We start from the raw sequence: 144,179 nt of genomic DNA, 5'->3' as shown, positions 1-144,179 counted from the left end.
GGATGCTTGATTCCAGTCCAGGGAAGACATGGCTTGGCAGTTCGGTCTGAACTATTCCCATGAGGCACAGGGTCAAGACTGATTTGCATATGCCAATGTCTGAACTGGGGTGGCGTGGTGAGCAAAATAACAATGGATTACACCCAGATCTGTGACTGGGGGTGAATGTTTTGCCAAAGTGCAACATTCCGTCCATCACCTTGTGTGTTTTGCTGTTCACCCTATGTGGGAAGGGTATGCCCAGACGTGGGTCCCGTGCTCACTGCGCCACTGGAGTCAAGCTATGCTGGCTGAAGACGGCTGATAGCCAAAACCCGGTCCTAGGATGCTTGATTCTGTTCCAGGGAAGACATGGCTTGGCAGTTCGGTCTGAGCTGTTCCCATGAGGCACAGGGTCAAGACTGATTTGAATATGGCCATGTCTGAACTGGGGTGGCATGGTGAGCAAAATAACGATGGATTAAACCCAGATCTGTGACTGGGGGTGAATGTTGTTGCCAATGTGCAACATTCCGTCCATTACCATGTGTGTTTTGCTGTTCACCCTATGTGGGAAGGGTATGCCCAGACGTGGGTCCTGTGCTCACTGCGCCACTGGAGTCAAGCTATCCTGGCTGAAGACGGCTGATAGCCAGAAACCTGTCCTAGGATGCTTGATTCGGGTCCAGGGAAGACATGACTTGGCAGTTTGGTCTGAACTGTTCCCATGAAGCACAGGGACAAGACTGATTTGCATATGGCCATGTCTGAACTGGGGTGGCGTGGTGAGCAAAATAACGATGGATTAAACCCAGATCTGTGACTGGGGGTGAATGTTTTGCCAATTCGCAACAATCCGTCCATCACCTTGTGTGTTTTGCTGTTCACCCTATGTGGAAAGGGTATGCCCAGACGTGGGTCCCGTGCTCACTACGCCACTGGAGTCAAGCTATCCTGGCTGAAAACGGCTGATAGCCAGAAACCGGTCCTAGGATGCTTCATTCCGGTCCAGGGAAGATATGGCTTGGCAGTTCGGTCTGAACTATTCCCATGAGGCACAGGGTCAAGACTGATTTGCATATGGCCATGTCTGAACTGGAGTGGCGTGGTGAGCAAAATAACGATGGATTAAACCCAGATCTGTGACTGGGGGTGAATGCTTTGCCAATGTGCAACATTCCGTCCATCACCTTGTGTGTTTTGCTGTTCACCATATGTGGGAAGGGTATGCCCAGACGTGGGTCCCGTGCTCACTGCGCCACTGGAGTCAAGCTATCCTGGCTGAAGACGGCTGATAGCCAGAAACCAGTCCTAGGATGCTTGATTCGGGTCCATGAGATAGGAGGCCAATGTCTCGAGCAAGTTGTTCCTATATAACTAAAGTTAGAAATATATTTTGGGTTATCTGTGAAAATCCCCGGGATGTTTCGGACTTGGAGGCCTAGAGGTATAACGTCAGATTTCAGGTAATCTGTAAGCATTAGTACCATTATTTGAAATCGGACCTGTTTTTTCATAAGTTTTTCTAGTTGGTCAGGTAGAGAGGAATCAGCAGATGAAGGTGCATCTACGGTGTCGGAAAGGAGGGAAGGACCTGCGCGGTAAGCTTGAACCCTCCCGCCTTGGTTAGCACAATACCGTCATCATAGTGTACTCACTCTGTCTGGCACTCGTTTCACGCGTGTGAGTCACCCACCCCTCACCCGCTAGCTGCCTTGCCCGCTAACTCCTGAATGGCACCCTAAGACTGAAACTGGCTTCCCGAGCTTGGTCGACTACCTCCACCCCATCCAAAAGCCGTAGCCGCTCACATCTACTCGCCAAGCACAATTGATGCTAGTCACTTTATAGGAATTAGACGCCAGGCATCAATATGATGTCTCACCCTGGTCTCTACTCACTGCGCAGCATGGTCATTCACGACCTTCACAATGTTGATCGCACTCATTCCTCATGTGACTTCACCATTTGGCACAACACCAGTGGGCTCACTGCGCTTCCGAAAAATGCTAAAATGTGGAAATGCTGACTTTCCTGCAAAACTTTATGCTTATGTTTCCTTCCTGTTTTAATTTCTTCAACAGGTGTACTAATCTAACCAGGCAAAATAATTTCATGTTTTAGTCCTGATGATGATCCTTTTTATTTGAGCAATGGATCGAAACGTCGTCGACTTGCTTAAGTAGACATACATGTAACTACTATGTATCACTGTGTTTAGTCTACGCTGGAGAACACTACTTACACTGATATAAAAAGTGTCCAGATTGCTCTGTCTCTTTGACTATTAACTCTAACTCTTGAACTCTTTCTACTACTCTGTTTTCCTCACAAGTACGGTACAGGAGTGTGCCTTACTTTCATTTTTTTGTATTCAACTTTATTCCTTTATCAAAATAAATCCCTGTTCCGGCTGGACAGGAGAACTATATAGTTACCATTGTATTGTATTGTATTGTATTGTATTGTATTGTATTGTATTTATTATTTGTAACGCGCAACTGTCACCCTACGGGTATCCTGGCGCCCAAACAGGAAGTAGTCAGATGGTACTACAATACACTAGCTGTCAAGACATGTAGAACAGTCACCGGATCTATTAAATAAAGTCACGGGGATTAGACTTTGGCGAATAGCCATGTTTTCAGGCTCTTTCTGAAACCCAGTAGGGTGCCAATTTGTCTGATGTTCTGGGGAAGCTCGTTCCACAGCCTAGAGGCAGAGATGCAAAAGGCTCTGCCTCCCATCCTCGACCTCCTGATCCTGGTAGTAGCTGCCAGACTCTGGCTAGCGGAGCGCAGGGATCTGGAGGGCCTATACCAGGAGAGCCTTTCCTGTAGAGGGATAGGTCCCGTGTTGTGCAGGGCTCTGTACACAATACATAAGGATTTAAAAACAACTCTACTCCCGATTGGCAGCCAATGTAGATCTCTTAGCGCCAACGTAGTGGAGGAGCTGCGAGGTCTTTTAAGTGCCAGCTTGGCCGCTATAGACTGGACCCTCTGGAGCCCCTGTAGGATGTATAGGGGGGCCCCTAGACTTAGAGAGTTACAGTAGTCCAGTCTGGCCAGGATCACACTCCTAACTACTAATGGCCTGGACTCATCAGGCAGAAGGGGCAAAATCTGTTTGAGTGCTTTCAACAATCCAAAGCAGACACTGATGGTTTTATTTGTCTGAGAGGTCATTTGGAGATCCGCATCAAACAGTACCCCTAGATTGCGCACGGTTTTAACTGGGATACAAGGTTCAGCTCCCGGCGCAAGCCTGATCTCGTGGGAAGGTTGTTGACTCAGTTTGGCTGACGAGCAATAGACAACCTCTGTCTTCCCCTCATTAAACTGAAGGGAGTTTATGATCAGCCACCTGGAGACCCTGCTCATGCAGTTCTGAAATGTCTCCATGCTCACCGCCTGTCTTCCTTCTAAGGAGAACACCAGTTGTGTATCATCGGCATAGTTTATTAAATCTATGCCGAAGGATTTAATCATGGGGATCAGGGGCTGCAGATAAAGATTAAAGAGAATAGGGCTGATCGAGGAGCCCTGAGGTACTCCGTGACTGACCAGGGACTTGGGAGATGAAAAGGGTGCTAGGGTCACCACCTGTGATCTACCTGTCAGATAGGATTGTATCCACCTCAGGGCCTTGCCCTTCACGCCCAGTTTTTCCAGCCTACTTAGCAGCACTGCATGGCTAACCGTGTCGAATGCGGCCGACATGTCCAACAGCCCCAGGACTGAGGAATTGCCATTGTCGGCTCGCATTCGAAGGGTGTCCAACATGGTTGCCAATGCAGTTTCTGTTCCGTGGCCTGGGCGGAAGCCAAATTGGTCCTTATCCAACAGGCAGTTGTCTTCCAGATATCCTGACAGGGACCTACTGACCACCTTTTCCACAATTCTTATCGGGTAGGGCAGGAGGGATATGGGCCTAAAATGCGCCGGAATCGTAGGGTCCAGCAAAGGCTTTTTGAGCAGGGGAGTAACCACTGCCTGCTTCCATGCATCCGGCACTGTGCCTTCCTCAAGAGATTGGCGACAAATCTGATGCATCCAGGGGAACAGCTCTGGCCCATATTCCTTCCAGATCCTGTGCGGAAGGGGGTCTAGAGGTGACCCAGATGACACATTCTGGGCCAGACTGAAAAAGAGCTCCTCTGTAAGAGGGGTGAAATTTTCCAGTGATGACAATATTGGTAGAGGTTCCTCTTCTTCTGCCTGTGCCACTGCATCTTTGCAGCTGTCCCTTTCCTCCTTCAGCCCCCCCACAATTTTAGCAATCTTTTCCTCAAAGTAGATCGCGATCTCATCGCATAGTTCTTGAGTAGCGACCACCTTATTACTCGTACAGGTGGGATGTGAGAGATCCCTTATGATATTAAAAAGGGTTTTGGTACTGTTAGGGGACTGAAGAATAGTAGTGGCATAGAAGTGTGCCTTGGCTTTGGCGATGGCTCCTTTATATTTTGCCTGTTCCACTTTCAACAATTTTTTATCCTACTCTGAATAGCATCTACGCCATTTCTTTTCTGCCTGTCGGCGTGCATTGCGTAGGGATTTCAGCTCCTCATTAAACCAGGGAGCAGATGGTTTCCTCTTATTCTTTATAATTTTCAGAGGAGCAAGTCTATCCAGGGTCTTAGTGATGTGATTACAATATTTATGATAATTCAGATCTACCGATTCCTCTGGATCATAGGAAACATTGCTCTTGAAAATAGGCTTTGTTTTATCCTTTGGTAATTTGGACCAATTCCGTCCCTTCCTATAAGTCACTGGGCGCTCATTTCCATTCCCCTCTGTGGGTATGGAGATCTGGAAGTGGATTAGGGAGTGGTCAGTCCAGTGCTAAGGTAGGATACCATTGTGTCCTATATTATATTTGCTTACACTTGTCAATGTGCTCAGGACCTTTGTTTCTTGAAATAGCATATACCCTTGGTCCTTAGCTACCTATTGGGTCCCCCTTGTTTTCTTATAAGCTCTAACCATTGAGCCACGCTTCTCCACAATGAACAGGGGAGATGCAAACTCACACTGCCCTGGGACAGGAGCTTCAGTGAAATACGGAGCAGCTGCTTCAAAACCACTCCGTGCTCGTCTGTGCAGGCGGCAACAAAAGAGAGTCAGCGATCCCCCTGCAGCCGGGTGCAGTGAGCGAGTGGGACCCGCAAACTCCCATCAGCGGGCCCGTCTGCCACCTTTCTGAGGAGCCCTGTTGCAACTCTGTCAACTTTGGGTTATTTTGCTTAAGCTTCTCTCATGTTTGAAATCGAGCTTGACCCAACATAACCAATATCATACTGTCCTCCATTTTGAATGATATTGCAATGCACCAAGAGGCGTCCCAGGGGGAGTCGTTGTTGCTGAAGGTTAAGACTTCAGTTTTGTCTGTGTTGAGCTGGAGGCAGTTGTTTTTTACCCAAGGAGTAACATTGTTCATGCAGTTGGCAAAGTTTGCTTTGGCAGTGCTGGCAGTAGCGGCTGGCAGGGGGGGGGGGTGGGGGAGGGGCGGCAAGGAGGGGACAAAATAAGAAATAAAATAAAATACCACTTACCTCTACCGCTAGCGATGTCTCTTCTCCACTTCTCTGCAGTCCCGGAACTAGGAAGCACCCAGGCGCCCACTAGCTAATCACAATGCTGCAATGCAGGGTTGTGATTGGTCAGAGCACTGTGGATCATCGCTCAGAAAGGGACTGGGGGCCTCGGAATGTTCCCCACCAGGCTGTGTAATACACCTGGCGGGGAACATGCAAGGAGCTCATGACTGTTTGGCAGAGCCAAGACGGACGGCCAAGCAGTCAGGTGCACTTGGAGCGTGCATACCACTCCTCTCCTTGTGCCACTAGCTCCGCCCACCCTAACCGAGCCCCGAACCTGCGAAAAATAAAATGATAAGAACTAGGTTACTCAGAAGCTCTCAGGCCAGGGTTCTGTGCTGAGGGGGCCTCCTGAAGCTTGTTGACCCCACCCCCCCTGCACTGGGAAGGACAGAGGAAGGACTGCAAAATGATAGCAGAAGGACAGTGGAAGGACAATGGAAGGAGAGTGGAAGAACAGCAGAAGGACAGGAGAAGGACAGCTGAAGGGCAGTGGAAGGATACGGAAAGGACAGGGGATGGGCAGTGGAAGGACAGGGGAAGAACAGTGGAAGGACAGCGGAAGGACAGAGTAAGGACAGCGGAAGGACAGTGGGAGGACAATAGAAGGACAGTGGAAGGACAGGGGATAGGCAGCAAAAGACAATGGAATGACAATGGAACAACAGTGAAAAGACACTAAACTAATTAAATCAATCAGTACTAGTCCATGCTGAAATCAATCAATACTTGTCCCTGCGCCGGAGTCAAAGAAGGACATTGGCTCTGCATGGAAGAGAAATACCATATAAGGGTTTGCGTCACCCTTTCATTATCGTGTTTGACACAAGGGCAATGCAAGTACTTAGTAAATCCATCTACACCCAAGATTGTACGCTTTTTGACGCGGAGATTTAAGCAGAATTCAGGCAGATTCGAGTGGATGTTCAAGTTACATGGAGGTCTAGAAACATCAAAATAAACAGAGGCTGCACTGAAAGTATTTCATAAACCAATCTGTCTTCGTCATTCGACCGTGAGAGAGTGGTCAGTCTAAGAGAGTGCTGATCCTCAGAGGCTGGGGTCTGCAGCTCTTCCGGATAGGCATGAGGGGGTCCTGGAGAGCGGCCTCCAAGATGATCCAAGGTCCTGAAATCTGGCCAAGATTCTCAGTGGGACAAATGGAAAGGAACTTTCTCTTGTCCGAAGTTGGCTTCGTCCCTGGTGAAGGATTCATTGCCTGTGCTTCTGGAAGGTCTTGGAGTCTGACAGCCTGCTGAGAGATAATGGGCCTGTTCACTTATTTTTGTTGTAGGGCAACACCGCAAGCCTTCCTGCTGTGCTGCTGTGAGAAAGTGCCCTCTTTCTTGCACGGTTGCCCCGACTTTTTGCTGAATTGCTGCTGTGCTTTGACTGAGTGTGCCCCGGGCTCCTGCCAATCAGGTACCCAGGGCCTATGTTCCTTCCCTAAACCTGCATTGAAGCCTAAACCCAATTGGCATCTCTGGCCACATGTCAGCCCCTGGTAAATGGTACCATCGGTACCCAGGGCACTGTGACCAGAGAATGCCCCCAAGGGCTGCAACACTTATTGTGCCACCCTTAGAGGCCCTGCACCCTGACACTCACATACTGCCTGGGCTGGCTACGTGTCTTGGTGCAGAACAAAACAAAGAGTCGACATGGCACACCTCCCTGTGTGCAATGCCCACAAACCACTGCCCTGGCATACATCAGTCCCCCCTCTAGCTGGGTGCCCTATGCCAGTGGTGAGGATACAGGTGCATGAGCCCTGTAACCCTACAGTACCCAGGTCCATTCCTGGGCACTGTAAGTGCAGTGCTGCTTTTAAGAGTATATGGTGCTGGGAGTTTGTCATTACGAACTCCACAGAACCATAATGGCTACACTTAAGACTGAGAAGTTTGGTATCAAACTTCTCAGCACATTAAACCTGCACTGATGCCAGAGTGGGATTTAATGTAAAATTCACGACAGAGGGCATCTGGGAGATGCCCTCTGAAATTGACAAACTCCAAGTGACCTGACTGAGTGGCTGCCTAGGCTGCCACCACCAGACATGTTTCTGGATCCCTGGGTCTAGAGCTTGCTGCTCTCGGGGGCCTGAAATAATGCACATCCTAGGACGAGGAGCCAAGCCTCCTCCCCCAGGATGGGCAGTGTTCACGAAGGAGAAGCTTCAAAGGCACACCACCTCTGTGAGCCTCTCCAGACCACTTGCTGTAGTCAGCAACTGATACCCCAGTGGTTCTACCCCCCACTTTGGGTGGGAGACCCGGATGGAAAAACAAAAAAAGTGAGGAAGAGAGGTGTGCCCACCTCTGCCAACTCCACCCCTAAGGTGGTGGAGGCAAGGTGAAGCACAACCTCGAGTCCCCACCATCTTGAGGATGGGGACCCAGTCAACTAGGGACAGGCTCCTGCCCCCTCCCACTGGAGAGTGGCAGAAAATGGGGTGTACCCACCCAAGGATAAGGGACCCATTGGTCCCTGACCTCTACCTACCTGTAACACCCCTACATTTAGTATTTAGGGGCACCCTGAACCGTCCTTCCTCAGATCAGCAACCACAAGAAAAGAAGAAGGACGAGAAGCCGTGCAGAGCTAACAAGAGGACAACGCCCACTGACTTGGCCCCAGCCCTACAGGCCTGTCTCTCCTCAAACCTGCTCAGCTAGCAACCTCAAAAACCCCGGAGGATCTGCCTGCATTCACTTTCCAAGCTGTTTCTCCTGTGAACACCAGACTTGTTTAAACTGCAGCTTCTGGTGTCAGCCAGAAACCGCGTATCCAGCACACTCTGCACTCGCCGAGCCCGGCCCGTGTTTGAGTTAAAAAACACCACGAGGAGGTCCCCCGGTGATCCTGACCCGAGATCCTTTGACCCCTGACATGCCTCAAGCCTCCAGATGACGCCTGCAGCCTCAATCCAGAGGACACCCCCTACCAGAGCAGTTAAGAAAATCCGACGTCCAAAGGCACTCTTGCACCCGATGCCCCATGGCCCTGTGTGCCCAACCCAGCGAAGCCTAATCATCCCTCTACATCCCAACTTACCCCTCAAAGTGGTGGTCACTCCTGGAAGATCCTCGTCCTTGAGCCTGCAGTGTTTCTTTGTCCCGGAGAATCCACATTGAAATCAACAGGGCACCCGACCTCAACACAGCATCCTGCACCCGCCTGCCCTAGTGCCTCTGAGGGTGCCCCTTTTGTGCTAACTTGGTCCCCAACTTGACCTGAGCCTAACCCTAGGAGCTTTGCTCGCACAACCCTGTGGCCTGCTTGCCAGCAGCCACCAACCGGAGCTCCCCTATCCTCCATAGAATAGCACTGGGTCTCAACACTCTGCACCCGGCCGCCCGAGTGCCGCCGAGGGAACAGTGCATCATTGACCCTGGGAGACCCCTGAGTCTAACCCCAGAACACTAACTCAAAAGACCGATTACTTACCTTGAAACCAAAAACTCATTTTTTCTCATATGATAACATTGACACTTTTTCTCCCAAAAAGTTTCTGTGTCGACTTTTGAAAACTACAAAAGTTCAAGTTCAAGTTCAAGTTCAGAAATTTGTATAGCGCACTACTCACCCAGAGGGTCTCAAGGCGCTTGAGGGAGGGGGGGAGCTTTACTTGTCGAATATCCAAGTTTTTAGTTGCTTTCTGAAGGAGAGATGGTTCTGTGTAAGGCGGATGTGGGTGGGGAGAGAGTTCCAGGTTTTGGCCGCTAAGTAGGAGAAGGATCTTTCCCCCATGGTGGATCTATGGATGCGTGGAATAGCGGCGAGGGCTTGATTGGATGAACGTAATTGGTGGGTGGGGGTGTAGAAGGACAGTCGCGTGTTGAGGCATTCGGGTCCTAGGTCGTAGAGGACTTTGTGTGCGTGGGTGAGGAGACGGAACGTTATTCTCTTGTTGACGGGGAGCCAGTGGAGGTCTTTCAGGTGAGCGGAAATGTGAGCTTGACGGGGATGTTCAGTATGAGTCTGGCTGAGGCGTTTTGGATGCGTTGGAGTTTTTTCTGTAATTTGGCTGTGGTTCCGGCATAAAGGGTGTTTCCGTAATCCAGTCGGCTTGTGACCAGTGCGTGGGTGACCGTCTTTATTTTTTCGGTGGGGATCCAACAGAAGATTTTTTTGAGCATACGTAGGATGTTGAAGCATGATGATGAGACGGCATTGACTTGTCTGGTCATCGAGAGGGAAGAGTCCAGGATGAAGCCCAGGTTACGTGCGTGATCCGTAGGTATGGGTGCGGTTCCCAGGGATTGCGGCCACCGTGAGTCGTCCCAGGCATAGGGGGATGAACCTAAGATGAGGACTTCCATTTTGTCCGAGTTTAGTTTTAAACGGCTGTTCTTCATCCACTCGGCTACTTCTTTCATTCCTTCATGTAAGCTGGTTTTGGCGGTGTCAGGGTCTTTGGTGAGGGAGAGGATCAGCTGGGTTTCGTCTGTGTAGGAGATGATGTTGAGGTTGTGTTGGTGCGCGATGGATGTGAGGGGGCTCATGTATACGTTGAAGAGGGTGGGACTGAGTGATGATCCTTGAGGTACGCCGCAGATGACTTCGGTGGCCTCTGATCTAAAAGGGGGGAGGCGGACTCTCTGGGTTCTTCCAGCGAGGAACGAGATGATCCAGTCCAATGCTTTTCCTTGTATTCCGACGTTGCTGAGGCGTTGTATGAGGGTGCTCTGACAGAGTGTGTCGAAGGCTGCGGAGAGGTCAAGTAGGATGAGGGCGGCTGTTTCTCCGTTGTCTAGTAGAGTTCGAATGTCGTCTGTTGCTGCGATGAGGGCGGTTTCGGTGCTGTGTTTGGCTCGGAAGCCGGTCTGTGAGGGGTCGAGGGATTTGTTGGATTCGAGGAAGGCGGCGAGCTGATTGTTGACGGCTTTCTCAATGACTTTGGCAGGGAATGGGAGGAGCGAGATGGGGTGGTAGTTCTTAAGTTCAGTGGGGTCTGCTGTGGGTTTCTTCAGAAGGGCGCTGAGTAGGGCATGTTTCCAGCTTTCCGGGAAGGTAGCGGAGTTGAGAGAGCAGTTGATGACGTCGCGAAGATGGGGTGCGATAATGGAGTCTGCTTTGTTGAAAATGTGGTGGGGACATGGGCCGGTTGGCGATCCTGAATGGATGGAGTTCATCAGGCGGATGGTGTCTTCAGTGGTGATTGGGTTCCAGGAGCTGAGGTTGTTAGAGTGCGATTTTGGTTCGGAGGTGGGTGGAGTGGACTGGTCTTCGGACTGGTTTTTAAAGCTGTTATGTATGTCGACGATTATGTTGTGAAAGAAAGAGGATAGAGAGTCGCAGAGGTTTTGGGAGGGAGTGATGTCGTTGGTGCCGCAGGTGGGGTTGGTAAATTCTTTGACGATGTTGAATAGTTCCTTGCTGTTTTGGGCGTTGTTGTCAAGGCGATCCTTGAATCCTAATTTCTTGGTGGATCGAATCAGTTGGTGGTGTTTGCGGGTGGCGTTCTTGAAGGTGGCCAGGTTGTCGTGGTTGGGTTTTTTCTCCAGGCTTTCTCGAGGGTTTGACAGAACTTCTTGGATTTCTTAAGGTCATCGTTGAACCAGGGGGCTTTTTTGCTACCTTGCTTGATTTGATGGTTTTTCAAGGGTGCTAGTTCGTCGGCACTGTGGGTGATCCATAGTGTGAGGTTGGTACTGCTTGGTTAGGGTCCGATGATTTAGCAGGAGGGTTCTGGTGAAGCGATGTGAAGAGCTGGTCGGTGGTAATTTTGTTCCAATTTCTTCGGGGAATAGGTTGTGGGTCGTGGTCTTTTTGTAGTTGAAGTGAACGCAGCTGTGGTCCGTCCAATGGAGAGCTGTGGTGTGATCTAAGGAGATGTGCTTGCTGGAGGTGAAGATTGGGTCGAGCGTGTGTCCGGCATAGTGGGTGGGGGTATCAACAAGTTGTTCGAGTCCGAGGTTGGCCAGGTTGTCCAGAAGGGTGGTGGTGTTGCTGTCGTATTTCTTTTCCAGGTGGAAGTTGAGGTCTCCCAGTAGAATGTAGTCCTTGGAGGGGAGGGCGTGTGGGCTGATGAAATTGGTAATGTCTTCGCTGAATTGTGTGCGGGGTCCTGTTGGCCAGTAGATGAGGGTGCCTCTGAGTGTGGTCTTGGGGTCTGTGTGGATCTGGAAGTGAAGGTGTTCGGCGTTAGCGAGGTTATCGTCGGAACTGGTCGTGATGCAGATGGTGTTCTTATGGACGATGGCGATGCCTCCTCCTATTTGGTTGGTGCGGTCCTTTCGAATGATCTTGTAGTTTTCCGGGATGGCTATGGCGATGTCTGGCGCTGATGAAGCGTTCATCCAGGTTTCTGTAAGGAAGGCGACGTCCGGCGATGTAGTGTCGAGTAGGTTCCAGAGTTCAATGGAGTGACTGTGGACCGAGCGGGTGTTGAGTAGGATGCACTTTAGGTCGTTAGTGTCGGAGCTCTGTTTTGAGTTTGTTGATATGGTGTGGGGTCTGATGCAGTCGAACTTGCAGGAGTGGCATGTGAAGGGTCCATGGGTTTGTCCTGGGGCGGCTAGGTTGCAGTATATTCCTTAAAAATCAGATGAATAACCAAAATGCATTTTCTCAACTTTTTTTCAGGAAATGTCCCAATGTTGAATCTAGGTATCCAGCACTCAGTAAGAAAAATTATCGATAACCTAACTTACCTGCTAAGTGAATTTCCTCCCATAGGAAAACATTGGTGATTCTATGTGAAAAAGTGTCAACTTTTGAAATGCAATAATATTCTTTATAAATCGTACCTTTATCCAACTGGCATTTACTCACCTGTTTTCCGGATATGCCCCAGGGCTCAATCTAGGATCTAGTCCTGTGTTAGCAAAAGTAATTAACTGCATTTTACTTAAAAATACCATTTATTTGAATGTACTATCACTTAAAACTGTAACCAAAACCAGTACAAGTTACCATGCAAATTTGAACTGTGTTCATACAAGTAATTTACTACTGAAAAGTATTTTTATGCTTACCTGCACCAGGCTTGCTTGGTTCTAGAAATAAAACAACAGTATATTTTTTTATACAAAACAATTGGCCTAGAGTTCAGTTCTTGAGTGTGTGAATTCATTAAGCATGGGCGAAATTTGCGAATCCGCGATCCGCGAATTGGTGTGAATTGCGAACTCGCAATCCGCAAAATCCGCGAATCAGTACGAATTTTCGAATTTGCTGTTTTTGCCAGTTCGCGAGGGTTTTGTACAAGTTCGGGAACGCGAACTTACTTGTGTGGTCGCAACGGTTGCGACCATGTTGTTTCTATGTGTCCAGCCTGTTAGCGACCCTGTGGTTCATCGCGGCCACCCTTCGGTCCATCACTGCCACCCTCTGGTTCTGCAATGCCACCCTCTGGATCATCACTGTCCCCCTCTGGTTTATCACAGCACCCTCTGGTTCATCACTGCCACCCTCTGGTTGATCACTGCCATCCTCTGGTTCATCCCTGCCACTCTCTGGTTCATCACTGCACCCTCTGGTTCATCCCTGCCACCCTCTGGTTCATCCCTGCCACCCTCTGGTTCAAGGCTGCCACCCTCTGGTTTATCACAGCACCCTCTGGTTCATCCCTGCCACCCTCTGGTTCATTACTGCCACCCTCTGGTTTGCCACTGCCACCCTCTGGTTCATCCCTGTCACCCTCTGGTTCAAGGGTGCCACCCTCTGGTTCATCACTGCCATCCTCTGGTTCATCCCTGCCACCCTCTGGTTCATCACTGCCACCCTCTGGTTTGCCATTGCCATCCTCTGGTTCATCCCTGCCACCCTCTGGTACAAGGCTGCCACCCTCTGGTTCATCACTGCCATCCTCTGGTTCATCCCTGCCACCCTCTGGTTCATCACTGCCACCCTCTGGTTTGCCACTGTCACCCTCTGGATCATCACTGTCCCCCTCTGGTTCAAGGCTGCCACCCTCTGGTTCACCACTGCCATTCTCTGGTTCATCCCTGCCACCCTCTGGTTCATCACTGCCACCCTCTAGTTTGCCACTGCCATCCTCTGGTTCATCCCTGCCACCCTCTAGTTCAAGGCTGCCAACCTCTGGTTTATCACAGCACCCTCTGGTTCATCCCTGTCACCCTCTGGTTCATCCCTGCCACCATCTGGTTCAAGGCTGCCACCCTCTGGTTTATCACAGCACCCTCTGGTTCATCCCTGCCACCCGCTGGTTCATCACTGCCACCCTCTGGTTTTGGTACTGCCACCCTCTGGATCAACACTGTCCCCCTCTGGTTCAAGGCTGCCACCCTCTGGTTCATCACTGCCATCCTCTGGTTCATCCCTGCCACCCTCTGGTTCATCACTGCCACCCTCTGGTTTGCCACTGCCATCCTCTGGTTCATCCCTGCCACCCTCTGGTTTGCCACTGCCACCCTCTGGATCCTCACTGTCCCCCTCTGGTTTATCACAGCACCCTCTGGTTCACCACTACCACCCTCTTGTTCACCACTGTAGATTATGGGGGGAAAGCAAAGCACACCTTCCCAGCCTCAACTGAGATGAATTAATTTGGGGCTGGTTAATGTGTCACTGAATTTGTGCTTCCAGTCTGGCACCTGCTTCCTTAGCTGTAAGACCTTCCTGTTGCAGTTATTTTTTTTACAGGAGCATTGTGCTATACTTGTAACTATTCTCTGACCCTGCTTTGCGGGTCAGAGCAGGGTCAGAGAATAGTTGAAAGTAGGCAACTGAACTCTGAAGGGGCCCCTCAGGAAGCACTACAGGGAATGGTTACAAATTAGTTTGAACTTTTGCACCTGCTAAGTGCTTTCAGTTTTCCAAAATTTGTTTTTCTCCCTTTCGCGAGATTTGCGGGACGCGAAATCGAACTTGCAATCCACAAATTCGTGCGAATTTGCTGATTTCTCTTTTTTTGCATGCTCGGGCGGTTTTTCTTTTTTTTTGCGTGTTCGGGCGGTTTTTTGCTTATTCGCGGGCCGCGAGGTTGCCCATGAGGTCGTGTATGGGCGGGGCCATCTTGTTTGCGTGACGTGTTTCCGTTTCCGGGCACTCGTTGCAAGTTCGCGTCGTATGCGGGGCACGATTACGTATTCGTGTGCGTTTTTGCGTGCTCGCGGGGAAAATATCGCGCGAACTTACCCACGCGGTCCTCTATGGGCGTGGCCATCTTGTTTTTCATTCACTGCTATGGTTTTGGGCATGCTACCTTTCTATCCACCTTACATCTTTGCAATCCTATGTTTTTCTGAACTTTTTTTTTTTTTTTTGCTTATTATCTCTCTCTTCAATTTCCTACATCTATATTTTGTGTTTTTTTTAACTTTTTGTTACTTTATTACCTACTTTATTTCTTTTGCTCTCTCCCTTATTTTTTTTCACACCTATTCTTCTTTCCTTCTTCTTGTGCCCAGGACCATGGCTAAGGGAGGCGACAAGGGCAAGGGGAAGGGCCCAGCCCCACGTACCCGGCTCCCTTGCGGGCGTTGGAGGGGGGAGGAAGTGCAGCCCAGGGAGATCTTTTCTGCGGTGGAGGTGGCCACCTTGCTGGATTTTATCCAGGTCCACCTCCCTAAGACTGTGGCAGCAGGTGGGCGGATTGCTTCCGGTTACGGCCTCCGGGAGCGTCGCCAGCTGTGGGAGAAGGTGTACCGGCGCATGTGTAAGGAGTCTGGGGTCCGGCGCACCTACCAGGAAGTGACGCACCGGTGGACTGACATCTTGGACCGGGAGCATGACATGCTCAAACCTGCTTGGTGTGGAGATCCCTGGGCTTGGTAAGTAGCTATTTAATAACTACTTTTTTCCTTCTGCTCTGTTATATTGCTAATCTATTTTTTTCCTGAAGAGTACCAATGCTGCTGATTAGATTACATTGCAGGTAAATTAATGTTTAAATAGCTTCTGTCATTGCAGGTGCTCGCCTGGTTATTGGCGTTGCTACTATGCTTACTTGTTTGCAACTTTTTAGTCATTTGAGAGCATTACTACGTAATGCTAGAGACAGTAGACTCAAGTCTAGTCCTTCTTTGTACTCATGCTGCTGCCACTTTGAAGAGATAGTGGTGGATTGATACGTTGAGTATACTATTTATTACTTGTTCTAGGACATTTGCTAGTGGTCTACTCTGCAATCATGATGACGGACTGTGTCTGTCACGCGACGTCTCGTGCTGCTGAGTGATGGCAGTCGTAGTAGAACCTTTTTGTTGTTGATGTAGTTAGTGAATTACATAACTTTCCTATTAGACAGTCTGCGAATCCTGCAATACTGTACTACTATCCTCTTAGTTGACCAGATCAGATGCAATTGATGTTAATTTGTTTCCCCGACATAATTTTAGATTGAGTACAAAGAAATCAAATATTTCCCAAAAAACAATCATCCATGTTGTGTTTCTTTATTTCATGATCACCAGCAGCAACTCCCAGGAGCAAGGCGACGGCGGCCACAGAGACTCCGGTGGCAGAAGTTGGACAGGAGCAGTCCCTTCCAGGCTCTTCTGCTGGCCCCAGTAAGTTGTCTTATTGTTATCTTAATACTTATACTTCCCTAACTTTTACAGCTCCTATTTATTATAAACTGGTTCCTATTAATTCTATGTTTTACAAAATAGTCCTGGATCTTCTTCTAATGTAGACTACTTTCTACATTCTTATCCTGCCTCTACCATCACTCTCTGCACTACTAATATTTACAATTATGAGTCGGTCTGTGTAGGTAGCTAAGCTTGCCCATTCGGCAAACGGTGTGAAACAAAACTCTGATACAGCAATAGCTCTAGGCACTGAGTGTAGTCCTCTGGGTTGCCCTTGCTGTCTATTCCAGTCTTCTTAATGTAAGTGCTTTGACAATTTGCAACAACAAAATGTAATTGTTTACACCAAGTAAAAGGTAGCAGTGTCCTTTTTGATTTGAGAGGAGCACATCCCATACCGCTAGCGTTTCAGGGACTATTCTGCACACAAAGAAGTATGGACAAGATGATAGCTGCAGTTCGTCTTTCGACATACCTCAGTCCGAACAGAAGTTGAACCCCCAATCCCCTGACCGACTATCTAGAATGTCTGACCAATGATTTTTACGACCCAGAAGAACAGAAGAAGACTACCTCCGAGTCCCGGCCTATCTGAGTCACTGAAACATGACTGCCAAGTGCAGTAGTTCAAACCTTTCCGCTCACTCACTCGTAAACAAAAACCACACAGTGTTTGTTAGTTTTAAAGTTTTATTTTCAATTAAGAAATGAAAACACAGTACTGCTGGTGATGACTTACTAGTAGTTGACGAATTGTCTGGCAGAAGGGCAATGGAATCTTCTTTCTGTAATGAGAAAAATGGTGCCCGTTAAGCAAGCATTCATCAGTTGTCATAAGAAGAAGTGTAGCATTTAATGGAATAAGCATATAAAAGGTTAACACCCTCCCCAAAACAGTTACTTTTTTCAATCCCAGTAATAAAAAAAATGTGTTATATAACATTTTCTTCTGTTACGAGACAAAATAGGGGGTTGTGTATGGCATCTGAAAATATGACATGTTTTTCCTAGACGTCACAACATCTGACGCGGCACAGATGACCACCAGTGCCGGGGCCAGCAGTGCAGAGGGGTCCACTCAGGATGGGGCGGCGCCAACAGGAGGAGCTGGGGGGGAAAACTCAGCGGCGGCGGGCGGTGGTAAGTTATTATACTCCTTACTTATTGAAATTTTTTTGAGTAGCCTCGCAAAGGAGTGTATGATGTACTGTACAGTAGTACAAAGTACACTGTACACTAGTATAAGTACACTGTACTGTCAAGAACATTTACTAATTTAGAACTACTTTTTGGGCTATCACGGAGAAGACAGTCAACCTTGACTTTTAATAGCATTAGCTGCGGTACTTTTCTGGTAACCAATGGCCCCCTCTATTTCACTTCAACTCAGCTGGCAAATTTTTATTGTGGAGCCAAGTCATATCAGATGAAGTTTAGGGATGTGAAGAACGAAAAGTTAAAGAAGGGTGAAACGAAGGACGAGCGAGTCTTAATATTTATGACTGTAAAGAATGGTTTTGTTGAATGCAATTCAACATAAGAAGACAGCGCTTTCCAAAATATAATGAAAAGGGTGTTAGTTGGTTTTTGACAAAAATAAATTTTGGTACATTTGAGACATCAAGAAGAATCATAGACGTACTTTCGAAGCCTGGATGTTATCTTCTTTATCCTCCTCGTCGATAGCAGAGGTGTATGATGTAGTAGAGCAGACGCTGAGTGGAAGAAGTATGGCCAGTGGCAGTGCCACCCCTATAGAAAAGTAAGACATTCAGATCCCCACTTGCATGTACTGCTTAAAGTACTGCGAGTCTGCATCATCATGGCCTGTGTCTGTATTTCTTGTGTGAAAGCAGAGTGAGCTGCCATTATGGCGGCGAGCACAAGTTCACGTACCAGTGATTTCTTTTGCAACCCAAGAGAAAAAAAGTTAAAAAAGGCCTTTTTTAGTACTCTCTGACTATGTATGTAGTAGTGAGTCCACCCATAGTGCTGCTAGTGGAATTCCTGAAACTCCCAGTAATGTCACAGGCTTACAAAGACGGCGGAAAGATACATGCCAAAATGTTATACTGTTACAACAGGTATCTGTGCACACGTCGCCTTTTACAGAGTAAATGCTGTAGGTAATCAAACAACACAACCAATAGACAAACAATGTGGAAGTAGTCTTGATAGAAGTTTTTCTTCAATTCAGATTTTATCCACCACGCCCAGCCAACACGTGTTTCGTCAGGGCTAGTAGCCCGCGACTTCATCAGGGCTCCAGCGGGCAGCGGTTCCAAAGCTATTGCCACAATGGCTAGGTGCTCTCAGCCGCTTCCAATTCCGACCCTGCTACCGGGTACTGTGGAGGTTCTCGCTGATTCGTCTCAGCCATCTCAGCTTTACAGCGTCTCCGCGTGTAAACTGTAAATGACTTCCGCATTTACATGCGGAGACGCTGGAAAGCAGTACGGCTTAACCTGCCGCTCACACGGATACTCTTATGGTGTGTCGCATCTTTGGTATTAACCATCACACGGACGGCTGAGACTAATCAGCGAGAACCTCGACAGTACCCGGTAGTCGGGTCAGAATTAGAACCGGCTGAGAGCACCTAGCCATTGTGGCAAAAGCTTTGGAACCGCTGCCCGCGGGAGCCCTGATGAAGTCGCGGGCTACTAGCCCTGACGAAACACGTGTTGGCTGGGCGTGGTAGATAAAATCTGAATTGAAGAAAAACTTCTATCAAGACTACTTCCACATTGTTTGTCTATTGGTTATGTTGTTTGATTACCAACAGCATTTACTCTGCCCCCGGGACCACCAGCCACAAGCCTCCAGCCAAACGGAGCCGTGGCCCGACAGCCTCCCGCCGTCGCCGCACAGCAGCAAAAACAACAGCTGCCCCCCCCCCCCCCCCCCCCCCCCAGAGCCTGGATGGTACGCCAGCGCCACCTCCGAAAGCGAGTGGACTACCTAGAGCGGTTGGCCAAAAAACATCAGCGCCAGCTCCGGGACCTCCGCAAAGAGCTGCGGGACGTGCAGCACCAGCTGTCCAAACGCCACCGGAGGACGTGACTGTCCCTTGTCCCTTTTTTAAAGACTGGTGGGGGGGGAGGGTGGGAATTGGGTTTTTGGGAAAGGGTACTTTTTGATTTTTGGACATTGGTTTGGTTAGGGAGTGGGGTGAGTTGGGGTAATTCTATTTTTGTGACGACAACAACATCCATAATTTATATTTCTAAATAATTATAATTTTCATTCAAAAACACAGTATACGCGCTCATATTATTTTGTGTGGGGGTTGGCGGTGGTTACTGGACGTTTGGTTTTTCAAACTTACCAGCATGAATAAAACATCTTGTCCTGAAATGTACCAAAATGCAAGTAACCGAGCTAGTCAATTCAGTAGCCCTACTACTGTACTTTACTAGTGGTACTGTTAGTCTCTGCTCTCCTCCAAACTTAGTCCTAGCCCATTATTCTACTACCTCCCCAATATGCTTATCTTATCTGTGATTTGCGAATCACGGTTGGTGAATAAGGTTGGTTGTTGACTTGAATCCTCGACGGATGCAATATCATTGTTGTGCTGGTAGCAGTAGTGGTACACACTGGCAGTATCACCATATGAAAAAAAGAGGAAATTAAACATTGAGTGGCCTGAGCCTAGCATTAGAAACAGTACAATAGATAGTACGGTACAGAACAGTGCCCTAGCCTAAGCAGTGCCAACGTAAGGTAAGCATTAATCATTTCATTGTTGCTTGTTAACATCGTGTAGGAGGAGGATGTTCTTATCAATCCACGATGGCGCACATGAACTTCTGGTTGCTTTGACCTTATCCTCCCCAGCAAATGTGTGGAATTTATTGTTGTTGTCAGTCACACCTCAATGAAATACCACACAGCCCGGGGGAAGAGGGTTAGGGTTTGAAAATTGGATGGGAATGGGGGTTTTTTGGAAAGTTTGGTAGAGAGGAAAAAAAACACAGCATGGACAGTCAAACAACAAATGAAGAGAAACAAATCTTTGGATTAGAAGATATTGATAAATCTTGAAAGGGACATAAAGGAAGTGCACTACTGCATGCCATAAGTAGTAAATGGATGGTTAGGTTACTGAAAAGTAGTATTATTACTTACTGCAACTTACTAGTAACTACGAAGAAACAAGTTGACAGTACAGGGATGCAGTCATTACGCAATTTCACTTGCCTCTCTGCCCTCAGAGAGAATAGACACTTAGAACATTAAATTAGTGTTAAACATAGCAAAGATGTATCTAATTGCTGGAGGGAGGGATGACTTTGAAGCAGAGATCAAACAAACCCACAGTCAGAGTCACACTCGTAGAAGTAAGTTCAAGTTCACAACAATATCATTTAAAAGATAAGGAGAATTTTGGATACTGTTACTGTTTTTTGTAGTTGTCCCGTTGAATTTGTGAAGTCGATGCATCCAGCCTTTCCTCTTATTCATGGTACTTTTTCATTCCATCGGATGCTCCGTCAATCAATCTTGGTGACCAGACACACTGACTGTCCACTGCCTGCCTGATGCGGATTTGAGGATCACTAATTGTAAGCCTGAGTAGTACATCGATGGCACAGGGTAAAAGCCTGCCTGTAATTGATGATGGAAAAATACAACAATAAGTGTTAAAGACACCTCGGAGAAAAAAATATGTAAGGCACGCTGTGTAGTGCAAAAATTATACTGTCACTTTCAGAGATGACAATCCCCAAAATCTAGAACACCCCACATTACCCTCCCAAAAACGTGCAGAATACTGCTGCTACCTCACAGAGGCCTAATTTCAAATCGTGTCAAAACGCACTCAGAAAGTATGCCCAAAACCCCCTTTCCCACCATGGATTATGTTCAAACGACTTGCAATCAAAATTAGACATTACAACAAGTTTTCCAAGACCCCACCCAGTCGTAAAAATCTATAACCCCCGCCCAAACACATGCAATACAATACTGCTAACCCTAACGAGCCCTAAGTTAAGAATAGTGGCAAACGCTTTCTTTAACTAGGCCAAATCCACCCTTTCCCACCATGGATTTTCTTCAAACCACTTGCAACCAAGATTACACATTCCCACAAGTGCTGTAAGACCCCAGAACCCAGTTGCAAAAATCTAGAACACCCCCAAACACATGGAATACTGCTGCTAGTGCTAACCCTTACAAACCCTAAGTTACAAAAATGCCACAATGGATTTTCTTCAAACCACTTGCAACCAAGATTACACATTCCCACTAGTGCTGTAAGACCCTAGATCCCAGTTGCAAAAATCTAGAACACCCCCAAACACATGGAATACTGCTGCTAGTGCTAACCCTAACGAACCCTAAGTTACAAAAAATGCCACCATGGATTTTCTTCAAACCACTTGCAACCAAGATTACACATTCCCACGAGTGCTGTAAGACCCCAGAACCCAGTTGCAAAAATATAGAACACCCACAAACACATGGAATACTGCTGCTAGTGCTAACCCTAACGAACCCTAAGTTACAAAAAATGCCACCATGGATTTTCTTCAAACCACTTGCAACCAAGATTACACATTCCCACGAGTGCTGTAAGACCCCAGAACCCAGTTGCAAAAATCTAGAACATCCCCAAACACATGGAATACTGCTGCTAGTGCTAACCCTAACGAACCCTAAGTTACAAAAAATGCCAAAGGCTTTTCAGCATGGATTTTGTCCAAACCACTTTTATCCAGTATTAGACCTTCCCAGCAATGCCCCAAGACCCGCCATGCCCTCCCGCAAAAAAGCACAACACCCCCAAACAGCCAAAAAGCAAAAATGGAAAATCTCATACTTACAATATTTTTCGGCCTTCTTTCAATTCTGTCCAAACGCGCTGTGCAGCTAGGCCATAACTCCCGTTTTCCACCATGGATTTCCTGAAAAACAAATGCAATCAAAATTAGACTGTGCCAGCAGTGCTCCCAGACCCCAAAACCCACCCACAAACACCCGGAACCCCCCCAAAGAGCACCTCAAAGACAAGCAAGTCAGGAAAAACGCAAAAAAAATGTGCCTCCGATTTGGTCCAAGCCACTTTAATCTGGTATTAGAGCTTCCCAGCAATGGCCCAAGAGCCGTCAACCCAGGCGAAAACAAGTAGAAGACCCCCAAACAGCCAAAAAGCAAAAGGGCAATTTCCAAAATCACTCCGCGCGCGCTCTGCAACTAGGCCCTAACTCCCCTCTGCCACAATGGATTTGCTTCAAACCTCTTGCAATCAAAAGTATCCATACCCAGCAGTGCTCCCAGACCCCGAAACCCACCCACAAACACCAGGAAGCCCCCCAAACAGGCCCCTGAAAACGCTACATTGAGCGAAATGTCAGAAAATGCAAAAACATTTCCTCATGGATTTGGTCCAAACCACTTTTATCCGGTATTAGAGCTTCCCAGCAATGGCCCCAGAGCCGTCAACCCAAGCGAAAACAAGTAGAAGACCCCCAAACAGCCAAAAAGCAAAACTTCAAAAATGGGCACAGTCATTTTCAAGCCAATTTCCAAAATCACTCCGCGCGCGCTCTGCAGCTAGGCCCTAACTCCCCTCTGCCACCATGGATTTGCTTCAAACCTCTTGCAATCAAAAGTATTCATACTCAGCAGTGCTCACAGACCCCGAAACCCACCCACAAACACCAGGAAGCCCCCAAAACAGGCCCCCAAAAACGCTACATTGAGCGAAATGTCAGAAAATGCAAAAACTTTTTTCTCATGGATTTGGTCCAAACCACTTTTATCCGGTATTAGAGCTTCCCAGCAATGGCCCCAGAGCCGTCGACCCAGGCAAAAACAAGTAGAAGACCCCCAAACAGCCAAAAAGCAAAACTTCAAAAATGGGCACTTTGTCATTTTCAAGCCAATTTCCAAAATAACTCTGCGTGCGCTCTGCAGCTAGGCCCTAACTCACCTCTGCCACCATGGATTTGCTTCAAACCTCTTGCAATCAAAAGTATCCATACCCAGCAGTGCTCCCAGGCCCCGAAACCCACCCACAAACACCAGGAAGCCCCCAAAACAGGCCCCCAAAAACGCTACATTGAGCGAAATGTCAGAAAATGCAAAAACTTTTTCCTCATGGATTTGGTCCAAACCACTTTTATCCGGTATTAGAGCTTCCAGCAATGGCCCCAGAGCCGTCAACCCAGGCGAAAACAAGTAGAAGACCCCCAAACAGCCAAAAAGCCAAACTTCAAAAATGGGCACTTAGTCATTTTCAAGCCAATTTCCTAAATCACTCTGCGCACGCTCTGCAGCTAGGCCCTAACTCCCCTCTGCCAGCATGGATTTGCTTCAAACCTCTTGCAATCAAAAGTATCCATACCCAGCAGTGCTCCCAGGCCCCGAAACCCACCGACAAACACCAGGAAACCCCCCAAACAGGCCCCCGAAAACGCTACATTGAGCGAAATGTCAGAAAATGCTAAAACATTTTCCTCATGGATTTGGTCCAAACCACTTTTATCCGGTATTAGAGCTTCCCGGCAATGGCCCCAGAGCTGTCAACCCAGGCGAAAACAAGTAGAAGCCCCCAAAACAGGCCCCCAAAAACGCTACATTGAGCGAAATGTCAGAAAATGCAAAAACTTTTTTCTCATGGATTTGGTCCAACCCACTTTTATCCGGTATTAGAGCTTCCCAGCAATGGCCCCAGAGCCGTCAACCCAGGCAAAAACAAGTAGAAGACCCCCAAACAGCCAAAAAGCAAAACTTCAAAAATGGGCACTTAGTCATTTTCAAGCCAATTTCCAAAATCACTCCGCGCGCGCTCTGCAGCTAGGCCCTAACTCCCCTCTGCCACCATGGATTTGCTTCAAACCTCTTGCAATCAAAAGTATCCATACCCAGCAGTGCTCCCAGACCCCGAAACCCACCCACAAACATCAGGAAGCCCCCCAAACAGGCCCCCGAAAACGCTACATTGAGCGAAATGTCAGAAAATGCAAAAACTTTTTCCTCATGGATTTGGTCCAAACCACCTTTATCCGGTATTAGAGCTTCCCAGCAATGGCCCCAGAGCCGTCAACCCCGGCGAAAACAAGTAGAAGACCCCCAAACAGCCAAAAAGCAAAACTTCAAAAATGGGCACCTAGTCATTTTCAAGCCAATTTCCAAAATCACTCCGCGCGTGCTCTGCAGCTAGGCCCTTACTCCCCTCTGCCACCATGGATTTGCTTCAAACCTCTTGCAATCAAAAGTATCCATACCCAGCAGTGCTCCTAGACCCCGAAACCCACCCACAAACACCAGGAAGCCCCCCAAACAGGCCCCCGAAAACGCTAAATTGAGCGAAATGTCAGAAAAAGCAAAACCTTTTTCCTCATGGATTTGGTCCAAACCACTTCTATCCGGTTTTAGACCTTCCCAGCAATGCCCCAAGACCCGCCAACCCACCCGCAAAAAAGCACAACACCCCCAAACAGCCAAAAAGCAAAAATGGAAAATCTCATACTTACAATATTTTTCGGCCTTCTGTCCAAACGTGCTGTGCAGCTAGGTCATGACTCCACTTTTCCACCATGGATGTCCTAGAAAACAAATGCAATCAACATTCGACTGTGCCAGCAGTGCTCCCAGACCCCGAAACCCACCCACAAACACCAGGAAGCCCCCCAAACAGGCCCCCGAAAACATGATAGTGAGCAAAAAGGCAAAAACTTTTTCAAGTCTGATTTTGTCCAAACCAGTTTTATCCGGTATTAGACCTTCCCAGCAATGCCCCAAGAACCGCCAACCCACCCGCAAAAAAGCACAACACCCCCAAACAGCCAAAAAGCAAAAATGGAAAATCTCATACTTACAATATTTTTCGGCCTTCTGTCCAAACGCGCTGTGCAGCTAGGTCATGGCTCCACTTTTCAACCATGGATGTCCTAGAAAACAAATGCAATCAACATTAGACTGTGCCAGCAGTGCTCCCCGAGTCCCAGACCCCGAAACCCACCCGCAAACACCAGGAAGCCCCCCAAACAGGCCCCCGAAAACATGATAGTGAGCAAAAAGGCAAAAACGTTTTCAAGTCTGATTTTGTCCAAACCAGTTTTATCCGGTATTAGACCTTCCCAGCAATACCCCAAGACCCGCCAACTCACCCTCAAAGAAGTAGAACAAACCCACAAGTGCAGAGTCTTTCTTCATTGGGCGTATTCCAGCCCTCTGCTTTGAGGGAAATAGGAGTCTGGAGGAGGAGGATAGAGGAGCATGTTCTTGTGAACTTTTGTACCTGAGGAATGCAGACTGCGGCACCTTCAAATCAATAAGCAAATAAGTGAAGACAGTTCTGCTGATGGGCTTGTTTTTGTGATTAGGTGATTAAAGTTTTTATTTATATTGACTGTGCAAAACAAAGAAAGACAGACACACAGGAATAAAAGTGAATAAGGACGGAAAAGAAAGTTATTAATTCATTGGCTCATTTTCAGGGCTCGGTGTCAGGGAATAAGAGTTCGTCCTCATACTCTGCAAATTCAGGCGTGAGTTGGTCACCTAACAGAGAAGAAATTCCCTCATCTAAGTTGCTGTCCTCCTCGTCTTCTTCCAGCGTGTATTCTCGTACTTTGTAATCTGGTGGTCTGAGGCTCTGATTCATCTTGATCATTGTTAACCTCTCCACATTTTTGGGCGAGAGGCGGGTCCTTTTGCAAGTTACAATGCCACCAGCAGCACTGAAAACACGTTCAGAAGACACGCTTGCGAGTGGGCAAGACAAGTAGTTTATAGCCAGGTTGGAGATCTCTGGCCACAATTCTTTTTTCCCATGCCAATACGCCATTGGGTCCTCATGAACATAGACCTCTGTTGAGTCATTCAGATAGTCCTGCACCATCGACTCAAGGTTCTCCACGGTTCCTCCACTTTGCTTACTTTTTGCTGGGACCTTTTGAGAAGCAAACCCAAGCTCAGTTAGCCAATGCTCTTCTTCACACAATGTTACTGTTGTGTCTGGTGCAGATGATCCGGTTGCCGGTGTCTTTAACGGCTGAGAGGTCACTTCTGCCACAGCCACAGGTGCAGAAGTGGATTCCTTTGACTGGGGATGGCCTGTTGATGCTGATGTACTGTCTTTTCCTTCAATTTTCTGCCGTTCTCTTTCAAACCTCATGGCTGACACAGCTAGCCAATGTTTGTACATTAAAACTTGTGGGTCACCAAAAGCAAAGAATGCTCTGCCTGCCAGTGCCTTTTTGTAGCGTGGATCCAGAATAGTAGCACAAATGTAATGCTGTTCTGAGTGGATCATTTGAAGATGTTCATCGCCAAGTAGGCGCTGTAATAATTTCTCCGCCAAAACAAAAGCTTCTTGCTTTTCTTCATCTTTTTCAAGCATAGAAGACACCGCCTTCAGTTGGTGCTCTAGCATGCGCAACAATGGGATAGCTTTTCCCAAATTACAGTCCTCCCTGCTGCCTGCACACGTGAAGACCTCAAAAGGACGAAGCATGTCTGTCAGGCTTTTAACTAGCTCCCATTGCGCCGCATCTAGCCTCAGGTCCTTCAGAGCTGTACCCAGTGTTAAGAAATACTGATCGAGTACCGTAAACTGCTCATACAGACGCTCAAGCATGTAGAAGGTTGAGTTCCAATGTGTTGGCACCTCCTGGATGAGTGCTTTCACTGGCATTCGACGTTCATGTAGCAGGCCCCTCAGATGCTTCCGGGCCTTAAAAGAATGGCTGAAATGGTTGCACATTCTTCGGCAGGTGGTCACTAACTCGCTTCACTGGACTTTCTTCACTCAAGAATTTTTTACCAACCAGGTTTATACAGTGCGCCAAACACTGCACTCTGAAATATTTACCCAGCTCCATGGCCTTAACTGCATTGGCGCCATTATCCGTGGAAACATAACCAATCTTGCGTTTTTTGGGGACAGCCAATGAAAGACCTTTGTGTTAAACTCCTTCAAAATGTTTTCTCCTGTATGACTTGTCTCCATGCCAAACATGGCTAGTGTTGCTTGTTTCCGAGCAGCTTTAAAAACGTTGTCCGGGTCACCACCTGCCCTTAGCTTTGCTGTAACTCCTGAAAAAGAGACCCAGTGTGCAGTGATGCACATGTAATCAGTGCCTGCGCCACTGGTCCACATGTCTGTTGTCAGATGTATAGTGTGAACAGCACTCTTCTGCAAAGCTGCCCCAATCACCGCCAGCACATCTTCATGTAGTGCTGGAACCGCAACTCTGGCAAAATAGAACCGGCTAGGAACCTTCCATTTAGGGCTGAGCGTTGCCACTAATTCTAGAAAACCAACCCCTTCCACAAAAGAAAAAGGGACAAGGTCCAGAGCTAGCATTTTAGCCAGCTTAGTGTTATACAGACGCGTCAGTGGGTGGTTGCGATCAAATGGCGCTTCTGAAAAAAACATGCTTCTAATGGTGGGCTGGACCATGATTTTACGGGATGATGATGATGACTTCTTTGACCCAGTTACGCTCGGTGATGATGTTCTTTTTCGCATTGGTGTCTCACTCTCTGCCACACTCTTAGTGTGGCTCACAGGGGGTGTGCTGCTGACAGGGGTACTGGGTGTAAGTGAAGTGTTTGACGCTTCTTCCTCCTCGTCATCATCAGATGAAACATCAACGGATAGAGTTTGTTGACTTCCAATTCGGGCTTCCTTGATCTCCTTTAGGTACGCATGCCATTGGACAGTGTGCTGTCTCTCAAGATGACCTCTCTGGCCTCCGGTACCATAGTTGGTACCAAGCTTACCACGACTAACTGCAATCTTACAAATGCTACAAATGGCCATGTTTTCCCTTTTTGGGCAAACACTAAAGAAGTCCCAAACTGCGGACTTGAAATGTCTGTGGGGGGAGGAGGAGGCGATACTGGTGGTCATGCTGCTAATGCCAGATGAAGTGAAGGATGTGTGTTGCCGAACTTTACTACGTTAGGCACTTGCACCACAACTAAATGAGGTCGAGGTGGATGGAGGTCCCAACAGCCCAAAAATTGAAAATCCCAAAATTGTAGTTGCAGTAACTATAATGCCCCAAACAAACTTACTTGTGAAATTTCTAATCCAAAAGTGATCCAAAGAAAGTCAAAAAGGCCTCAAATCCAAATATCCAGCAGCATCCACAAAAAGCAATCCTTCCAGGTCAAGATCCAAATCAAAGTGACCAGCACATGAAGAAAGCACTGGGAGGAGCCTGCTGGACAGGAACAGGAAGTTGGAGACTGTGGGGTACTCCCCCCCCCAATGGACTCCTTGCAAAAAAAAGTGCAGGCAAATCTCAACCTGAGGAGTTATTCTGATAAAAATCATCATTTTCAGAAGGTTTATGTTGCTTGCTGGTGCAATTCTTGTGCAGAATTGCAAATTTTGTAATTTCGCGAGTGCGAGATTGTTGCTGCCCGCTGCATCTACGTGTTCGCAATTGCGAACTCCCGCGATACGTGATCACGGCGTACTCGCGTTGACAAACTCTCGCTGTGCAAGGTGGCAAGCCGCGATGACGTAATCGCGGTCGCCAAACTCCCGCGGGATCCCGCAGCAAGATCTAAAATGGCGCAGCACACGCAAAATATCGAGAAAAACAACTCGGCAAACACTGAATGACGGTCAGTGAGCGCCGCGTGCCGCAATATTGTATCACCAAGCAAAAAAATCCGCTGCGTGCGAATTTGCGGATTTTCGGTAAATTCGCGAGAGTTCGCGGATTGCGAATTTACCGAAAATCCGCAAATTCCGCGAGCAGAACGGATTTTACGCCCATGCTTAGAATTCATTTACTGACTGAGTGTGTACATCAAATGCTTTATACTGTCCTCTGATACTGCCTTACTGCTCAACCAAGCTACCACTTTAGAGAGTAAGGTTCTATCTAACTTTAACCTCTGCCAAACCTCTGGAGACCCTTGGACTCTATACACACTATACCTCACTTTGGTGCAGTATATATAGAGCCAGTTTCGTACAGCTGCCCTAAGTCAAAAGAAAAGATCTGGAATCTGCCATATCTTTCACTGTGCTGGTGCAAAAATGGCTGCCTGGAGCCAAAGCAGGCACCCTTGCATTACGGTGCAAGAGTGCCCGCGTTGAAATCAGGTTGTTTTCGTGCAGGAAGGGACACTTTCCTGCACAAAAAACAACTGTTACGCCACCCCTGGGAGGCATAGACTTTTGACATATTCCCAGCTCTACAGCATGGTGTACATCTGAGAATGTGTCAAGTGCCATGGGTGTTATGTGGGAACACCCAACGCAATGACCATGGCACACCTCCCATCAAAGTGTGAGGCATGCAGCAACTTGCACTGTGTTGCCTCACACCATATCTACGAGGCCATGAAAAGACGCAGGGTGCCTTTCTGTAGCCTCGTAGATATGGCTCTGCAGTGTACGCGGCTACAGCATCATTAAAAGTGACATTCCAGCGGCGCACAGGAACTGTAAATAAGCCCCAATGTGTCCAGGACTGCACGACCTCAGAAGTGAAATTAAAATGATGGGGCCTCCCTGCAGAATGTGGCTCCCTTAAGCGCACTTATCTATAAAGGTTCATAGGCCTTGATCTGCACAGGGGCCCATGGGGGAATGGAAGGGCCCCTGCCTGGACCTCAAGTGCTACAGGAGCCTGTGTTACATTCCTGCAGGGTCTCAAGTCAGAATGATTACTACTTCCCACACCGGATCCTTTTGTGACCACCTCAAACCCAAGAGAGAAGCAGCCATCTTCCCACCATGCTTGCCATGGCCATCAGGGCTGCCCAACAGTGCCCCCCCTTAGAGGGCCATCTTGATATTATGCAAAAGCCACAAAGAAGAAGAAGGGGTAAGCTGGAGGCTGTCACAAATCCGGAGATCACTTCTGGGGCAAGAAGAGATTGTTTACTCCTGAAGAGTCCATTGATAAGGCACTGATAGTCTCAGAGGAAAACAAAATGGAGGATATGCCCTAACAACAGCCTGTCCATGTGTAACAGCAGCAATAGACGATAACTGCCCCTGCAATGAAGTCTCTCATTCACTGAGACCGATCCTCACTGATTTATCAACCTTCCATGAAACTCAACAAGCCACCATGTTGCATTGCTCTGCATGATAGGAAACAGACAGGAATGTGCCAAATTTACCATTATAAGGCACAGTCCTGTCCTTGCCTAGTGCTAGCGCCTTTTTGGCAACCTGGTGCCAATGCAGGCACCTTTGCACTATGGTGCAAGGGTTCCGGCACTGTACGCAGGATTGTTTACGTGCAGGAAGGGAAATCTTCCTGATCAAAAGCAATCCTGAGAGGCATTTTCCTTTTCTTTTATGTGCTGCAGAATGACATCTTGAAGAAGGTACTGGAGCAGGTCTGCCATCTTGAAGAAGGGACTAGAGCAGTCCACCATCTTGATAAATGGACTGGAGCAGGTCCACCATCTTGAAGAACAGATTGAAACTGGTCCACCATCTTGAAGAACGGACTGGAGCAAGTCCACCACCTTGAAAATCAAACTGGAACAGGTCCACCATCTTGAAGAATAGAGTGGACTGGAGCAGTCCACCATCTTGATAAATGGACTGGAGCAGTCCACCATCTTGAAGAAGGGACTGGAGCAGGTCTGCCATCTTCAAGAAGGGACTGGAGCAGTCCACCATCTTGATAAATGGACTGGAGCTGGTCCACCATCTTGAAGCAGAGACTGAAGCAGGTCCACCATCTTGAACAACGGACTGTAGCAAGTCTATCATCTTGAAAATCAGACTGGAGCAGGTCCACCATCTTGAAGAACGGACTGGACAGGAGCAATCCACCTTCTTGATAAATGGACTGGAGCAGGTCCACTATCTTGAAGAATGGACTGAAGCAAGTCCACCATCTTGAAAATCACACTGGAGCAGGTCCTCCATCTTGAAGAATGGACTGGACTGGAGCAGTCCACCATCTTAATAAATGGACTGGAGGAGATCCCCATCTTGAAAATCAGACTTGAGCAGGTCCACCATCTTCAAGAAGGGACTGGAGCAGGTCCACCATCTTCAAGGAGGGACTGGAGCAGTCCACCATCTTCATAATTGGACTGGAGCAGGTCCACTATCTTGAAGAACAGACTGGAGCAGGTCCACCATCTTGAAGAACGGACTGGAGGAGGTCCACCATCTTGAATACTGACTTGAGCAGGTCCACCATCCTGAAGAAGAGACTGGAGCAGGTGCACCATCTTGAAGAAGGAACTGGAGGAGGTCCACCATCTTTAAGAACGGACTGGAGCAGGTCCACTGTCTTGAAGAAAGGACTGGAGCAGTTACACCATTTTGAAGAAGGAACTGAAGCATGACCACCATCTTGAAGAAAGGACTGGAGCAGTTCCACCATCTTGAAGAAGGGACTGGAGCAGGTGTAATATCTTGAAGAAGCGACTGGAGCAGGTCTACTATCTTGAAGTAGCGACTGGAGCAGGTCCACCATCTTGAGGAACGTACTGGAGTAGGTCCACCATCTTGAAGAAGGGACTGGACCAGGTCCACCATCTTGAAGAAGGGACTGGAGCAGGTCCACTATCTTGAAGAAAGGACTGGAGCAGGTCCACCATCTTGAAGAAGGGACTGGAGCAGGTCCACCATCTTGAAGATCAGACTGGACCAGGTCCACCATCTTGAAGAATGGACTGAGCAGGTCCACTATCTTGAAGAAGGGACTGCAGTAGGTCTACTATCTTGAAGAAGGGACTGGAGCAGGCCCACTATCTTGAAGAAGCGACTGGAGCAGATCCACTATCTTGAAGAAGGGACTGGAGTAGGTCCACCATCTTGAAGAACGGACTGGAGTAGGTCCACCATCTTAAAGAAGCAACTAGAGCAGGTCCACTATCTTGAAGAAGGGACTGGAGCAGGTCCAACATCTTGAAGAAGGGACTGGAGCATTTCCACCATCTTGAAAAACAGACTGGAGCCATCCACCATCTTGAAGAAGGGACCGGAGCAGGTGTAACAACTTGAAGAAGTGACTGGAGCAGGTCCAATACATTGAAGAAGCAACTGGAGCAGTTCCACCGTCTTCATGAAGCGACTAGAGAAGGTCCACCATCTTGACGTCGGACTGGAGTAGGTCCACCATCTTGAAGAAGCGACTGGAGCAGGTCCACCATCTTGTTGAAGCAACTGGAGTAGGCCTACCATCTTCAAGAACGTACTGGAGTAGGCCCACCATCTTGAAGAAGCGTCTGGAGCAGGTCCACCATGTTGAAGAAGTGACTGGAGTAGGTCCACCATCATGTTATGTTATGTTAAAAATACTTATAGTGCGCATGGCTGCCCCAGAAACGGGGCGTCCCAGTGCAGTTAAACGGGAGGGTAAGAGAAGGGAACTAGATGGTGGAAAAGAGTCAAGTTTTAATCAGTTTTCTGAAAGTCATGAAGAAGGGACTAGAGCAGGTCCACTATCTTGAAGAACGGACTGGAGCAGGTCCACCATCTTGAAGAAGGCACTGCAGCAGGTCCACCATCTTGAAGTAGGGACTGGAGCAGGTCCACCATCTTGAAGAACGGATTGGAGTAGGTCCACCATCTTGAAGAATGGACTGGAGCAGGTCAACTATCTTGAAGAACGGACTGAAGCTAGCAGGTCCACCATCTTGAAGAACGGACTGGAGCAGGTCTAGCATCTTGAAGAAGGGACTGGAGCAGATCCACCATCTTGAAGAAGGGACTGGATAAGGTCCACCATCTTGAAGAAGGGACTGGATAAGGTCCGCCACCTTGAAGAACGGACTGGAGCAGGTCCACTATCTTGAAGAATGGACTGGAGCAGGTCCACCATCTTGAAGAAGGGACTGGATGAGGTCCACCATCTCGAAGAAGGGACTGGATAAGGTCCACCACCTTGAAGAACGGACTGGAGCAGACTACCGTCTTGAAGAATGGACTGGAGTAGGTCCACCATCTTGAAGAAGGGACTGGATAAGGTCCACCATCTTGAAGAAGGGACTGGAGCAGGTCCACCATCTTGAAGAATGGTGATCCTTTATCCCTCCTTCCGGCGACCCCAGATTCTTGGGCGTTTGTGTACACCCAAAGGTGATTCCGGAGGGAACGTTGGTCTCCATCATGGTCTAACTTCCTCCTACATTTTACTGTCATTTGAATATTTCTGCTGTTTTTACTTGTGTTCCTCTTGAGTTTGCATATGTGTTTGTGTTATATATAAACCTTCCCAGAGCTGTGCACCAGCGGCAGAAAATGAGTAGAAGGTGTATTTGCATTCCTATGAAGTCACAAGGAAATAAGCAAACATACCTGTTCAGATGAAATTAGGCACACCTTGCCCCAGGCACAACTATTAAATACCACAGACATGAGGTGTGAGGAACAATAACGCACAATTGTCAATGTCTGGTGACAACGGTGCCATCAGATCTGATAGGAGCCACATTCCATTCTGCATTCCGTCCACCTCAACCACCTCAAAGCAATATAACCAAAACATGTCCATAGCAATGAGCAACACAAACTGGTCTGCCAGGAATAGTTCTCATTCTCATAAATACGACAAATATGAAATACTCGAGAAGCTAATGTCTGTATTTCATAAATTTGACAAAGTCTGACAGAGGCTCCAGGGGAACTTTATCTTGCTCAAGTTTCTCCATTCTTCTGAAACTAATTCGTCGTGATCTTGTGATCCACCACCACTCAATCTAGTTGAGAAGGAAGAGGCTGGGTCTGCTGCAGGTCAGTAAGATTATCAGACATATCAGCACCCACTGTGTTTGCTGACTCCTTGTGGGTTATTTCCTCCTACCTATACTCGCCTCTGAGGCTGTGGGGTGGTGTAGTGTTGAAGTAATAGATTCGTTGAAAGCACAAATGTGCCCTCAGTCCACGGACCTACAGAACCGTGGAGTAATAAAGTGACTTGAGCAATGGTCGAGGGCAGGGATAGCGGAGGACCATAAGTGCCACTAAACCCATCCAGATGAGGGCCACCGCCTGCTCTACCAGCAGTACCCACCCAACAATCTGATGCATCAACACCACATAACTCAGCTTTGAAGCCTACCAAAGCCCCTTTTCCTGGAGCTCTTCCTATTGGCCGGTCAACCAACAAACCTTTTCACGTCTCCCCTGACTGTGGTTATGTCCTGCTTACCTCTCCCTATGACCCACTCTATGACACCTGCACTCTACCACCCCTATCTTCTGTACCCACGCTTGGGGTCTCTTCCTCCACCCACACTCTTCTCACTTCATGATCACATCCTGATTCAACCACAATGCAATCTGGAATATGGAGGAGGGACTATTAGGCTCTCTAGATATCTAAGCCAAATATCAACATATCAAAAGGTAAGTGCTTTTAGAGGAAATATAGATCTACTATTCTAAACTCCACGTCTACGTACCTTGAAGAGATATATATCATCACATTAAATCTATGTGGAATTAGGTATAGAAAATATATATATATAGTTACCTGTCGGGGTTTATGTCCTCGATATTTCGGCTACAATATTAAGGCATTGCGGCATCCTCTACAAGATACCCCAGACCCTCAGCCGTCATCCTTCTCTGATAGGGACTGCTTCATCCCTGTGCACTTATCAGTGATGCATTCAACCCCTCACTTTCCCCTACTCTCTGCAGAATCCTGCCCTCCACTGCCTGGCACAGCTATCTCATTCTTCCCTCAAGCACAAGGTCTCTCAACACTTTGGCTCCCGCTCTACCAACCTTGATGGAAATTTGAAGAAGTTCAGCTGATGCTCCCCTCCCTCAAACCATAAAAGTGGAAGTAGAAATGTACCCCGGGCTCCCACTTTTTTTTTTTTTTTTTGTCAATTTGTAGGGCGCAACAGCTACCCAAAAAGGGTTTCCCGGCGCCTAGACACAGCTAGAGACGAAAAGACAGAGAAGGAGGGAGATCTTGGGAAATTATTGGTCGTACAGCCAGGTCTTTACGAGCTTTCTGAAGCTATGGTAGTTATCTTCCTTCCGAATGCTTGGAGGAAGCGTGTTCCACAGGGAGGGTCCAAGATAGGCAAAAGATCTGCCCCCTGATCTTGCACGTTTGAACCTTGGTATACAGAAACATGCTGCTGTCTGGGACCGGAGATTTCTCTTAGGTGTGTAGAGGCAAGCAAGGGATTGGAGGTATTTTGGGGCTCCTCCTGTTTTTATTTTGAACATGTAGTTCAAGGCCTTGAAGCGAACTCTGTTCTCTATCCTGAGCCAGTGAAGGTCTCGGCGGTGGTTCGAGACTCCAGCATTCCTAGGAATCTTACACAGGAGTCTGACCGCAGCGTTTTGCGCCACTTGTAGTCGTCCAATGACAGATTTATTTGCGCCTAGATATAGTATGTTGCCGTAGTCAAGCCTTGATGTGATAAGGGCATTGACTACGGTCTTCTGAGTTGACATAGGCAACATCCACAGGATTTTCCTCAACCATCTGGTTATGGTGAGGCACAGTCCAGTAACTTTACTGGCCTGCTTATCCATGGATAAGGCGTTGTCCAGTACAAAACCCAGATTTCGAGCATGGGACACCGGGGTGGGAAGGATGCCCATCTGTTCTGGCCAGTGCGCGGGGTTCCAGAGATCTTTATCTTTTCCCAAAATCAGAATTTCCGTCTTGTCCCCGTTCAGTTTTAACTGGTTTGCTGTCATCCAGTTCAGTATTTTTAGTAGTCCTTCCTTGAGTAGTGACGGGGAGTGGGGACAAGAATTAGACAAGGAAAAAATGATTTGGGTATCGTCAGCGTAGTTCATGAGCGTGAGCCCTAGATTCTCAACAAGTTCTACCAGTGGTTTTAGATAGATATTAAAAAACAGAGGGCTCAGGATGGACCCCTGTGGCACTCCATGAGCTGCGGGTAAGGTGTCTGACTCGGCCTGTTCTGATGCGATCTGAAAGGTTCTGTTTGCCAGAAAGGATTTGATCCATTCCAGAGCCTTTCCTCTTATGCCATTTGTGTGTAGTTCTCTAAGGAGCGTTTCGTGGGAGATGGTATCGAACGCCGCACTTAGATCCAATAGCACAAGTGCTACCGTTTGGCCTTGATCAAGAAGTTGTCGGATATTTTCAGTGACACCTAACAGGGCGGTCTCCGTCGAGAACCCAGCCCTGAAACCAGATTGCGAAGGGTTGAGTAAGAGGTTTCCTTCTGCAAAAGTGGCTAGCGTAGAGTGTACGTGTCTCTCGAGGCACTTTGAAAAAGCAGGAAGCAGAGATATAGGCCTATAGTTGGCCAGTATTTCTGGGTTAGCATTAGGCTTTTTCAGGAGAGGTGTCACCATGGCGTGCTTCCAGAAGGCCGGGACAGTGGCGAGGTCGAGGGACAAGTTTAAGAGGTTGGCAATGATATTCAGGGACTGGTCATCCAATTGTTTTATAATTTTAATAGGGATGGGGTCCCTAGGGGAACCGGATTTGACTGTTTTTAGGATTCCTTTGAGATTCTCTAATGAGAGAGTCGGCCAGGATTCCAGCAGGTTTTTATCCACAGCAGTGGATTGAGGTAGGCTGGGTTTAGATGGAGGGGGAGGATCAGTGTTAGATATTTTCGTGTTGATGTCTGAGATAATTTTGTCGATTTTCTCAGTGAAAAAGCAAGCTAACGCCTGACATTGTTGAACGCTTAAGGGGGGTGCAGCGGCTGTAGTATGTGCGCCCGCTAATTCCTTAACTTTAGAAAAAAGGGTTTTGGGCATATTAGTTGCTTCGGTGATAGTTTTTGAGACGAAGGCCGCTCTTGCTTTTGTACACGCCGCGTGATAGAGGTTTCTGGCTTCATGATAGCATTTTTTGGCATTGGGGTCATACTTTTTACGCCATTTGCGTTCTAATACTTTACATCTTGACTTTTCGGTTTTAAGGCTGTCGTTAAACCAAGGAGCCGGGGGTCGATGCCTACTCCCTTTGGTGTGAGTAGAAGGCAGACAGCTATTTGCGGCATTAGTTAGCCAATTTTGAGTCTCGCTTGCTACGTAGTCCATGTTGGAGTTTGGGCTAGGAGGATTTTGTTTTAGTGCCGCATTTAAGGCATCTATGTCGACTGACTTCCAGTTCCTTCTATTAGTGGCAATAGTATTTTGTTTCGCTCTAGGGGAAGGAGGAAAAGAGATGCTAAAGCTAATGAGGTGATGGTCGGACCAACCAGAAGGTACGGTGGCGATGTATGAGAGTTCACTGACGTTAGTTATTATGGGGTCCAACAAGTGGCCAGCTATGTGAGTGGGGCTGGAGTTGATAATAGATAAATTCAGTGCCGCTAGATCTTCCAGAAAATTGTAGCATGAGGGAATGGTGGGATCTTCCAAGTGTAGATTTAGATCACCTAGCAGAGAGAAATTGCTAGATGACATATAGTAAGGGGTGATAAGATTTGCGAAGTTTGATACCCATTGAGAGGGGTTTCCTGGTGGACGATAGATCAAAAGACCTGACATGGTGAAATTGGGGTTCAAGGTAATTTTAAAAAGACCCGCTTCACAATCTGGAAATGGAACAGATTCCAAAGTGCATTTGAGTTTTCTGTTAAAGATGATGGCTATCCCGCCCCCAACCTGTTTTTCCCTATCGAGTCTGGCAATGGCGTAGTTGTCAGGGAGGGCAATAGCAACGTCTGGGCCAGCGCTGTCATGTAGCCATGTCTCGGTTAGGAAGATGGCGCTAGGACATTCTTCAGTGAGGAGATTAAAAATTTCATGCTTATGTTTGGACAATGATCTGCAGTTTGTGCTATAGAATACATATGTTGGCTGTACATTATTACGTGGGATTTTACATTTCCTGCGTCTCCTAGGAGAGTCAGAGTAGGGTTTGTGGACATCAATGGATAGTTTACACTCGGAGCAAACATGGGTTCCGACTATATGAAGGTTGGGCAGGGAGCAGTTCGGTTTAGGGGAAAGGCGCAGCGCTCTCAAAGCGGAGGACGTTCTTACCAATCTGGGGGGTGCAGTTGGAGTGAGAGCCTCGGCCTCGTGCCCCGTCCTGACACGGACGGGCACAGACGGGCTAGTCTTTGGCGTGTCTTCGGCGTGCTGAAGGTGTGCCCGCTGCGCTCGACCGCTGCGCTGTCGGGTTATGTGCATAGTAAAAGGAGAAAAGAGGAGTGGGCGTGGCTAACGAGGGGGGCGTGGCCTCGTGTCACGTGATGCAGCGACGCTGAAAGGGACAGAGGTCTTCCCCTTTCAGGCGCTGTTTTAGTGCGTTCAGTAATGAGCAAAGATCGATTTTTAAAAACAATGTCAAAGTGCAAAATAGCAAGTGATTTTAAAAGAGCAAAGGATCTGTAGCAGCCTAGTCACCCCGGCTTCCGCCTCAGGGTCCTAGCTGGTCAACACCGGCTTCGGCAAGCACAGTGCTTTTAAACTTCCTGGAATGGGCGTGGCTAACGAGGGGGGCGTGGCCTCGTGTCACGTGATGCAGCGACGCTGAAAGGGACAGAGGTCTTCCCCTTTCAGGCGCTGTTTTAGTGCGTTCAGTAATGAGCAAAGATCACTGTATTTTCTGTATTTTCTCCATCTCTACCTGATTTTACTCTCAACTGGTTCAAGCACATAGAAGCTGCTGATCATCCACATTATTGAAAAGCGTGCTCCGATGCAACACCATGGTCCACTTGACGCTTCCTCGAAGAGGCTCACCTGGTTCTTGACTCCTCACTACCACCTGATCCTAAGATGTTCCCCGGTCATCAATTTACGTTTAATCAATGGCCAATCCATGCTAAGATGAAGCGTAAAGCCCGGAGACCCCTGTGGTGGACATCTCCAACCTCTTGCTCAGCAATGAAGACCCTCAGTTTCCACACTAATGTGACCGGTCAATCCAGGAAATTATCATTTCTTGCTCCCAGTCAGCTCACCTCTTCCTTTTTGTCCTTTACTCCAAACTTTCCCTCAAAGACATCCTCTCCAGGATGCCTGATATCCTTTATTGGTTTCTCCTGCCATCTTTGGTGGTAACACTTGTATCCCTTCTCCTCATCTACAGATGTTCTCCGCTTCGGCCTCTCTACCAGGTGATGCTGGAAGGAGGGCGATGTGAGGCTGCCGCCCAGGCTGAGAGCGCGCCACTTGAATGCTGCTCACAGTTCCCTTCAGCAGTGCCAGCCACCTCTTCATTCCTGTTGGAGGAAGACCCAGAGCAAGGATTCAAGGGTAATAGATGATGAAGCCTGTGAGTGACAGCTAGCATCTCTCCGATGCTCTCTCATGGCTAGAGCACCCTGAGAGGCATAGGGGAAGCACAGCTCCTTGTAGCTTCACACCCAACCATGTTGGACGAGACATCCAGCACAAGGAAACAGGTTTGAGAAGTAAAATTAGACCTCAGATGGAGTTGGGAGTCTTTAACCTTCAACGTTTCTCAAACATGCCTACCTCTGCAGGCATAGACGTCCTCTTGCAAAAACAAGATTAATTACATCACTTCATTGACTGCTTCAAATAAAACACTCTCATCCCTCAAATACGTCCCGGACAGATCTTTCTCCTTTTACTATCAGGTGAGAATGAAATGAAATGAAGCTCTTCACATCTATCTATGTACACCTCCCTCTACCCCAAGGATGTTCTAAGGTCTTAGCAAAGACACAATCTTACCTCCCTCCTCACAGGAAAAAAGGAGACATTTCTGTGTGTAAGTCTAACTGGGTGTTCCATGCCAATGGCATCATAGGCAGGACTTAATACTGCCTTTCCAACCAACCTGGTGCCTACGAGCAGTTTAACATTTGCTCGGTCTTCGCCCCATCTCCCTCCCCGTCCGAAGGCAATCATTCATGCTTACGCCATCAGCAGGCTCTTTCGCAAGGTCCACACAATCCTTTCATTACCCAAAAAGTTTCTACAATGTACTGAATGGTCCACTAATAGCTCCATCTACATAGAGAAGGAAGGCTGACTCATGGTGTAGCATGGGCAGGGCCACTGGAATTATGAGGCAGGGGAGCCCCAAATTATGCAGCAAGATTGCGTAAATTATGATGTAAGAAAAGTTAAATAATGTGGCGTAATGTGACACATTTTTGATAGCAGTACTTCGTTACTTTGTACTTTTTACACTTGTAAACATTGTCTTGACATTGGGTGCACCTCATTGTCGTGTAGTTTCCACCCATCAGTAGGAACTGCGGGTTTGGGGGCAACATAAACTTAGGATGACGCCAGACTGATTCCGTGCGCCTCTGTAGGATATGTTGTCCCTTGGATCAGCTCGCTCGCAGTGCCACCGTTGTCCCTCAAAACTTGACAGGGGAGAATAGTTCTGGAAACCATTGAAAATGACAACTCTGTTCCCTCAGGAACGATGGTGACAGACTTTCAACCTTTCACTCAGTCTCTCATGCATTCTTTCGCGCAGAGAAATATACACAGAATACATAGAGGGCCGTTTTCAATATTTATTGAACCGTAGTGATTCATACATGGAATATGTGGGCTGCAATGATTAATAGACAGACGCAGACAAAAGTTATACTGAATGACAGAAAGGAGAACAAAATAAATAGCTCTTCCATTTTGTTGACACAACTAATATATGCATACATATACAATAGTACAACTTTGTAGCGCACTCCTACAATAGGAAACCCTATCCTATGTGTCTAGGGTGCGGATGTGTGTTTTGCCAAGAAGCCCTCTCCTGGATGATCTAACCCCCATCACCTGATGGGTAAGAGTGTATTGGTTAAAAATTGGACACCTCCTCATGGTGATGTCGGTCAGCTGCTGGGCAAAACTGCATCATGCAGTGAGCCCTCGAAGTCAGCAGAAGTGTCTCCACTGATTATGTCAAGATTCAAAAGGATATTATATATATACTAAATGGTATCCTTGCCTCTGGTGAAAAACCTGCCTTTGTTTGTGTTTCACCGATAGCTGCATTGCCAAATGGACATAATAACAAACACATTTGTGTCACGCACATGAGGACCATGGGGCATATTTACAAGCCTCTTGTGCCACTTTTGTGTAATTTTTAACATGGGAAAAGAGACGCAGAGGTGGCGCAAGGGGCTTGTCAATCTGCCCCCATGTCCCTAATGTCACGGCAGCGTGATAGTGTACTCAAGGAGTGTTCCATGTCAGAAAGGCCAGTGTTTCCAACAAACTAGTCCAGGATTCACAAACGCAAATGTGTGCCAAACTTTGATGTGGCAAAGAGAAGGCAGCTTTAGGAAAGAACTGTGTGCATGTAAAAAGGGCACTCATTCCTATGGGGCCTACCTCGGGCGCATGACATCATTAGTAAAAGCTAATACCCAAATATAGCACTAAGCAACAGAAAGGTGATCAGTAAAAACTTTGCGAAGGGACTTACACTTCACGGACCCGACCCCATCTCATTGAAAGTTACTGTATTCAAATCAAATCAAAAACATCTTTATTCGGTTTTCATAGAAGACCTTAAAAGTACAATAAAAAACATTTTTCTTATTTAAAATTCAGTAAAAGCATGATAAAATACTAATTTAGTCACAAAATTCATTCATTTTTTTTTTTTTTTTTCGAGACGTTTATTATTGTTCAAAAGTGCAGTACATATAGCAAAGCCTACAACCCTGTGGGCCGGCTGCAACAAGTCTGTGGATCGTCTGGTCAAAGGTGTACAGGGGAAGGCATTCTGCAGTATCTTACTCATCTTCTGGTGTGCTAAGCCACGGGTATTTTATGCATATCAGTCTTGTTCAGCACACAATCATCTCTATAAGTGACGTCTCATTTTACATTTTTACTAGAAATAAACCTTGAACTCCGCAAACAAAAAACAAAGCTGTTTGCATCGGCGTGTCACAAAATTCATTCATTAAAACGTATTAAAACGTATCAATCACTCAGAATTCCGGTTAGGGCGATGATTAATGCAGAATTTTAAAAAAAACGAAGCAATAGATTTGGCGTACATTTCATTTTCCAACATTTGCAGAGCTAGAAAGGCTGGACGGCATGTTCGAAGTCCCATTATCTTTACTATTGGAATTATCCAACGAATACGCGGGTTTATGAAGAACTTGCAAAAGAGTACTGTGTGGATAGTAGTTTGGGCAGAAACAGAGTCACAAGGGAAAGTGGAAAGATATTTCATCCAATCATTTTGTTTGGGAAAGGAAATAAGCCAATGGAAATTGTCCAATCTAAATCTAGTCAGTAAGAATTTTTCAAATTGGTTCAAATTGAATCTTAAATACAGCTGTATCGAGAAGGTGGTTTGGATGGACAAAAGATGTTGAACTGAACTTTTACCCGTTCCTTGAACCAGTCTGAGGTCTCCCAGATGTGACAGGCATATCCTTTTTAGCTCTTTTTTTGGAAGTTTGGAAATCGTGGTCGGGTCGGAAAAAAAAAACAAAAAAAAAAAAAACTTGAGACTCCCAGATCGTGAAAGAACGTTTTTATGTATTCCAACCATTTTATTTTGCGAGAATTGTCTAGTAGCATACAGTCCTCAATAAGGGCTCTAGTTAATAGACATTGCTCATTAGTCCAGATACATCTCCACATCATTATCGGTTGGATCTTTATAATGTCCGAGATGTGGTCTATGCGTTATTCTAAATGGCACCCGTATGTCGTGGTGCTTTTGGGGACTGAGAGGAGATAACGAAGAAAGGAATTCTCTTCTCTCTGTAGATCATCTGTATTTGAGTATCCCCATACACCCGCGCCGTAACTGGCAACACTAATACATTTGGCTTGGAATATTTTTAACATTTCCTCTGGAGGTCTTTTCCCTAATTTTTGTGCAAGTACGATTAGCGCTGGTGTAGCCCTAAGAAAGGACAGTTTCCTTGTGTCAATAGCTTTAGACCACGTTATTTTACTGTCTACCAGAATTCCTAAATAGGGATAAGAAGTGGTAGTATCTAAGACAGAATTATTGATCAATATTTCCTTGTTTTTTCTTGCTTGTCTGGGTCACACATTCATAGTAAAAGTTTTTTTTATATTTACTTTTAAATTCAGAGAGGACATATACTCACAGTATCTGTCTACCAATCGCTGAAGTTGGACAGGGGTTCTCGCCAAAATAACAGCGTCGTCGGCGTACAGTAATGCCGGTATCGGACGATGCTGAATGGCTGGCAGATCTTTACTGTCTCTAACCATTGCTTGTTCGAGCCCGTTGGTATACAAGGTAAATAAGAAGGGGGCCAGCACGCACCCCTGTCTGACCCCCCTCTGTACCTTGAATGGCTTGGTGAGATCCCCATCTATGCCATATCTCACCCTCGCTGTTGGATTGGAGTTGAGTTCTCTAAGAAAATTAACTAGTGCGGGTTCGACTCCCATATCCAAGATTACTGCCCAGAGTTTTGAATGGCTTACACAATCGAATGCTGCACTAAGATCTACGTACACCATGAAGAGAGACCCACCTTTTGCTGAAACATACTTCTCCATTAACAGAGTAAGGTTTAGTACTTGGTCTACTGTCCCAAGCCCTTCCCTGAAACCATATTGTAGGTCTGAGACTACGCTGTTTTCTACTGCCCAACCTTGGAAACGATTTAAAAGAATACGGCCAGCTGGGGGGCGGAGCTAGCCGGCGTCCATGTAAGACGCGCGAGCGCGGAGCTCCCTGCCGATACCTCGCCAAACTCCTGCAACCACATCCGAAAACTGCCCTGCCGGCGTACAAAACTGTGGCGGACCTTGGCACGGGACCCCGGTAGGTCGGCGACCCCTTTACCCGGCGGAGAACGGGCGCGGAGAGACTTGGCGCCGAAGCGGACGGAGCATCTGTAACCCAGGCCGCGATCCCCGACCTGCATTGGAGAGCTGCCCAGGTTACGTCGCAGTACGTGCGGCGTGGGTGATCGAGGCGGTCCCGGCCGCCTGCAGCAGTACCTGGTCGGTCGGCGCAATTGCGGCCGGCGCTGGAGGCAGCAGCGAGGTCCGGCTCCTGTCCGGTGACCACAGATTGAAGGGGCACACAAAGTGAGTGCGGAGCGCACGCCGACTGTGGGGAAGGCCCCAAAGAGACTTGCAGCCCTGAAGGCGAGAGGTGTTGTTCGCCAACACCACGCAGTGCAGGGACATCGGAGGGGCGGTGAGTGGCTTACTCCCCAGCACTGGAGCAAATCGGCTACCCGCTGGACGACCAATCTGCAAGGGGTGCTCCCCTGGGGTGCGTCCTCCGAAACGGCCACATTCTGAATCCTGGCGCGAGCGGCCGCCATCTTGGGCAGCGATCCTGCTGAATACCACACTGCACGGAGGGGCCCCCCGACGCCTCGCCCACTGCTAAGCCTGACCACTGATTCCGAGTAGTGGACCCCACACCTCTGAGCCAGCCGGCTGTATGTCCACCAGAAATACCATGGGGAAAGGGGACAGAACGCAGACCAAGCTCTCTTTCGACCAGAGGAAGGCGAAGGGGGCCGAGGGGGCAGCGCAAACCACCCCTCCACGCTCGACAGCGTCTGAGAACTCTCTGTGCTTGGAGATCAGAGACATGCTGGGGAACATGGAAAAAGGCCTACAAGACAGCATGTCTGAGATCAGCACCAAAATTGACGCACTGACGTACCGGATGGACCGCATGTCCGAGAGGGTGGACAAGCATGCGGAGAGACTGGACATGGCGGAGAGACGGCTTACGGAGGCGGAAGAGGCTCAAACAGAGTGGGATAAGGACCGCAAACAGTTTGGCCGACTGCTCCAGGTCATACAAGATAAGACGGAGGATTTGGAGGCGCGCTCAAGGCGCTCCAACCTACGCATTACGGGAGTAGCAGAATCCACAAGCACCGGTAAAATGGAGCTGTTTGTAGAGAAACTCCTTCAGACCCTGCTGGGGGAGGATGTCTTCTCCCCTATGTTCATTATTGAGAGAGCCCACCGCACGCTGGGGCCGAAACCACAACCGGGACTCCCGCCACGTCCGATTATAGCGAAGCTATTGAATTACCGGGACAGGGACTTGGCACTGCGACTGGCCAGAGAGAAGGGGAAACTACAGTTCGAGGGTATGAACATCTCCCTATTCCCGGACTTCACGGCGAGGGTACAGGAGGAAAGGAAGCGATTTGCCCCCTACAAGAAGCAGCTGAAAGACCTGGGGCTCGACTACGCCATGCTGTATCCTGCGAGGCTTCGCATCAACAGGCAGGGTCACTCCCACTTCTTCACCGACCCCGCAGAACTTAAGAAATCCTTGAAGGAATGGGAGAAGGACAACCGCAATAGTCAGAGGGGTCGGAGAGAGGACCTGGATGCCTCATCCCACTTGGATGATCAGGAGTAACTGGACACAAGAGCGGCGCTGCTGAACCAATGGCGCAGTGCGGCGCTAGGACTGACTCACGGTTGGTGTGGACCCGTCGAGATATGACTTTGGGGTGAGATCGAACTGGTTACTACTGGCATGGTTTGTCTGCGCTGTGGTTTGGGTGGGGGGTTGCCTGACTGGCTGGGGTCAGTTGCGGGGTAGGCCCCTCCACATAAGGGTCTGTCCTTAACGTACTGTGAAGACTGGTGCTGGCAGGGCTCGATGCCACTGGGCGGGGGGCGAGATGGGAGCACGCGAGTGGCTACTAGCTTTGGTCTCCCTGCTGAGCCGTTGGCTGGCTAGACTCCTCTGCCCCTGCGCTTTTGGCTTTTGGCTCCTTCGGGGGCTACTTGGGGTTCTGTAGAGTTCATTGTTGAGTTGGGGGGGATGGTGGGTGGTGATGAGTCCTGTCTGACCGGGTTGGGGATGGTCGGCTGTGGGTGGGGGGGAGGCTGCTCTCTGGTTCGTCTACTGGGTCTGTTGTGCGGGATGTATATGGGTGGTGCTAGGGGAGGGTGTTTGTGTGTTCAGGGTTGTGGAGACGCTCAGGAAAGGAGGTGTATATGGTTCGGGGGGACACAATGTGTAATGCTGTGTTTCGCTGCTTATCGGGTGCCCTTGATTGTTGCCCCTGCGATGGGAAAGATTACTCATGCTACCTGTAGTTTAATGATGGAACAGCCGAGATTGCAATGTCGTATGCCGCCCTGACTGGTCACACACACGCCTCACACACTCTCAAACTGATGACGTGGAATGTGCGGGGCCTAAACGATCACCGCAAACTGAGGAAGGTCATTAGTTATTTACATCGTCATAAGGTGGACATAGCCCTGCTACAGGAAACACATTTGCCCATTCACAGCAGGATGCTACAGACGCGAGGGTTGGTGGGACACATAGTGACGTCTGGCTTTACGACACACTCTAGAGGGGTACTGACCTGGGTTAGCCCGTCCTCGCAATTGAAATTGTTTCCGGTGGAGATAGACACTGAGGGGCGGTACGTCCTGGCTAGATGTGTAGGCAAGGGGCTTGATCTCCTGCTTGTTAATGTTTACGACCCTAACTATGACAATTCGGACTTCTACGCAGCCCTGTCCGCACTATGTAGGAAGCACACACAGCCAGGGATGTTGTGGGGGGGTGATTTTAACTTTGTCTTTGACCCCGAGAAAGACCGTTCCTCGGGACCAGCCCGGAGGCCGGTGGCTTCTGCTGCCTATATGAGAGCCGAATTACTCAAACTTGACTTGGTCGATGTCTGGAGGGAGAAGCACCCCTCGCTCGGTGGCTTCACCCACTACTCGGCCTTCCATAATGTCCACACTCGTATAGACTATTGGTTGGCGTCGTCTTCGGTCCAGCGAAGCATTAACAGGTGCGAGGTGCTGCCACGCACCCTCTCTGACCACTCTCCCGTGATGTTACATATCACCACAGCCAGGAGAGGTATCCCAGCATTTACCTGGAGGTTCCCCCCCTTTGCCTTGCTAGACGAGGTGTTTAGGGGCGAACTAGCGGAGGACATTGAGGGATTCTTCGCTACAAATCTGGGCTCAGTAGATCACTTTTCTACGGTCTGGGAGTCGTTTAAGGTCTTCACCAGAGGCATGGCTATGTCCAAACACTCCAGTACACTGCGCACTATTAGAAGAGAGTTGACCGCAATGGAGGCCACACTAGCGGACCTGGAGAATAAACTGCTCAGAGACCCTGGTCCTGACGTTGAATCGAGGTTCGCCCCTCTGTTATCAGAATACCAGGAGTTGGCGGACAGGGAGGTCCTCTTTATGGGGAAATACGCTACGGCTCGCGCCTATGGAGAAGGGGACAGGCCAGGTGCACTGCTGGCCCGCATGGTACGGGGTTCACGCAAACCTCTAGTCGTAGAAGAACTGACCACCCCGGAGGGTGACGTGGTCACGGATGAGGAGCGAATTCTAACAACTTTTTGCCGATATTATGCGGACCTCTATCAATCCAGATCCCTAGGAGTGGAGGATGCCATCGACGACTATCTAGGACATATAGGTATGCCTTTTTTGCGGAACTCCGACAGGGAATTCCTTATGGCCCCCTTTCATGAGGACGAGATACTGGAAGCCTTGGCGGGCATGAGAGCGGGTAGTGCTCCGGGTTCTGATGGGCTCACGGTGGGCTTCTACAAAGCCTATGCTGGGATCCTGCTTCCACATTTGGTCACTCTCTTTGATGAGATTTGTGAGGATGGGGAAATGCCCCCCACCATGCGGGAAGCACTGCTTGTCACGATCCCAAAACCGGGGAAGCCGCTGAACATGTGCAGTTCCTACAGGCCCCTCAGTCTGCTAAATGTGGATGCGAAAATATACGCGAAGGTACTGGCCAATCGGCTATCCCTCCTAGTCCCGGAACTGGTTGCACCTGAACAATCTGGGTTCGTACCATGTAGGAATCTGACGTACAATATACGCACGGTCCTGGGTACCATGCAGCATGTGCGGCAGGAGAATAGCGCTCTGGCGATTTTCCTAGATATGGAAAAGGCGTTCGACTCTGTCGAATGGCCGTTCATGGTCCGGGTGCTTAGGAAGCTGGGCCTGGGTGAACCATTTCTGCAAAGGGTTAGCGCATTGTATCACCGGCCGTCGGCTAGACTGAAATTGGGGGATAGAGTGTCAGCACCGATACATATCGGCAGAGGGACGCGGCAAGGCTGCCCCCTATCGCCGCTTCTTTACGCGCTGGTGGCGGAACCGCTTGCTTGTGCCATCAGGGAGTACCACAGTTTGGAGGGAATCAGCTTCCCCAGCTATAAGATAGGCATATCTACGTACGCAGATGACACCTTACTGTACGTCCGTGACCCGGAGGCTAACCTGACATCAGTCCTCAGAGAGGTGGTACGCTTCGGCTCGCTCTCAGGACTACGTGTGAACTGGGACAAGTCTATCGCATTCCCCCTCACTCCTGTGACGCAGCCCTTCACTATGGAGTACCCACTAAAGTGGACAACGGACTCGGTGCGATACCTGGGCATCCACTTACACACAGACCCGGAAATACTTGTCCGGGATAACTACGGCGTGGCCTTCGCCAAACTGGTGGAGGATGTGGACGCTTGGTGCAGGCTCCCACTGTCCCTACTGGGCAGAATAGCCATTATGAAGATGATTGTCCTACCCCGATTTCTGTTCTTATTCACGAATCTACCAGTGGTGCTCTCGAGGGCCTTCTTTAATCAACTCACGCAGGTTCTCATTCGACTGGCATGGGCTGGCAAACAACCCAGGATACGGTGGGCGACACTGATTCTCCCCTGCGAAATGGGGGGCCTGGGGGCCCCGGACATGGAACGATACTATCGTGTGGCGCAGGCTACCCACTTGCACTCCTGGGTTCACGGTGACGCACGTACACCGCACTTGCTCCTAGAGCGACTGTTCGCAGACCCGCTCCCTCTGCCGGCAACAATTAGCCTTCCACTGGACCGATCGGTCGGGCGCCTTGACTCGCTTAAGGCGACTAACCACGCATGGCATGCACTGGTGCGCGCCCGTGATTGCGATCGATTATATTCACCTCTGATGCCGATTGAATGGACGTTATGGTTGGGCCCCCTGAGAGAGAAAGGCGTTGTAGAGTCCCTTCGCTCTTTGGGACTAGAGAGGATGGAGGACTTATTCGAGGAGGGCAAACTTAAAACTTGGGGTCAACTAGCTCTGAACACTGCGAGCCCCACACTGCTTCAACAGTTCCAGTTCCACAGACTGCGGTCGGCTTACCGAGACGAGATGGGCCCGACTATGGAAGAACCTGTGGAGATCCCAGAGCTGTCCTATATAATTAAAACTAAGTCCCCGGCTAAGCTGCTCTCGTCAGTCAACAAGCTAGGAGTAACACACCAGAAACTGCTGCCAACTAAAGCCAGAGAGGCATGGCAGGAGGATCTGCAATCACCCATAGATGATGCCATGTGGAGATACTGCTGCTCCAGCACCCGTAAGATCTCACTCAATGGCAGACACAGGCTGGTGCACTTTAAGTTTCTCCAACGGATGTACTATACACCAGAGCGACTGCACCGCTACGGCCTACGATCCTCGGCGGAATGTGAGCGCTGTCGCACCCAGGTTGCCGACTTTTTCCACATGGCGTGGCTCTGCCCCGGTGTGCAAGCGTTCTGGAATGGGGTGTTTGCGGAGCTTGATCAGATGCTAGAAGAAACGCTCCCCAGGACACCGGCGCTAGCATTGCTGGGCTTTTCTAAGCCACTCCCGCCATCACTTCGCCGATTAGCTGATATGGCGTTGTTGATAGCCAGGAGAGTAGTCGCATCCTGCTGGATGCGCGGACCACTGCCCACTGTGGCTAGGTGGAAGAGGGATCTGCGGTACTGCTGCACCCAAACTGAGCTGTACAGCGAACTGTTGCCACCTAGGAGTAGGCCGAAAAACTTCTGGGACCTCTACAAGGAATACTTGCGGAAGGGGGAGGAGGGTAATTCTGACACGTCTGAGGTGGTGGATCTCCAGGACCAAGTTTCAGAATAATGTGCTGGACAGACGGGGGGTTTACTCTACGGGCAGGAGAGTGAGGGGGTTGCCGAGGGGGACGCTGGGACATACAAATGGCTGCCTACATGGGAGGGCTTAGCAGGAAGGGTCTCTAGAGGGTTAGACAATTGGACATGGGATGGGGGGTAGCACGGGACATGGTATTTACACGACACGTTTACTCTAAATCAGACTGACTGGGCATTCCACGGAACACACAGGGGTGGGCGGGTAGAGTTGGGGGTTGGGGCTAGGGTAAGGTTTATGGGCGTTCTAGTTCTACTATTGACCTCACATACACGAGACCTTCCCTTCGAGTTGTTATTAATGAGTGATCAGTTGTCGCGCTGCGATGAGTGCTGCCTTTGTGGGAAAGCTGCCATCACTACAGTTGAGTTGGGTCCTCTATTTATCGCCGCCGGGCCCCCGGGATGCCGGCACTCAAGGCTGTGTAACATCTTTGACTGAGGACTTGTTGAGATCCGGTAGCCACGAAATGTATGCTTGCTAATGCATTTGTATTGACGCTGATTTTGATGCTAATAAAGGTCTTATAAAAAAAAAAAAAAAGAATACGGCCAGCTACCTTGCCAAGAGTATCCAGAAGTGATATGGGCCGGTAACACGCCGGGTTGTTGTGGTCACCTTTTTTAAAAATAGGTACCAGGATCGATGTTGACCAGGACTCGACTAGTCCAACCTTGGTGGACGCTTCCAAAACTCTTGTCAGGATAGGGGACCATAGATCCGGTTCAGACTTGAACAGGTCCACTGGAACCCAGTCCGGACCAGGGACTTTACCCGATTTAGACATTTTAAAGGTTGTAATAACTTCTGTATAGTTAAAACGTATCTGTATTGGATAATTTGGTTGTTTCGGCTTATCAGGGAGGTCCAGTACCAATTCTTCATCTTGTTTAAAGATGGTTGAGAAATGGTCGACCCAAGCATCAGCGTCTATGGCTACTTCTAGTTTTGGGTAGTTCTTCACTACACAGAGGAATGGTGCTTTAATTGTTCTCCAGAAGGTAATAGAATCCTTCACAGAGCAGCTATAATGCAATTGCTTCCATAAAGAAGCTTTAATTTGGGCTTTGTGTTTATTTTGTGCTAAGTGGTAAGCCTTCCTCAAATCGGCAATCTCTTGCCTATCCCTTATAGTTCTAGTTAGTGCTGCCTTCAATTTGATGAGTGCTTTAGTGCATTTGGTGTTAAACCACCCCCTCGTATTAGACCTATTCGGTTTTCTGGTGCTAAGTAGCTCATCTCTTATTGTTTTGGTGATGGCCTCATAGCTGGAAAGTATTATCTCAGGGCTGGAATTCAAGTCTAGACATGCGTGTAGGGCTGGCAAGGCTTTTTTTGTTTGTTTACTAATACTTCCTTTCGGTCTACGTTGGCCCATTTTAACGCGAAGCCAGTTTGTTTATCTAAATTAAGAGATTGTTGGTCCAGAAAACTCCAGTAAACTTTCTCTGTTGCCTTGGGGGAAAGGTTATTGGAACACTGTTGGAAAAGTGGTCACTGTATGCATTTACTAATGTTTCGAATGTACAGATTCTTGATGCTGTACAATTAGAAATTAATATATAGTCAATTATGGTGTTTGCTCCACGGCCGTTAAAGGTAGTCGAGAAGGGGACTGGAGGACTAACCAAGTCATTAGCATAGCCCAAATCTGCGGTAACCATGATCTCATTCATTCGATTTCCTATGGCCGTGTATGTTCGAAGTGAGATAGATTGTTCCCATGCTCATCATGTATGCCGCAATTATCGAAGTTACTATATTTACACAAATGCAAATTAAAATCACCCCCCCATATTAGCATTACGGATTTATTGATATATTGAGTGCGTAGATTTTGAAAAAATTCCTGAATGTTATTTAGAGTCTCATTTAAATCAGCTGTGTCAAGATTGTTATAAAAATTAATCACTAGATAAGTAAGCATTTTAGTCCCAGTTATCATAAGGATCTGATAGTTATGATCTAATTTCAGGACTTCGATTTTACCTAGAGGGAGAGTGCTTGATATATAGATTATTAGCCTTCCTTTTAGTCTGCCTGAGATAGATAGGATCGCTTCTGAGAAGAAGGTTTTATAACCCAAGAGATGCAAAGGGGAACGGAGCCAGGTTTCCTGTAACGCTATGACATCAAATGGTGTTACTGTTAATCTCCAATTATTGTCTGAAATTTTAGTTTGTAACCCTGCCACATTCCAAAAAATTATGTCAAGCCTCGTTTGTTTACTCATTTTGTCAGGGTTTACACCAATTTTTTGTACAGGATGTTTCGTCCGGTGCTCTAAGTATAAGTTTGGATGTGTTCTTTGGTGTTATCCTTCTGTCCTCTGTCCTGATTCTAATATTGGTATTGTAGTAATTTTATATGAGGATGTTGATAAGTCCTGGGCAGGTAACGTTAAGTTGTCTTTTTCCACTCTTTCTGCTACTACTATTTGGGCAATATTGTGAGGCGCAGATAGACTTGGCGCATTCCCTAATGGCAGTCATTCATTATCATCCAGACCCAACAGTGCACTATATCTATTATGGGTGGAGACTGGTTGCAGTGGCCAGGCTGGATAGTAATGCTTTTGCAGCGGTGAGGGGCGGTAGTTCGAAGATCTTGGAGGGTAAAAGTAGCCTAGTGGGAGTGCCATTATCCCATCTATAGTTAATAGGCGGGTTCGCTCAATATTTAAGATCTCCCGTACTAAGCGGGGCGTTCTTAGCGTGATAACTATGCATTCCCCGTCCAGATCCTTCTCCCTCGCCCCTACCCATTTCACACGCCTGACCATCTTAAATTCCTCAAAGAGTTGTCTAGGGAGCCCTGTCCTGTTACTAAGCCAGGGTAGTGTCTTATTCTTCAAGGCTGACCAGGATTCTTCTCTAGCATGACAATGGGGCGGAACGTTGCCCAAAATTATCACATAAGGAGTGGCCTCCGGGGGGCAGATGTAAATGTGAAACCACAGTGCTTTGTTCCGAGGGGGCAGTATTATAAATGTGACTGTTCTCATCTAGGGAAAGTTGCGTTTGTGTTAATGATCCCTCTAAAGGCAAAATCGGATGTTTATTGATTTGTCTGAGTGGCCTTTGTATTGGAGTGTTTACAGAAAGCTTAAACTGAGGTAGGATAGTGCTGTCTACAGGAGCTATTGGTGGAAGTGATGGTAAATCTTTTCTTATCCCATGCCTTGCGACTTTTTGATCAATTTGGTGTTTGTAACCATGTTTGAACTGGTTTTCTATAGGAGCTTTCAGAGGAAGATGGCGGCCGGCTAACACGCCCGGTCGGGAGCTCCGAGCTCACCGAAAATGGAATTGAAAACAAAACCTACTTCCCGCACATTTTTCTGAAACGGAATCCACTTTTACAAAATTCACACAAGAATGATCTACCTGGGGCATTCTGAGACTGCCTAATACCCAAAAGAAGACCTGGTATGCAGCTTCGTCCTCATGGGCTGACCTCCGGAGCAAGCGGGTCGGCGTACACCGGGACCTGGGCGGCGGCATTGAATGCGAGTAAAGTTTGCCGGAAGGCGCTGGGAAGAATACCCTTCCTGTTCCGGGGGAATCTCGGCAGTGGCAGTGGCAGCGGAGTGAGAAACGGCAGCCGCTCAGAGACAGTGAGACTGGCGAACTCCTCAAATATACATGTAAAAAATAGGAAGACACCTCCAGGGTGACGGGAACGGGAGTGTATCCACGGGTGCAGGTCTGGTGATTCATTTTCAGAAAACGCAATAGTTGAGAAGATATTCGACCTTGAGAGACGACGAAACCCTTACACTGTCCCTGAGGAGCTCAAGTATCGAAAACGACCTGGGACTTGGGAGACCCTCACATCAGTGGAAAATGGAGCAAATTATCAAGAACTCAACCCCCAGCAAGGAACACGAGACGAGAGAACATTTTACAAGTTCATGAGCAAGGTACAGAGGGGGGAAGGTGGCGGAAGAGCTGCTGCTCCAGACCGGATTGCTGGGTGTGAAAAAGTCTTTCTTGCAGAGAGTGGGAGTGAGGGGCGAAGGGGAGTGAGGGGATAGAGAATGAAACAGCGGACAGACTAGATACCCCGGAAATTAGAAAGGCAGAGGGGGGTGGAGGTACGAAAAATCACAATGAGAATGGTAGCAGAGTAAACTCCTCCTACTGCCTCAGAAATAGACAATTTTTAAAACAATACTTCCCGCCCTTAAAGCAGACCGTGGCTCCCAGGAGTACAAAAAGAAAACAAAGAGGGTCCTCTAACCTCGAAAGTTTATCACAAAACATAAAAACTAGAGCGGCAACAGCGAAAGAGCAGGGAAAACCTCAACTGGAGCAGAAGATTAAAGTAACCCCCTCCCTAAGATCCTTCTTTAAAGTCCAGCAATCGGTTCAAGTCAGAGGCAGTGGTACTATTCAACAGGACAAGTCTAAGCTTTTATTGCCAACCTCAGACAATACAGTAAACACAACTCTTTTAATGGATGAGGGAGTGGGACTGACAAATTCAGGAGACAAGCCAAAGATCATAACTAAGCCCACAAGTAGGGGAGAGATCCCACACGCAGCTCCACGATTGGATTCAACAATGAGCTCCAACACACCCCACATAACAGAACCTCCCATACATGTTTTAAGTAATCCAGAAAATGACTCCGCCACTGTTAATCAGACTGAAAAACTAATGGAAAAATTCATGGACAAAATGATGGGAGAAATGAGGGAGAGATTTACATTGTTGGAAACCAATCAGAATAAAATACATTAAGTGTGTGAGAGTTTAGACCAGAAACTAAACGAGCTGGGAGAAAGAGTTACTGCGGTCGAGTCCGGAGTAGAGAAGCTTACTAGAAAAGTGGATATAAATCAAAAGTATATAGGATCGCTAAAAGACAGCGACAGAACTATTAAAGAAAAACTAGAATCGTTAGAAAATCAAGCGAGAAAAAACAACTTAAGAATATTGAACGTCCCAGAAAATCTGGAAGGGACGGACATTAAAAAGTTTATCACTTCCCTGCTAGAAGAATTCTTTCCCTGGACTAAAGAGAACAATCTGATGGAGGATATTCAAAGGGTCCACAGAGATCCCTTTGGGAAGAGCAAAGAAAGGAGGACTCCAAGGAAAATCTTAATTCATTTTAAGACTTACACACTAAAAGAAAATTTTTTAAGTGAAGGTTTAAAAAATGGAACACTGAAAAAAGACAACTGGTCTTTTAGAATCCGATCCGACATGTCCAAAGCAACCCAGGATAGACAGTGGGAACTGGGGCAGTCTATGCAAGAATGAAAGATCCTCGGAACCACAGTACAAATGAAGTTCCCCGCAGCCCTCTGGATTATGTGGCGGAACAAAATGCACAATATTAGAGACCCCAAAGAGGTAGAAAACTTCATAGAACAGATCAAAGATCAATTACGAACAGAGAAATAAAAAAATAAAAAAATAAAATAAAATATATTATAAAGGGAAAAGTGAACATTTAACATCAGTGAATTAGGAGCTCGAAATGGATGAAAATACCGCCCAGAAAAGAAGAAGGGAGGCTTCCTCAGGGTGGCAAAATTAAACGCCAAAAAAAAACATTATCACGAATTAAAACCAAACCACGGGTGGGGAGAAAATTAGGGAAAAAGAAAAAAAAATGTCCTCTTTAATTAAAATAAAAGGAGTTATCGGGAACCATAATACTCAAATCAGCCTAAAGTATTACCAAAAAAAAAAAATGACTACAAATCAGAAAAAAATTTATGTATTGTTTTGGAATGTCAACGGACTCAGAACGGTTAATAGAAGGAACAGAATTCTCGAATATTTGAAGGAAGCCGACAGTGAAATTATTATATTGCAAGAGACACACCTTATAATTACTGAGTGGGATCAAATAGTGAAAAAATTAAACTTGGTGGACACATATATATGCACCAAACAAGACTGTAATATTAAAGGAGTAGCAATTATCATCAAAAAATCACTTAAAGCCAAGGTTGAATACAAGTCAGTAGATAGCAAGGGAAGATGGGCTGTAGCCAAAGTAAGAATAAATAATAACATGCTATCTATAGCCGGCTACTACAGTCCAAACCTGAATGATCCGACTCCCCATCAAAACCTCTATTCAGAACTTCTATCCACCACTGCCCCCATAATACTTGGCGGCGACTTTAACATCTTACTTGATCCCAAAATGGATAGATCCCCCCTAGAAAACATGTAAACCTACCCAAAATGAGTGAATGGATAGGAAATTATAAAAAAGATCTTGATTTGATAGACATGTGGAAACAAAAGGGAGATAACAGACAACCATTTACATATCACAACAAAAAACTGGGACATAGTTCCAGAATTGATTTCTTTTTGTTAGTAAGAGCTTACTAGGTAGGGTTAAAAGCATTGAACATATACCAGCCCATTTATCATATCACTCTACAGTGCACTTAATCCTCCTAATGACAAATAATAACACAATACCCAGATGGACAGTAGATCGGACCCTATTGTCTGATCCACAATGCATAGATGAATTAACAAAATCCTCTGCATACTTTTTTGAGGACAACCAAGTCGGTGTATCTAAACAAATTACCTGGACGCCTTTAAAGCGGTTATAAGGGGGACGTTGATAAATCTGGGAGCTCACAAGTTTAAAATCAAGAAACAGGAAATTAGAACTATGGAAAATGATATTATACTTATAGAAGAACAAATTGCGGCAGGAAACCCCTTAGAATCGAAGGAAACATTAGAAAAAAAGAATCAAGAGCTTAAGGAGAGATTGACCGACTACCTGGAAAACATAGTAAGGAAAAAATGGGAAGCAATCAAACTATCAAGCCATGAATATGGGGAAAGATGCGGAAAAATGTTGGCATGGAGAACTAAAATAGATCAAACAAGAAATAAAATATCCTGTATTCAGAACCATAACCAAATAACATCAAGTACTGACGATTCCGTAATAATGCAGGAGTTTACAACCTTTTTTTCTAATCTTTATAAAGAGGATACAATTTCATCTAAAGACCAGATTAGAAACTATTTAGATGCTATCTCACTCCCTTCATTAACGGAAGAGGAGAAGAAAGAGTTAAATAGCGAAATTAAACCCGAGGAAGTGAAAGCTGCCATAAAAGATCTGAAAAGAGGTAAAGCTGCTGGGCCTGATGCATTACCTAACGACTTCTACTTAGCATTGAAGGAATCTGTGGTAGATCAACTAACAGAATTAATAAACACAATTTATCTTGATCATGAAAAGATTCCCGATTCATGGAATGATGCGACGATCAGCATCATTTTAAAACCCGGAAAAAACCCTAAACTCTGTGAATCTTATAGACCTATATCACTGTTAAATTGTGACTATAAAATCTTCATGCAAGTCATAGCAAAGAGGCTTTCCACAGTAATATCAAAATTGATCAACATTGACCAGAAAGGATTTATAAAAGGAAGACAAATTCACGAAATAACACACAAACTGTTCGCAACAATAGACATAGCCATCTGCGAAAAAATGCCTCTCACCATAATCACGTTTGATGCAGCCAAAGCATTTGACAGAGTTAACTGGGCCTTTTTAAACCAAGCTATCAATAAATACAACCTAGGGGAACATTTTGGCTATATGATAGGGGAAATATACAAAAAAACCAAGAGCAAAAATACTAATTAACGGAAGTCTCACCAGTAACATCGAAATACAAAGAGGCACAAGACAAGGGTGCCCGTTATCTCCCCTACTTTTTAACCTCTATATTGAGCCGCTTGCATGTTCCCTGAGAAATTATTCCTCAATATCTCCTTTCAAATATCAAAACTGGTCATAAAAAGTAGCACTTTATGCGGATGATTTGATGATATTCACAGATAACTTTGAAAACTGCACCGAGGCTATAGAGGACACGATAGTTACATTTGGCAATGTGTCAGGCTACTTAACAAACCAAACGAAAACTGAGGCCATGAGCTGGAATATGCACCCCAACACCCCAAACTCTAGAAATAATATAAAATACTTGGGGATAAATCTGACTAAAAATTTAGAAAAAATCCCCCAATTGAACCTGAATAAAGTCCTTGTAGAAACAAGGAAACTATTTAAAGTGTGGGATGGGCTACCCTTAAGCTTTCTGGGAAGATCCAACATTATAAAAATGTCAATCATACCCAAATTTACATACCTCTTTAATACCATACCCCTGGAATTCCAAAAAGACGCACTAAAAAAAATCCAGGGTGAGCTAGCCAGCTTCATTTGCTCATCCAAAAGTACAAGGATTGCATGGAGCAAATTAAGGAGGAAAAAGAGCAAGGAGGAATAGCTAGCCCAGACATTTTTGAATATTACAGGGCATTCCAATTTAAGAATCTGAGATCCCTGTTAAGGAATTATCAATCCTACCCAACTTTTCTACAGAGTATGACAGGCAAGCTGGACCATTTTTTATACAAGTTTGGTCACCCAAAATAAAAAAATAAAAAAAAAACTAAAGATTTTACACAATGCTGCAAAAGTATGGTACCAAATAAGGAACACAGTAAATATACCGTATTACAGCATCATGGCTCCGATTTGGGACTCCCCTGGTACACCAAACTGTTTAAAAGACTCTCTAGCCTGACCATTAAAAGCAGCTAGAATTGAAAACTGAGGGCAACTCTTGATAGACAACTCCATAATCACGTGGGAGCAATTACTCTTATCCACTAATTCAACTTTATCTAAATTTAAATATTATCAGTTGACCAGCTGGGCAAAATCCCTGATGGAAAAAAATGAGTTATGAAGATCTGGAGAAGGAAATGATAAAACCCATACCAATAAAAAAGGAAATATCTAGATGGTACTGGGCTTTTATAGTGGCCGGAGAGGAAGACTGTCCAGTTCCTGAAATAACATGGAGGAAAGATATGCCTGGACTCGATCTACAATCCTACGGGCAAAAATCCCTAGAAAAATGCTGGTCTACTGTAAAACCAGCCACCTTGAAAAGGAACCACTTGCTCACAATTCATAGGGCATACTGGACTCCAAAAAGATTATCAAAATTTAAAGGAACAAGTATAAAATCATGCCCCAAATGTGGAATGGAGAAAGCGGACGGCATCCATATGTTTCAGAAATGCCCCCTACTCACCTCTTTTTGGCACGAAGTTGGTAAGACGATATCCTTGGTGTTGGGACACCAAATTGATGTAAGTATTACCCTTATTATCTTTGGGATACAATTCACTAATGACACAGACTCAAGTAAGTTGACCAAAAAACATGAAAGGCTTTTGTTTGTGTTAATACTACTAGCAAGGAGAGAGATCTGTATAAATTGGGTTAAACCAGCACCTCCTATACACACAAACTGGCTAAACTCCATATTAAATACTAACAAGCTTGATAGGAAAGGGAAAATTGGCAAAAAATCAAACTTCTGGGAAATTTGGGAACAATACTTCCAATTAGTTAACTAATATCTTCCATATGGTCCCGGAAAATAAATCTGATGATTAAAGCGATGACAATAATTCAGGCGGAAATCATTCTCTGCCGAGTAGCCAGGATGGCTAGCTCTCCCCCCTCACGAAATAGAATTATTGATAATGAAAAAGGATAAAGGAGAAATCTGTTTGGATCCAACACCTAAAGGGATACTCCCCAAACAAACGTGACTAACATGGGGCTGTGACGGGACAGACAATTGGAACAACAGACTCCCGAAACTCCTTACACATACAATCGCAAAATGAGGATAAAAAAAAACATGTTTGAACTAGGATCGGTGTTCCCATCTGTATTCTGATTAAATCTAGTCTGCAAGTGAGTTTCTATACTGGCTACTCTGGTAGTTAGTCCATCCAACCTGACTCTAAGGTATGAGTCTAGTCTTTTAACTAATGCTATTAATTTTTGAGTGTCTGTTGATGACTGAATAGTAACATTGCTCCCTCTAGTGGTTTTTGTTTAGAATGGTGTCTATGGGGTTCTATCAGTGACTTTTTTAATTGTAAATTCGATTGAATCCTGGACTGGTGTGGGACCGGATGGACTGTAACTAACTCAGGAGCTTTCTCAGGGTTGTGAGCACCCAGGACTCCAGATCTCGGTGTTCTTTTTTTCTTTTGAGGAGGTTGGGTCGGTGACTCATTGTCAATAGACTCTATATCTTCAATAGAGTCCTGAATGCAGCCATTGGGAGGAATGCTATTCTCCTCCCCTGTTTGTAATTTAACCGACTCTTCACTCAAAGGTGGCGGCTGACTTATTCCAGAGGATGAACTTGCGATGGATTCCTCCACTGACTGAATCTCTCTGTCCAGAACGTCCACGGCTCCTGTTAGATAGTTCAACAGGGTTTGTTGTTGTTTCCCATTAGTAGAACCTGTGCCCTTGGGACTAAATAATTTCCCTTTTCCCATTTTCCGCTGTTATAATTTGCCACACGATTATATCCAGGCAGGGTAGGACAGTATATGTGAGGGCCAAGAAAGTGGGCCCAGCCCAGCCTCCGTCAGCCTCCGATGGGCTTAGCCCGCGCGCGGTCCCGCGACGCAGGAGCTACGCTTGTTTTTAAAGGTCTCCAGTCGCTATGATGTCGGTGCCAGCTTCCGCTGGTGGGGAAGCTGGGAGTTGTGGTCCAGAGTCTCCCTCCTCACTTTGACCGCAGTAAGGTGGCAACTGCGGTGTCGGGAGGGAGACAGTTAGCAGGGGCAGCGATAGGCAATAGAGGTGCAGGAACACAGCAATATCCGGAATTGTGCCGCAGCCAAGGTAGGGAAGGAAATCCTGAAAGCATCGCCCGCTCCCCCGGAGCTACCCTTGTTTTTAAAGGTCTCCAGTCTCTATGATGTCGGTGACAGCTTCCGCTGGTGGGGAAGCTGGGAGTTGTTGTCCAGAGTTGCCCTCCTCACTGCGGCTGCGGTAAGGTGGCAACTGCGGCGGCGGGAGGGAGACAGCCAGCGGGTGCAGCGATAGGCAATAGAGGTGCAGGAACACAGCAATGTCTGGAATTGTGCCGCAGCCAAGGTAGGGAAGGAAATCCTGAAAGCGTTACTGTATTCACACTCAGTATCTACTGACCAACTGGTGGTCTATTGTGGTATCTTCATTCCAAGAGCTGTCCCGAACAGCAAGGTAGCTGGACTTTCTCCTGTAGTTGAATAAGAAGTGTAACAGTAGTCACGGAGGGCTGGGCATAAAGCTGACTTGAGGTCAATTCCTTCCAGCGTAACACGCTCAATCGCCCTTTTCAAAGTACTCATAAATCGTCCATAACGCCATTTGTCTGTGGCCAGAGAGGTGTACTTTTCTGATGTTTGATGTTCAAACGATTAAGAAAGTCTTTGAACTCTCTGCTATTGAAGGGTGGACCGTTGTCAGACTTGAGAATGGAAGGAACACCACATGTTGTGAAAATGTCAGTCAGTCTCTCGATGACTTTGTCATGTGTTGTTGATGATAAGTCTTCCACTAGAAGAAAACGTGAGCACTCATCAACAACTTCCATGAGATGATTTCCATTATTGAGGGGTCCGAAGAAGTCAACTCTAATTCTCTCCCAGGCTTGTTCAGGAAGACCAGATATGTTCAGCGGTTACTGAGCCATTTCAGGCGACGGACAGATGCACAGATGAAAAGATTTCTGCTCCCTTTCAACTCATTCATCAAGTTGCTGGAACCACACTCGATCCCTGAGGGCTCTTTTAGTTGTGGCAAAGCCACGCTGTCCTTCGGGTGCCAGTGCAATAACTTGTTGCCTCAGGCTTTCAGGAATAACTATTCTCGCCCCTCTTAATATGACACCGTCATGTGTAACCTAAACTTCTTCACAAACATGCTTGAATTTCTGGCACCCAACATCATCTGTAAGAGGTTGAGTATGTTCCTTCCATGATTGCGTTGCAATGATTTCTTTGAACTTAAGCTTGTGTTTGTTGGTATTAGTAGCTGCCAGGATTTTACTATGACATTGATTTAGGCTTCAGCCACTTTGGACGTGGTACTATGGTGCTGTAGCGGCACTCATGAAAAGAAGTCTGCAGGGATTTGATCCTTCCCTGATTTATGAATAATAGTGTAATCGTACTCCTGCAGACGCAACACCCACCTCTCAATGCGAGGGGGCATCGTGGCTTTCGGTTTTCTGTAAATGGTGAGCAGCACCTCATGATCTGTGACAAGGGTGAAAGACTTTACGTACAGAAACACATGGAAGTGCTCACACCCCACACTACTACTTAGCTTTCTTTCTCAGGTTGATAACAGGCTAGTTAAAACTGAGATAGACACCGGCTAGTATAGACCACAATGTACCTCTGAGCATCGGGCTGTTCATTGTGTTGTTTGTTTTTAATGCACGATTCTTCTGCATAACGTCTATAGAAGTATGATGATGCCCGCGTTATTACGCTAATTTTAACCGGGATTTGGATTTACAACCTCGGTTTAGCTGCACCTCACGTTGGTTTAAACCTTAATACTTCGACCAGGGTAACATCAGAACAAACGCCTCATGGCATTTCAACCGTAGATGTCGTCTGCATGGCATTAGTGTTGGTTCTGGCTAATTGTATTCCCCGCAGTACACAGTCGATAACACGACTATGTTAAGTAGGACCGGGGCGTCAACGCATTGCATAAATAGAGTTTTATTACAGTCATGTCTTTTATTGGTATATAAAAGCCCTCATAAACTTTGGCTATTTAACAGCATGTTGTGTCTCTAGAAGAATTCTAAGCATAATATACTCACATAAAAATCTGTTAGTCCTTATGCTTGCAATGTGTCCAGTGACTCGCTATCTCCCTAACTTGTTGGAGATACAAATGAGCAAATGTTCACATGCTAGTTTAATAATCCATGTGTTTTAAGAGGTTAATAGACAGTGGAAATATACAATACTTTGTATGTATCTTTTTTCATTCTAGATACCACGACTCTGGCTTCCTAATTTAAATACCCAGTGAAGTCAACTAACTACTGCAACACTGATTTAACAGTTTTGCCTCTTCTGGTATGTTTAGTCAGGTCGCTACTTCTATCTGAACCTAAACAATCTAATAATAATCCTAGGGTGGATATTAAACTACCATACATCCCTTTAGATCCTTTGGACGAATATATATCCAAAATTGAAGACCAGCTACATTTGCGCTCAGTCTTTTCAAGTGAGTTGATTCCTTTATTCTTTCTGAGGTCAACTAGCTAGGAGCATATTACATCAGATCCCAATTATGAATATGTTAATATAAATGTTGTTATGTACGAGAGGAGAATTTTGTCCAGCTAATTAGGAAATGGGACTATCCAGTTTTAGCTTTAGAAATCACATCAATATGATGTGAAGCACACAGTATCTGTTTATGTTTGCTATAAGTTTGTGAATAGCCTGCTGATGTTATTGCATTATATGGATACATTCAGTAATTGTATATCATTGTTTCTATATAGGGGGCTTTCTTTGTGAAAAATACTAGTCCTGATGATGGTCTTGTAGATGCCAACAAGGAAGACCGAAACGTCGACCAATACATCATCTCCACAGCATTTATGGACTGAAAGAAACCTTTTTACATTTATGAATTGGGTCTTCTTCAATTGTTAATGGAGTTGATGACATGTTGTGAATTGATCACTTAATTCAGATGTATATCTATTAATGACGTTTTATTGTATGATTGATTCTTGTATAACGCCATGATTCAGATCCTTTGATTTTTTCAAACACAAAGTTTTTCAGATATAATTAGTTTGCTGTGTGCTCTTTCCAATTCTCCCCGTTTTTGTGATTCATTGAATGTATTTCCTGAACAACTTTTGAATGTATGAGTTATCCTACGGATACAAATGGGTTCAATTGGTTGATGAACCCCAGATTTAACCCGTGCCAAACTATTTGTACTTAGTTGGAGTACCGGGTATTTTAGAACCCGGCGGTGCCAGGGAACACACCTGAAAACTCCGAGTCCTTCCTGTTTCAGACTACAAAAACACAGAGTCTTCTAGGTGAAGTCAAAGATCGTATTTATTGGCTGCAGCCAGTAACAGGCATCCTAGAAGTACAACAGCATGTATGTTCTCAGGAGACTGCTCTTCTTTACAAAATCAGACTTCTCCTTATATACAAAATAATATGCTTTAGGCAAACATTCCTTATTTTACAGTAGATCATTCACATATTTTCACTACAAAGAAAAAGCAGAGTCATGATGGCAAGTCCACATTTCAGTTCTTCCAGCCCATAATTGATTACCCGGCAAGGCCCAGTATTTTCATCAGATATCGAAGGACCCCCAATAAAATCGGGCACCTCCTCCTCGTAAAGCAAGCCATAAAGCAAGAAACAGGGACAGGTGTGTGTAAGATTAGGCATGGTTTGTGTGCGATGAAAGGTTTATGATATGTTGTGCCTCGATGCTAATCTCGCTCGGCTACTGGGAAAGGAACTGGCCGGACAGGTTTGGCTTCGGGCAGTGGAGTCAGCTTGCCCAGGTCACAGAGGAGGCAGCAAAGGTGTACGTGTCCTTCGGATTAGGTTCTGGCTTTAGTCATTTGGCTATGTGAGGGCAATCACAAAATGGCTGCCATTCACAAAATGGAACCCGAGGGTTCAAGACGAAAACTCCGATTTCAGGGTGTTTTGTCACTCGAACATGACGGAAATGCCTGTACATAGTATTCAATTCATTACCCGTCTGCCGATACCAAAATCGTCATAATTCGACGATGTTTATGACACAGGTGCAGGATTTTCAGTACTACAGGCCCTCCTTTTGCCCTTACATAGGCAATAACCTATACTCACGCTAATCTGAGTCCAGGTCTATATTCATAAAGTCCTTGAGATGTTGCTGTAGCATCATCCTATTACTTAGCTCGTTTCTTGATACAGGTTTCCTTACACATGATGTAGCGCAGAGGCCACAGATTGCAGGAGCACACTGTACACACAGACAGAACAGGAAAAGAATAGCTAAGGTCATCCCAATGACTATCAGAATCTTCCATCCCCAGGCGGATACCAGTTCCCAGAACCACCCCATCAGTGACCAGTCTCCTTTATCCACGTGAATAGATTTGGAGATCTTATGCAGTTTGGAGATGGCCTGGTATACTGTCGGAGCGTTATCTGGGATGAAAATGCAGCAACTTGATTGGATCACTTTACATACCCCACCTCGGTCTGCAAGTATGACGTCTAAAGCGAACCTGTTCTGAAGAGTCATAAGGCGGTCCGACTGGAGCTCAGCAGTCAAGTTACTAAGGGCACCGGCAGTTTCAACAATAGTGGATTCAACCACACTCATCAATAGGCGAATGTTCCTGCTGTTCACCATAGGCCCCCAAAACGTCAGAAAACCTTTTACGAAGTCTCCAAATTCTTGTCCCGCAGTGTCGTCTTTACTCACGACAACTCTAACTGTCCTTGTCTTATGGTAATCTGCCGCGGCCGTGTAGGTGGGAGGCAACAGGAACGAAATGAAACATGTGCCCGAGAAGTCAGGGGGCAGCCATGTATACGCTCTATCATGGCAGATGAAGTAGGTACCCTTAGCTGCTAGGAATGAAGGGGAAGTCTGAGACGAAAAGACATACGTTTCAGTACAGACACTCTTCCCTAACTGAGCTCTGGAGTTCTTGCCATTTCCCTGCAGACATAGGTGGCCCTGATGAGGTACAATCCAAATTGGGGAGGATCTCTTTGCTCGCTTGTTTTCGCTCAAGGTAACTCCATAATCTGTTACGTTCCATCTACTGTAAGCCTGCAACTCATCTCGGGGAATCGTTCTATACGAGTCAATATCTCTGCTCATATTGGTGATTCCCACCAAAAATGCCTTGTTGCTCGAGTTACTTCTCATGGAACGGGGGGGTATGGTTCAATGGCAAATAGGAACATCGTCTGAAATGCCCACAGAGAACCATAGTAGCTGAATGGCAAGACAAAATATGGGATACCTTTATCTGTCGTATGTGGCATAAGACCACACACCCACCAATTAGTTGTGTTCATTATTAATTGGTGTTGGTATAAAAGCTGAACAAATGAATTATTGACAAACTCCAATCTTCTAGCAGACTCGTGTTCAGGCAGGGGGTGAATGACGTGCGAGGAGACAGGAGGAGGAGGTGTGGGTTGTGTAGTGGGTGCAAATGTCACTTGAAAAGTGAATAAAACATATCCTGTTAAAAACGTCATTACACTAAGCAACATAAAAATGCATATTATCAAAAATCGTGTTCTTGTCATCAACGTACACATGCTGGTTTTAAAGTTCATTGATTTGGCAGGTCTCTTCATCTCGGAAAACTCCATCCTCTCTAATTTGCTGCCCACGGTGGTAGGGTGTTTCTGCTAAAGAGTGCTTCTGTCAGTCCAGGGCAACTCCCTTAAACCAACCAGAACTGTCGACCTAACGTCTTCAGCTGCACTCCAAAGACTTTGGCAACCGCGACCCTAGCAGCAGAACCCGGATGGCGGTTCGAAAAAACAAAAATGAGCAAGTTTCTCAGATGAGAGAGCTGCACAATCAAAAAGTAAAAGGAATTTTTATTTGTCCATAGTCATAGTTCTCGTCTTCAAATTGTAACGGTTTCTTCCAGGTGCTGTCTGGTCTTGGAATAAGAGTTCAGGCTCTGTAGTGTTCAATCGAATTGGCGGAGGCACAGCTTCTTGCAAGATGTTGTCGCTTTCCTGTTCAGAAATTGTTCCTTTTACACGTGCATCGCTAAAAGGTAGAAAGCGAGGCACAGTCTCATTTTCAGAGTCAGCGATTCCCTCCTGGACTCTACGGTCGTACGGAAGAGGCAGTGGGACCCTCTTACAATGAATCCCATGGACCCAGTGTTTTTTCCCTTCCACTCGAACAGCCGATCTTGTTGAGAGAAGCACTAGATGGGGACCGGTCCGTGGGGCTCATCATTCTTTGTCCGCTGAAAGTTCTTCACCAGCACCCAGGATCCAGGATCGATCGGATGTCCTGGAGCTTCAGTGGCTTGAGGTAGAGTGTCATGAACCTGTTGGTGTAAAACACGCAATTTAGCCGTCAATTCGTACAGGTAATCAAGCAGCACAGGGTGTTCTAACTCTCTGAACTTGGTTGGCCTTGGCACTCCCCAGATGTTGGCCGGACGGCCGAACACAATTTCATAGGGACTAAGTCCCACCCTTGAATGAACAGTCATTCTCGTTGATAGGAGTGCCAAGGGCAGAGCGTCTGGCCATTTAAGACTAGTGCTCGCTTGGATTTTGGCCAGTTTAAGCTTCAGGGTGCTATTATAGCACTCTACTAGTCCAGCTGATTGGGGGTGATTTGCAGCGTGGAACTTTTGATGTATGCCTAGCCCTTCACATACTTTCTTCATCACTTGACCCACAAATTCACTCCCATTATCACTCCAGACCATTCTCGGCATTCCAAATCTGGGGAAGAATTCTTTGACAAGGGCTTTAGCTTTCGATAAGGCAGTATTGTCTTTCAGGGGATATGCTTCTATCCATCTTGAAAAGGCACAAACAACAACGAGTACGTATTTCAGATTGTTGCACCTCTCCATGTGGATAAAATCTAGCTGCAAAACCTCGAACGGATACGTTGGAGGCGCAAAATGACCAGCTGGAGTTGGGGTTCCCCTACCAGGATTGTATTTCAGACACACCATACAGTTCTTGACTACATTCTCTGCATACTTAGGAATTCTAGTGTTCTGCCATACCGGAGCCAACAACTTGCAAATCCCTTTCGCGCTGATGTGTGCCATTCCATGCGCCATTGTAACCACTGCAGGCACATACGCGTCAGGTAACAACCAACGCTGATGCTCTGACAATTCAACCCAACAACCCTTCGCATCCAATTTCCCCGTACTCTCTCTCCACACAATCAACTCTTTCACTGTAGCTTCAGCTTGGATGGACTTCACACTCTCAATCGTATCTTCACACATACCAACGTCACCAACCCATCTTGCAGGGCCTGCAACATACATTCGACTCATCACATTCCTTGCAGTTTCTTTCGCGACTTCATCTGCAAACGCGTTTCCGCGACCAACATCATCCGTAATCTTTTTGTGTGCACTGCATTTCACAATTGCAACTTTTAACGACAAGGTCAGTGACTCAAGAAGTTCATTTACCAACTGACCATGCTGGATCTTAGCACCATGCGAAGTCAGGAACCCACGTTTACGCCACAAACGCCCAAAACTATGAGTCACACCAAAGGCATACATGCTGTCAGTATATATGTTCACTTTCATACCTCTTGATAAAACACACGCTCTCGTGAGTGCAATTAACTCTGCTGCTTGCGCTGAGTTATGTGGGATGCGTGCAGTTTCGACAATCGTATGCAAGGTCGTAACAGCATATGCTGCAGTCGTGTCACCATTCGGAAGTTTGAAACATGAACCATCAACCCACAAAGTACCCTCACATTCAGTAAGAGGAGTGTCCCTAAGATCTATTCTCCCTTTCGTTTCTTCTTCTGTCCTAAAGAAACAGTCGTGCTGCTTTTCAGCATTCTCTGTCTCAACTGAAATCGGCAACAACGTAGCTGGGTTTAATGCGTTGCATCTTTTAATGTGGACATGACTCGCTAACAAGGTTAACTCATAACCTGACAATCGAGCACTGGTTAAGTGCTGTGTCTTGGTTTTATTTAGCAAAGTGTCCACCGCATGTGGAACCATTACGATCAACATGTTATTCATCACTAACCCAGCAGACTGTCGGATTGAAACAGCTGCTGCGGCTGTGGCTCTTAAACAACTTGGCAGCGCCTTAGCTACCGGATCCAAAGTCGACGAGAAATACGCGCATGGACGTTGCTTGTCCCCAAAAGACTGTGTCAACACTGACAATGCACAACCTTCATTCTCATGGACGTATAATGTAAAAGGCTTACTGTAGTCGGGGGTACCCAACACAGGAGCCGAACAGAATGCATCACGCAATTCTGAAAAACTTTTCTGACACTCTTTAGACCACGGGATGGGATTCGGTGTATCTTTACAGGTTAATGCCACCAGAGGTTTGGCCAACAATGAGAAATTCGGTATCCATTGCCTACAATATAATGTAATGCCCAAGAACGCGCGCACTTCTCTCTGTGTCCTAGGCACACTCAACTTTGCAATTGCCTGTATTCTTTCTGGGGTCAGTTTCCTTCCCTCCTTCGATAAGAGGTGACCTAGGTAGGTCACTTCTTGTCGACAATATTGCAACTTCGAGAGAGACACTTTGTGATGCAAATCAGATAAATGACGCAACAACGACAAGGTGGCTTCTTTACAACTCTCCTCAGTATCTGCGGCAACTAACAAATCATCGACGTACTGAATAAGGGTAGCGCCGTCAGGTAGAACAATCTTATCAAGCTGTGTTTTCAAAGCCTGGCTATATATTGATGGACTTTCGCAGTAGCCTTGAGGAGCGCGTTTGAAGCGGAAGCTTCGGCCTCCTAGACTGAAACCAAAAATATCCCTGCTCTCCTCTGCAATCGGGATGCTGAAGAAAGCGTTCTTCAAGTCAATCACTGAAAACCAAGCGCGGAAGCTGGAATCATAGTCAACAGGGCAGTGATATCAGGGACAACCGGAAATTGTGCCACAACTATTTTATTGACCTCTCTAAGATCAATCACAAACCTGTAAACGGGTGGCTGAGAAGGGTCAGTGCGTTTCAAAACAGGCAGAACAGGACTATTACAAACGTTGCCTTTTGTCTCTTCAATTACATCTTTATCTATCAGGTCATAGATGATCGCTAACAATGCCTTTTCACCTTCGCTAGATATTTTGTACTGGGGAATGCGTGGCATTCTAACATTGGCTTTCAATGTCACAACATATGGCGATATTTCCAAAAGGCCCACATCATTAGGACCAGTAGCCCAAAGAATATCCGGAAGAGAAGACAATTCTGTCGGAATTTTATCCTTCAATAAATACATTGGAGAAACCACTTTCTTACCCAGTGTAAGTTGTACTCCCGAAGGAGAACAGTACAAAGTCGCATATAGTCTTTTCAATAGATCCAATCCCAACAAATTTTCGCTACAACCTGTTGTAAGAATAAGGGGTGCTTCCAATTCACAAGGTCCAACAGAAAGAGACATAGGACTAGAAATCGGGTTCCTAACCGGGGCGCCAGAAAAACCTACTGAAACATTCATTTCGCCAGACAAAGGTGCGCCAGGGAGTTTTGAGTGCATAATAGAACTCTTTGTAGCACCAGTATCCAACAGAAAAGGCTCTGACACACCTGATGTAATCACCTCAACATAAGGTCCACTTTGATCTACTGGAACTGAAACAACTCCCTCTCTTTGTCCATGGCTGTCCTAGCAATCATTACCTTCCATATTTTCGTCCTCTGCATAGTAGTCATCAGCATAGTACTGAGTCGTCCTACCAGACGCGTTATTCTGCTGGTCAAAACTATTCATTGAATTCTGTGGCGGAAACGAACGTGCGTTTTGTGGGAACGCACCGCGTCCCCTACCTCTAGGTGTTTGTTGGACACCGTGACCTCGCGCACCAGAGGCACCATTCGTACGCTTCAACAAAACCGGACAACTATTCTTAAAATGGCCCTCCTCTTTACAATACGCACACTGATTGGGTCCATACGGTAAACGCTGTTGAGAAGACTCATTTCTTTGCGAGTTTCTCAAATATTGCTGAGGCTGCTGATAATCGCGCTGATTATTACTACGGGGTGGATAAGCTTGTTGCAGCAGAACTTTAGTTTTTAACTCCTTAGTCTTTTTATCCTCTCTCTCTAGCTCATCTTTGCGCCTATTTTCATAGTACTGGGCCGTAGCTAAAATCTGGGCTGACGTTGAAACAACCCAAGCACTCTCGGAATCCTTCAACTTAGCACACAACTCGGGAAGTAAATTATGCACAAATTTGTCGACGAACAATCTCTGGCCACCTTCAGTATCCATATCCTGACCGCTATGATCTACGAAAGTACCGCGTGAAAAAGTCGGACACTGATTCGCCTTTCTTCTGCTTACATGCAGACAACTTGTCCCAATTGACACACAACTCAGGCATTAGAGTCTTCATGTAAGTGATGATTCTACCAGGGAGTTCCGCAATTAAAGGCTCGGGTTTAGCACCACCAACTTGTCTGTTATCCACAGCAGCAATATTGACCCATGTATCACCTAACTCCTGATCGTGGTCGGCGTGGCGAACCTTCCCCCATAAAGGCTGTGGGTCCACGTTCCCGAACAACATGTCTATATCGGCTAAGTTCATAATACATGAGCTTACAGTCTGTGATAATTCCTTATAATACCCTGCAGGATTTTTACGGGGGTCAGGTAACGTCTGTTTGAGAGCCAAAACCTCTGTTCGTTTCCATGGAACGTGTACCCAAACACGCTGAAAGTGAGCCGGCACAACTGGTGGATTATTACCCGGACCAGCGGCCACTTCTTCCTTCCATACCGGCGGAACCTCTCTCATGGGATACTGTTGCGCCTTTTTCCTAGCATCACGCCCAAATAGTGACCGAGAAGTTCCTTTCTCACTCCGATACAACAACATTGTCGCAACTGCCCTCTCAACATCGGGACCTACGATCATCCCCTCTGAAAACTCAAACCGCACACGGCACAATTTGGGCAGATCGTATTCCAGATCATTCTCCTTTAAATCCTCACAGAGAAAAGCACACATTTGCTCAAAAACATATCTCTGCTTCGATGCTTCCCATTGACGGAAGGCTTCCATGATAGACTGGACATCATATCTAATGGGATCGACAACCCATTTATGTGCTAGACAATTCAGTAATTCTCTCTCTTGATAGTCAGGCAGTTGACTCCGCAACTGTCTTCATTCTGCGTTAGGGGTCGTATTAGGCGACCCAAAGAAAGGTGAATCAAACATCCGCCCGGCTATCTTCTTAAAAAGTTTTATCTCTAGATTATCTAAAATCTCTGTGTCAAAACTACCATATTGGGGCCATTTTAAAACACCATCGTTTCTGGTGTATCGGATCCATACTTCATTATATGTGATGGGGCCTACGCCGTGTTTCACATAGAGCTCATATGTTGGAGTTCCAATCGGAGGAACTGGACACGAGTCCTCCAATCGGGAATCTCTATTACAACCAAGACAAAACAATTTTCCAAGTCTGCTAAGACCAGGCATCTTCGCTCTCTAGTCTAGCTTCAAACTTCGAAGGATTATCGAATACGATAGTCTCGTGAATACACGAGTCCTTCGGTTTTGGCACTTGCAAGTTCCAAAGAAAACGATCCCGAAGGATACCCAAAAACTAAGAACCAAACTAAGGACTGGGAGACGCTCCACTTATACTTAACTGAGGTATCGATGACGTCACCAGAAGACTCGTCTATCGTTTCGCTCTACCAATCATCAAGGGTCCAAAACAGGGCGATAGTCAGGACAGCAGTCCTTCGTAGCCGTCGGGACGTGGGGAACCTCGCAGCAAAGACCTTCGGACCACGTCGACATGCAGGGGTCGATGAAGTGGTTGGCCTCCTCCGGAATTTTCACACGAAGCTCCTCACGAACCACTGGCTTGGACCGGTACCGCTGATACCGCCCCACGTTGGGCGCCAACTGGAGTACCGGGTATTTTATATTGATATTGTATATTGATACTTGTATAGCACACTACTCACCCGCAAGGGTCTCAAGGCGCTTGTACGAATACCGCTGTGGAACCCATCCTGGCTTTCCCTGTGAGGCGTCCACTCCTGGGTACCCCCAAGGTGGAGACCAGGCATCCTTAGCGCTGTGGGGGCCGTTGTGGAGATTAAGCAAGCTATTGCCCAGAGTTGCAGAGTGGGACTCCATGATTGGAATAGGCACCGAGGCGAGAATTATCAGATCCATGGAATTTTTGAGCCGAAGACCCGCCGAGGCGGGGAATTGAACCCTGGTCCCGGGCCAGACCTCTGCATCAGGGTCTGCCGCTCTAACCAGGCGGTGCCAGGGAACACACCTGAAAACTCAGAGTCCCTCCTGTTTCAGACTACAGAAACACAGAGTCTTCTAGGTGAAGTCAAAGATCGTATTTATTGGCTGCAGCCAGTAACAGGTATCCTAGAAGTACAACAGCATGTATGTTCTCAGGAGACTGCTCTTCTTTACAAAATCAGACTTCTTATATACAAAATAATATGCTTTAGGTAAACATTCCTTATTTTACAGTAGATCATTCACATATTTTCACTACAAAGAAAAAGCAGAGTCATGATGACAAGTCCACATTTAGTTTGTCCAGCCCGTAATTGATTACCCGGCAAGGCCCAGTATTTTCATCAGATATCGACGGACCCCCAATAAAATCGGGCACCTCCTCCTCGTAAAGCAAGCCATAAAGCAAGAAAGAGGGACAGGTGTGTGTAAGATTAGGCATGGTTTGTGTGCGATGAAAGGTTTATGATATGTCGTGCCTCAACGCTAATCTCGCACGGCTACTGGGAAAGGAACTGGCCGGACAGGTTTGGCTTCGGGCAGTGGAGTCAGCTTGCCCAGGTCATAGAGGAGGCAGCAAAGGTGTACGTGTCCTTCATACTAGGTTCTGGCTTTAGTCATTTGGCTATGTGAGGGCAATCACAAAATGGCTGCCGTTCACAAAATGGAACTCGAGGTCTCAAGATGAAAACTCCGATTTCAGGGTGTTTTGTCACTTGAACATGACGGAAATGCCTGTACATAGTATTCAATTCATTACCGGTCTACCGATCCCAAAATCGTCATAATTCGACGATGTTTATGACACAGGTCCAGGATTTTCAGTACTACATAGTCAACAAACAAAATCCCTTGTAGCTACTCTTTACCTCAATCATGCACATTTCAGCGTGCCCACCACTTCTCCCCTGCCCTGCTCCGAGAGCAGAACAGCCCCATCCACCTGCTCGTAAAGCAGCTGGAACAAACAAAATGATAATAACATTCAGGTATTACCATTTTATTTTACCTTCAGTCAGCCTGCTTGAAAGCAGTGGGGCGACACTTCTCTGCTTTAGAGGAGCAGCCGCCACTGTTCCACTGCCTAAGCATCCACTCCCAAGGATTTAATGGGCCCCGCTGTTACTGCTGCCTTTAGCTGCCTCTGATAATTTGTTAAACAGTTTTTATTATTATTTTCAACTTAGTTAACATTACTATTTCTTACAAACAGTGGCGGCCGACAATTTTCCCCCAGAAGTGACAATCCCTGTTTCAAATTGCAACAACCAGACATTATCATGACCTCTTTCACATTGCCTGTAGGCATTAGCATGCTTGTTTAGCAGTTCAATGCCAGTAGTGGCCATTATCGGCAACTTCCTACACCCACAGCCTGAGCATGCAAGAATAAACGAATACACAAGACAACTTTTGTTATGGGAAAATATTGCTGCAGGTTTATTCCATACAAAAGTATGCAATATGGTGGGTTATCTTACAGGCGATCCAAGGGCAGGCAGCTGTACCAACTTATGCTGCCTCCGCCCGCCTGATGAGCCAGCACTGTGGGCCACCCAGTCAGTGCTAAACCTTTTGGTGATCCTCCTCCGGATCACGTGACACGTTGGTCCCTTATTACTCACGCCCTGTTCAGGGTGGAGCGTAGCAGGGCAAACCCCCGGTTAGTCAGGCCCCCAACCGCCCGAAGGGCTAACGGGGCGCTGTCTCGGTTTTCCAAGAACCTGACCTGAGGCTCCTGGTCTTTGGCTTTGGCACCACTACTCTGCAGCGCAGAGGTAACCTTACTGTACCGGTCTGCTGAAGAAGAACCCTTATTGTACCCGTCTGCTTCCAGATCGCCCTGTAACTCTGCCTGCAACACAAATGAAAACATTAAAACGTTCAAAGTACCCTGTCCACCAGCCTGCACGCCGAGTACGAGGTGGGGTGGGAGACGGCGTGGCTGGTGCAACAGAGGACGCCAGGAGGGGTGGGGGAGGCATATATACCCTCCCCCACCTCGGCGCAACAGATGTGATGCCCTTAGCGCACCTCGGCGAGCAGACTCCTGACAGGAGCACAACAACCAGTGAGGGGTGTGTTGGTGCCTAAATGGCACTAAAGGGCGACCCTTTTAGGGTGGCCACATGCGGGGGGCGCAGGCAGCCACATTCCTCTTTTTTTGCCAGTTTCTAGATTGCCCCCAGAGAAATTGGCAATTCCAGGTTCATGAAATCCCACAGACAGACACAACATTGCCTGATCACACCTCACTTTACCAGCCCTGGCTCACATGCCAGGTTGTGATTGTGGCCTGTATTTATGCTCCTTATGTCGGTGGAGGCAGTGGAAACCTCTGAGGGCATTGCTGAGTGCCCATGCAGTGTGGGCTTCAACAGAGCAGGTAGCAGCATTCCAGCACTTGACAGAAATGGCATCCTGCCTCACCCAAATGTGGTTACCATTAAGCAGCCCAGGTTTGTGCAAGGTTGAAGGCCTGTCATGGTGTGCTGCTTGGCCCAAACTTCCCACCCACCAGAGGTTAACATGTTTAGCTCAGGCGGGAAAGAATCAAGTGAGTAGCAGCTGTTATGGTAGTAATGTCCGAGACAAGAGACTCACCAAACGGCCCTCTGATGTGGGCTTCCCTGGAGACGCAGAGACTAGAGTCTCACCCTATGAGCCAGTCATGGTGTCTTCCTACTTCCAGGAGGCAATGGGAATGGCAAGAAGAGAATGATTTGGAAGGCAGAATGGAGATTGAGGGAGGTCTTTTATCCCTATCCAAGATGGCGACAGGAGGCATTCTGGGATAACTTCATGTTACTCCCCAGAAAGAAGCACTTCCTTGAGCAGCAACACTTGGGAAGTTTGTTTAGGTGTGTGCTTCACTCCCTAGCTGTCCTTATTCTTTCCTTGGAATCTCCTTAAGTCTTAGGTTCCAGTCCTCTGCTCCAGGTCTCAGCTCCAGTTCATCCACTTCAGTTCTCGGCTCCAGCTGCTCCGCTCCAGTGCTTCAGCATCTACATCCTCTAAGCCCTACTGCTTAGATCATCTGGGAGTCTTTTACTGGCTGGGGTTTACCTCCTCGGGGTTCATTCTTGTGGTCATTTCCTGCCCAACACTTCCTAGCATCAGCAGCATCATGGGTACTGGAAGGGGTCGCCCATACCTCTATCAATCCTGAACTAGGAGGTTGGACCAAGAGGCATCTTTGTAATCCCAACCTTGCCATGGGCAGATGGACACCCCCTGCCAGGCTCTTCATGGCTGCTTCTAGGTGGTTCATGAAGAGGGTGTATCCCTCTGAGGGAGATATATGCCCTCATGGAGGGTCTCAGGGTGACTGACAGTGCAAGAGGTGTTGAAAGAAGTGCCAGAGCACTGCCAGGACTGTGGAAGGATGCAGTGGCTACTGCTTCACATGAAGATAATCACCGTGTCCATGGTGGTCACGGCAGCATTGGAACCCCACTTATGTGCCCACACAAGTGCCACCATCAGTGAACTGTGAGGGACTGGTGCATGCACACACCCACCAGTGCCAGCAATGCATCTGGCACAAGTACCAGTATCACTAAACTGTGAGGGTCTGCTGCTGGCTCACACTCACCAGTGCCCGCAATGCGGCCCACACAAGTACCACCGTCAGTGAACTATGAGGGGCTGGTGCAGGCACACACTCCCCAGTGCCAGCAATGCTGCCAACACAGTACTACTATCACTGAACGGTGAGGGGCTGCTGCAGGGAGGTACTCACAAGTGCCAGCAATGCAGCCCACACAAGTACCACCATCAGTGAACTGTGAGGTCTACCACAAGCCTACACTCATGAGTGCCGCAATGCTGCTAACACAAGTACCATTATCACTGAACTGTGTGGGTCTGCTGCTGGCGCACACTCACAAGTGCCCGCAATGTCTCTAACACAAGCATTGCTTTCACTAAACTGTGAGGGGCTGGTGCATGCACACACTCACAAGTGCCAGCAATGCTGCTCAAATAAGTACCATCATCAGGGAATTGTGAGGGGCTGGTGCATGCACACACTCACCAGTGCCAGCAATGCTGCCCACATATGTACCATCATCAGTGAATTGTGAGGGGCTGGTGCATGCACACACTCAAAAGTGCCAGCAATGCTGCCCACGCAAGTACCATCATCAGGGAATTGTGAGGGGCTGGTGCATGCACACACTCACCAGTGCCAGCAATGCTGCCCACATATGTACCATCATCAGTGAATTGTGAGGGGCTGGTGCATGCACACACTCAAAAGTGCCAGCAATGCTGCCCACGCAAGTACCATCATCAGGGAATTGTGAGGGGCTGGTGCATGCACACACTCACCAGTGCCAGCAATGCTGCCCACATGTGTACCGCCATCAGTGAACTGTGAGGGGCTGGTGCATGCACACACTCACGAGTATCAGCATCAGCAATGCTGCCAACACAAGTTGCACTATTACTGAAATAAGAGAGACAGGTGCATGCACACACTCACAAGTGCCAGCACGCTGCCCACAAAAGCAGCGCCATCACTGAACTAATTTATAATGTTTTTTTTTTAATTAAGTTTGTAATTTATAATTTAGCAGCGGGTTTGTGGGTTAGTAGAGAGTAGGGAGGTAAGTGGCAAGAATTATAATGAATCTAATTCTATTGTTAATTCATTTTACATTGTAAATTAAATATTCAATTGATTAATAATGTTTTGAATTGTGTCATTGTTAATAATTATTTTATGTATTTATGTTACATTTGTTATATATATATATATATAGATATATATATATATAAATATATATATATATATTTATATATATATATATATTTATATATATATATATATTTATTTTTTTATTTTGATAGTTTTTTTATTGTAATAGTGGGTTGTGGGGTTTTGTTGGGGAATATTGTAGAAAGTTTATGAAATTTCAATAATTTATCATATTAATGGTAAATAACTTTTAACTGTTAATTAATCGTGTAATTAGCTATTAATTATTCAAATTGTTTTATTTGTTAATTGTTGAATCGTTTTTTAAAATTGTCCAATATTTATACATGTTTATATTGTTGATTAAATATTTAATTCAGTATTAATTATGTAATTTGTTTATTGTGTAATGTTTCTATTACTTTATATTTTGTTAGGTCTACAGTACATTTTGGGAAGGTATTGGCATTTTTGTATTTTTTTAATAATTATAAATATTATTTAATTGATAATTGGTAATTATTTGTGTATCTCCTTCATGTTGGAAATATTATGTATATTATTTGTTTTACTTAATACATCAGTGTTAAGTGTTTTAATTATGTCTGTAAAATGCTTGTAAATATTTTTTCTGGCGGCTGCACATTAAATCTATTTGCACCAAAGTGCACAGTTTTGTCATTCTGATGAGAGAGGAAGCGGTCTTAATAAATATATATACATTTGACTTGTATGTTTATTTTGTAATATTTTATTCGAAGTGTTAAATATAATGATTGGTATATGTTTAGGTGAATAGATTTAAAAAGTAGACCTTTTTCGGGTATATATATATATATATATATATATATATATATATATATATTTTTTTTTTTAAATTACAAAATTATAAATTAACTTCAATTTTAATATTTTAATTTTAACATTGTTAATTTAGTGTTGCATTTATATATATATGATTTGTATAGCAATTTAGTTATATTTTGCACATATTTATAATCTATTTATGTGTACAGAGTTTATAATGTCTGGGATACATTAAGGAATGCATATGGATCTTAGTGAGATAATGACCATATGAAGGTAGTCTGTTTTCTGTGATCATGGCCATGTGACTTGTGATGGTGGAAAGTGGGTGGTCACTTTAGCAAAAAAAATAGCAATGGCGTATGAGCTGGATTACACGTGAACAAGGGCTTGCTGCTCGAAACCTGTTGTGTAACGGTTGAATAAAAAAACATCCTGCCTGACGTCCTGTGGGGTCTGCGCCTCCTTCTTCGCCGCCGCCGCTGTGTGGGGAGTGGAAGTTGCGGGAGCTGATTATTGCGGATAATTATATTTTCACTGAAAAAAACATAGGTTTCACACCAGTTATAGTTAGGAATTAGCATTTAAAAAACCTATTAAATTCACTGAAAAAAACATAGGTTTGACAACAGTTATAGTTAGCTGGAAATTCTACTGACATAAAACCATTGAAATTCCCACGTTATAGTTAGTTGGACTCACTATAACTTGCGCGCCTGCAATGCACTGCTGATGACGTCACATATTACATCACTCATGACATGGTCAGTGACGTCACTCATGACATCACTGATGACACCCTCCAGTGAATGTGTGTCTTTCTGAAAAATAAATATGTTTTATATATGTATATGTAAAGGTCGATGGAAGAATAAATGTTTAAATAAGTGTCTAAAAGGATGTTTTTAAAAAAAAAAATTGATTAGTTAACTGGCTTATTAAGTGTATCTTAGTGAATACATATATTAGCGAGTAATGTTTAAATATTTAAATGTATGTATCAGTGTTTCACTTTGTGTATAAGTGGCTGCATGGGTTGGTGAGTAGCTACATGTGTGTGTATATGGGTTATTAGATGTTTTTTTAGTATCAGTATGAGTGTCTGTATGGTTTGGTGGGGGTATTACTTAGCACATAGATGCATCAATGACTGACTCACTGTTTGTATGTGTTTTGAAGACAGCATATGTGCAGGACTGTATGGGTGGATGAGTGTGTATATGTGTGTGTTAGTGAGTGAATGACTGTCTCACTAGTATCTTTATCAGTAACGACATATGTTTTAATCTAGTATATGTGAGTATTGATGTATATAAGTGAGTATATGTGAGAGTGAGAGATTGTAAGAGTTCCTGTTTAAATAAGTATGAGTTTCTATAAGTGATTGTTTAAGAGAGTAAGTATGTGTACGTTTCCTTATAAGTAAGGTGGTAGTGTGTGTTTAGTTGTATATGCAAATAAATGGATGTTCAATAGTTTATTTGCATGTGTGAGTATGTGTGTGAGTAACTTTTGGATGACTGTCGGTGTGTAACAGGATGTATAGGTGTATCACTACATATGATGAGTGAGTATATATATGAGTGACTATATACAACTGTTGGTGAATGAGTGGATGTGTATATAGATGGTGGAATTACTGAATTGGTTGTTGTAACTGGTATGGGTATCTCCATTTTTTTGAAAATGTTAGTTTCTATTTTTGAATATGTGTTTCAAGGGTTACATTACACTGAAAGGAGGTCTGTCTTTCTGTCACAAGGATGGTGTCATCAGTGATGTCATGAGTGATGTCACTGACCATGTCATGAGTGATGTAATATGTGACGTCATCAGCAGTGCATTGCAGGCGCGCAAGTTATAGTGAGTCCAACTAACTATAACGTGGGAATTTCAATGGTTTTATATCATTAAAATTTCCAGCTAACTATAACTGGTGTCAAACCTATGGTTTTTTCAGTGAATTTAATAGGTTTTTTAAATGCTAATTCCTAACTATAACTGGTGTGAAACCTATGGTTTTTTCAGTGAATTTCAAAGGTTTTTTAAATGCTAATTCCTAACTATATATAGGGCCTCAAACCTATGTTTTTTTCAGTAGATTTCAAAGGTTTTTTACTAGCAAATTTCAATAGCTATGAAATGTAATATTTTTTATAATGAATACTATATTGTATATTTATGTAATACTATTTTTTATATGTATATTGTTCAGGCTATTTTTTTTTGCCCTGGAGCGCTCCCGGTGCGCGTACCGGTGAGCGCACCGGTAAGCGCAGTCATGCAGCGCGCCCCGGTGCGCGTACCGGTGAGCGTCCCGTTAGCTCTATTGCAGCGAACGAAAACATCATCGTGACGTATCGCGTAGCCGCGTCCGCGTGATACGCACGGCGTAAGCTCACCCGGAAGTACTCGAGCGCATACGATCGTGCTACGTAAGCGCAGCCGGGCGTGCCCCGGGGCGCGTAGCGTAAGCGCGTTGGGTCATGTGACCTGAAAATAACACTTTTCATTGGTTCAGGACAGTTTTGGTTTCCAAATGATAAAGCCAGTGTCATGTGACCTGAAAATAACACTTTTCATTGGTTCAGGACAGTTTTGTTTTCCAAAAGATGAAAGCCCCCACCGTTTTTCCTCATTCTCACTATTTACTTTGACTGAGGAAGACCTGTTTGCAGACCTATTTGTAACTATTTGTACTGAGAAATGGCTACAGTAGCAGCAGCAGCAGGAGCATCTCAACCACCACCACCACCACCACCACAAGGACCACCACAACACCACAGTGGTGGAGAAGAAGAAGAGGAGGAGGAGGAGGAGGAGGAGGAGGAGGAGGAGGAGGAGGAGAGGCGGTACCTGCCTGAAGATACTACCACCTATAAGCCAAAGGAGCACATTGTCTGGGAGTTTTTTAAAATCCCAAGGGGCCTCAAGAAAGTTAATGCGCCAAAGGTTACTTGTCTGATCTGTGGCACTGTACTTTCCAGGGGGAACCCTGCCAAAGAGTATTCTTTTGGAAACAACACCATGATTCGCCACATGCAACGCCGGCACCCAAACAACTATGCTGCGGCAGAGGTCAGAGAACTGACCAGAAACCCTCCCCAATCTTCACCCAGCACCTCCCAAAGTAAGCAACCCACTTCATCGGGTCCAGAGACAAGTGAGATGGTCCCAAACATCCAAACCCAGTTTGGAGATTTCAAAATTGTTTGCAAATTTTGTGGAAGGACAATTTGCTATGGAGAGCAAAGTATTAAACTGATTAACCACGCCCCTTTTTACACCTCTCTGCAACGCAGCTCCCGTGCATGTTTGAAGAGGGGAAAATAAATTCCCTTTGCATACTGGGGGCCCCTGGGGGCCAACTAGCCCACCAGGAGCCTCCAGTATGCGCCAGGGGGCTGCATTGCAGAGAGGTGTAATGAGGCCACACCCTTTTTTACACCTCTCTGCAACGCAGCCCCCGTGCATGTTTGAAGAGGGGGAACTAATTCCCCTTGCATACTAGGGGTCCCTGGGGGCCAACTAGCCCACCTGGAACCTCCAGTATGCGCCAGGGGGCTGCATTGCACAAAGGTATAATGAGGCTATGCCCCTTTTTACACCTCTCTGCAATGCAGGCCACTGGCGCGTTTGCCAAGGGGGGACTAATTCCCCTTGCATACTGGGGGTCCCTGGGTCATATCTGCCCAAACACCGATATTCCGAACGATTGAAAATGACTTTTCTTGAGAAACATTTGGATTTGGATTATCAAGTCCTATACTTTGTAATTTTTGAAAGACTGACTTTGAGGATGCTATAAATTACTCAAGTCTGCCCGAATTGTGTGGGTAAAATTGATACCTAGTCACTTTGAATAAGAATGTACTTACGTCTCGTCTAACATTTGGAAGAAATATCTAGTTATATGACAACAGGATACCGACATAACTTGAAGGAAATAAGAACGCCCTGAAGAAGTTCTGTTGTACAGAACGAAACATTTCGGCTGGCTGTGGTACATAAACTTAAGGAAAATAAAAGCATTTGAATATACACCAAGATTAAGCGCTTTAATAAGGACTCTATGATATGATTTGATTGGACTTATTGTGCAAGTGGTGCTGTGCCAAACTTTGTAATATTCTCTACTACTCTCTACTACTTACTCTCTCCTACTCCACTACTCTGAAATACTCACTCTCTACTACTCATTCTCTACTACTCTACTACTCTCTATTACTCTTTCTCTACTACTCACTCCCTACTACTCACTATCTACTACTCTCTACTACTCACTCTCTACTACTCTCTCTCTACTACTCACTCTTTACTACTCGCTTTCTACTACTCTCTACTACTCACTCTCAACATCTCACTCTCTACTACTCTCTACTACTCACTCTCTACTACTCTCTCTCTACTACTCACTCTCTACTACTCACTCTACTACTCACTCTCTACTACTCTCTACTACTCTCTCTCTACTAGTCTCTACTACTCACTCTACTACTCACTCTCTACTACTCTCTACTATTCTCTCTCTCTGCTACTAACTCTCTACTACTCTCTACTACTCACTCTCTACTACTCACTCTCTACTACTCTCTACTACTCACTCTTTACTACTCTCTAATACTCACTCTCTACTGCTCTCTACTACTTACTCTACTACTAACTCTCTACTACTCTCTACTACTCACTCTCTACTACTCTCTACTACTCACTCTACTATTCACTCTACTACTCTCTACTACTCACTCTCTGCTACTCTCTCTACTGCTCTCTACTACTCTCTACTATTCACTCTCTACTCTCTATTACTCACTCTCTGCTCTCTACCTCTCTACCTCTCTCTACTTCTCTCTCTACTAGTCTCTACCTCTCTACTGCTACCTCTCTACCACTACCTTTCTACCTCTACACCGCTACCTCTCTACCTCTCTCTACACGCACACATATACACATATATATATGCATATATATGCATATGCATTTATATATATGTATGTGTATGTATATGTATATTACCTACTGGCGATAGCCAGTAGGTATATATAGTTAGGATTTTTTCTCTATGGAACTTTTGAAAATTCTATGTCTAATAACTTTGGCGTTTGTGGACGGAATTGGCTGAAATTTTCAGGAAAATGGCACATTTTGTTTCTGAGCAGCCCCTGAAAATTTGGGGGGAGTTCGTCAAGGGGGGGTCGAGAAAAAAGGGGGGTCCCAAAACGCGTTTTTCCCATGTTAATTTCCATAGGGAGGTTGGCCTCACTTTTAGCCCGAACGGCTGAATGGATTTCCACGAAACTTGGCAAAATTGTAGGGACTGTTAGCCCGATGTGCCTTTGCTAGGTCTCAATATATGTGCTTCAGTGGATTTTGAGAAATTAACGTTTAAAACAAGATATATATCTGTAACAGCGCTCCGGGTAGCGCTCCGGTTCGCGAACTTTTCGCGTATCGGAACTTTGCGAAGCGAAGCTGATTGGCTCTCCGGTGTCTGTCAACATTCTAAACAGTCCGGAGCGGCCGCCATCTTGTCTCTCGGTAGGATCGAGAGACAAGAGGAGGCCAAAACAAACGGGGAAATGAAGGAAAGGGGGCAAGGTAGACCCCTTCTGACCTCCAAGGATTGATGAGGGGGATATTATAGAGCCACGCGGGGCCCAAAAAAAAAAAAAAAAAAAAAAAATCCGTTTTTTTCGCCGTAGAGACGCGTCTTGGTACGCGAACCGGGCAGCTAACCGGGCAGCTAACCGGGAAGCTAACCGGCAGTGTAACAGGAGTCTGAGGAGTAGCTGATTGGCTGTCAACATTGTAAACAGTCCGGAGCAGCCGCCATCTTGTCTCTCGGTAGGATCGAGAGACAAGAGGAGGCCAAAACAAAGGGGGAAATGAAGGAAAGAGGGCAAGGTAGACCCCTTCTGATCCCCTAGGATTGATGAGGGGGATATTATAAAGCCACGCGGGGCCAAAAAAAATAAAAAATCCGATTTTTTTGCGGTAGAGACGCGTCTTGGTACGCGAACCGGGCAGCTAACCGGGCAGCTAACCGGGAAGCTAACCGGCAGTGTAACGGGAGTCTGAGGAGAAGCTGATTGGCTGTTATCATTGTAAACAGTCTGGAGCGGCCCCCATCTTGTCTCTCTGTGGGATCAAGAGACAAGAGGTGGAAAAAAAAAGGTGTAAATGAATGAAAGGGGTAAGGCAGACCCCTCCTGAACCCCTAGGATTGATGAGGGGGCTATTAAAGTTCCCTGCGGGGCAAAAGAAAAAAAAAATGCGATTTTTCGCGGTAAAGGTGCTTCCTGGTACGTTAACCGGGCAGTTAACCGGCAGCCTAACGGGAGTCCGACATATTGTGTTTTTTGAACGTTTGTGCACGTGTGGATTTTGTCTAATTAAGGTTAAAAAAATATATATATATCTTTAAGCGTGTTCTGGCGCGCTTACGTTTTGGGTTTGGTTTGCGCTGCAGAGACGATACGTCACGGTTATGCGATGCATCATGAGGCGTCTCACGGGCTACGTGATACGTCACTTAATAAAGAATATATTTTACAGCTATAGATATTAGCTTTTAAAAAACCAATGAAATTCACAGAAAAAACCATAGGTTATAGACCATATATAGTTAGGAATTTGCATTTACAAAACCTTGAAAATTCAATGAAAAAACCATAGGTTATAGACCATATATAGTTAGGGATTAGCATTTAAAAAACCTTATTTTATTTGCACAAAACCATTGAAATTCCATATATAGTTAGTTGCACTAACTATATATCGCGGACCCGCAATCCACTGCTAATGATGTCACATATTACATCATTCATGACATGGTCAGTGACATCACTGATGACATCACTGATGACATCTCAAATGACATCACTGATGACATCACTGATGACATCTCAAATTTTCATCTGGTTTGGAAGGGGATCTATAAGCTAAACTGAAAGCATATTTTCTGTAAATTCACATTATCTTTCTCAGTCATGTGAGAATGAAGTCTGACATTCTCAGTAAAACATGTACATCCAACAAGGACAGAGACTGTCAGTTGATTCCTTTGTGTTCTACTGCAGCCTCCTAGAGTTTTCTAAAGAACAACTAGAGCGCTAAAAGTCCTACTTATTACAAAGGTATAGCACACCTGAAGCCATTGTGATGGGAATAAAGTGGTAACTCTTAAAACATTTAATTTAAAAAGGAACAAAATGAGGGGGTATATTATGCAATAGAAGGTATTATTAGTGCTGCAGAAAGAACAATTAGGGCACATTTTGAGTGACTTCTCAAATCCTCTTCTATTTCATTAAAAAATTCTGACATGCAGTCTCCCAAGATGGCCACCAGAGAAAAAAGAGCCCAAATGTAGCCCAAATATCACCCAGATGTATCCCAAGTATAGCCCAATGACAGAATGTCCCAGAGTGTTCTAAAGAACAACTAGAGCACTAACAGTCCTACTTATTACAAAGGTATGGCACACCTGAAGCCATCTTGATTGGAATAAAGTGGTAACTCTTAAAACATTTAATTTAAAAAGGAACAAAATGAGGGGGTATATTTTGCCATAGAAAGTATGATTAGTGCTGCAGAAAGAAAAATTAGGGCACATTTTGAGTGACTTCTCAAATCCTCTTCTATTTCATTAAAAAATTCTGACATGCAGTCTCCCAAGATGGCCACCAGAGACAATAGAGCCCAAATGTAGCCCAAATATCACCCAGATGTAGCCCAAGTATAGCCCAATGACAGAATGTCCCAGAGTGTTCTAAAGAACAACTAGAGCGCTAACAGTCTTACTTATGACAAAATGATGGCACACCCGTAAGTATGGGCGAAATCAGCGAAATCGCGGTCCGCGAAATCGTGCGAAAGCGAATTTGCGATCCGAATAATTCGCAAATTTGTGCGAAATTGCGAATTTTTGAGTTTTTGCGTGTTCGGGGGAATTTTTGCATGTTCGCGGAGCTTTTTGCGTGTTCGCGGGCCGCTTGCATGGTGAAGTTACCCATGCGGTCGTTTATGGGCACATCACCCTCTGGTTCATCACTGCCACCCTCTGGTTCATCACTGCCAGCCTCTGGTTCACCACTGCCACCCTCTGGTTCACCACTGACACCCTCTGGTTCACCACTGCCACCCTCTGGTTCACCACTGCCACCCTCTGGTTCATCACTGCCACCCTCTGGTTCACCCCTGGCACCCTCAGGTTTCAGCACTCACTACTTCCACCCTCTGGTTCATCACAGCACCCTCTGGTTCACCCCTGCTGCCACCCTGTGGTTCAGCACTCACCACTGCCACCCTCTGGTTCATCACAGCACCCTCTGGTTCACCCCTGTCACCCTCTGGTTCACCACTACCACCCTCTTGTTCACCACTGCCACCCTCTGTTTCATCACTGCCACCCTCTGGTTCATTACTGCCACCCTCTGATTCGCCACTACCACCCTCAGGATCATCACTGCCACCCTCTGGTTCATCACTGCCACCCTCTGGTTCACCAATGCCACCCTCTGGTTCACCCCTGCCACCCTCAAGTTCAGCACTCACTACTGCCACCCTCTGGTTCATCACAGCACCCTCTGGTTCACCACTGTAACCCTCTGGTTCACCACTACCACCCTCTTGTTTACCACTGCCACCCTCTGGTTCATCACTGCCACCCTCTGGTTCGCCACTACCACCCTCTTGTTCACCACTGCCACCCTCTGGTTCATCACTGCCACCCTCTGGTTCACCCCTGCCACCCTCAGGTTCAGCACTCACTACTGCCACCCTCTGGTTCATCACAGCACCCTCTGGTTCACCACTGTCACCCTCTGGTTCACCACTATCACCCTCTTGTTCACCACTGCCAGCCTCTGGTTCATCACTGCCACCCTCTGGTTCATCACTGCCACCCTCTGGTTCACGCCTGGCACCCTCAGGTTTCAGCACTCACTACTTCCACCCTCTGGTTCATCACAGCACCCTCTGGTTCACCCCTGCTGCCACCCTCTGGTTCAGCACTCACCACTGCCACCCTCTGGTTCATCACAGCACCCTCTGGTTCACCACTGTCACCCTCTGGTTCACCACTACCACCCTCTTGTTCACCACTGCCACCCTCTGTTTCATCACTGCCAACTCTCGGGTTCATTACTGCCACCCTCTGATTCGCCACTACCACCCTCAGGATCATCACTGCCACCCTCTGGTTCATCACTGCCACCCTCTGGTTCACCAATGCCACCCTCTGGGTCACCCCTGCCACCCTCAAGTTCAGCACTCACTACTGCCACCCTCTGGTTCATCACAGAACCCTCTGGTTCACCACTGAAACCCTCTGGTTCACCACTACCACCCTCTTGTTTACCACTGCCACCCTCTGGTTCATCACTGCCACCCCCTGGTTCATCACTGCCACCCTCTAGTTCACCACTGCCACCCTCTGGTTCACCACTGCCACCCTCTAGTTCATCACAGCACCCTCTGGTTCACCACTGACACCCTCTGGTTCACCCCTGCAACTCTCAGGTTCAGCACTCACCACTGCCACCGTCTGATTCATCACAGCACCCTCTGGTTCACCACTGTCACCCTCTGGTTCACCACTACTACCCTCTTGTTCACCACTGCCACCCTCTGGTTCATCACTGCCACCCTCCGGTTCATTACTGCCACCCTCTGGTTCACCACTGCCACCCTCAGGATCATCACTACCACCCTATGGTTCATCACTGCCAGCCTCTGGTTCACCACTGCCACCCTCTGGTTCATCACTGCCACCCTCTGGGTTATTACTGCCACCCTCTGGTTCACCACTGCCACCCTCTGGTTCACCACTGCCACCCTCTGGTTCACAACTGCCACCCTCTGGTTCATCACTCCACCCTCTGGTTTACCACTGACACACTCTGGTTCACCCCTGCCACCCTCAAGTTCAGCACTCACTACTGCCACCCTCTGGTTCATCACAGCAGCCTCTGGTTCACCACTGTCACCCTCTGGTTCAGCACTACCACCATCTTGTTCACCACTGCCACCCTATGGTTCATCACTGCCACCCTCTGGTTCATTACTGCCACCCTCTGGTTCACCACTGCCACCCTCTGGTTCATCACTGCCACCCTCTGGTTCGTTACTGCCACCCTCTGGTTCACCGCTGCCACCCTCTGGTTCACCACTGCCACGCTCTGGTTCATCACCGCACCCTCTGGTTCACCACTGACACCCTCTGGTTCACCCCTGCCACCCTCAGATTCAGCACTCACTACTGTCACCCTCTGGTTCATCACAGCACCCTCTGGTTCACTACTGTCACCCTCTGGTTCACCACTACCACCCTCTTGTTCACCACTGCCACCCTCTGGTTCATCACTGCCACCCTCTGGTTCATTACTGCCACCCTTTGGTTTGCCACTGCCACCCTCAGGATCATCACTGCCACCCTCTAGTTCACCAATGCCACCCTCTGGCTCACCCCTGCCACCATCAGGTTCAGCACTCACTACTGCCACCCTCTGGTTTGTAACAGCACCCTCTGGTTCACCACTGTAACCCTCTGGTTCACCACTACCACCCTCTTGTTCACCACTGCCACCCTCTGGTTCATCACTGCCACCCTCTGGTTCGCCATTACCACCCTCTTGTTCACCACTGCCACCCTCTGGTTCATCACTGCCACCCTCTGGTTCACCCCTGCCACCCTCAGGTTCAGCACTCACTACTGCCACCCTCTGGTTCATCACAGCATCCTCTGGTTCACCACTGTCACCCTCTGGTTCACAACTACCACCCTCTTGTTCACCACTGCCACCCTCTGGTTCATCACTGCCACCCTCTGGTTCACCACTACCACCCTCTTGTTCACCACTGCCACCCTCTGGCTCATCACTGCCACCCTCTGGTTTGCCACTAACACCCTCTTGTTCACCACTGCCACCCTCTGGTTCATCACTGCCACCCCCTGGTTAGCCACTACCACCTTCTTGTTCACCACTGCCGCCCTCTGGTTCATCACTGCCACCCTCTGGTTCATCACTGCCACCCTCTAGTTCACCACTGCCACCCTCTGGTTCACCGCTGCCACCTTCTAGTTCATCACAGCACCCTCTGGTTCACCACTGACACACTCTGGTTCACCCCTGCAACTCTCAGGTTCAGCACTCACCACTGACACCGTCTCGTTCATCACAGCACCCTCTGGTTCACCACTGTCACCCTCTGGTTCACCACTACCACCCTCTTGTTTACCACTGCCACCCTCTGGTTCATCACTGCCACCCTCCGGTTCATTACTGCCACCTTCTGGTTCACCACTGCCACCCTCAGGATCATCACTGCCACCCTATGGTTCATCACTGCCAGCCTCTGGTTCACCACTGCCACCCTCTGGTTCATCACTGCCACCCTCTGGTTCATTACTGCCACCCTCTGGTTCACCACTGACTCCCTCTGGTTCACCACTGCCACCCTCTGGTTCACCACTGCCACCCTCTGGTTCAACACTCCACCCTCTGGTTCACCACTGACACACTCTGGTTCACCCCTGCCACCCTCTGGTTCATCACTGCCACCCTCTGGTTTGCCACTACCACCCTCTTGTTCACCACTGCCACCCTCTGGTTCATCACTGCCACCCCCTGGTTCGCCACTACCACCTTCTTGTTCACCACTGCCACCCTCTGGTTCATCACTGCCACCCTCTGGTTCATCACTGCCACCCTCTAGTTCTGCACTGCCACCCTCTGGTTCACCACTGTCACCCTCTGGTTCAGCATTACCACCCTCTTGTTCACCACTGCCACCCTCTGCTTCATCACTGCCACCCTCTGGTTCATTACTGCCACCCTCTGATTCGCCACTACCACCCTCAGGATCATCACTGTCGCCCTCTGGTTCATCACTGCCACCCTCTGGTTCACCAATGCCACCCACTGGTTCACCCCTGCCACCTTCAAGTTCAGCACTCACTACTGCCACCCTCTGGTTCATCACAGCACCCTCTGGTTCACCACTGTAACCCTCTGGTTCACCACTACCACCCTCTTGTTCACTACTGCCACCCTCTGGTTCATCACTGCCACCCTCTGGTTAGCCACTACCACCCTCTTGTTCACCACTGCCACCCTCTGGTTCATCACTGCCACCCTCTGGTTCACCCCTGCCACCCTCAGGTTCAGCACTCACTACTGCCACCCTCTGGTTCATCACAGCACCCTCTGGTTCACCACTGTCACCCTCTGGTTCACCACTACCACCCTCTTGTTCACCACTGCCACCCTCTTGTTCACCACTGCCACCCTCTGGTTCATCACTGCCACCCTCTGGTTCGCCACTAAAACCCTCTTGTTCACCACTGCCACCCTCTGGTTCATCACTGCCACCCTCTGGTTCGCCACTACCACCCTCTGGTTCACCACTGCCACCCTCTGGTTCATCACTGCCACCCTCTGGTTCGCCACTACCACCTTCTTGTTCACCACTGCCACCCTCTGGTTCATCACTGCCACCCTCTGGTTCATCACTGCCACCCTCTATTTCACCACTGCCACCCTCTGGTTCACCACTGCCACCCTCTAGTTCATCACAGCACCCTCTGGTTCACCACTGTCACCCTCTGGTTCACCACTACCACCCTCTTGTTCACCACTGCCACCCTCTGGTTCATCACTGCCACCCTCCGGTTCATTACTGCCACCCTCTGGTTCACGACTGCCACCCTCATGATCATCACTGCCACCCTATGGTTCATCACTGCCAGCCTCTGGTTCACCACTGCCACCCTCTGGTTCATCACTGCCACCCTCTGGTTCATTACTGCCACCCTCTGGTTCATCACTGCCACCCTCTGGTTCACCACTGCCACCCTCTGGTTCACCACTGCCACCCTCTGGTTCATCACTCCACCCTCTGGTTCACCACTGACACACTCTGGTTCACCCCTGACACCCTCAAGTTCAGCACTCACTACTGCCACCCTCTGGTTCATCACAGCAGCCTCTGGTTCACCACTGTCACCCTCTGGTTCAGCACTACCACCATCTTGTTCACCACTGCCACCCTCTGGTTCATCACTGCCACCCTCTGGTTCATTACTGCCACCCTCTGGTTCACCACTGCCACCCTCTGGTTCATCACTGCCACCCTCTGGTTCATTACTGCCACCCTCTGGTTCACCGCTGCCACCCTCTGGTTCACCACTGACACACTCTGGTTCACCCCTGCCACCCTCAGGTTCAGCACTCACTACTGTCACCCTCTGGTTAATCACAGCACCCTCTGGTTCACTACTGTCACCCTCTGGTTCACCACTACCACCCTCTTGTTCACCACTGCCACCCTCTGGTTCATCACTGCCACCCTCTGGTTCATTACTGCCACCCTTTGGTTTGCCACTGCCACCCTCAGGATCATCACTGCCACCCTCTGGTTCACCAATGCCACCCTCTGGCTCACCCCTGCCACCCTCAGGTTCAGCACTCACTACTGCCACCCTCTGGTTCATCACAGCACCCTCTGGTTCACCACTATAACCCTCTGGTTCACCACTACCACCCTCTTGTTCACCACTGCCACCCTCTGGTTCATCACTGCCACCCTATGGTTCGCCATTACCACCCTCTTGTTCACCACTGCCACCCTCTGGCTCATCACTGCCACCCTCTGGTTTGCCACTAACACCCTCTTGTTCACCACTGCCACCCTCTGGTTCATCACTGCCACCCCCTGGTTAGCCACTACCACCTTCTTGTTCACCACTGCCGCCCTCTGGTTCATCACTGCCACCCTCTGGTTCATCACTGCCACCCTCTAGTTCACCACTGCCACCCTCTGGTTCACCCCTGCAACTCTCAGGTTCAGCACTCACCACTGACACCGTCTCGTTCATCACAGCACCCTCTGGTTCACCACTGTCACCCTCTGGTTCACCACTACCACCCTCTTGTTTACCACTGCCACCCTCTGGTTCATCACTGCCACCATCCGGTTCATTACTGCCACCTTCTGGTTCACCACTGCCACCCTCAGGATCATCACTGCCACCCTATGGTTCATCACTGCCAGCCTCTGGTTCACCACTGCCACCCTCTGGTTCATCACTGCCACCCTCTGGTTCATTACTGCCACCCTCTGGTTCACCACTGACTCCCTCTGGTTCACCACTGCAACCCTCTGGTTCACCACTGCCACCCTCTGGTTCAACACTCCACCCTCTGGTTCACCACTGACACACTCTGGTTCACCCCTGCCACCCTCTGGTTCATCACTGCCACCCTCTGGTTTGCCACTACCACCCTCTTGTTCACCACTGCCACCCTCTGGTTCATCACTGCCCCCCCCTGGTTCGCCACTACCACCTTCTTGTTCACCACTGCCACCCTCTGGTTCATCACTGCCACCCTCTGGTTCATCACTGCCACCCTCTAGTTCTGCACTGCCACCCTCTGGTTCACCACTGTCACCCTCTGGTTCAGCATTACCACCCTCTTGTTCTCCACTGCCACCCTCTGCTTCATCACTGCCACCCTCTGGTTCATTACTGCCACCCTCTGATTCGCCACTACCACCCTCAGGATCATCACTGTCGCCCTCTGGTTCATCACTGCCACCCTCTGGTTCACCAATGCCACCCACTGGTTCACTGCTGCCACCTTCAAGTTCAGCACTCACTACTGCCACCCTCTGGTTCATCACAGCACCCTCTGGTTCACCACTGTAACCCTCTGGTTCACCACTACCACCCTCTTGTTCACCACTGCCACCCTCTGGTTCATCACTGCCACCCTCTGGTTCGCCACTACCACCCTCTTGTTCACCGCTGCCACCCTCTGGTTCATCACTGCCACCCTCTGGTTCACCCCTGCCACCCTCAGGTTCAGCACTCACTACTGCCACCCTCTGGTTCATCACAGCACCCTCTGGTTCACCACTGTCACCCTCTGGTTAACCACTACCACCCTCTTGTTCACCACTGCCACCCTCTTGTTCACCACTGCCACCCTCTGGTTCATCACTGCCACCCTCTGGTTCGCCACTAAAACCCTCTTGTTCACCACTGCCACCCTCTGCTTCATCACTGCCACCCTCTGGTTCGCCACTACCACCCTCTGGTTCACCACTGCCACCCTCTGGTTCATCACTGCCACCCTCTGGTTCGCCACTACCACCTTCTTGTTCACCACTGCCACCCTCTGGTTCATCACTGCCACCCTCTGGTTCATCACTGCCACCCTCTATTTCACTACTGCCACCCTCTGGTTCACCACTGCCACCCTCTAGTTCATCACAGCACCCTCTGGTTCACCACTGACACCCTCTGGTTCACCCCTGCAACTCTCAGGTTCAGCACTCACCACTGCCACCGTCTAGTTCATCACAGCACCCTCTGGTTCACCACTGTCACCCTCTGGTTCACCACTACCACCCTCTTGTTCACCACTGCCACCCTCTGGTTCATCACTGCCACCCTCCGGTTCATTACTGCCACCCTCTGGTTCACGACTGCCACCCTCATGATCATAACTGCCACCCTATGGTTCATCACTGCCAGCCTCTGGTTCACCACTGCCACCCTCTGGTTCATCACTGCCACCCTCTGGTTCATTACTGCCACCCTCTGGTTCATCACTGCCACCCTCTGGTTCACCACTGCCACCCTCTGGTTCACCACTGCCACCCTCTGGTTCATCACTCCACCCTCTGGTTCACCCCTGACACACTCTGGTTCACCCCTGACACCCTCACGTTCAGCACTCACTACTGCCACCCTCTGGTTCATCACAGCAGCCTCTGGTTCACCACTGTCACCCTCTGGTTCAGCACTACCACCATCTTGTTCACCACTGCCACCCTCTGGTTCATCACTGCCACCCTCTGGTTCATTACTGCCACCCTCTGGTTCATCACTGCCACCCTCTGGTTCATTACTGCCACCCTCTGGTTCACCGCTGCCACCCTCTGGTTCACCACTGACACACTCTGGTTCACCCCTGCCACCCTCAGGTTCAGCACTCACTACTGTCACCCTCTGGTTCATCACAGCACCCTCTGGTTCACTACTGTCACCCTCTGGTTCACCACTACCACCCTCTTGTTCACCACTGCCACCCTTTGGTTCATCACTGCCACCCTCTGGTTCATTACTGCCACCCTTTGGTTTGCCACTGCCACCCTCAGGATCATCACTGCCACCCTCTGGTTCACCAATGCCACCCTCTGGCTCACCCCTGCCACCCTCAGGTTCAGCACTCACTACTGCCACCCTCTGGTTCATCACAGCACCCTCTGGTTCACCACTATAACCCTCTGGTTCACCACTACCACCCTCTTGTTCACCACTGCCACCCTCTGGTTCATCACTGTCACCCTCTGGTTCGCCATTACCACCCTCTTGTTCACCACTGCCACCCTCTGGTTCATCACTGCCACCCTCTGGTTCAACCCTGCCACCCTCAGGTTCAGCACTCACTACTGCCACCCTCTGGTTCATCACAGCATCCTCTGGTTCACCACTGTCACCCTCTGGTTCACCACTACCACCCTCTTGTTCACCACTGCCACCCTCTGGTTCATCACTGCCACCCTCCGGTTCATTACTGCCACCCTCTGGTTCACCACTGCCACCCTCAGGATCATCACTGCCACCCTATGGTTCATCACTGCCAGCCTCTGGTTCACCACTGCCAACCTCTGTTCATCACTGCCACCCTCTGGTTCATTACTGCCACCCTCTGGTTCACCACTGACACCCTCTGGTTCACCACTGCCACCCTCTGGTTCACCACTGCCACCCTCTTGTTCATCACTCCACCCTCTGGTTCACCACTGACACACTCCGGTTCACCCCTGCCACCCTCTGGTTCATCACTGCCACCCTCTGGTTTGCCACTACCACCCTCTTGTTCACCACTGCCACCCTCTGGTTCATCACTGGTTCATCACAGCACCCTCTGGTTCACCACTGTCACCCTCTGGTTCAGCACTACCACCCTCTTGTTCACCACTGCCACCCTCTGGTTCATCACTGCCACCCTCTGGTTCATTACTGCCACCCTCTAGTTCACCACTGCCACCCTCTGGTTCATCACTGCCACCCTTTGGTTCATTACTGCCACCCTCTGGTTCACCACTGCCACCCTCTGGTTCACCACTGCCACCCTCTGGTTCATCACTGCACCCTCTGGTTCACCACTGACACCCTCTGGTTCACCCCTGCCACCCTCAGGTTCAGCACTCACTACTGTCACCCTCTGGTTCATCACAGCACCCTCTGGTTCACTACTGTCACCCTCTGGTTCACCACTACCACCCTCTTGTTCACCACTGCCACCCTCTGGTTCATCACTGCCACCCTCTGGTTCATTACTGCCACCCTTTGGTTTGCCACTGCCACCCTCAGGATCATCACTGCCACCCTCTGGTTCATCACTGCCACCCTCTGGTTCACCACTGCCACCCTCTGGTTCGCCACTGCCACCCTCAGGATCATCACTGCCACCCTCTGGTTCATCACTGCTGTAGCAGGGTTTCCGTTCTCCCACAGAACTGTGCATAGAGTTCTAGAACCTTAGTGAATTAGGGTGACCCAAAACTCACCTTAGTATCAGAAATCCCCTTACCGAGCTAGCTACAATGTCTCATTGGTCATAACAAACTCCCAATGACTTAGACAAACCAGAACATGAACTTATGTTACCTCAGGAATCGTGGAACACATGAACACTCTTTCGCTCTATAATCATTTCAAACCAGAACGTGGAGTAAAGAGGACACGTGCATATTTGAAATATTTATTAATCAATGCAATGTTCTCAAACGCAGTATCTTATACAATACTAACAAACAGATTATAAGTATCAAAGTTATCAGCATAGTTACTAGTCCATAGTACGCAAACGGTGATAGCATGCTATAATGCTGAAAATAATAGAAATTAACAACACCTACTTCTCACCTCCCTATTTAGCATATTATATTATATTATGAAGGTCTCTTTTGGGTTTTAGCAGGGCGGGCCCATACCTCTAAATGTCAGGATGAGAGGATCACATCATCAGCTAACAGCTCTCTGCATGCGAAGCATCTTCAAGTGTGTATTGCATTTCCTGTAACTCTATCTTAAACCCGCGTAGAGCCCAATATTGGCAGCAACTGTATTTATGTTATGTCTAATGTGGTGCGAAGATCAGACCTCCCAGCAACCTTGTATCGAGTTATTCTTAGAGGTTTTAGCACTCACTGTTAAGACAGTGTACCAAGCAAAACTGATATCAGAGTAATAACATATTATTCTCAAATAAATCACATCGCGCTTCTAGGTTGAAAGCTACAACAACAAGTATGTGCTGTGTGCAAAACTGAAGTCGAAGGAAAAATGGCGTTTAAACCTGTAATAAGCTCATGCTAACTTAACACAATATATGTAATGAAGTATCTATATGACACCCCCCAATGATCCGAGCACGGTCAAAAAAGAAAGGCAATACTAAAATAAAGGCATAACATGAAAGCAGAGTTCAATAATATTGAGATAAGCTTAATTTAAAAAATATGTATGAATGCATATGTATGAATGCCTATAGTGGCCAAAAAGTTAAGATCAAAAAAAAAAAATTCTTTTTTTTTAATTATTATTATTTTTTTTAATGCAAGGCCTTAGAGTACAAGGATATAGGACCAGGCCACATAAATTCAAATGTCTGTAAGAAAAGAGGCACTTATCCAAAAACACAAAGTCATGTGCCATAGCAATGAAATTCTCCAAGGCATCTCATGCTGGTCATCATCCGAACACAGTTCAACAATCCAATCCAGTAATGGGAAAGTCACGTGTCATAGCAATGAAAATCTCCAAGGCTTCTCATGATTGGACAGTATATGCAAAATAAGCAGCAACAGCCTCCAGTATGAAATCACTGCCATCATCCGAAAACAGTTCAGCAATCCAATTCAGTAATGGGAAAGAACACACGTGCTCCTCCAGCACCGGATCCTCTTGTAACATCAGAAGACAACTCGGTGGGTCGAACGCTGTGTGCCAGAAAGTCATGCGCCGCTGCCGGTATGTCCCATTGACCCAGTAGTCCATGTATCACTGCCAAGGCCATAACCCTTTCGCCAGAACAAATCAACTCGTGAGCAACTACGGGGCTCATTAGGTGATCAAAATCGACGTCAGGAGAGCTCTTCAAGCAGAGACACAAATCAATGGCCCAGTCGAAATCGCAGCTCAGGCAATGAAACACAGGCTGGACACATGTGAAATCGGTGAACCGAAATGATAATCCATACGCCGTGCTTAAAGTTGCAAGTGGCAATGTTCCATAGTAATCAAGCATCCGATTACGAAACAGTGCCAGGAGGCGTTTAACGGCTTCTTGAGCAGGATGGGAATCCATGTTTTATAAAGTAAAACAATATCAAAACGCCTGCAGCCAACACCAGTAAAACAGGGAATCCGCCAAACAAACTTGAAAATATAGAATGGAAGAAAGCGGGGATGACACCAAAAATCTTTTCAAAGGTAGTCACGATGCCACTGCTAACTAATTTTAAAAAATGTGCGAGCCCAGATGTGGAGGAGGCATTAAAGATTTGATGTACCAGTTCACAGAAATGAAACGGCAAGACAGTATTTAAAAGCGTCTGCACCTCTGTGCGTGTGTTAGCTATGTGAAGGACATAATTTCCACGGGCCGAGCTCAGGGCCACTTCTTTTTGAGACAAAAGGGCTCTTATTCTACTCAATCCATTGAACTCCGCTCTCAAGATAAGGAGAATTTTGAATACTGTTACTGTTTTTTGTAGTTGTCCCGTTGAATTTGTGAAGTTGATGCATCCAGCCATTCCACTTATTCGCGGTACTTCTTCATTCCATCGGATGCTCCGTCGATCAATCTTGGTGACCAGACACACTGACTGTCCACTGCCAGCCTGATGCGGATTTGAGGATCGCTAATTGTAAGCCTGAGTAGTACATCAATGGCACAGGGTAAAAGCCTGCCTGTAATTGATGATGGAAAAACACAACAGTAAGTGTTAAAGACACCTCGGAGAAAAAAATATATAAGACACGCTGTGTAGTGCAAAAATTATACTGTCACTTTCAGAGATGACAATCCCCAAAATCTAGAACACCCCACATTACCCTCCCAAAAACGCACAGAATACTGCTGCTACCTCGCAGAGGTCTAATTTCAAATCGTACCAAAACGCACTCAGAATGTATGCCCAAAACCCCCCTTTCCCACCATGGATTTTCTTCAAACCACTTGCAATCAAAATTAGACATTCATTTCCAACAAGTGTTCCAAGACCCCAACCAGTCGTAAAAATCTAGAACCCCTGCCCAAACACATGCAATACAATACTGCTAACCCTAACGAGCCCTACGTTGAGATTAGTGGCAAACGCTTTCTTTAACTAGGCCAAATCCCCCTTTCTCAACATGGATTTTCTTCAAACCACTTGCAACCAAAATTACACATTCCCACGAGTGCTCTAAGACCCCAGAACCCAGTTGCAAAAATCTAGAACACCCTCAAACACATGCATTACTGCTGCTAACCCTAACGAGCCCTAAGTTAAAAAAAAGTGCCAAAACGCTTTTCAGCATGGATTTTCTCCAAACCACTTTTATCCGGTATTACACCTTCCCAGCAATGCCCCAAGACCCGCCAACCCACACGCAAAAAAGCAGAACACCCCCAAACAGGCAAAAAGCAAAAATGGAAAATCTCATACTTAGAATATTTTCGGCCTTCTTTCAATTCTGTCCAAACGCGCTGTGCAGCTAGGCCATAACTCCCGTTTTCCACCATGGATTTCCTGAAAAACAAATGCAATCAAAATTGGACTGTGCCAGCAGTGCTCCCAGACCCCAAAACCCACCCCCAAACACTAGACCCTAACTCCCCTTTGCCACCATGGATTTGCTTCAAACCTCTTGCAATCAAAAGTATCCATACCCAGCGTTGCTCCAAGACCCCGAAACCCACCCACAAACACCAGGAACCCCCCCAAGCAGGCCCCGAAAACACTAAAGTGAGCGAAAAAACTAAAAAGTGAAAAACTTTTTCACCATGTATTTTATCCAAAACACTTTTATCCGGTATTAGACATTTCCAGAAATGCCCCCAGACCCGTCAACCCAGGCGGAAACAAGTAGAAGACCCCCAAACAGGCAAAAAGCAAAACCGGAAAAGCTCACACTTAGAAATATTTAGGCCTCATTCCAAAATCACTCCAAGCGCGTTGCGCAGCTAGGCCATAACTCCCATTTTCCACCATGGTTTTCCTGAAAAACAAATGCAATCAACATTAGACTGTGCCAGCAGTGCTCCCAGACCCCAAAACCCACCCACAAACACCAGGAACCCCCCCAAACAGGCCCCCCAAAAACGCGAAAACTCTACAAAGTGAAAAACTTTTTCACCACGTATTTTATCCAAAACACTTTTATCCGGTATTAGACCTTCCCAGCAATGCCCCCAGACCTGTCAACCCAAGCGGAAACAAGTAGAAGACCCCCAAACAGGCAATAAGCAAATATACAAAAATGGCAAATTTCCAAAATCACTCCGCGCGCGCTCTGCAGCTAGGCTCTAACTCCCCTTTGCCACCATGAATTTGCTTCAAACCTCTTGCAATCAAAAGTATCAATACCCAGCGTTGCTTCAAGACCCCAAAACCCACCCCGAAACACCAGGAACCCCCCCAAACAGGCCCCCCAAAAACACGAAAGTGAGCGAAAACTCTAAAAAGTGGAAAACTTTTTCATCACGTATTTTATCCAAAAACTTTTATCCGGTATTAGACCTTCCTAGCAATGCCCCCAGACCCGTCAACCAAGGCGAAAAAAAGTAGAAGACCCCCAAACAGGCAAAAAGCAAAACTGGAAAAACTCAAACTTAGAAATAATTAGGCCTCATTCCAAAATCACTCTAAGCGCACCGTGCAGCTAGGCCATAACTCCCGTTTTCCACCAAGGATTTCCTGAAAAACAAATGCAATCAAAATTAGACTGTGCCAGCAGTGCTCCCAGACCCCAAAACCCACCCCAAACACCAGGAACCCCCCCCAAACAGCACCCCAAAGACAAGCAAGTGAGCAAAAACGCAAAAACTTTTTCACCTCCGATTTTCTCCAAAACACTTTTATCCGGTATTAGACATTCCCAGCAATGCCCCCAGACCCGTCAACCCAGGGGGAAACAAGTAGAAGACCCCCAAACTGCCAAAAACAAAAACCTTAAAAAGTGAGACTTAGCAAATTTCGGGGCAACCTGGAATTCAGTCCAAATGCGCTGTGCAGCTAGGCCCTAACTCCCCTTTTCCACCATGGATTTCCTGAAAACCAAATGCAATCAACATTAGACTGTGCCAGCAGTGCTCCCAGACCCCCGACCCAGCACCGCAAATCTAGAACACCCCCAAAGAAACCCCCAAAAACCTGCAGTACTGGTATATTCAAAACATGGCAAATTGAGCTGTTCACAAAAAACAAACAGCAATTGATTTCAACAGAGACAGACAGCCATTGCTGTCCACTGCATGCCATCTTCTCATTATTTATTACCTGTTCTACTTTTTTTCCGCATCTTCTTCGGAAAGAGAGGGCCCACAGGGCAGCATCTCCTGTAAATTTCAGAAGTAGGTCTGTCAACAATCAGCAAGCATGTAGTCAGTCAGTTATTTCAGTCCCACTTGAGGGGTCTCATCTATGAAGACAAAGTTTGTTTTTTCTCCATAATCCATCCATCTGCCTTGAGGGAACTGGATAGGGGGAGTCTGGAGGAGGAGGATAGAGGAGCATGATTGAGTTGTGAACTTGTGAACATCTGAATGCAGACTGCGGCACCTTCAAATCAATAAGGAAAATAAGATGAAGACAGTGCTGATGATGGACTTGTTGTGATTAGGTGATTAGAGTTTTTTGTTGTGGTAAAAGTAGCAAAACAAAGAAAGACACACAGGAATACAAGTGAATAAGTACGGAAAAAAAGGAAGTAATTTCCAGGCCTCGGTGTCAGGGAAGCAGAGCTCGTCCTCCAAGTCTACGAATTGAGACGGGAGTAGGTCTAGTGACCGAGAAGAACTTCCATTGGCGTCACCTAAGTCGGTTTACTCTTCTTCCTGCGTGCATTCACGTATTTTGTAATCGGGTGGTATGAAGTGCTGATTCATCTTGATTATTGTTAACCTCTCCACATTTTTGGGAAAAAGGCGGGTCCTTTTTGAAGTAACAATGGCACCAGCAGCACTGAAAACACGTTCAGAAGACACGCTTGCAAGTGGTCAAGACAAATAATTTAGAGCCAGGTTGGTGATCAGTCGCCATACAGAGCTTTTCGTATGCCAATATTCCAATGGGTTCTCATTATGACAGACCTCTGTTGGGTCATCCAGATAGGCCTGCACCACCGACTCAAGGTTCTCCAGGGTTGATCCACTTTGCGTACCATCTGCAACCTTTTCATCAGTGGACCGAGCAAACCCTTGCTGAGATAGCCAATCCCCTTCCGACAATATTTTTGGGCGGCCTGGTGCAGGTGGGGAGGATGATGATATGGTTGCTGGTGTCGTTAACGGCTGTGAGGGAAAGTGACTCCCTTCGGCCACGGATTGAGAAGTGGAACTTGACGCCGGATGGCCTGCTGATTCAGTTGTACTTGTGCTGCCTCCTTGAAGGTCCTGCCGCTCTCTTTCGAACCGAGTGGCTGACACAGCTAGCCAATGTTTGTACTTTGAAACATCTGCTTCATCAAAAGGAATTAATGCTTTGCTAGCCACTGCTTTTTTGTACCGTGGATCAAGAATAGTGGCACAAATGTAATGTTGTTCTGTATGTATCTTTTTAAGCCTTTCATTGTCAAGTAGGTGCCTTAATACCTTCTCCGCCAAATCATATGCTTCTCGCTTTTCACCATCATCTCGGAACGTTGAAATCACCTCCTTCAGTTGGTGCTCTAGCATGTGCAACAATGGGAAAGCTTTGCTCAAAGAACAGACCTCCCTGCTGACTGCAGGCGTGAAGAGCTCAAAAGGACGAAGCATGTCTGTCAGTCTTGCAATTAGCTTCCATTCCCCCAACTCTAGCCCCATGTCTTTATGAGTAGAACCCAGTTTAAAGACATACTCACGTATTACCTCCCACTGCTCACACAGACGCTCAAGCATATAAAAGGTTGAGTTCCAACGTGTTGCCACCTCCTGGATTAGTCCTTTGAATGGCAATTTACGTTCATATTCAAGGCTCCTCAGCTGCTTCCGGGCCTTAAAAGAATGGCTGAAATGTGTGCAGAGTCTTCGGCAGATGATCAGTAATTTGGCGACTGGCGCTTCTGTTTGCACCACGATGTTAATACTGTGCGACAAACACGGCACTCTGAAATAGCCACCTAGCTCCATGGCCTTAACTATATTACTGCCATTATCCGTGGAAACATAACCAACTGTGCGATTTCTTGGATGCAGCCATTCATTGACCTTCCTGTCGAACTCCTCCAAAAGGTTAGGTGAAGTGTGAGATTTCCCCATGGCAAACATGCCTACTGTTGCATGTTTGCGAGTAGCTTTAAAAACTTCCTCTGTGTCAACATCTTTGATTTTTAACTGTTTTTTGATCCCTGCAAAAGAGACCCAGTCTGCAGTGATTCACATGTAATCAAGGGCTTGGCAACTGGTCCACATGTCTGTTGTCATGTGGATAGTGTGAACAGCACTCTTCAGAATAGCTACGCCAATCACCTCCAGCACATCTTGATGTAGTTCTGGTACAGCAACCCTTGCAAAATAGGACCGGCTAGGAACCTTCCATTTAGGGCAGACTGTTGCCACCAATTCACGAAAACCCCCCCCTCCCACGAAAGAAAAAGGGAGAAGGTCCAGCGCTAGCATTTTAGCCAGCTTTGCGTTATACAGACGCATCATTGGGTGGTTGCGTTCAAATGGCGCATCCGACCAAAACATGCTGCTAATGGTGGGCTGGACCGTTTTACGTGATGATGATGATGATGATGTTGATTTAGTTTTTTGCATTGGTGTCTGTCCCAGACTCTTAGTGTGCCTCATACATGTTGCAGGGGTAGAGGGTGTGGGCGCTACCACTGCAGTGCTGCTGCCAGGTTTACTGGGTGTACCAGAAAAAATGTCTGTCGCTTCTTCACTTCCCCCCTGCACGATCAGCCTCTCGTCATCATCAGATGCAATATCAAGGGATACATTTGGATTTGTTTTTGTTTTGGCTTCCTCAATGTCACTTCGGTGCTTATACCACTGGATAGGGTGGTGTTGTTTGAGATGACCTCTCTGGCCTCCGGTACCATAATTGGTACCAAGCTTACCCCGACTAACTGATACTTTACAAATCGAACAAACGACCATGTTTTCCGCCTTTTTGCTAACAGTAAAGAAGTCCCAAACTGGGGACTGGAGATGTCTGCTGGTGGTGGAGGTGCAACTTTGACTTTCAATGCCAGATGAAGTGGAGGATGGGCGTGGCTGAATTTGTTTCCATTGTTCACTTACAGCACCACTACTTGAGGTAATAGAGGTCTAGATGGATGGAGGTCCCTGCCGGCCCTTCTGACGAGAAAATATGGAAGCTGTAGGTTGTGTTGGTGTTGTAGTTAACTGATTTGGTGGTGGTACCAGTGCCACGCCGCCCACATCCCGCTCAGCAGCCATTCGGGCTAGGGTTAAAATGTTTGTCTGCTGCATGCCCGCTGTGGCTGGAGTGACATCTGTGATGACTTGGTCGCCATCAGACTGTTCATCAGCAGCATAAGACACCACTTCTTGTTCGTCGTCATCACCCATAAGTCGAAGCCTTGCGGGAACCTTCCTTTTAGGCTTAGCTACCTTTGTCGGCTCATGGCGTGCCTCACTGCCAGACTGCATTGCTGGGTTCCAATGATGATCAAGGTCATCAGAATGAAGGGGGCTTGAAGAAGAACTTGTAGTAGTAGTAGTAGTAGTAGCAGCCCTCCTTGACCTTTTTCTTGCTGGGGATCTGGGAGACAATGGATCATCCTTAGGAGGAGTAGCTTCCTCGGATGATACCTCCACTTGAATATCAATTTCCTGATGTGCCCCTACTTCTGGAGGAACAAGCGTTGAAGGCAGTTGTGCCGCTCCATGAACCTCTAGTTGCACCTCTCCATGCACCTCTACTTGCGCCTCTCCTTGCCCATGTACTTGCGCCTCTCCTTGCTCATGTACTTGCGCCTCTCCTTGCCCATGTACTTGCGCTTGTACTAGTTGCACTTGTGGTTGTCGTTGTGGCTGTGATTGTTGAACACTCGCCAGCTGAGTTACACCCGGCTTTGATTGTATGGTACTTTCTTGTGATGAGCCAACATCACTGGTAGATGGTGATTGAGAAAGTAAAGTGGCTGCATCAGCAGTACTCATGGTCTTGGACCTAACTTGGCATGGTGGCACCGACCCCAATGAGGCGGAGGTGCTGCTTCCAGCTTGGTCCCCGGCGGACACCGCTGCTGCTGCAGGCGTAGTTTTTTTTCCCAAAAAAGGTGTCGGTGGGCACACCAGTATCCTTGGTAGGTGGTGCCACTTGCTTCTTCTGCTCCTTCTTACTGGCAGTGGCACTGGCAACTTTCTTCGCTGAGGCGCTACGGCCACCTTTCTTTGGGCCCATCTCCTTCAGATGTCAGAACTGCAGGCCGCAGTTGCACGAGTTGCAGAGTTGTCTTGTCTGTGGCCACGCGTGACGTTGTGCTGCACACACCGCTGCAGGACTTCTTCCTGGTACTGGTGGTTCTCTTGTGCACCTAAAAGCAATGGAAGACAGAGGAACATCAGTTATACAACCCAAAAAGTCGAAAAACACATAAAAATCACCACAATCCCATGCCATCCATGCCCTCCATGATGTTTAAATTCAAGACACCCCACAGAAAGACTAGGCCCATGCACCACTGAGTACCCCTGGGCATAATGGTTGAAAGCAAGGCAAACTGGGTGCAGACCTGAGCACACTGCCTGCATTCAAAATGGCCCCTTGGCCCCCAGCACATGGCCAGGGCCTGCCTGTACCAGCCCTCAAAATGGCCCCCACCCACGTGGCCAGTCCCCAGCAACACCCCCAAAAATCGAAAAACACATAAAAATCACCACAATCCCATGCCATCCATGCCCTCAATGATGTGTAAATTCAAGACACCCCACAGAAAGACCAGGCCCATGCACCACTCACTACCCCTGGGCATAATGGTTGAAAGCAATGCAAAATGGGTGCAGGCCTGAGCACACTGCCTGCATTCAAAATGGCCCCTTGATCCCCAGCAAATGGCCAGGGCCTGCCTGTACCAGCCCACAAAATGGCCCCCACCCACATGGCCAGTCCCCAACAACACCCCAAAAAATCGAAAAACACATAAAAATCACCACAATCCCATGCCATCCATGCCCTCAATGATGTTTAAATTCAAGACACCCCACAGAAAGACTAGGCCCATGCACCACTCACTACCCCTGGGCATAATGGTTGAAAGCAAGGCAAACTGGGTGCAGGCCTGAGCACACTGCCTGCATTCAAATGGCCCCTTGACCCCCAGCACATGGCCAGGGCCTGCCTGTACCAGCCCACAAAATGGCCCCCACCCACATGGCCAGTCCCCAACAACACCCCCAAAAATCGGAAAACACATAAAAATCACCACAATCCCATGCCATCCATGCCCTCAATGATGTTTAAATTCAAGACACCCCACAGAAAGACTAGGCCCATGCACCATTGAGTACCCCTGGGCATAATGGTTGAAAGCAAGGCAAACTGGGTGCAGGCCTGAGCACACTGCCTGCATTCAAAATGGCCCCTTGACACCCAGCACATAGCCAGGGCCTGCCTGTACCAGCCCTCAAAATGGCCCCCACCCACATGGCCAGTCCCCAACAACAACCCCAAAAATCGAAAAACACATTAAAATCACCACAATCCCATGCCATCCATGCCCTCAATGATGTTTAAATTCAAGACACCCACAGAATGACTAGGCCCATGCACCACTCACTACCCCTGGGCCTACTGGCTAGTGAGGCTTTACAGGCACCCCAAAATTAAAAAAAAACATATAACAGTGAGCTACAATTACATGACATAAATGAGAATTAAGTAAAAAAAAATCAGAGAAACAGTTGTATCATGCACCCATGTCTAACCCACGGCCTACTGGATACTGTGGCTAGCTACCCACCACAATATATATTTTGTTAAAGTTGTGAAAAAAGTTTTAGAACTGGAGTTGCATCAACTGCAATGCCCCAAACAAACAACACCAACTTACTTTTAAAATCTCAAGTCCAAAAGTGATCCAAACTCCAAAATCCAAAAAGTCCTCAAATACAAAAATCCACCAGCAGCAAGAAAAAGTAATCCTTCCAGCTCCACATCCAAATGAAAAGTGACCAGTACATGGACAAAGCACTGGGAGGAGCCTGCTGGACAGGAACAGGAAGTTGGAGACTCTGGGGCACTTCCATCCTCCCACCCCACCCCAAAAAATTAACTCCTGCACCAAAAAGTGCAGCCAAATGCCAAACAGGAGTTATTCTGATCAAAATCATCATTTTCACAAGGTTTATGCTTCCTGCGGTGGATTTCTTGTGCAGAATTGCAATTTTTGCAATTTCGCGAACGCAAGATGTTCAAACCTCCCGCCGGAAGTCAGCTGTGCGCCGTCGAGGGCATTTAGGACGCACTCGTGTTGTCGAACTCTCGCCGTGCAAGATGGCAAGCCGCAATGACGTAATTGCGTTCGAAAAACTCTCGCGCGATCACGCAGCAACATCGAAAATGGCGCATCACACGCAAAACCGGGAGAAAAACAACATGGCAGGCTCAGAGTCAACGCCGCGTGCACGATATTGTATTTTTCAAGCGCGACCAAGCAAAATAATTCGTAGCTTGCGAATTTGCGAATTATTGGGTAATTTTGCGCGATTCGCGGATCGCTACATCGTCAATAATTCGCAAATTCGCCCGCGAAACGGATTTTACGCCCACGCTTAACCAGAATCCATCTTGATTGGAATGATGTGGTAAGTCTGAAAACATTTAATTTAAAAAGGAACAAAATGAGGGGGTTCATTTTGCCATAGAAAGTATGATTAGTGCTGCAGAAAGAAAAATTAGGACCCATTTTGAGTGACTTCTCAAATCCTCTTCTATTTCATTAAAAAATTCTGACATGCAATCTCCCAAGATGGCCACCAGAGACAAGAGAGCCCAAATGTAGCCCAAATATCACCCAGATGTAGCCCAAGTATAGCCCAATGACAGAATGTCTCAGAGTGTTCTAAATAACAACTAGAGCGCTAACAGCCTTACTTATAACAAAAGTATCGCACACCAGAAGCCATCTTGATTGGAATTAAGTGGTAAGTCTGAAAACATTTAATTTAAAAAGGAACACAATGAGGGGGTTAATTTTGCCATAGAAAGTATGATTAGTGCTTCAGAAAGAAAAATTAGGGCACATTTTGAGTGACTTCTCAAATCCTCTTCTATTTCATTAAAAACATTCTGACATGCAGACTGAAACATGCACTTTGAATACCAGCAGCAGACTTCCCTGGTGAGCAGTAGCTTTACTACAGTGATCTAATGAGCAACTAGAGTGCTAACATTCAGAATTTATGGCAAATGTGTGACACATCTGAATGCCTTCTTGATTGAACCAAAGTAAACAAGCATTGAAAATGCAATTGATTTCGCCCTCGTTTAAGTTAAAGCCATTCTGTTTGTGATGAGGTGGCTTTTTAGCTTTGCTTTTATTAGTGTTTTTCAAACTTTCATGTAAATAACATGCATCTGTAAGCATATATGTATATGTATGCATGCATTTATATTTGTATGTATATAGATATGCAGATTATATATGTTTATATATGTATGTATATATATATATACACATACATATATATAAATGCATATGCATATATATGCATATATATGTGTATATGTGTGCGTGTAGAGAGAGGTAGAGAGGTAGAGGTAGAGAGGTAGAGATTAGTAGAGAGAGGTAGAGAGTAGAGAGTGAGTATTAGAGAGTAGAGAGTGAGTAGTAGAGAGTAGTAGAGAGAAGTAGAGAGAGTAGCAGAGAGTGAGTAGTAGAGAGTAGTAGAGTAAGTAGTAGAGAGTAGTAGAGAGTGAGTATTAGAGAGTGAGTAGTAAAGAGTAGTAGAGAGTAAATAGTAGAGCAGTAGAGAGTGAGTAGTAGAGAGTAGAAAAGAGTGAGTAGTAGAGAGTAGTAGAGAGAGAGTAGTAGAGAGTGAGTAGTAGAGAGTAGTAGAGAGTGAGTAGTAGAGAGTAGTAGAGAGAGAGTAGTAGAGAGTGAGTAGTAGAGAGAGAGTAGTAGAGAGTGAGTAGTAGAGAGTAGAGAGTAGTAGAGAGTGAGTAATAGAGAGTAGTAGATAGTGAGTAGTAGGGAGTGAGTAGTAGAGAGAGAGTAGTAGAGAGTAGTAGAGTAGTAGAGAATGAGTAGTAGAGAGTGATTAGTAGAGAGTGAGAAGTAAAGAGTAGTCGAGAGTAAGTAGTAGAGTGAGTAGTAGAGAGCAGTAGAGAGTGAGTAGTAGAGAGTAGTAAAGAGTGAGTAGTAGAGAGTGAGTAGTAGAGAGTGAGTAGTAGATAGCAGTAGAGAGTGAGTAGTAGAGAGTGAGCAGCAGAGAGAGAGAATAGTAGAGAGTAGTAGAGAGTGAGTAGTAGAGTGAGTAGTAGAGAGTAGTAGAGAGTGAGTAGTAGAGAGTGAGTAGTAGAGAGTAGTAGAGAGTGAGTAGTAGAGGGAGTAGTAGAGAGTGAGTAGTAGAGAGTAGTAGAGAGAGAGTAGTGGAGAGTGAGTTGTAGAGAGTAGTAGAGTAGCAGAGAATGAGTAGTAGAGAGTGAGTATTAGAGAGTAGTGGAGTAGTAGAGAGTGAGTAGTAGAGAGTAGAGAGTAGTAGGGAGTGAGTAGTAGAGAGAGAGTAGTAGAGAGTAGTAGAGTAGCAGAGAATGAGTAGTAGAGAGTGAGTATTAGAGAGTAGTGGAGTAGTAGAGAGTGAGTAGTAGAGAGTAGTGGATAATATTCCAAAGTTTGGCACAGCACCACTTGCACAACAAGTCCAATCAAATCATATCACTTAGAGTCATTATTGAAGCGCTGAATCTTGGTGTATATTCAAATGCTTTTATTTTCCTTAAGTTTATGTACCACAGTCAGCCGACGCATTTCGTTCTGTACAACAGAACTTCTTCAGGGCGTTCTTATTTCCTTCAAGTTATGTCGGTATCCTGTTGTCATATAACTAGATATTTCTTCCAAATGTTAGACGAGACGTAAGTACATTCTTATTCAAAGTGACTAGGTATCAATTTTACCCACACAATTTGGGCAGACTTGAGTAATTTATAGCATCCTCAAAGTCAGTCTTTCAAAAATTCCAAAGTATAGGACATGATAATCCAAATCCAAATGTTTGTCAAGAAAAGTCATTTTCAATCGTTCGGAATATCGCGATTAAAAAAAATAAAAAAAAATGTGGGGGGCTGGGGGGTCCTTGTGGGACCCCTGAGCAGGCCTAGGGGGTCAGGGTGCTTCTACCCTGCTCCCTTTGTGTGTTTTGCACCTTTGTTTCACTGCTTTCTTGTGTCTTCGTTCTACCGAGGCACAAGATGGCTGCCAACACTTCCTGGTTTGGAGTGTTAACAGACAGTGGCAGCCAATCAGCATGCCTTCCTGAGAAAGCTGCATGCTCATTGGCTGTCAACACTTCTAACCAGGAAGTGTTGGCATCCATCTTGTGCTAGTGTTGACAGACAGTGGCAGCCAATCAGCATGCCTTCCCGAGAAAGCTGCATGCTCATTGGCTGTCAACACTTTTAACCAGGAAGTGTTGGCATCTATCTTGTGCTCGATAGACAAAGGCAAAAGAAAGCAAAAAAACAAACGTGAAGAACACAAAAAAGGGGCAGGGTAGATAAACCCTGACACCCTAGGCCTGCCCAGGTGGTCCCACAAGGACAAAAAAGGACCATTTTTTTTTTAAACCTGGTCTATTTTTTAAAATATTACCCAACGGGGGGACCAAATCGCGGGGGCATAGTGATAAAGAAGTGTGGGGGGTCCACAATCCCCCCCCACACTTCCCCGGGTACTGCCGCCCCCGGGGCAATGCAACGCAGCCCCTTGGCGCATACTGGAGGCTACTGGTGGGCTAGTTGGCCCCCAGGGACCCCCAGTATGCAAGGGGAATTAGTTCCTACTCTGCAAACACGCCAGGGGGCTGCGTTGCAAAGAGGTGTAAAAAAGGGTGTGGCCTCATTACACCTCTCTGCAATGCAGCCCCCTGGCTTATACTGGAGGCTCCTGGTGGGCTAGTTGCCCCCCAGGGACCCCCAGTATGAAAGGGGAATTAGTTCCTCCTCTGCAAACACGCCAGGGGTTGCGCTGCAGAGTGTTGTAAAAAGGGGGCGTGCCCTCTGACCACCTGCCTGCAAAAATGTAGTAAATCAATATAAAAAAACCAAATTAATACATTTAAAAATTGTCATTTAAAAAACCGTTGAAATTCAATGAAAAAACCATAGGTTTCAGGCCTTATATAGTTAGAAATTAGCATTTAAAAAACCTTGCATATTCAATTTAAAAACCATAGGTTTCAGGCCTTATATAGTTAGGAATTAGCATTTAAAAAACCTTGCAAATTCACTGACAAAACCATAGGTTTCAGGCATTATATAGTTAGGAATTAGCATTTAAAAAACCTTGAAAATTCACTGAAAAAACCATAGGTTTCAGGCCTTATATAGTTAGGAATTAGCATTTTAAAAACCTTGCAAATTCACTGAAAAAACCATAGGTTTCAGGCCTTATATAGTTAGGAATTAGCATGTAAAAAACCTTGCATATTCAATTAAATAACCATAGGTTTCAGGCCTTATATAGTTAGGAATTAGCATTTAAAAAACCTTGCAAATTCACTGAAAAAAACCATAGGTTTCAGGCATTCTATAGTTAGGAATTAGCATTTAAAAAACCTTGCAAATTCACTGAAAGAAACATAGGTTTCAGGCCTTATATAGTTAGGAATTAGCATTTAAAAACCTTGCAAATTCACTGAAAAAACCATAGGTTTCAGGCCTTATATAGTTAGGAATGAGCTTTTAAAAAACCTTTGAAATTCACCCAAAAAACTATAAGTTTTAGGGGTGTTATAGTTAGCTGGACATTTCACTCATACAAAACCATTGAAATTGCTCCTATATAGTTAGTTGTACTAACTATATTTCGCGCACCCGCAATCCATTGCTGATGATGTCACATATTAAATCATTCATGACATGGTCAGTGACATCACTGATGACATCTCAAATGACATCAATGATGACATCACTGATGACAACATCATTCCTTACCGTGATCAAGGCAGAGCGCCGAAACGTTGGTGAATGGAATCAATGCCGCTTTTACCTTGAATAAAATCCTGTCAGCAGTATTGGGCCTCACATTGTGGTGTTTCAATGGTGAAAGGATGGGCTGCTCCGTGCCCATTGCGTGAGGCTGCTCTGCAGGGTTAGGCTCCGGAACGGGGGACTTGCTGTTGTATTCAAATTGAGGAGCTAGACCCACTTGCGCTACAAACCTACAGAGGAATGCTACTTCAGCGAAAAAGAAAGCGCATGGAAGAGATTCATGGCAGGGTTACTTCCTGTAATGATCGTGCTGCAAGATGGGCTGGAGTTCGAGTTTTTAATGGAAAAAGGAAATGTAATAGCTTTGTCCTTAGTCACCTGACTGTTCCAGAACTGCCCGAAAATGAAAACTGTGCCTGTGCCATTAAGAACTTAAAGGACTTCCAGCAGGAATATAAACACCTCGCACAGTGCACCTTGGGACTTGTAGGAACATACTAACAGTCAGGTGATTCACCACTTCAAAAGCGCCCCTCAGCACAACTGCATCCATTTGATTCCTTACCGTGATCAAGGCAGAGCGCCGAAACGTTGGTGAATGGAATCAATGCCGCTTTTAACTTGAATAAAATCCTGTCAGCAGTATTGGGCCTCACATTGTGGTGTTTCAATGGTGAAAGGATGGGCTGCTCCGGAACGGGGGACTTGCTGTTGTATATATATATATATATATATATATATATATATATATATATATATATATATATATATATATATATATATATATATATATATATATATATATATATATATATATATATATATATATATATATATATATATATATATATATATATATATTACCTACTGGCGGTCGCCAGTAGGTAGTTATAGTTAGGGCCTATTTTCCATACGCTCCTATCCTGAAAGTCTCAGGCTGATTCGTGAAGCAGGGCCGAGAAAAAAGGAGGTCCCAAAACGTGTTTTACCATGCAATTTTCCATAGGAACTGCTCATCGCGGCTACAGCCTAAACTGCTGAACGGAATTACACCAAAATTGGCAAAGAGGTAGTCCTTGGTTCAGACTCGTGCCTTTTGCTTAAATGGTGTAAATCCGTTCAGTAGTTCCTGAGAAAATCACAATTAAACTTACATATATATATCTATATATATCTATGACCGCGCAGGATCCGTGCACCCTCCCGATCACGAGCTGCTTGCTAATTGGTTGTCAACACTCCAAATCAGGAAGTGTTGGCAGCCATCTTGTGCCTCGGTAGTACCGAGGCACAAGAAACTTAAATAAAAAACGCGAAAAGGGGGCAGGGTAGATTTTTTTTTAAATCGGCAAAATCCACACAGGGTGCGTGGATCTTGCCAATAAAAAAAAGAACTACACGCGGGCTCCCATGCTTCTATGGTAATTAGCCCCCGGGGGACCAAATCAGGGGGGCATGTTAAAAAAAAAATCTCTCCCTAAGGGACCGCCACCCCCAGGGCAAAAGCATGTATAATTGCGGGGGGCACATGGACCCCCTGCAGCCCCGGGGACCGCCACCCCCCGGGGCTCAACGTAATTGATATTGCTGGGGCACACTGCCCCCCAACAGCCCCGGGGACCGCCACCCCCCGGGGCTACAAAATTAAATGTGGGGGAGCTCAAAGGCCCCCCAAGCCCTGGGGACCACCACCGGGGCTTTATTTATATATTTGCGGGCGGCTCACGCCCCCCCGCAGCCCCAGGGACTGCCACCCTCCGGGGCTTGATTTTTTGTTTTAAAAAAAAAAGCGTTGTGGGGGGCTCAAGCCCCCCCCACACACACACACCCCGGGGACCGCCACCTCCCCGGGGCACAAAATAGTAAAATTGGGGGGTCCATGATGGACCCCCAGCCCCAGGGACCACCACCCCCCGGGGCTTTATAAATTGTGGGGAGGGGGTCTCTTGCTGGCCCTGGGGCTGGCTCCTGCAGTGTCCCGGGGTGCCCACCCCCAGGACACTGCTGTTTGCAATGACAGGGCGGGAGCCGTGCGGCTCCCACCCTGTCATTGCAAACTGCTTTGCTTCATTGAAGCGAGAGCAGGAAAACCTGCTCTCGCTTCAATGAAGCAAAGCAGATTGCTTTTCCACATGGGGAGCTGCATGTTAGCTGCTCCCCATGTGGAAAAGCAATGCCGGCTCCCGCAGGACGCGGGGAACCCGATGGGACCGTGGGGGTATTGGGGCTATTAGTGGCCCGGGAGGACGGCCACGCAGCCCCCCTCCTCAAATTGAAACCCAAAATATTTTTTTAAAACAAAGGTTCCCGGGGCCATAAGTGGCCACAGGATGGGGGTAAGGCAGCCCCCCTCCAAAAAAATAATATTTAAAAAAAGGGCCATGCCCCGGGGAATGGGGTCCCCGGGGCAGATTATGGCCTCTGGAGGGGGGCCATGCGGCCCCCTTCACGATTATTACATTTTTCTAAAATACATTGGGGGCAGGCCCTGAGGGATGGGGTCCCCAAGGGCCAAGGCCAAAAAATTACAAAAAGAAGGGGGAGCACACAGCTCCCCTTAAAAAATAAAAATAAAAATAAAAACAGGGATTGCAGCGAGGCCACGCCCCCTCCTTGCACCACTCGCGTTTGCAGATGGTAAACTAATTCCCCTTGAATACTGGGGGTTTCTGGAGGCCACCTGGCCCACCAGGAACCTCCAGTAAGCGCCAGGGGCTGCTTTGCAGAGAGGTGTTCTGAGGCCATGCCCCTTTTTACACCTCTCTGCAATGCTTCTCTGCAACGCAGCTCCGTGGTGCTTACTGGAGGTACCTGGTGAGCTAGTTTGACCCCAGAGACCCTCAGGATTCAAGGGGAGTTAATAACCTAACTTAAAACGCACCACGGGGCACTTTTGCACAGTGGTGAAGGTAGGGGGCGTGGCCTGAGGTGATATGTGTTCATTTTAAATTAGGGAATTATTTCCTCTTCAATTATGAGGTCCCCTGGGGGCCAACTAGCCCACCAGGTACCTCCAGTAAGCATCACGGAGCTGCGTTGCAGAGTGTTGTAAAAAGGGGTGTGGCCTCTGAACTGGTATGCTAGTTGGCCCCTAGGGGACCTCAGAATTAAAGAGGAATTAATTCCCCAACCTAAAATGCGCCACAGGGCGTGTTTGTAGACATGTCATCTAAGGCCCGCCCCTTTCCTTCACCATTGTGCAAAAGCACCATGGGGTGCGTTTTAAGTTGAATAATTAATTTCTCTTCAATCTTGAGGGTCCCTGGGGGCCAACTAGCCCACCAGGTACCTCCAGTATTTACCAGGGAGCTGCATTGCAGAGAGGTGTTCAGAGGCTACGCCCCTTTTTACACCTCTCAGCAACGGCGCTTACTGGAGGTACTGAGTGGGCTACTTTGACCCTAGGGACTCTCGGGGTTCAAGGGGACTTAATCTCCCAACTTAAAATGGACACAGGGCGTGTTTACACAGTGGGGAAGGGAGGGGATGGGGCCCGAGGTGACTTGTGAAAACACACCCTGCGGCGTGTTTTAAGTTGGGGAAATAATTCCCCTTCAAACCTGAGAGCCCCAGGGGGCCAACTAGCCCACCAGGTGCTTCCAGTAAGCGCCACTGCGCTGTGTTTCAGAGAGGTGGCCCAGGCCGTGCCCCTTTCTAAACGTCTCTGCAACGCAGCTCTGTGGCGCTTACTGGAGGTACCTAGTGGGCTATTTGGACCCAAAGGACACTCCGGATTCAAGGGGACTTAATCTCCTAAATGAAAATGGACACAGGGCGCGTTTACACAGTGGTGAAGGGAGGGGATGGTGTAGGAAAGTGACTCTATATATAGTGAACCAAAGTAAAATCAGCCGAACTACTAATTCCGATTTACTCACTTGTTATCAGGAGAGACCTCAGTGCTGCATCTTTGAGCCCAGTACTGATCCTGAAAAGTTATTCTAATCGTACTTACCAGTAACTTGAATTTCCTTCCATAGGCTAACATTGACTGGTTTTACTTGGAAATTCTTCTAAGTTTGGAGTTTAGGAATTTTAAAATATTTCTCTAAAATCAGCCGTACTATGAATTCCTATTTATTCACCTTTTATCAGAAGAGACCTCAGTGCTGCATCTTTGAGCCCAGTACTGATCCTGTAAATTAATTCTAACCGTACTTACCAGTAACTTGAATTTCCTTCCATAGGCGAACATTGCCTGGTTTCACTTGGAAATTCTTCTAAGTGTGGAGTTTTGGAACTTTAAAATATTCCTCTAAAATCAGCCGAACTACGAATTCCGATTTACTCATCTGTTATCGGGAGAGACCTCAGTGCTGCATCTTTGAGCCCAGAACTGATCTGAAAAGTAATTTTAACCGTACTTACCAGTAACTTGAATTTCCTTTCATAGGATATCATTGCCTGCTTTTTGCTGAAAAAGTTTGTGTTCATTTTTGACACATACAAATATTCCTCTAAAATCAGCCAAACTACGAATTTTGATTTACTCACCTGTTATCAGGAGAGACCTCAGTGCTGCATCTTTGAGCCCAGTACTGATCCTGAAAAGTAATTCTAACCATACATACCAGTAACTTGAATTTCTTTCCCTAGGCTAACATTGACTGGTTTTACTTGGAAATTGTTCTAAGTGTCAATTTTTGAAACTTAGAAATATTCCTCTAAAATCAGTCGAACTACGAATTCTGATTTATTCACCTGTTATCAGGAGAGACCTCAGTGCTGCATCTTTGAGCCCAGTACTGATCCTGAAAAGTAATTTTAACCGTACTTACCAGTAACTTGAATTTCATTCCATAGGCTAACATTGACTGGTTTCACTTGGATAGTTTCAAAGTGTCGATTTTCACAAACTACAAATATTCCTTAAAAATCGCCTGTATGACTTAAACATATTCTTTCAACTGTTTACAGGAGATGCACCAGTGCTGGATCCAAGATCCACCACTGAGTAAGAAAAAGTAACGATAACACTACTTACCTGCTAAGTGAATTTCCTCCTTAGGATAACATTGGTGATTCTATGTGAAAAAGTTTCGAAGTGTCAACTTTTAAAATACAATAATATTCCTTAAAAATCACTACTGTAACCAAAACGCTTTTACTCAACTGTTTACAGGAGATGTCCCAGGACTGAATCTAGGATCAAGTCCTGTGGTTAGAAAAGTAATCCATCAAGTAACTAATTGCATTTAACTAGAAATTCCCATTGAGCATTGTGTTGCCCATTGCAACAACTGTAACTACTGTACTTAAAAGTCTATTGCCTAGTTGCAAAGTATTTAAACTAAAGTATTTCATTCTGAGAAAGTATATTTTGTAATGTAATGTATAATGTAATTATAATGTAATTTAAAAAATAAAATATCTAAAAATAAATAGTTAAAATAAAATCAATATAAAAAAAATATAACAATTAATACATTTAAAAATTGTCATTTACAAAACCTTTGCAATTCACTGAAAAAAACATAGGTTTCAGACATGTTATAGTTAGGAATTTGCATTTATAAAACCTTCGAAATTCACAGAAAAAAACATAGGTTTCAGACATGTTATAATTAGAAATTAGCATTTAAAAAATCTTAGAAATTCACTGAAAAAACCATAGGTTTTAGGGGTGTTATAGTTAGCTGGACATTTCACTCATACAAAACCATTGAAATTCCTCCGTTATAGTTAGTTGTACTAAGTATAACTTGCACGCCGCAATCCACTGCTGATTATGTCACATATTACATAATTCATGGCATGGTCAGTGACATCACTGATGACATCACTGATGACATCTCAAATGACATCACTGATGACATCACTGATGACATCATCCACATGACAATCTGATACACCTCATCATACACTAGTATAACCTTTCAACACTCATTATAAAATATGGAACACCATATTTAAAACCATTGACACACCAATACAAGTTTCTAAAAACCCACTCAGTGATTCCTACATCTACACACACATCTAAACACTTACCTATAGATTCACTCATACATGCTAACAAAGATCAATAGAGCATTATTAAATATACTTATACACCTACATCAACATTATACACCAGCACACATCCTATTCACTTATGCAGTCATCCTACTCACTTATGCAAACAATTGATCATACTTACATTTACTAAGCTACACACTTATACAAACACTACTTTATTTATTCACATAGATAGTAACTCATACTTAGTGTGTTATAAAATCACTATTACAAGTATACAGTTTTCAATACAGTCACTCATACAATCACTAAGTCTTATGTATGCTTCTTTATAAACAACAACTATCACATACACTGCCTTTTATATTTCTACTTTGTTGGACATGTATCATTGAGAAATATATTTACTCATCACCACACCCATAAAGAGATTCACTCACCCAAACAAGTGTTTCCACGTCATATACCTCATATACCTACTAAATCAACTATTTGCACATCTTTGGACAGTCACACATCTCCCACCCAACCACACACACATTCACTATCCAATACAAATACTCACTTAACTAATTAATACTAATATAGACTTTCACATAGCTAGGAACCAACTTATGTAGTAGTTTACACAACAAGAGATAGAGTGAAACAGATATTCACGCAGTTTAATCACTATTATTATTATTATGCAACTTATAACGCGCAAACTAAACCCGAAGGTGTCAAGGCGCCTATCAAAACCAGTCAATCAAAGTTTGCAGAGCACCACTAAGGGTATGCACGTGTAAAAAGGTGGGTCTTTAACGCGGATCTAAAGGTTTGCAGAGAGGGGCGAGATCTTACTTCCAAAGGGAGGGCATTCCACCATTTAGGTGCCAAGTAGGAAAAGGCCTTGCCTCCCCATCTTGCTTTTCTGACACGAGGTACAGAGAGAAGAAGTTTGTGACTGGAGCGAAGATTCCTACCGGGGTTATGCTGAGAAAGAATGGATCCCATGCCTGTAGGGCAGGATTTAGCTAGGGCTTTATACACCAGGCACATTGATTTGAAAAGGATCCGGTATTCAACGGGGAGCCAGTGAAGTTGTTTTCGGGCTTCGGTGGCAGTCGAATCACTATCCCATATATTTAGTGAGACACTTTAAATTAGTCACTGAGACAGTCAATCACAGTGCTACTAAATCCTCCATCCAGACACTTATACATCCATTCATTTTTCAATGCAGATTGCTATATAAATAATACATATTTAAATATCGAACCAAACCACATTCACTTGATGATGTCATCAGTGATGTCATCAGTGATGTCATTTGAGATGTCATCAGTGATGTCGCTGACAGGTTATAGTTAGGAATTATCATTTAAAAAACCTTAGAAATTCATTGAAAAAAACATATGTTTCAGGGGTGTTATAGTTAGCTGGACATTTCAGTCATACAAAACCATTGAAATTCCTCTGTTATAGTTAGTTGTGCTAACTGTAACTCTTGCGCCACAATCCACTGGTGATGATTTCACATATTACATCATTCATGACATGGTCAGTGACATCACTGATGACATCTCAAATGACATCACTGATGACATCACTGTTGACATCATCCATGTGACAATCAGATACACCTCATCATACACGACTACAACCTACTATAACCAACAAATAATTGGACACTTTGGAATGAACAATCAAACTGACCTTTAGTTATTTGTTAAATTATTGTGTCAAACTGACAATTTTCCCACTTGGGATTCTTATAACTGCTGATTTTGATTGTGACATTATGAAAAACAACAAATATTTGGACAATTTGTTTTGTTGACTTCTCGAGTCTAGAGTTATGACTCGGCGAATATAATTTCCCACTTGGGACGGAAGGTTCAATCATTACCCACTGGGGTTTTACGCAATCACAACATTGCATGATTACAAATTGTTTTGTCCAATTGTTGGTTCGAATGATGAGGTACAGTAATTCACTGTATGCTGTCAAAGCAATTGGGAGATTGCCATTAGAGTATTGTTGGCTTTACAAGTCTGCAATTGAGTAATTAAGCGCATTATTATTGCATTAAAGAAGTTATACAGCGAATGTAACAAAATTTACTATTTTCGCAATTGGAAATGCTGATTGTAAGAGTTTACATGCAAGTCTTTGACGCCTGAAATTATTAAGGTGGTTATTTTTTGCTAGTTATTGTAATGATGTGCAATTGGTCTGTCTAGTATAATAACTACATATCAGTGAATATGTGTTATACACATGGAACCCCTTTCAAAGATGGCCGCTTTTTGCAACGATACTTAATGTGAATTCCTTCACCTATGTTGACACTTTTGTTTGGGTGTGATGTCACTTTGAATGAACTTTATTTAATGTATTGTATGTTACATGGGTGTTACCCGTGAGCAAGACGAGCTCTTCGTCGAAACGCGTTGGGTGTTTTTCCATCTTCCTTGATACACCATGCTGAAACCATGTGTTGAATAAACCCGCTTTTCCGCAAACACAATCCTGGAGTGGTGAAACCTCTTTGGAGTGGAGTGCATAGGCACAAATCTTGTTTGTGCTTTAGGAAACTGAAAGACAGGGCAACCTCCGACCCTGGGGTGGACCGCTGTCTTGGAGTCCCGGCAACCTCGGAGGAGGTGTGGAACTTATATATATATGTATATATATATATATATTGTTCAACAAATGCCCAGGGAGCTCAGGGAAGCACACAACAGTTCGCCTGCCATCCGGCTTTCACACTCAGCTTGCCCGATAACTTCTGCCAACAGTCTCTCTGCCTGAAGCGTTTCGCGGCTCTGTGCCGCTTTTTCAAAGGCATTTGCATACAGATGACGCAACGGACGCTTTCTTCATTTATACAAGGCATGTTTCAATTGCATAATTGCCCCTCGTGGGACTCGCTAAGTGCGTATTTATTTGCTGCCTGATGGGACATGTAGTCCTTAAAGCGAAACAGTTCAATACCCTAAGTGGGTTCCAAGCGTCATACTGTAAATTAAAAGCTTTAAATATCCTTGGTAGATGCAGATGTAACGGAGCAAGACTCTTTTCACCTCGGCTTACTGTGCTGTCCAGCATGGATTGTTCCTCGCCTCAGCCTCTCTATGTTGCGAGATGGTGCATTCCCCCACGGCCAAGGCGCCCTGTCAGTAAATTGTTCAACAAATGCCCAGGGAGCTCAGAGAAGCACACGACAGTTCGCGTCAGGCAGAGAGACTGTTGGCAGAAGTTATCGGGCAAGCTGAGTGTGAAAGCCGGATGGCGGGCGAACTGTTGTGTGCTTCCCTGAGCTCCCTGGGCATTTGTTGAACAATATATATATATATATATATATATATATTACCTACTGGCGATAGCCAGTAGGTATATATAGTTAGGACGGTTTCCCATAGGAAATCCCCAACATTCTATTGGGAATAACTTTGGCCCTGGTTGATGAATCTTCGCAAATTTCTCAAAGAAGATGGCTCGCTCCGCTCCGCTCCTTCCCTGAAAGTTTGGGGGGGATTCGTCAAGTGGGGGCTGAGAAAAAAGGGGGGTCCCAAAACGTGTTTTCCCCATGTTAATTTCCATAGGACCTTTAGACTCAGCTACAGCTTGAACCGCTGAAGGGAATTACACCAAACTTGTCAAAATGGTAGTGTCTGGTAGGCAGATCACGCTTTTGGTAAAATTGTGTAAATCCCTCCAGTGGTTCCTGAGAAAATTAGAAGAGAAATCAATTATATATCTATAAGCGCGAACGCGTGCGCGCACCCCGCGATTTTTCGCGATTTTTTTTTTGGGGGGGGGGGCTTGGGGGGTTTCTCTCTTTCATTTTAACGTTTTTATTTTAATTTCGAGGGTGCCCACCCCTCGTTTTGGCCCCCGAGATCACCGCCGCCGCCCGAGCTGCCTTAAGATGGCCGCCGCCTGGTTGTGGGCGGGGCCGGCGAAGGAGTCGCGCTCCGATTGGTCAAGGAGCTCTGACGGCGCGCACTCCACCCGAAAAGCTTACCTTTGTTGTCCTGATTTTTGTATTTTTCCTGTGTCCCACGTCGCAAGTATTCAGATTTCAAAAAGGAATTTCTGATTGGCCTGCTGCTTCCCCTTTCTCCAATCAGCACGCAGGAACACGTTCCACCAATGAGACTGGAAGGAGCTGAGATTGCAGGAAGTGCCGCGAAATGTGCAGCCACAAAGCCCCTGCATTCTACTTTTGCTGCCTTTTCTTCCTGCTTTTATTTGAACATTTTCCCGTAGTCTTGCTGGGAAGGACTGCTGGAATCTGCATGTGCCCTTCATCGCCGGGAAGGACTGTGTGCCCCTCATCGCCTCTCCTCGCTGAGAAGTGCTGCGGGTAAGAGGGCTTCTCGTAGGCAGGGGGGAGGAGAGGGGGGTTGTACTGATGTTCGCCCGTATTTATTTGTTCATTTGCAACCGAGGCGATATGTTGAGTGTAATAATGAGTCGCGTTTATGTAAATCCGCCACGTTTGGAAGGTCGCATTCCGAGGTGTAATCGCTCGGTTATGGCGCTGGCTGGCTGCTTTGCCTGTGTTTATGTATGCCGCTGCCTGGGTGATATATTGCCAGTTGCAGGGGCATAAACAATGCTGGCTCGCATTAGCGCTCCACAGATGCTTCTTAATTATATATAAAGGTAATTGATGCGCATTTCGGCCTCATCTCACACCCACAATCCCCAGTGCAAGATCCTGGAGAAGGAATCTATCAATAAAGCACGAGGGTACAAGAGCTTCCCTTTGCAAGCCCGCCCTGCCCCCCTTCTTGCACTAACCTTTTTATTTACTAAGTGCACTTATGATCACACTTGCTGCCTTCACAGTAATGAGTCGCGTTTATGTAAATCCGCCACGTTTGGAAGGTCGCATTCCGAGGTGTAATCGTTCGGTTATGGCGCTGGCTGACTGCTTTGCCTGTGTTTATGTATGCCGCTGCCTGGGTGATATATTGCCAGTTGCAGGGGCATAAACAATGCTGGCTCGCATTAGCGCTCCACAGATGCTTCTTAGTTATATATAAAGGTAATTGATGCGCATTTCGGCCTCATCTCACACCCACAATCCCCAGTGCAAGATCCTGGAGAAGGAATCTATCAATAAAGCACGAGGGTACAAGAGCTTCCCTTTGCAAGCCCGCCCTGCCCCCCTCCTTGCACTAACCTTTTTATTTACCAAGTGCACTTATGATCACACTTGCTGCCTTCACAGAGAACCGAGCGCTTCTTGTGAGCAGAGCACAAACTCGTCCTGGCTGCTAGTCTTACTTAACACATACAATTATATTTTATTTCATGTGTAATTGTTCAGCAATACTGGGGCTGATTTATAATTGGCTATCGAGTTTTGCCTGTGCTTCCACCTATGTACAGTGCTGGTGTTTTATTGATCGCTGCTTTCATTATTTCAAAGTGTTGGCACATAAAGCAGTAAGTAGTTGAAGGGCTCTCTAGACAAGACAGGTAGGCCATCTTGTGTCACCTCCTCAGAGCACTGAGGGCCGGACTGCACATCACTGAAGCCAGGCAGCTGAAATGTTGGGACTCTGACCAATAAATAATTTTAGCCACATTCCAGAGGGCAGATCTTTGTATTACCTCTTTCTCATTCGTGAACATTATGATGCTGCGAGACTTAAACTACTTGTCAGACCCATGAAGTCGTCTTTCTGCAGCCACACCAGCAGAACCCATTCCAGGACAGGAAATTGAGTCACTTCTGCAAGATCACACAGACTGTTAGGAGACAACGAGTAGTCAAATTATCATCTAGCTAAAAAGTCTTGGTCATTGACCACCACTGCACCATTCCCAAGTGGTATTTGCCGTTTGAATAATGAAGACTGCTGTCTCAATGCAATTTCTTTTGCCTCAAATATAGCAATGTTTTGTGAAATAATAATTGTCTTACAAATAATGTTTACTCCATGGGCACTCTGAGCACATAACACAGGCATTACACCCAAGAAATGCAGGCTAGAATTGGTTCAGCATATACCCCACATACACCATGGCCAATGGTCCCACTTGTGGGGTGCTATAGTCTTTCAGTATTTCGCTGCAGGTCTGGAGTGGCTTCACAGATAAAGTGTGTGGGGAATGCACAAAGTACGTCAACATAAGGCACCAAAGCCCCCAGGTTTTCCTTTGCACAGTTTTCACTTTTTCCCCTACAAAATTCTTCAAAGTAGCTGAACATATACTTTTCTTTCCACAACATAAATCTACGTATGTATCACAAATCTGTAGCCCACATGGTATGCACCCATTGTGTTGGACGGGCCCTGTGGCACTGGCTTCTCTAAGAATGTAGCGTGAAACTCTCCTACTCAAGTAGGTTTAGAAAGAATTGTACTTCTTCACTTTGTATTTCCTATTTGAAATGGCACAGACAAGACGGTATTAGTAAGCTGCTCTCTTAGCCCTGCAGGCAGGGGCAGGCATGTTACAGAAGAAACTAGAGCAGCAGGACCATCATCGTCGCGGGCCACACATCCTCCTGGGTCCTGGCCTTTCCTCTTACTATGTGTGCATGGCGCCTGGCCATTGTGTCACTGGGGGCCGGCGGGCATGTCAGCCACTGGCGGGTTGCACCACTGCCAGACAAGGCAATGTGGAAGTATCAAAAGCAAACAAAATGCAAAAGGTAGCAAACAGTACATTACAAGAGGAAAAAGTGACGTGTGCAAGTAACAAAAGCATACAAAGTACAATACAATGTGGCGAAAAAGAGGCACAACCGTAACATTAATGTTGGTGGTGTTATTATCAATCTGTCATGTGTAAAACAAAGCATCCTAGTAAAAACAATTTGCGCACATTTTATCTTGGAAAATTTTGTTATGCGACGCGTCATATAATAAAGAATATATTTTACAGCTATAGATATTAGCATTTAAAAAACCAATGAAATTCACTGAAAAAACCATAGGTTATACACTATATATAGTTAGGAATTAGCCTTTAAAAAACCAATGAAATTCACTAAAAAAAACATAGGTTTTAGGCCTTATATAGTTAGGAATTAACATATAAAAAAACCATTGAAATTCCTCCTATATAGTTAGCTGGACATTTTATTGACATAAAACCCAATGAAATTCCATATATAGTTAGTTGCAATAACTATATATCGCGCACCCGCAATCCACTGCTGATGATGTCACATATTACATCATTCATGACATGGTCAGTGACATCACTGATGACATCACTGATGACATAACTAATGACATCTCAAATGACATCACTGATGACATCATGACACACCAATACCAGTTACTACATACGCACTCACTGATTCCTACGTCTACGCACACATTCACTCATTCACCCATACAATCACTCGTACATACAGTCACTCATTATTACAACACTGTCATATGCACTCATACACCTATGCAGACACTCACACACTGCCACTCATCCATGGAGTTACTCACACATCTAGTCAGTCCTGTAAAGAATCAATCACACTTCGATTTCCTCATCTATACAGTTAAACACAGAACACCTTACTTTTTCAAACATATACTAACACATACTTACTCTCTTATACAATTACTGATACAAGTACACATTGATCTGCACAGAGTCACTCGCCTCCCAGCCAGTTACACACACACTCAGTCTTCCGTACAAATACTTGGGCAACCAATCAATAAGCTATATAGCCACTCATATAACTACTGATCAACACATGCAGCAGCTTGCACAACAACAGACATATTGATGCACACTTTCAGACAGTTTAGTCATTAACCCATGCATTCAGTAAGACACATTCATTCACTCGCTCAGTCAGTCACGCACCTACTAAATCCTTCATCCAGACACTTATACATCCACTCATTCTTCAATATGTAAAACATATTTAAACTTTACAGAAACACACAGTCACTGGATGATGTCATCAGTGATGTCATCAGTGATGTCACTGACCATGTCATGAATGATGTAATATGTGACATCATCAGCAGTGGATTGCGGGTGCGCGATATATAGTTATTGCAACTAACTATATATGGAATTTCATTGGGTTTTATGTCAATAAAATGTCCAGCTAACTATAAAGGAGGAATTTCAATGGTTTTTTTATATGTTAATTCCTAACTATATAAGGCCTAAAACCTATGGTTTTTTTAGTGAATTTCATTGGTTTTTTAAAGGCTAATTCCTAACTATATATAGTGTATAACCTATGGTTTTTTCAGTGAATATATATATATATATTCAATGAAAAAACCATAGGTTATAGACTATATATAGTTAGGGATTAGCATTTAAAAAACCTTATTTTATTTGCACAAAACCATTGAAATTCCATATATAGTTAGTTGCACTAACTATATATCGCGCACCCGCAATCCACTGCTGATGATGTCACATATTACATCATTCATGACATGGTCAGTGACATCACTGATGACATCACTGATGACATCTCAAATGACATCACTGATGACAACTCAAATGACATCACTGATGACATCTCAAATGACATCACTGATGACATCACTGATGACAACTCAAATGACATCACTGATGACATCTCATTTGACATCACTGATCACATCACTCATGTGATAATACAATGAACCTCTTCAGACTCTAATATAACCTTACATACACTCAGTATAAACAGACACTCACAGACTGTCACTCATCCATGGAGTTACTCACACACCTAGTCAGTCATGCAAAGAATCAATCACACCTCCATTTCCTCAACTATACAGTTATACACACCTTACTTATTCAAACATATACTAACACATATTTACTCTCTTATACAATCCCTGATACAAGTTCACAATGATCCATACAGCCACTTACACATTCACTGGCTCTTATGCACAGTTATTTATATATGTCAACTCTTACATGTAAAGTGTTTTACATATGTACTTACTTTAACATGTAGCACTGAGATATCCATTCACTCACCAATACACTCATGCACACAGTCAACCGCTCATACAGCTGTTTCCACATGCACTTTTGAAACCATACATCTAGTGAATCAACTGCTCACACATCTATGCACAGAGTCACACACCTCCCAGCTACCCACACACGCACTCAGTCTCCCATACAAATACTTGGGCAACCAATCAATAACCCATATAGTTACTCATATAGCTACTGATCAACACATGCAACAGTTTACAGAACAACAGACATAATGATGCACAAATTAAGACAGTTTAGTCACTAACCCATGCACTCAGTGAGACACATTTAATCACTCACTCATACAGTCAGTCATGCACCTACTAAATCCTTCATCCAGACACTTATACTTCCACTCATTCTTCAATATGTAAGACATATTTTAACTATACAGAAACATACAGTCACTGGATGTTGTCATCAGTGATGTCATCAGTGATGTCATTTGAGATGTCATCAGTGATGTCATCAGTGATGTCACTGACCATGTCATGAATGATGTAATATGTGACATCATCAGCAGTGGATTGCGGGTGCGCGATATATAGTTAGTGCAACTAACTATATATGGAATTTCAATGGTTTTGTGCAAATAAAATAAGGTTTTTTAAATGCTAATCCCTAACTATATATAGTCTATAACCTATGGTTTTTTCATTGAATTTCAATGGTTTTTTAAAAGCTAATATCTGTAGCTGTACAATGTATTGTTCTTTAAATTTTGAAATATATTTTTCATGTTCTTTAGACAATTTTTTTAAAACATTTTTTTTTGTTCCGCTCCCAGTCCGCGAACCGGTCTGCTTCCCGTTAGCTCAATTTAAAGCCGCGGCTTAGTACGCGAACCGGTCTACGTTCCTTTAGCGTAACTGTTACGTTTGCATGACGTTTTGCGTTATCGCGTAATACGTCGTTGGACGCGCCAAATTAGCGGACCCGGAAGTGGACCGGAAAGCGGAGCAAAGCGCGAAACGTAAACACAGCAGGTCATGTGACTCGAAAATAACACTTTTCATTGGTTCATTTCACTTTTGGTTTCCTAATGATGTAATACTTGGTCATGTCATATAAAATTAACACTTTTCATTGGTTTAGAATTTTTCCTTCTCCCAAATGATGAAAACCCCTCCTTCTTTCCTCACTCTGACTTTCATCTTGGTGAGAGAAAGAACTTTTTTGATTCATCAGCAATGGCTTCAATGGTTGCTTCTGCCAGTGTGCCCCCTCCACCTCCTCCACCTCCTCATGGGAAGAAAAGACTACCTGCTTCACTAATTATAGAAGAGGAGGAAAATCAAGAAGAGGAAGAACAGCAAGAAAATGACGAGTTTTTGCCAGAGGAGCCCAGAAGATATAATAGGAAAGAAAATTATATCTGGCAATTTTTTAAATTTCCTGCTGACCAAAAGAAAGTAAATGCCAGATACGTCTTTTGTCGCATTTGCGACGAACGACTTTCAAGGGGCACAGACAAAAAGTACAGTTTTGGCAATCATACAATGCACAGGCACATGAGTCGATGGCACCCTAACAATTACAGCAATGCACAACTTCGCGACCAACAACAAAATCCGCCAGAAATGGCAAGAAGATCTGTTGTTCAGGAGGTATCGGGACCGGAGGCGAGGGAGCTGATCCCGAACATCCAAATCAACATGGGAGAAGTGAAGCAAGTCTGTGTGCGGTGCAACCAGACACTTTGCTACCGCGAAAGTAGCATTACCCTGATAATGAGAGCCATCACCAATCATGTGTGCCCAAAACGCCCCAAAAAGTAAATTCTTTTTTTTTTTGTTGCTCCTGTTGAGCCGTCTTCGATGAATCATTTTTGTTTCCCCCCTCCCCCCCAAAAATAAAAAAAAATACAAAATGTTCAGAAAAAAACAAAAAAATATAAAAAATGTTCAGAAAACTAATAAAAAAAATTTAAAACAACAAAAACAAAAAAAAACAGTTCTTTTCAGAACTACCTCCCCATTATTAAAAAAATTGGTAGAATTCTTTGAACTCTGCCAAGCTCTATTTCTATTAGTTCGCTACTAGTTCGCACTCCGGTACGCGTACTTTGAGCGTACCAAAAATTTTTTTTTAAAAAAAGGAACAGTAAGTATAAGGAAAGGAAACAGACAGTTATGTTACAAAAAAAGACAGATATAGGGAGTAAAGAAAAGATACTGTTACCCGCAATTCACTTCTGATCATGTCATATATTACATAATTTTTTACATGGTCAGTGAGATCATCAGCAGTGGATTGCGAGTAACAGTTTTTTCTGTTTACTTCCTATAGTTGTCTTTCTTGTAACATAAATGTCTTTTCCTATCCTTATACTTACTGTTCTTGTTTTTAAAATTTTTGGAGATCATTCATAAACAGTAACATTAATAGAGACAGAATTAGTGAATAATAATGAAGAAGTATGAGAAGACAGGGACTGAGAAAAATACTGGAAGGAATAGAAAAATTAAGTAATAGAGAAAGGAAGGAGAGAAGTAGCAAACACAGGAAAGTAAAGATTAAAGAAATGAAGCAGTAGAACTAATAGATGTTAAATGTGATAGATTAAATGATTGAGTGAGGGTGACGATAAGGTGTGTCCTCTCTAAAAGTTTGTTTAAGGTGAACCGTACTCTGGGTTGCATATCAAATTTATGCTTGTTGAAGAATACAGACGAGATAATAGATGTGAAGACCTACCATTGCAGTAAAACATGCCCATTTATTACATCAATCATAACATAGTCAGTGACATCATCAGCAGTGGAATGTAGGTTAAAAAAGTAGAAAACATTTACCTTATAATTCATGTTAACTTTTCAAGCAAATTTTTCATACATTCAATCTGTAAAAGAGAGAACAAACATTTCCAAAAATATTAAAACATGTATTTAAAAATTAGAAAAAAGAAGGGAAAAGGTTCAAGAAGAAACAGTTTTTAAACAACTTTGACATTTACAGAAACCTCTACTTCCCTACGACCCCTACACAATCCTAAAGATATTTATTTTAAAAAAACAGTATCTTCATGCTCATGAAATGAGGCCTATTTTGAAACATGATGCTTCTTTTGCATTGCTTATGTCTCACAATAGTGATGCAATAACAGCGCAAAAAAGATGTAAAGCCATCATAAAATTGTGTCAAACATTTTAAATGATTGTTTTAGGATGCAAATAAGATGTGTGCTTTCAAGAGCTTTCTTTGAGGTGAGGCCTATTTCTTTTTTTAAAAAAAAAACAATACCTAGAAGTACAGCACTGTAAGCATTAAAATTGACACTTACAGAAGACTCTGCTTCTCCATATCTACCTCACATTTCTAAATATATATCATAATTTCAAAAAGCATAACATTAATTATACATGTTAAATGGTTTATTTTTGCTGTTCTCAGAATGTATCAAATTTCACTTAAATCAGTGACTTGAAGGTATTCATCATGTAACAGCGGGAAAAAAAAAACACAATCAAAATGACTGTGGTTAAAAAACCCATACAACCTTCGAAATCTGATTTCAAAACTCCTTAAAATTAACTTACTTTCAATGACGTCGAACGATCTCCTATGAACAGCATCCACTCTGTTGTGCTACAAATATTTTCAGCCCGCCACTTTCTGAAAGAAAACCTCCATCGATACGTAAAATATGCTACATAGAAAAAAAGACTTCTCTCATTATATCACATGTTTCCACTAGGCCAAATCATGTTGCCGCGATTCGCAAGTCTTGTTATTCTTCCAATCAAATCCCGACATTTTCTATTTTCGCAACTTTCAAAAATAAAATATTTGAGATTATTTTCACAATCCTGGACTACTAATAACTTACTCTTCTTTGTCACTCATGTTATCCTTTTCCTATGACACTGATACTGCTTACTATGAAGCAGACTTACTTGCATTAGGTTTATATAGTTGGATTTTTAATCTAGACAGCATTGCAGACTTACATTCCCTCTACTTAAAATTTTGGTTTTAAAAACACCAGGTAAGAATTTTTAAGGTCAAACGGCAATTTTTTTTTGAACGTTACAACGGAATCATTACAGAATGACCAGCCGTTTCCAGACTTTAAGTAAGCTGTATAATGTCCTGATGTTGTTGATGGACCATCGTGATAGATAATTGCTACAGTAACAAAAGTCCTCCCTGATATTGACAGCTGAGAAGCCACAAAATTTTTTATTAAAGTTGACAATTTTGATCCATCAGGCCTACAACGTTGGATCATTAAAATGACATACTGGCCATATCTACGTATAAATAATGTTGACATCATATCACATTTACATTGGCTACACTCCATGTTGTGATCCGCTGCATTTACTAGCTTATTAAAGGAGACTGATTTACTGTCTGGCAAAGTTAAATATATAAATCTTTCTGAGTCTACACTAGTAGTACTTGATACCATACAGTTCTCGCAGTCATGCTGCCATTGATAAGAAAGCCCAAACAGGTGATCTACATCTACACCCTCAACTTGCAATATATCAAGCATATACATTAAAAACTCCTGACAATCTTGCTGATTATTTTCAGAGAAGTCTGTTTGACCTGAACATTCATCTAACAGATAACGAAGTTCAGACACACTTTCTACTTTTGTTCGATCAGTGCTACATTTCTCGAAAACAGAATTCAACAAACAGCATAAAATTTGTTCAGAATTCAACAGAATCTGTTCTTTTAAACTCTCTAGTGAAAAGAGAACATTAACCACTACATTTGCATAGCAGTTGACACCAGAACTGTTTTCAAATTGAAAACCGACAACATCTACAACAGAATCCACTTTCTTTCTGCTAACAATTTTCGGTTCATTGACTTTTAGTCTTTTTGCAACAACCTCCCTACTATTACTGCTATTTCTACGTTTGCGGCCTACCACACGTTTCTCAAACAAAGGATATTGAGGCAAATGTGGCGCATACTCTCTTCTTAACCTATTGTATTCCTTAACACAATCTAGATCTGCACAAATGTTTGTGACATCACAGTCAATCAAGTACAATCCCGATAAAGTTCTAACTCGTGACAATGCCACATATGCCATACCCTCCTTGAACACAGAACTGCCAATATTCACCAATGCACAGTCTACACTTAAACCTTGCGATTTATGGATTGTCACCGCATATGCCAAGCAAACAGGAAACTGTTTACGGCGAACATATAAATCTTTAACAAGCAAAAACCTAGCAGAACAACGACCAATTTGCTGTACTTCCTCAATGCCATCAAATTTAATTTTTAAAAATTCTATTCCATCTCTATTTCTGTATTTCTCAAAATCAACAACATTACCCATTGATCCATTTACCAGACCTCTTTCTACATGTAAATTCCTTCTCAAAATGATTCGGCAATTTAAACACACATTCAAAGTCTTTTCAAAACCCGCTGTTTTAGATATAGTCTTCTCTAATGAATCCAATTTTGATTTCAAATTGTCTGACAAAATAATTGTTGATCCCATATGCTCTAATTTGTCGATAGCTTCAAGTTTCACAATCTCTTGCTTTTCTAAATTCAACATTTTGTTGTTGAAGATGGCACATTCTGCAAGAGTTGGCATGAGACATATCCCGGATTTCTTCTCAGTAATTTTCTGAAAAATATTCTCAGGCACAATCTCTTGTTTGGGATATAAATTTGACAGTAATCGTGCATTTAAAGCTTCTTTCCCATGCTCGGTCACTTTTCCAATTCTAATATCTTGTAGAATATTCTTGTAATCTTCATCCTTTGCCTGACGCATATTTTGATGCAGTTCTGCATAATTGAAGTTTAACCATATATTGACGTTGCCAATGCTCCCTAGGCACTTCCTGGTATCTTCATGCGTGAGTATTTTGAACACAGGTTGACCTTTTACTGGTGTCAGCTGCAGAAGATCTCCGAAAACAATGATGTGTTTCCCACCAAATAACACATCATATTCAGTTTTAAGTACTTCTTGCATTCTCAAATGCACAAAGGCAAGCATGACATTGGAAACCATGCTTACTTCGTCAATGATAAGTAGTTTCATTTTCCTCAAGACTCTTGAAACTTCACAGCAAGCATCTCCAGATAACTTGTTGTATTGTAATTTGTTGTCATGCTCCACCGGCAGCATCAGTAGACGATGCAAAGTAATACCTTTAATGTTATGTGCTGCCAGTCCAGTAGGAGCGGTGACAACACAAGACAGCGATGACTCAGTCCTTTCCTGCAAATAACAAGAGATTGCTTTAATGAGGAAACTTTTTCCAGTTCCCGCTTCTCCACTCACGTACAGTCGGACAGGCTTCAACGATGTACATGAGCACTTGTTCTTCTCATGACTTAATCCGTGCTCAATTTCCGTGGTAACTTTATCATATATTTTCCTCTGCTCAACGTTGAGTTGTTTTTCCAAGTCTTCTAAGTTAACTGAATCCTCCTGAGCATGTGCCATGGCTCTTTCCACTTCATTCATAGCAGTGGCAGCTTCATTTTCGATAATAGGTCCTCCAAGTGGATCTTGACTCAATGAAACAGAACTCTGACTGTCCTGAGAACTGTCTCTGGCAATCTCGGCTGCAATCGTTGCTTCCTGCTCAATTTCCAAAGTTAGCATTTCTTGATATTTAGAAAAAGCAGGACATTCTATGGACTCCTTGGCTGCATTGAAAGAGTCTTCGTAACAGAGGAAATCTCCAAGCAGTTCCTCTTCTGCACGCCAAGGCTTGAAAAGTTGCAAAAGTGCTAAATAAAAAAACTCCTTTTTTTCTGGAGATTCACCACTCAATTTTCGATGGTTTACTAATTGGCATTTTCTTTGCTTGACCAGGCATCCCTCACTTCCAATTACAGCATACACTCCTTTCTCAATATCTTCTTTGATGTTCCTCTTGAATATATAATTTTGGAGAACCTCATATAGACAAACATTCTCAAGGTGACTGCTTCGATTTGGATAATATGTATCCAACATGTTGGTCTTCAAAATGTCGGTACTGTTTGGTTCCTTTTCTGCCAAATACTCAATTTCCCGGACAGGTTTTAGAACTCGATTTCGCGTTGCAGCAAGACCAAGACTCGCCCAAACGAGACTCCTGGATTTGGCATAGAGACTTGCTGAAGACAACCGGTCAGAACATTCGTAAGCTCCGATTTCTCGATGCGACAACATCTTCAGACTGAAACTGTACAACTTCTTGCTGAGGCTCTTTTCATGAGAAATGTCCTCCCACATATCCTTCAGTTCGGTCTTTTCTTTTTTGGTGATGTAAGATGTCACATACCGAGCCACAGCCATACAGTTGTCAGCCACAAACTGTATATCCATGTTAGCATTCCACATGGACAAAATCACTGGGTTGTAGTCATTGATGTACTTGGACTCTTCGTTCCTTTTCAAATTGTATGTATTCTTGGGTGACTTCCTCGTCACATTATGTCGCAGCGAAGACATCAAACTGTTCACTCTTCCTTTAGAAATCACCGGTCGTGGAAAGTTGAAACGACATTTGGTGTAGAACTTGTCCTTGTTTCTGAATTTACGACGACAGTACTTTCCACAACGATGGCTTTGGAAACGTAGAACTTGTTCTCTTAGACTTTTCTTCTCCGTTGCGTTTGGAACAGCACACGTAGAATACTGTTCGATGAAATTCATCACTAAGTCATCCGGATCTGTTCCAAATTTAGGTGCATCCTTGATCCACAACAACATATGTATATGAGGGGCACCTCTTGCTTGGTACTCCTTTCTCCAAAAGAAATCCAACACCTGTCCAAGAGGTGGATTCTTTTTATTTGTGATGAAAGACATCATAGCTTCAAATCTATGATTGAAGTACCTGCATACATTGACTGGATCCAAAGAGCACAGTTCTCCGGGTGTCTTGAATTCGATGTTTTCAATGTTACCATTTGCCTCTCGTAAAAATTCAAGTAAGTCTTCCCAGCCATACTCGGCACAGCTCAGAGTGAGGAACCATGTTGGAGTTCCTAAGTTCCTCAGCATACATTTTAAATCACCATGACGACGGTACCAGTACTCATTAGTACCACGCTGACACGCCATGAGATTAATTAAGTGAGAATCCAAAATACTGTCTTGGACATTGACTTTATGCATAAAGTCACTTGCCGAGATGTTTCGCATCTGTATACCACTTTTTAAGATGTGGTTCACTGCATATGACAGTCCAGACAGATCGCTTTCAAACAGGAGATGAAACAAATAGGGAATGCATTGCCGAAACCTAGGATCTGCTGCATACAATCGTAAAGTCCGGTATTCAGACGCAGGAATTTGATGAGGTCGCTCATCATATCTTCCTCCTTGACCTGTGGGAAATAGCTGTGGGAAACACCGAGCTTCCAAACTTTCCTCCCAAACACTAATGGGACTCCCTTTGGCTTGTTTCATTTGAAACAACTCAATAGCATTCCCCATGACTTCCTTGGAATGCAAAGGATGAACACTATAATGTTCATATATTTCTTCACTTTTAGAGGCCTCTACTTTCTCAATTTGGCCAGCACACAAATCGCTATCCTCTTCATCACTTACTTCCTCTTCTGCAACATATACATTCTTATAGTACTTATTATTTTTCTTCAAATACACTGTTGCCTTTTTGACTTTCCTAACATCCACTAAATCTTGCCATATTTTCTTATTCTTTGTCGGAACCCCATTAACCAAGATAACCAGAGGTTCCTCTTCCACTTTTTCTATTCCAATTGTGTTAATGTTTTTCTTCAAATCTAGAGGCAAATAAACAACTCTTCCCTTTAATCCTCTCTGTAAATCTGCTGGAGGCAACTTCCCTGTCTTTGGCTCCATTCTTACAATAGCCTGAAAGGGATGGATACTTTGAATCAAAATAGATTCATAAGTATTTAAATCCTTCAATTCAGAAGGAATCTCAACCAATTCCAGATTATTATGAACTGCCCTAGCAGGCATCTGGTTTTGGTTTAATTTATTACAACAATAAGTACACACACGTTGATCCGATCCCAAATCAAAATAATTTTCTACCATCAAGTATGTGGCAAAATCCTTCCATTCACTATTATTTACCCTTTCACTTTTTGCATATAAATCCACTACCTTAGTCTGATTCTTATAATAAGTGCGTCGACAACATACACAAGTGAAATTAGGCCTCTCACTTGATTTCATCTGAAACGTGGCAATTTCCTTCTGAAAATTATCTGTACTGGAAACCTGTACATTATCTTCCACATTACCCTCTACTTCAGGGTCAATTTGAACATTCTCATCTTTACTACCAAAGTAACAAAACTCAATTTCTTCACAAATATTCTTCACATCTATTTCAGAACCATGCAAAAGAGCAGCACATAATTGTTTAAGCATAATTGCTGGACTCTTAGCATAATACAACATTCTCACTAATTTTCTCACTTTATTATGATGCACTGCTAGCATCCTGAAATGATGAAAAACACTCTGGCATACTCTCCTGGAAAGACAAGCCAGTGAATGACCACGCAAACCTGTTATTTGTCTCACTCTGCAAGGATCTAAATCTTGCAACAACTTCATTTTCTGCTTCAAACTTTTCTTATTAAATGTCCGTATAAAATCACAAAGCAAATTGATGGAAACCTGTCGCACACTGCAAATAGAACTACACTTCCAAATGTACACAGGACCCTTAGGACGTCTTCCTAAAACCTCATCACTTAGCGCCTCTTCTGTCTCTGTTGTCACAAGTTGTTCTTTTTCAACTGGACAACCATCCTTCACTTCATAAGCTCGACCACTGGTGTCAACTGCAAACACCAAATCATTATCCTGAAAATAACTCTCCTCATTAAAAAATGCCTCACAACTAGAACTATGCATCCATTCTCCGGAAAAAACTTCACAAAAGTTAGTACGATTTACTACTCTCTTCCATCTACTTTTAGTTTTGAAATCAGAAATTACCTTGCTTAGTTTCCTAATTCTATTGATTACCAAAATAAACAACTTTCGCTTAATTTCAAAAGCATGATCAATAATTTTCTCTACATTTTTCTTCTTCTTATAAAATGCCGCTTTCTGTTGGCCTTTTTTTTAAATATTTTTCAATAAATTAACTATTATCCTATTACGGAACATTCGATGTCGAATGTCCCTAAACTGTTGTTTCCTTCTACTATCATGCACAGAGTTATCTCTTCCTCTACCAGTAACATTTTTGATGGGTCTCTCCTTTCCATTTAAATTGCTTTTCTTTTTGAGGACTGAAACATTTTTTGGAGAAATTCTTTTTCTATGACAAATATTTCTTAAGAATGATTTCGTGCTCTTACCCGGACCTTTCTTGGTGTTTTGACAAGTATTTGGGGAAGAGGACTGCTGCAATAAAACATCATCCTGCTGTCTTTGACGTTTTCTAGCCTTTCGTATTCGACTTTTGGAAGGCATTTTCCAAACTATGAAAGAATCTGCAGTTGAATCTGTGGAAAAATATAATATAAAATGTTATTAACCACTATTACCAAACAGTAAATAAATAACAGTCATCTAAAACTTAATGCCCTACTAATTATTTAACATAGCAAATGTTTCCCACCAGCACTGCATCACAAAAATGACACTCAATGGTGCAAAAAAGGCATACAACACTCATAAATCACTCCCTAATATTTTAAATCATTAATTCAGGATGACGATAAGATGTAGCCTATCTAAAGATTTGTTTAGGCCCTGATCTTTAGACTGGGGTAAATGTGTGTCATTGATCCACATTCAGTCCATCACCTGTTTTGTTTATTTGAGGTGAGGCCAACACATGGTTGCAGATAAGATTTTCACTGAAAAATATCAAAATAAAAAAACATGTGAAGGCCTACCAATGAAGTAAATCATTAAATGAAAACCAATACATTTCTGGAAATATGCACTACTAGTGCTTCATAAGATGTTTTGGGTCATATTTATAAGGCATTTGAGTATCTAGTATGCTATTTTTCGTTCTTCCTGGTGCAAATTTATTGTAAATATGCTCCCACCTGCGGTTGGCAAATTTAGATTTTGATTATGGGAGTTAGATAGGCATGTTAATAATTTCCCAAAAATGGTGTATAACCCCAAACAACCTTTGAAGCAAATGCTCTTAGCCATGTTATCCACCTCCCATTGGATAACATGGCTAAGAAGTGCTCAGGGCCCCATGAGGAACGCTTTCCATTTAAAAAGGGAAAAATAACATCAAAGACACTAAAATGCCTTCTAAATATGACCCCAAACAACCTATGAAGCTCTAACAGAACATATCCTGAAATGTAATTGATTTCAAAATTCGTTTTTAAACACAGCATATAAATCAATTGTATACCTGCATTCATGGAGAAATGACTAAAAATGTCCTTGAGACACATGAAAGTGTTTTCTGGAATGCCCTAGCACCATTTTTGGGACACTATTAACATGGCTACGTAACTCCCATAATCAAAATCTAAATTTGCCAAGCGCAAGTGGGAGCGTATTTACAAGACACTTGCCCCAAGAGGAACACTTTCCATTTAAAAAGGGAAAAATAACATCGCAGAAAAGTCAGCAATATTCATGCACTTTCCAGCAAATGCTCTTAGCCATGTTATCCACTTCCTATTAAATAACATGGCTAAGAACTGCTCAGGGCCCCATGAGGAACGCTTTCCATTTTAAAAGGGAAAAATAACATCAAAGACACTAAAATGCCTTCTAAATATGACCCCAAACAACCTATGAAGCTCTAACAGTACATATCCTGAAATGTAATTGATTTCAAAATTCGTTTTTAAACACAGCAAATAAATCAATTGTATACCTGCATTCATGGAGAAATGACTAAAAATGTCCTTGAGACACATGAAAGTGTTTTCTGGAATGCCCTAGCACCATTTTTGGGACACTATTAACATGGCTACGTAACTCCCATAATCAAAATCTAAATTTGCCAAGCGCAAGTAGGAGCGTATTTACAAGACACTTGCCCCAAGAGGAATACTTTCCATTTAAAAAGGGAAAAATAACATCGCAGAAAAGTCAGCAATATTCATGCACTTTCCAGCAAATGCTCTTAGCCATGTTATCCACTTCCTATTAAATAACATGGCTAAGAACTGCTCAGGGCCCCATGAGGAACGCTTTCCATTTTAAAAGGGAAAAATAACATCAAAGACACTAAAATGCCTTCTAAATATGACCCCAAACAACCTATGAAGCTCTAACAGTACATATCCTGAAATGTAATTGATTTCAAAATTCGTTTTTAAACACAGCAAATAAATCAATTGTATACCTGCATTCATGGAGAAATGACTAAAAATGTTCTTGAGACACATGAAAGTGTTTCCTGCAATTCACTAGCACCATTTTTGGGACACTATTAACATGGCTAGGTAACTCCCATAATCAAAATCCAAATTTGCCAAGCACAAGTGGGAGCGTATTTACAAGACACTTGCCCCAAGAGGAACGCTTTACATTTTAAAAGGAAAACATAACATCTTAGACACTCAAATACGTTATAAATATGGCTCAAAACAACCTATGAAGCTCTAGCAGTACATATCCAGAAATGAAATTGATTTCTGAAATCGTTTTTAAAATATGCAATTACAATTTCTCAAAGAAACAAATTCTATTTGTATATCACTAGAGACAAAACCACATTTTAAAAACACAGCTTTCTTCATCATTTTCTCCTTAAATCATACTATTCTCTATCTAAATTAAATAAATCTTTTCTCACCTTAGCAAATATTTTTTGAGTTTTGAAAACAGTCTGAGAAATACACCAAATTGTCTTCAGCAGAAGAAAAAGGATGCACTCCAAAGGCTGCAGCTATTGAAAGCACAGAAATACAGATATTCTTTTCACATATCTCTCATATCAGCCAATCATACCTCTTCCCTCACTTTTTTCAAATCAAAACCCTTCCCCCCTCTGCCCTGTCTGCCTTGTATCCATAGCAACCACCTCCTGGAAGACCTCTCATGTTTGCAAATTCACACAACAATGTTTCAATTGAACTCTGAACTCTCAGTGCACCTGCGTATCCAGTGCAATCTTTCATTAAATGTTTCTTCCTTGACCATTCAAATTACATCTTTCAAAGAACACATCCATGCACCCTAACTTTCTGTTTTCAGAAATGGAAATGCACCAATCACTGCTAATGAATCATTAGCATTGTAAATCCACAGTTTTTTTTCTTTAGAAACTCCTACTGTTTCAACTGCCCTTTCATTACCACACTTCATCTGACTACAGAACAACCTTCAGCCACCATGTTTAACGTCTGGATTGTTGGACATAGTTACATCCACTGGGCTCAAAGGTATGCTGAGAACAGAAATTTACCTAACCTCAATTTACAAGATGTGGAAATTAAGTGGTTGGGCCAAAGAGGATTAAAATGTCACCAATTGATACCATTGGTGAAAACCTTTATGCATTTGCCAAAACCTGACCTGTTAATAGTGCACTGTGGAGGTAATGATTTGGGCACTTTGACAGGGGTAGGTCTGGAAATGCTTTTAAAGGACACCTTTGAGCAATTAATGGCACTTTTTCCTCAAACTGCCTTGGTATATTCCAATATATGCCAAAGACAGAAATGGAGGTGGTCCAACCAATTTTGTCCACAAATTGAGAAAGCGAGGAAGCATGTAAACAAATCTGTTTCAGCTTTCATGAGAGACCATGGAATGGGCTCTCTGTACAACAATAACTTGCGTTACTACATGCAAGATATCTACAGAGGAGATGGAGTTCACTTCTCAGATGAGGGCAACAGAATTTTCATTCTGAATTTAAGACTGTGCATTGGTACCTACTTATAAGTACCTAAATGTACCATAAACCCAAAAGCTCTTCTCAGAGCTACCCTTCATCTGATCACACACTTTTATTATTTTTTTTCTAGCTTTTTTTCTGTAATTTTCAACAAACTACGCTTAAAGAGCGCTATCCGGTACGCGAACTGGAAGCTAACCGCGCAAAATTTCAAAAAAAAGTTTTTTCTTCGCAAATATAGTCCTCCTCAGCCACCCTCAGAAAACGTAGGGGGGCAAAATACTTGTACGATGCCCCCTTCTACCCATTCAGAACATTATTTACCCTCCATTTTATACCTTGATTCGACCGAAACACAAAATGGTGGACTCCCGTTACGCTCCAAGTACGCGGACCGGACCGCTATCCGGAAAGCGGTCCAAAAAAAGGCGGGAAAGTAATTTACAGAAAAATGACTAGAGACACTCTCACCAAATATAAATTACCTCATACTACATAACAATCCCTTTCATTCTCACAAATTTGATTGAAATTTCATTTAGCCATTTAGCCTTTAGACCTCTCCAAATACCGTGAGGTAAATTACTTCACAAAACACATCTGAACTGTTCGAATTGACAACCAATGAAAATGTTACTTTCATTTTCTACTTTTATTACCTGACATTTGATTGGTTATATACTTGAATATATATAACCGAAGAGAAGAAAACACAGCCATTTTGACTACTACTTCTTGTTGTACAACACCTTTTAATAGCTTCCAAAAACTTCAACTTCTTTGTGAAGGTAAGATATAATTTTTAAAAACGAAATATATTGTGCACTATAACTTAATATAATAGAATTTTTCTGCTACATATACACTATCCCTCTGTAGTACTAATGTATTTAGATAGACTTCTCTGTTATAGTTATGAATGGAGTTAGGCTTGTCTTGGTTAAATCACATACACTTTTTTATAGTCCTATTTCCACTCTGATACTATACACTGCCAAAAGATAAATTCACTGATAAAAAATGACTATCTAAAATTAATCCCAACAGTGCCCTATCTCTACTAATATATATTTTCTTATTCAAAATTTCAGGCAAAATGGAAGGCGAACAACAAATTTCATTTTCGATTCAACTGAAGGAGAGCAGCCAAGACAAACTTGATGACTTTATGGATGACAGTAGAGACCACGAACTTCTACAATGTGTTGAAGCAGTAGACAACTTGCTTGAAAATGAAAAACAATTACACCCTATAATAAATTATGACATTTCTGACAATGAAATGTTAGAAAATTTAATAAAGTATGAAAAACAATGAAAATAACAAAAATAACTTTAAAAATAAAGACAACAAAAAAAAAGAAAAAAAAACAAACAATTAACATACAGTCTTTGAAAAGTGTATCATTCTATTATCCTTATAGTACGCTGCCCAGAACGCTTTCCGGTTCGCGTACTAGACGCTCATCGCGAAAAAAAAAATATATATATTTTTTTGGACCCTGCTGGGCCCTTTTAAAAACACCACATAAAACCTAGGGGGTCAGGGAGGATCTACTATGCCCCCTTATGGAAATTTCCCTCTTTGTTTTGGCCTCCTCTTGTCTCTCGATCCTACCGAGAGAGAAGATGGCGGCTGCACCGGACTGTTTAGAATGTTGACAGACACCGAAGAGCCAATCAGCTTTCCGTGCGCAAAGTTCCGATAAGCGAAAAGTACGCGAACCGGAGCGCTGTTACAGATATATATCTTGATTTAAACGTTAATTTCTCAAAATCCACTGAAGCACATATATTGAGACCTAGCAAAGGCACATCGGGCTAACAGTCCCTACAATTTTGCCAAGTTTCGTGAAAATCCATTCAGCCGTTCGGGCTAAAAGTGAGTCCAACCGCCCTATGGAAATTAACATGGGGAAAACGCGTTTTGGGACCCCCCTTTTTTCTCGGCCCCCCCTCCACAAAACCCCCCCAAATTTTCAAGGGCTGCTCAGAAACAAAATGTGCCATTTTCCTGAAAATTTCAGCCAATTCCGTCCACAAACGCAAAAGTTATTAGGCATAGAATTTTCAGAAATCCCATAGGGAAAAAATCCTAACTATATATACCTACTGGCGACCGCCAGTAGGTAATATATATATATATATATATATATATATATATATATCACACTCAAGAAAGAATTCCAGCACTCCGCTTGGTAAATTATATTAGTTTATTCCACACACTGTGAAAGCCTACGCGTTTCGAACATAACGTTCCTTCTCACGGCAGTGTCATACAATTGTCCCTTTTCACTTTCCATATATATACAATTTGGACATTAGTGATGCATGCTGGGATATATAGTTTATATAATTGTTTGTATGTAACTTTATTCAATTACATGCATGATTTGCGTCAGTCCTTTAAAGTTGGCATTCTGCTTAGCGATTACGCTTAATATTTTGATGCCATTATTCACCGTTAGTGTTTTGTTGGTGTTCGCTTTTACTATGTGCGATCGTGGGCTGAGTGCCCTGCTACGCGTTGTGTTTACCCAATTTGTCTGTATTGTCCCTTTATGCATCGTAATTGACACTAGCATGTGTCAATGCGCGACTAAGCAGTGTATCACTGTGCACGTGTGGTTGTTATATAAACCTTCTTAGAATGCTATGTTTGAGCAGCATCGTGTATGTGAACAGTGTTATCCTATATCTAGGGCTGAGTGCCCTTGCCACTGCTTAAATAGGGTCACAAATGATGTCCAAATTACTTCAGTTATTTCAAAAATGTTCTTAGTCTGCAGCTTTACCACACCATAGTTCAAAATAGCATTTACACATCTCTACTGATACATATATATTCTTCCAACTCCTCTCATGAAGAAAAGATTCACACTCACAGGTACTTGTAAAGTGATTTCTCTATTTTATACCATTTGCCAAAGTTCGCACAACCAACGCGTTTCAGTGTCTGCTGACACCTTGATCACGGTCGGATATCTTACTTCAATTCAAAAATATATACATTTTTTTTAAGTTTGGTTGTCATGTGACTTCCTGTTTTGTTATGCATGGAATTCTGGTACATGTAGTTCATACTTGAATTTGTACATTACAATAGATTTTTCCAACTCCAATCCAACCAAATTAATTCAAAATTAAATTAAGAATACAATTAGCAGTAAGTTTTAAAGAAAATTACCCTAAATTAAGTTATTAAATTAAATTGTAATTTCAATTTCTCCTTATGCTCTCCAGTGGGCAAAACCATATTGTTCATAGTTATCATTTTTATACATTGGGTATTTCTTTAAACTTCATTAATTATTGCATTTTATAATCCTCTTCTGCTTTGGTTGGAAAATAGCAAAGAACTGGTTGATTCACCTATTCTTTCTTGAAATTTCATCATTTCACACTAATATATTTCAAAGAAAGTCAGAGGATGTGCTTTGCAGTCCCCAAGAGGGCAACCAATTAAGGAAAACAAAACATTTTTCTATAAAAACAAGGGAGGGGGATGTTTTTTTTTAGTGTCCTAATTTCAGTACTTAGGGAAGCTATTTACAAATGCTGATTACTGAAGGTGTACATACGTCTCCTCATCCTGATTAAGTCCGAAGGTGGTGAATGTTCTCAATGAAAGGATCCAGCATGACTCACATTGTCGGAGTCTTTTTTCTCTGTCCCCACCTCTCACATGTTTATTCACGCTTTCAATACC

This window comes from Lissotriton vulgaris, chromosome 3_2 (genome assembly GCF_964263255.1).
Source record: "Lissotriton vulgaris chromosome 3_2, aLisVul1.2, whole genome shotgun sequence".
Lineage (NCBI taxonomy): Eukaryota > Metazoa > Chordata > Amphibia > Caudata > Salamandridae > Lissotriton > Lissotriton vulgaris.
Note: the sequence above shows the minus strand (reverse complement) of the source record.